This window comes from Heterocephalus glaber, unplaced genomic scaffold, assembly GCF_053883595.1.
Source record: "Heterocephalus glaber isolate CG9 unplaced genomic scaffold, H.glaber_assembly_v1.0 deba00000901, whole genome shotgun sequence".
NCBI lineage: Eukaryota > Metazoa > Chordata > Mammalia > Rodentia > Bathyergidae > Heterocephalus > Heterocephalus glaber.
This window is the reverse complement of record NW_028258171.1, coordinates 13,382,987-13,527,165: the sequence shown is the minus strand read 5'-3', so window position 1 is coordinate 13,527,165 and position 144,179 is coordinate 13,382,987. Positions and strand designations below refer to the sequence as shown.

The window sequence follows — 144,179 nt, the reverse complement described above, 5'->3', positions numbered from 1 at the left end:
AACAGGGACCTGAGACCAAGGTTGCTACCCTGTGGTATTGTGTTGTTAGCAATAATAGAATGAGTGAAGGGGGCCGGGGTAAAATTCAGTCATCATTTGTTCTTAGCATATGTTAGAGGCCCTGAGTTCTACCCCAGCACCACACACACACACACACACACACACACACGCACACACACACACACACACACGGACTAAGGCCATAGGAGGCAATGAGATATTTTGGGCATAGTTTTTAGTACAGCACTTGGGCATAGTAAGGTAAACATATGTTAGTAGTTATCATAATTCATAATCGTGTGTATGCTAATAAAGACATCAGGAAATTGGTGATCCCCAAGAGGGTAGAGCATTCTGGGCATGCCTTGAAAACAAAAGATAATCAAGATGTAATTAATTCAGATTTGCTGGAGTGTGCATCTACTGGTTTTGTCTGGAGAGCATATGTCCTCTCTTCCTCTGATAAACCACTGCCATTGCTTGGGGAAATGGCCCTTCCCTATTCCACCCCCCTGGGATCTGACCTGGTCCCTCTCCATTCCAGGGCACAAGCACCAGTTTCTCTTTTCTTCTATATTTTCAAAGCTCATGGCATAAGGGTCTGGGTGACCATCCTTCTGCCCATGCTATGGAGAGAGGCTGGATAAAGCATGGAGAGCAAGTCAGAGCTCCAAGGGGATTACTTGAACTCCTGGATCCAGATGCGCCTGAAACCTGCCACCTTTCTGAGTGTCCCTGACTTGTGATTTAATAGTTCTGTTTTTTGCTTAACCTGTTTGAATTCAGTTTCCATCTTTGTAATGGAAAGAGTACTCCTGGTATAGTTGCAAATGTTATTGGACTATACTCCTATATTCTGGGTGAATGCCGATTTCATATTTTATTCCTTCCAGAATATTTCTGTCTATTCACTACTCACAAAATCATCATCATTGTCATCTTCATCATCATCATCATCATCATCATCATCATCATCATCATCATCTACCATCAGCACGGAGCAGAAACCTAGTATTAGTGGTATAGATACAGCAGAGAAGGAAAGTGTCATGGAAGGGGAGTGTTGAACTATGTCCTGAAGCATGAGGCAGAGAAGGACATGCACTTGGTGAGATGAGAGCTGGATCCTAGAACACATTAAGGGTACACTGTTTCTGTCCACATGCTGTGCTGGGTACCTAGAGTACAATAAGGAGGCAGGGTTCCTACCCTCAGAGCACTTAGCAGTTTGGGAGAGACAGACCGACAAGGGCTGGCAATGTAGAGAGATCGGTGTAAAACTAGGGATGAGTGTGGGCTGCAGTGGCCTCTCTTCAGCGGTAAGGGACATCTAAAATGGCGTCTGATGGGTGAGCAGAAACTAGCTTGGAAGAAGGGAGCACTGCTTATAGAGGTCTTGGAGGCAGTGGATGAAGGAGAAATTGTCATTGGAGACTAATGGCAATGTTTATCCTGTGTTTTAGTCATGATTTAAACATGATTTAAATCTAGGGGCAAACACAGGAAGTGTTGCTAAAAATACTAGGACAGCCACGGCAACCGGAAAGCCACTTTCCCTCTTCATAGTCAAACATCAACCAGCTGTAGTATTGAGAGTCTACCACTAGGGAGAGGAAGAGGATCAAAGTTTTCTCCTAAGAAGGCACCTTGTCCATCAGAGTTCAGTATTTGGTCTTTGGCTCTGTTCTAGTTCTCCGTGATTTCTTTCAGGCTAATTTCCCTCCAGAGAGAGTATAGCGAAAATTACAGTGAGACCTTTGAGGCAGCAAAGCTGTCCAGGGCTGTGGTCTTCAAAGCGTGTTTCTTTCATTCCTGGTGTGTGTGTGGAGAGGTCATAGAGACCCTTTCGAGGAGGTCAAACTGCTTTCAGACTAATAACAAGACATGATTTGTCTTTTCCCCCCTTGGTTTCTGCACCAGTAATGCAAAAGTGACATGGTTAAAAGTGCTAGCATCATAACACGAGTCAAGATCTCAGCAGAAACCAGCTAGCGGCCATTGTGTTCTGCACCATTGCACATGTGCAGAAAGGGAAGTGAGCCAGCATCACGGAAGTGCGGCCCAGAGCAGTCAGTAGTTGGTTGTATGAAATCTTGACCCTTGAATGTATTAATTTACAAAACAAGAGTACACAGAGAACATTAGCTACATGTCAAAGTAGGCGTTCATTGTGAAGAAAAAACACTTGTGCAACTTGAATGGGAGTCCCTTTTATTTGGGAAGCACCATTTCATCTTTAAAATTATTATGTATTCATTTATTTTTCATTTTTTGAGACACAGACTTGCTGTGTGGTCCGTGCTGGCCTTAAACTCACTATTTAGCCCAGGCTGGCTTTGAGCTCACCATCCTCAAATGACTGGCAAACAAATGAAGGTTTTTTTTCAGACCTTAGTATTTGGTAGATATTTCCTCAAACATAAAGTGAGCTTGTTATCCCTTTAAGGAAAACAACTATCATTTGTGCCAGTGATAAAACTTGAACTTTTCAGAGAAAATTAGAAATCTGCAAAACCTGTATCTACCACATTGAGCTCCACAAGTTATTCCTATTTGGAGACTTTCCCAGTTAATTCAGTAATGATATTAATTTGATATTTTTATTATGTAATGAAATTTGACGGGGTTTTTTTTGGTGCCGGGGATCTAACTCAGGACCTTGCCCTTGTGAGGCAGGTGGTGGCACCGCTGAGCTAAATCAACAGCCCATGAAATTTGTCAGTTTTGTATAACTCAGTAAACCACTATTTTACCATCTGAATGAATTAAAGATCTATTCTAAGGACAATATAAGCAATGGAGTTTAATATAAGAGAACACAAAAAGTTCACTCAGCCCTGCATTATGGTGCACACCTGTAATCCCAGGTGGGAGGATGAGGAAGGAGGATGGCAAATCCAATCCCAGCCTGTGCAATCCTGTGCCCAGTCTTTCTAAGGAAAGACTCTGTCACAAAAGTAAAAGAAAAAGTGCCAGAGATGCATGCACAGACCCTTGAGTTCAATTCTGTGTTCTCAAAAAAAAAGTTCACTGATATGGTCTTAGGTTCCATATTGCTACTAATCTTTAAGAAACTAATATTTTGGTAGTTTGGTGTAGTATAAAGGATAGTTAGCCACTAGAATATCTCAAAAGCTGTTAGAATAGCTCTCCCTTTCCCAACTCCTGGATTTTCCTCATGTGGTTTAACCCAAGTAATATATTACAACAGACTGAATGAAGAAACTGATACCAGGCTCTGCCAACTGCTAACCAACAACTCTGCTGTGTTTTGGATAAACATCCAAGGAGGTGGGCATCTTGATCTGCACCCTTGCTTAATTATGAAAAATGTGCATGGCTTGTGTCTTTGTCTACACACTCTTCTTTGGAAAACAAAGGATCTTGACTAGCACAGTTTTACTAGGCTGCCATGCTTTGCTTATAGCAATGTGACAAACCATCTAATATTTTTTATTTTACCTTTTATTTTATTGGTATATGCTTGTGCTATACAATAACTACATTTGTTTGGGAGAAATTTATATATATATATATATGTATATTATCTTGATTATTTTTATCCCCTCCCCCTCCTTCTCGCCCTCTCCCTTTCTTCTGACCCCCTTTCGTATCTGCAAAAAGTCTACCTCCCTGTTTCCCACCATATCTGCTTTAACTGTTTATTTGTATTTTGGGTTTATCATATAAGAGAAATCATGCAATATTTAACCTACTGAGTCTGACTTATTTCATTTAACAGTATGGTCTCAAGATTCATCCATTTTTCTACAAATCACTGGAATTTATCCTTCTCTATGGCTGAACAGTACTCCATTGTGTATCCACCACATTTTCTTTGCCCATTCATCTGGAGGTGGGCATCGATAGGCTGTCATCATGTTTTGGCTATGGTGAATTACACCGCTATAAACATGGCTCTGCATGCATCGCTATAGTGTAATGCCTTTAACTGTTTTGGGGAGATACCTAAGACAGCTATAGTGAGGTCAAAAGGAATTTCTATTTTTAGTCTTTAGAGGAACCTCCATACTGATTTCCATGTGTGTACTACTTTACATGCCCACAAACAATGTAGAAACTTTCCTTTTCTCCACATCCTTGCCAACATTGGTTGCTTTTTGTGTTCTTGATGACAGCCATTCTGTCTGTAGTAAAATGGAGTCTCGGAGCTGTTTTGTCTCACATGTCACTAATGGCTAAAGATACGGAACATTTTTCAGAAGGCCATTTGTGCTTCTTCTTTTTTTCATTTGCCCAGTTTTTAATTGGGTCATTTGTTTTTGAATTCTAATTTTTTTGAGTTCTTTATTCTAGATATTATTCCTCTACCAGAAGAGTAGCTGGCATTTTTTTCTCATCCCGTAGGTTGTCTCCTCACTCTGTTGGTTGTTTCCCTTTTTGTGCAGAAGTTAATTGACTATAATTTCATTTGCTGATTCTTGGTATTGTTTCTTGTGCTACTGGAGTTCTGCTCAGGAAGTCCTTGACTACGCCTGTCTTCTGATCTTTCCCCTACCTTATCAGGCATAGTTTCAGTGCTTCTGTTTTTATCTAGATCTGTCTTTGTCACTTTCTCATTGCTGAGACGAAATACCCGACACCTACAACTGAAGGAAGAAGAGGTTTATTTTGGCTCACATTTCGGTCCATTGTGGGCCGGCTCCAAGGCAGGACAGAGGTGCATGTTGGGAAAGAGCAGCTTTTGGCATGGAAACCAAGAAGCAGAGAGAGCACACGGGGAAGACCCAGGGAGGGAGATAAACACTTCCAGGCCAGGTGGCGAGGGGCCAGTGACCCACCTCTTTCAAGCAGCCCGACCTCCTAATGGCAAGTAAGCTAAACACCCCATAATCCAGTCACTCTCAAAAGCTCCACCTATACATGCATGAGGCTTTAGGGGGAAACCTAGATATGAAGCATAGCAGAATCTTTGGTGTGTTTTTAGCACCTTTGTCAAAGATCAGATGGCCAAAGATGTGTGGGGTGATTTCTCTGACTTCTATTCCTTTCCATTGGCCCATGTGTCTATTTTTATGCCGATAGCATACTTCTCTTTTTATTACTATAGCTTCATAGTATAATTTGAAATCTGGTACTGTGATGCCTCTGGCTTTGCTCTTGTTGCTCAGTATTGCTTTGGCTATTCTCTTCTGGTTCCATATACATTTTAGGATTGTTTTCTTCCAGTTCTGTGGAGAATGTTGTTGGTATTTGGGTAAGAATTGCTTTAAATTTATGTGTCACTTTTGGTAAACATGGCCCCAAATGCCTCCTAATATGGCGAATGTTTAGTAGCTTACAGATGTTGTCCACGGCCTCCACTCAGGCACCTCGCGGGAAGTGAGGTCGGTGTGGGATTTCCTTACAGTCGCGCTGTAAACGGCAGCAGTGGGTCACACCTTCTGGGCCTGTGTTTCAAGATCGTTTGCTGCTCCCTGACGCCGCTTGATCTGGGAACCAGCTCCTCCAAGATCGTGTGTTAGAAGAGGGGAAAAAGCAATCAGAAAGTCCAGATGATCTGTATTTGGTAAAGGCAAGACTGAAGAGGGTAGGATTCTTGCACATGGTAGTTACAGATCTGAACTACAATCAGCTGATTTTCTTTATTCACAGGACAGGAGTTGGAATAGAAACAAAAGCAGCCCTCCTTCCAGTTGTGCCCGCAAGAGGGCGCTAGAGCTCTTCACGCACCACCGCAGCTCATGAAGCCGTTGGCTTGTCCTGGGTTTCCTTTCACATTGCCGTGTTTTCACGCTGTCCACTTGTTTGATCTTTGTTTCAGCTATAAACAGACAAGCAGGACAAAATCAAGACAGGGGAGCTATGCATACAATCAAAAAGAGTAGTTTGTGCCTGTAGTGTCTCCTCTTTGGGTCTGGTTTTCCCTTTGACAGTCCTCCTCCCTAAAGAGCTGGCAACTAGACAATGTTGCTTTTGATGGCCCCTCGCAGTTTTAAAACCACCTTCCCAGTCTCCAGGTGTGTGTGACCTCAGACAGCACTCACTGCTGGAGGATGCAGAGCAGATATCTGTGTGGCTTGCGCTGCCCTTGAAAGCAGCGTTGTTTAAAGGCCAAGTGCATGCAAGCTCTTGCTGGGCTGCCTGGCCTGGAGGCCAAGCTTGTAGGATAGGGAGAAGCTACTTCACCCGGCTGCCCTGGGACCAGCAAGCAGCACCTTCCACAGGACGAAGAGCAAGCACCAGCCACCATTGCTCCCAGACCAGGGAACCAGAGCTTCTGATTCAGCCCGTTTGGGGTGCACCCTGAGGATATGCATTTCTACCCAGCTTCCAGCAGATGCTGCTGGTCTGGAGACACCAGTGTGTGAACTGCTTCCATTCACCTCACATGTTTGTAGAACTGGTCCCCATCTATGCAGTAGATGGGCAGGGTCCATGTGCCTAAACAAATTTACCTCTCATGAACAGCCTGCTTTACCAGGGAGCAAGGTGAACTGGAATAAGCCCCTTGTCCAAGGCTCTCGGTCTTCTGACTCCTAATCAAGGCTAGTTCCTAAGGCTATTTACTCCTTTATAACTTTCTTTAATAGCCAACAGGGATGACTGACAATTGCTATTTGGAAAAGGCTAAGAGTTAACGGTGGGAGTTGGCCTTTGGGAACTTAAGAGTGACAGTAACCCCATCATTATTTGATAGTTAGGGTCCCAGGTCTTACTCATCTCCTTTCCCCTGAAGCAACCTAGGATTGTTTCCCACATACTAGCTATTGGACAAATGTGTTTAGTTGAACTCTTCATTGAGCATGATCTAAGGAAACAGCCAAGAAAAAAGTATCCCCTCTATTTTCATCCATGCTGTGTTGCAGGAGTAAAAATATCCTTCAATCTACCTTAAATCATCAAGGATAGAAATACATCCAATACCAGATTTCAGCTCTTTAGAATTATATGTCTAAATGCTATTGGGTTTCCAAAGGTAGTGTGGATTTCAACCTTATTTAACATAAATTTTTTTGGACGTTTACTCTGAGCAAATAATTCTGCTGAGGCTATAAATAAGATCTGGTCTCTGGCTTAAAGGAATGTAGAGTCTGGTGGGAAGAAGTGGAGTGTTCATAATTAACCACAATGTGACACCAGGTGGAGAGTGACACTGGCCGAAGTAGAGGTCCATGGTGCGGGAGGCAGGAGGGAGAGTCAGTTGCCCTCAGGAGAAGGAATGGAGGATTTGGGGTATCTGGACTGAGTCTGTAAGAGATAGGAGAATCTTGCCTGTGAACCTGTGAATGTGTTCCAGGCACAGAAAGGTACGTGAGGAAGACACGGTCCGAACAGAGCTTGCTCGGAGCAGCTGCCTTTCCCTGAGGGCTGGGCAGGCCCAGGAGCAGAGTGTAAGATTGGAACCCTGATGGCAACAGGCCAGGCCCAGAGCTGCAGAGCGGTGCTGAGCCGAGAGACAGAGTCAGAGCTGTGCCGCAGGGAAGGTGGCTGTGAGGAGGAGCAGTTGGGAGACACGTGAGAGGGACACGAGGAGAACAGGGAAGGGTTGGAGGCCAGCAAAGGAGACACTTCCGGAGTCAACAGGAGTGAGGGGGCGGCTTGTGTTTGGGTCTTACGTGGCAAAGCCGGTATTGAACCTGGTTTCACTTGCTCCCTCCGCAAGCCTAGGCTGAAAATCTCCCTCTTGACCTTAGCTTTCCCACCTGTGAAAGGAGAGGGTAGATGCCACTAGGGTCCTGCCTATCTCCAAAGTTCTATGATTCTGAGGCCCTTATTTGCTGTCTACTGTAAATCCAACTCTGAATGGCTGAAGTCTCTCACTCTTCAAATTTGCTGAAATCCGTTTGGTTCTCTTTGGTGAAACCAAATGCAACCGAAGGTCCCATTGATCTGGCCATGGTTTGGGGCGAGATGGAGAAGATGGAATACTTGAGCTAGACTAACTCCAACCTGCCTTATTTGGAACTTATGTCAACTATACCAACTTTTCAAGCGTGGCTGAAAAGAGGAAATGTATCTGGATGAATTTACAACCTCAGGGACTGGAAGCATGTTTCTAGCTGTGACTATGTGGTGGGTTACTTTGGTTACTTTTTATAAACTCAAGCGTTTTGTATAAGGGGCAGAGGCCAGATTTCATGACTATAACTGGAAATCTTAGGGAACAGATGAATCATATAACTCATCACTCAAACCGGAAAGCAAATGCATCCTACCCTTGGAGTTTATCTCAACATGCCGAGGGAAATCTTAGAGAGCAGGAGTAACCCTTAGCTCCAGCCCTGTGTGGGATGCGATGGTCCAGCATCGTCTCCAGCCAAAAAGACCACATAGTGCCTTTTGTTCTTTCCTAGGGGTGGGAAGGATGTGAAAAACAATGATCTGGCTATGAAGAAGAATTGGGGGAGTAAAAATGAATCATCACCAGCTGCCCGGAAACACCAGGAGTTTTCTGATGGACCAGAGTCCTGTACCTTGGGTGGGAGAGGGAAACTGGGAGCTAGTTGGGGAGATAGAGGTTGGAGAAAGGGACCTTCAGGTGCTGCTGAGACTCCCAGCCATGGCGAGGGAGCAAACCAAAGGGCATATAACTCGCCGCTGTCCCAGGATCACTTTGGAGTTGGCTTCCTGTGATGTCCCTTGGGGAGGGTTTTTTTCCGGAGCTGTCCTTAGTGATTTCCTTGTCAGCTGCCCCAGGCCCTGTGTCCACCCTGTGAGGCATCATCTGCATAAAAATGTGGAGAATGTGGCCAAGGATTCAGCTCCTGTCCAGAAGAACTCTGTGAAGGAGGAAGCCGCATGTGTAGCTGCTACACAAAAGCCTGCGACCTAACCCTGGGCCCGAAGGGGATGAGTCCCCAGCCCTGCAGCTCCCTTCCTGCCCCAGCTGGGACTCTGGGGTTTCAGGAGCACCCCACTAATTGCTAACCCCTGGAGATCGGGATTTGAGCTGGATTCTCTCTTGTTGTCTTAGGCAACTTTGGGTTAAATAATCACTTTAAAAAACATCTTTATGCTGAACTCTCCATTTATTTAAGTCCTCTTTAGTGTTTTTAAATGAAGTCTTTTTTTAAAAAATCTTATTATTATTGACATTTTTGAACACACAAAAGTTAGAATACTGTGATGCAACCACACACCCAACTTTAATATTTCTCAATATTTTTGTCAAATTTGTTCCATTTATGTCCTGTGCAATAATTTTCTAGGTATATTAAAACAAACCACAAATATATATACTGAATAAGCTTCAAATATATAGCTAGTATGTAAGGTCTTTTTTTTTATTCCAGTATTGGGGTTTGAACCCAGGGGAACTCTGCCATGAGCTGTATCTCCAGCCCTTTTTATTTTTTATTTTGAGACAGGGTTTTGCTAAATTGGCCAGGCTGGCCTGTAACTTGTGATCCTCTGGCCTCAGCTGCCTAAGGTAGCAGGAATGACAGAGGTGCATGTCGTGCCCAGCAGGACTTTTTAACATAACAATATTGCTATTGTAGGTATCAAAAGTAGGAATTTTTTCATATCATGTAATCTCAGTTTTCTACTTTCTTTAGTTGTTTGAAGTATCTGTTAAAGTAGGTTGTTTGAGATCCCAATAAGATCTACACAGAACACAGTTCCAGTCAGTTTTTGTGCTATTCATTTGCGGTAGAAATCAGGTCGAAGGTTCTGTAGTTTCCCATAGTCCAGGTTTGGCTTGTTGCATTCTTGTGGTGTGTTCCCAAAGAGCCTTGGTTCCTTCTAATTAGGAAATGGTATTTAAAGACCACCATTTGTGCACAAGGGTCATTCTTTGCTACTGGGTTGTTATTGTTTTGTGGGTTTCTTTCAGAGTAAACAGTTGAAAAATGTATGTGTATTTGAAAATGCAAAAAGCTGGGTTCTAATTGATATTTTCCACTGAAGATTATGACTACAGGGCTTTTCCTTGTTTGGTTTTATGTTTGTATCTTGTTTTTCCTATGCTGAAAAACTTAAGTTCTTTGACAGTAATATAATTATTTACTAGCTTTAGCTTATGACACATTTGTAGCTTAAGAAATTACAGGTAATCCCAATAGTCTGAGAGGCTAAGGCAGGAGGGTAATAAGCTTGGGTCCAGCAACTGAAGGAGAACGTGTCTCAAAATAAAAATACAAGGGCCGGGGATTTAGCTCAGTGGTTCTGCCACCTGCCTCGAAAGCACAAGGACCCAAGTTCGAACCTTGGTACCAAAAAAAAAAAAAAATAAATAAAATAAAATGAAAATACAGAAAAGGGCCAGGAAGGCTGGAGGTCAATCCCCAGTAAACCCTCCCCACAAAAGAGAAAGACTAGGACCCACATCACCTGCCATAAGGCTACAGAACGTAGGTTACCATTTCTTCCTGGAAATTCCAAAGGCAATATCTTCTCTGATGTGTCTAGAGATATTAATCAAAATTCCTTTTGTGCACTGATGTTTTCTTTCCTGCCTTTATTGTTCTGCTCCTACTTTTCAGGCTTTCTCAAGCATCTGGTGAACCTTAGCTATTGTTTCAAATCTTAAATGATTCCAAAATATCGACATTACTAGTGACAATGAGATTACTGAAATAAGAATATAAAATCCAGGAAGTAAATATTCTTAATCTCATATTTGTATTGAAAACATCAGTGTCAGCCCCATTTTTCTCTCTTAAATAAATAAATAAATAAAATGCATATTTCATCGTTCTGTTCCTTGAAAAGGCATAGACAAAATGACAACGCAGCAGTAACAAGACAATAAGTATAGAGACTGGACTCTAAATGCCATTCCTCACTAAAAGGAACTAAAATTATACAGACACCTCCCTGAGTCCAAGTCATGGCAGGAAATTAAAAGGTGAGCCTGCAGTATTGTTTTGTGTCAAAGAAGAAACCTTTTAACAAATGAGGTCAGATCCAAAGCATTCAGGAGCCACTTCCTGCTGGCCAGAGATGGGATAATTTGAATATTAAAAAAATAAATATCTAAAGTTTTATGAGTTTTCAATGATTTAAAAATGCTCATTAGTCATCTTTAGAGGTTGCTAGGGTACTAACTTATACTGTACTAACTTATACTCAAAAAAATGTAAGGAAAAGAGAAATACTGGGGGCTTATCCTGCTTTTCCACTATGTACCATATTTCAGGGTAATTAACTATTGATAAAAGAAAGTTCAAGAAAAAAGAAACCAGAAATTCCCAAAGACAATTTATTTTTTATGCTAGTTTTTATTTACTGCTAACTGTGCAAAGGACACCAATTCAATACTGTACAGTTACATAAATCCAGTATTAAACAACAGCATATGGGATAAATCTAAAGCAGAGCACCATGTGACTTCAAAACTGATTAATATCACAGAACACAACTCAGGTCATACAATTCTTAAGAAACCTGAAGAGCTCTCTTATTTAATATTAAATTACCCAAAAGCAAAGGCTCTTGATTTTGTTGTTTTACTTTCTAGAAAAATGGAAATTATAATTTTGAACAGTTTGGTATGCTGCATAATTTCTCAGCCTGGGAAATAGCTTGTAAGATTTATTTCAATTGGCACCATTAGTTAATACAAAGTTGACAAGCTGGTTGACAGGAAACAAATGAATATCATCAAATAGGCTCAGTATGGGGCTAGTTGTACATCCATCTTAATCTCCTTATTCACAGCCCAAAGCAGTATTCCTTCAAAGGAATATATTAAATCAAAAGACAAAACAATCTGAAACGCAGATACAATAGTAATGACTCTTGCCATCTAAATCATTTAAACACCAACAAATAAAATTTTAAAAATTGGGCTGGGGATTTAGCTCAGGGGTTGTGTTGCCTGCCTCGCAAGTGCAAGGACCCGAGTTAGATCCCCAGTACCAAAAAAAACCCAAACAAAACTTTAAAAACCAAAACAGCAAGAAAATGGCAGAGTAAGAATACTTCATATTGCTGAATCTTACATATTCTGGAGTACATAATGAGAAGATGAAGGAGGTGAAGCAATATAGTCCTAACTGCCCCAGGATTTATAGCACTGTGAATTTGAGAAGAACCACCATATGATGTGGCAACTGGATGACAGGGCGCCACACAGGGATGATCTGCCACAGCAGGAAGGCAGGAATCAAAACCTGGCCATGGTGGCTGCACATAGGGATCTGACACAACTGGGTAATAGACTGCTCCGTGAAGGATAGATGCAGAGTCAGCATTCGCTAAAGTCCCATTTGCTGATGCTTCTGTCTGTGCACCATCTGTTCTCCCTACCTCACTGTACAAGTGAGGAACAGTCTGGTCTATCAGAGGAGGTGGCTCAGTATAGACTGGGTAATTCTCTACATGAGGCTGCTGCATCTGTGGCACACAGACCATAGAGTGCCAATAGCTGTGGTGATAATACTGCAACCCCAGACTGAAATAGTAGTGTGAAACTTTTGTAACTTGAGGCAGATCACTGCCATTTGGATCACAGGAATAGGGTGGAAGTTGTGGTGGTGAGTTTGAAGCCTCTTCCACCTCAAAAGGAGATGGAGGCGGCAGTGGTGGTGGTGGGAGAGAGGCTGCAGCAGCAGGAATAGCAGCAGAATGGTATTGATGAGATGGTGAAGCAATCACTGGCCTGCCTTGTGCAGGTGGAGGTACAAATAGAGGCTGCAGAGCGTTCTGTGAGGAAATTGATGAAGTACTAGTAGTTTGATTAGCAGTTACACAGTTAGGTAAGACTGGAGCAGGAGCAGTACTGGCACAGGAAGCTGCAATTCCTACAGACTTTCCCATCATCTTCTGGTGGTAGTTGTATGAGGTAACCGTGTCCTGTGGAGACATAGAAGAACATGGTCTTCTGTCCTGCAGAGACAAGTTTGCTGTAGATGCAGTTGTGCTATATACACCTGGAGTTTCATAGTCTGGCTCTGAAGGATAAAGATATTCTTCATATCTCCCATTGTCACTCTGGCCACTGCCCTCTTCTGAATTTGAAGTCTGTTTTTCTGAGCTATGTTCTCGCCTTCCAACACAGTATCCTGAAGTAGCAGGAACCATCATAGAGGGATTACCATGGTTAGGTAAAGCTGGATAAGCAGTCTCATCTCCTTTGTCAACTTCATAAAAAGTAACAGTTTCTTCCGAGCCACTGGGCATCTGTCCATTCTCCAGGACAAAGCCATAATGACACTCCTTATTCATACAATGCATCTGGTGGTGACTATGCCTAAAAGAACAAGAACTACAGGAGAAGTTATCAAAGCTCTGGCAGCACCTTTTGCCTGGCTCAGAGTAAAAAACAACTTTAGGGCTTGGCATGTTGTGCCTATTTATAAAACAAGATGAATCCCTGGGTATCCAATATCCTCGGCCTTGTCTGTGAGTTGAGTGTTGATGATGGAACTGTTCATTGCCCATAACATTGGCAGCTGTTTGTGAGTGGTGCAGTGGGGAGGGTCATGCCCATAATGCATACTGTGTTGAAGTCTGGGCGGAGGGAGGGAATCTCCCCTGCTGAAGCCACTGTCATATAAACCTCTTTTCCTTGAACTTTCTTCAATGTCTCATGCTCCTTAATGTCCATCTCAGGCATAGCCATTTCTGGGACATAGCCTGTAGACATTTTCTGGTAACCCCTTCCCTTCCGACTGGGTGTAGCATTCCAGGTAGGAATAGGAGTCGTTTGGGTAACTGCTTTTCAATTAGCCAGTGGAACAATGTGCTTTTCTGCCAGTTCTTCAATGAAAACTGTCACTGAATTGTTCTCATTTCCAGCTTCTTGAATATGAGCATTATAATATTTTCCATCTGATTCTAAGAGAACCTGACATTTGTCTCCTAAATAATACTGTCTTTGGGCCAGGGATTTAGCTCAGTGGTTTTGCTGCCTGCTGTGCAAGCACAAGGACCTGAGTTCGATCCCTGGTACCAAAAAATAAAATAATAATAATAATAATAATAATAATAATAATACTGTCTTCCAGCATACTCCACGTAATCAGATTTTTGAAGTCCTTTTCTGCTGTCCAACCAAACATCAAATTCTACATAATGATAGATTTCTGGACCCAGAGCTTTGAGCACTTTATAGGGGAAGAGCATCTTTGATGGGCTTTCTGGAGACATCAGTCCTTCCATTCCTTGATTGTAGCCCTCTGGTATATTCTGAATACTGAAGCCAGCATCCCACTCTTCAGTCATATCCTGGGTTGAACTCTTGTAATCAATATGGGCATCCTCACTTCCAGTCACAGCATTATTTCTATTCTTCTTAGAACTACTTCGAAACAACTGAACTGCAGTTTTCAAGGCCTCTTCATCCATGACAAACGCATCTTTATAGAGAATCTCATACAATACAGCCTGACAAATAGCTGCCTTTGACTGAAACTGTTCTGAGTACACAGAATCATAATGACCATTGCTTGAATAACAGAATACAATCTTGACTTTATAGCCATTATCTGTGACATAAATTGGTGGCTTTCCAGGACGGTGATAAAGAATGAAATCCCAATTATAGATTTGAGAAAAAGCTTATATTTGCAGCTGGCTTTCCTTGGGATCTTTCAACCATTCCAGGTATTTCTCAAAAGATCCCTCCACATAAGGCTCAAAAGTTTGTAGCTTTTCCTTCATATTTGTGACACAAGCCTTCCTAACTTGCAAATGATGGGCCTAGTTGCAAAATAACTGCTCCGAAATAGCCTGAAAGAGGCAAGAGACATCCTTGGCAGTCAGCTTTTGAAACAGCCCTAAACTGCCTAAATATTCACCCATTGAAGCCTCATTTAAAGACTTCTGTCCACCGGACTTTTTCCATCCTTTATGCCTTGTGCATGGAGTGGAGTGGGGAGAAAAGGAACAGAAGTGTGGAAAAAAGGAAGAAGCAGGGTGCAGGGAGGAGTAGGGGTCAGGGAGAAGGGCTCACGTTTTCCCAAAGACAATTTAAGTGAGGAAAATAACCTGATGAATTTCTTACCTCCTCCACAGCTGCATTTCACTCTGCAAATGTCACTGCAAATTTTCTAGAACCAAACACTTCCTTTCCATAGGATTCTGGCAACACATAGAGGGATTCCAATTTTCCTGTTTCTTTTTTTCAATGTCCTTTCTGTTTATATGTGTAATTCATCACCATCTAAACCATGCTTTGATGAAATCTCCCCATGACTAATACGATTTAATTTGTTTTAACCAATTTGTTTAACATGTTATGCGTTGAATTTATTTTTCCTGAAGTCAAGAAAGGAGGCACTCAAGTTGTGTCTGATTCACAGTTTGAATTGGGGCACACCTCATTCCTTCCAAGCTGGGTTGATTCTTCGCCACTACTGGATCCTCACTTTGTTACTCCAGCCCCAGCACCAAATTAGGGGCCCATTTTTTGCCAGTCCTATACCCATCATCTACTTGCTGTGGTGATTGTAAAGAAAACTGAAAATTTGAGTTTCTGCAAATGAGCTCATTTCACAGCACAACTAACAACTAGCTGATTCAAGAATGAAAACTCTCCCAATACAGACTTCTTCTCTTTAGAGGCAAGGCCTGGGGGAATAAATGAGCCTTGTGCTCTGCCCTCAAGGTCAACAGATGAATGTGGCCTTGTGTGCATTGTGAATGTACAGCGCATGACATCAGGCGCATTTACTGGGCTTTCCAACCGCCGGAGTCTCTCTAATGACCAAATTTCTCCTTTCAGCAGGCACTCTTCTCTGACTTCTGAGATTGTATCATGATCCTAGAAAATTATATTACCATTCCAGAAAATTTGTAGTGACATTTGTACTTTTAGCTTCTTCTCTGTCTTGGCCCATGATTCTTCTTTTCTCTGACTTGCTACTTCACCCATCAAGTTTAGGTGAATATATTTTAGACCTGTATCAAGCACTTTCATTTGAATTCCAATCTTGCATCTCCAACAACCTACTACCAGATATTTGTATATCCCATTATCACCCCCCCCAAAGTTACAATCTCCCAAAGATTTACCTCCCATTTTCTTTGATGTTGTCAATGACCAGATGGAGCATTATAGTCATTGTACTCATATGTTGTTCTTTCCTTAACCATGGTCTTGAGTTAGGCAATGAATTCTGTCTCTCCAACCTTTAAACAAACATCCTGGCTTTTCTCTCTCTGTTTCTGCCACCACCATGGTGGACTGTGCCCTATTATTCTTAAGTATAAGGATAGACCCCTATATAGGTCTGCCTTCTGTTTATTTTTTCCTTTGAATTCAGGGGATGTATGCTCCACTCTTCCCCAATATGATTGTTTCTCAAACACTATTCGACTCATATCACACCTAAAAAACTTCTGCGAATATCTTACTAAATCTTCTGTCAAAAGGAAAACATTACAACAATTTAACAATCTTGGCTTTATACTACTACTACTACTACTACTACTACTACTATTACTACTACTACTAGATACTAGAATTGGCAACATTTCACACCATAAAATAGAAAGAGGGTTCCCATGGACTGAACAAAAAGTTTGGTTTTATAGACAGAGGTGGGCTGAAAAAAACCGAAACATAGAACAAAAATCTAATTCATTATTTCAGTTACTCTCCTTTTAAGGGAGAACAAGAAAATAGAACAATAGAAAAATAACTGATTAGTGAACATCAGGTTACTTCAGATAATGTGTGTGTGTGTGTGTGTGTGTGTGTGTGTGTGTGTGTTACAGTTAAGGCAGAGGGAACTTCATTACTTCATTTTCATGTCAACTAAAACTGGTCTGTTGGGAAATTTGGCCACGTAATTTGACCACATAATTTTTCCAAAGGCGGGGTACGTTTCAATTTGGTAACATGGAACTTTATCAGTGACTCCATTTTGACTCTAACTCATCTGTGGGGACCCAGTGCAGGACATTGGTCCAAAGCAATGGCTCCTGTGAGGTTTACTTAACAGTTCTCTGTAGACACCCACAACCTCAGACTCGCATTTGAAACTTCGTAATCATTTCCAATCGATCTTTCCAACTCTCTCTCCATTCCAGGTAGCTCCTTCCTGACTCTGCATGTACCGTTTTCATTTCCTGCCCGAACACTTCCTTCTGCTCTCACTCGTGTTTAGCATGCCACTCTGCTTCCTCTCCACCTGCCTATGACTTACCCATCCTCTGTGTCCCTATGTCCTCTCCCTTCAGAGGGGATTCATGAGTGCAATGACCGGATGTCTGCTTTTGCTATAAAAATATCTGGTGGGCAGTGGGAAAGTGTGTGGGAGATAGAAATGGGACAGACTTGGCCATATTTGATATGCTAGCCATGCAGGGGCTCATTGTTCTGTTATCTCTACTTTAGTGTATGTTGGGAATCTTCCATAATAAAAGTTTAAAAATAAAAGCAAAATACAAGAAGCTAGAAGTATGGTTAAAACCCATGAAGTCCTAGACTACTGGCAGCAAACTTAAGGCACACGTATTTGTTTTTCTTTTAAGATGAAAGATCTTAATGCATGAGTTGTTTTTTCTAAACTAGAACCTTAGTATTCAGGTTTAATTACAGCGTTGGCACTTTGTGATAAATAAGTGGGTTTGGGGTGGCGGTTTGAGCACACGTCTCTAAAAGGTTCGGTACCACTGTCTTAGACCAGCAGGGCCCTTCAGCGGTGGCTGAAGATTACAGCAGAGCAGCAAGACAGTCTTAGGCAGAGTTGGCAAGGAAGAGCAGGCTGGTGGGCAGAAAAGTCCCATAAAATTGATTCCACAAGGGTGAAGATTCGTGTCTGATCTGTTTATCGTTCTGTCCAACATGTGGAATATTCCAAAGTGTTTGTTGGATGAATTTATTGAGTGCATCGATAGTCTACAGTCAAGGTAAGTCTGAGAACAGCCTGCAAATCCAACTGTGGGAGAAGAAGGAAATGGCTGTGCTTCTGTTGGGCTCTGATTTGCTCACTTAGTACCTCAGAAGTTCCAACGAGGGTGGCAGAGAGCTCCTGGACCACAAGATGGTCACTGTGGACTCCCATGGTTCATGTGTGGCTACCTGGAGCTTACACCCCAGTGCGTGCAGATAAGCGCACCCGAGGTCCAGAGATCAGTGCAGAGTGAGGGGCTTCATGCTGCTGACTCTGGAGACCCAGGAGGCCTTCCTAGGTTGGTCCCTGAATGAGAAATAGGAGTTGGCTTTATAAAAGGAAAGGGGAAACTGTTCCTAGCTTGGAGAAGAGAGGAGCAAATGAAAAATTCACTTTGTGGGTGTCATAGAACAGGAGGCTGCGGTAGGTTGGTGGTGAAGGTAGGAGCCAGACCCCACCCGATCTTGTGGGCCACTTTGAGGGTGTGAACTCTATTTAAAGAGCAATGAACCCTTTGGAGCAGCCAAAAATCACAAAAATCACAAAAGAGTGATTTTGGCCTTTAGGAAGCTTGTGGCTGCCATCTTTCTAGAGAGAGATGGGGACCTGACCTTTGAATAGAGTGGGATCCTGGAATTGTTGGGTGGCTGATAAGACCTTTATTAACATTGAGAAATGAGGAAATGAAGTTAGTGTCTATTGGTGCAGGCCTTACTCTAATGGGAGTTCTTTTCCCCAAATAGCTTTAGTTGGGAAAATACAGACATTTCTTTAAAATGCATCTACTACATAGGAAGAGCGAAATGTAGGAATGGATCACAGTGTGGAGAAGGGGAAGGAAGCTGAGCTGAGATAGGAAACCAGGCTCACTCCGTAAGCGCTGTTCTGATTTCTCCACTATGTGTTGTTGTGTATTTGTTCTTCCCTTCTTTAGCTCCTTGTCGCCATTGCTAGAAGCTGATTTTCTCAATCGTGCTTCCTGATCAATCAGGAGCTCAGCCTTGTGGTTGGGATTTCCTGTTAGGCTCTCTGCACGCCGCCGTGAGGAAAGAGAGGAGTTGCCCTTGTGGCCTGCATCCTGGCCTGCTTTCAGGAAGAGGAAAGACAGGTTATGTCACCAGGGAGGGGACTTTAATGGTTATCTGTTGGAGATTGCTACTCAGCATTCCTTCCTAAGGTCATGAGCCACCTGTGGCCCTGGCTCTAAGCTAATCTGGTCCAGGCTCTCCATTGTTGCTGCCTGGCAGCTGAAGCCGGGAGCGGCCACCTATACCCTGTTGGTTGGTTGCCTTTGTGCTCCAAGCTCATGTGCTGTCTGGGTGTGGAGCCCTGGGTCTGCTCCTGCCTTTCCCAGCAGTCTCATACCAAAGTTTTCCTTCCCAAGCCAACCTCTTCAGCTTCTACTCTTTACTTGTAAACAAATTCTCAGTGCATCGATAAGCACAATTATAAGTACAATTACTCCTCGGAATCTGGGCAACGCTGTAGCTTATACAGTCAGCTTTTGGTATTTACAAGTTCCACATCCGGGCAGTCAACCAAGTGCATATTGAAAATATTTGGGGGAAGGGGCCAGGATTTAGCTCAGTGGCACCTCACCTGCCTGCCAAGCACAAGGTCCTAAGTTTGATCCCCGGTACCAAAAAAAAAAAAAGAAAGAAAATATTTGGGGGGAAATTGTAATTGTACTAAATGTGTACAGACTTTTATTTTCTTGATGTTATTTCCTAAACAACACAGCATAACAATGATTTACATTGTGTTAGGCCTTATAAATAGTCTAAAGATGATTTAAAGTATGCAGAAAGGATTGTGTAGGTTATAAGCAAATACCTTGCCATTTTAGGAACTTGAGTGTAAGTGGGTTTTGGTACTGGAAGGGGTTCCAGTACCAGTCACCTCTGGACACCGAGGGATGATTCAACTTGGTCCACTGTCCTGACAAGAAAGTATGAGGGCAGGGGATTTAGCTCAGTGGTTCCATCGCCTGCCTCGCAAGCCCAAGTTCCAGAATTCGATCCCCAATAGCAAAAATGAAAGAAAAAGGAAAAACAGAAAGTGTGAGGTCTGGCTAGGTCACACCGGTATCTCAGAAACCAGCCTTCTGATGGCCACAGGGCTTAGTGTTTATTCACCATCTTTGCTGTAAGCAAGATGAGAAGAGGGTATGACAATTTGATCAGGATGAAAGGGCAATTTATTTTCTTAAAGGTAGGCAGATTGCAAGTTCCAGCCCAGCCTGGGCAATTTAGCAAGACCCTGTCTCAAAATGAAGGTTTTAAAAGGCCTGGGGGAATAGCTCAATGGTGGAGCCCTTGCCTAGTATATGTGAGGTCCTGGGTTTGATCCCTGGCACTGAAAAAAAAAAGATTTAAAGAATTGCTATCAAATGGATATTAACAAAATATTTGCAGCCCTCAAACAAAAAATATTATAGAACTGTCAGGTGGTCAATTAAAATATCCATTTCTTTTGAATTTTGTTATAGTTGGGTAATTATCAAGATCTGTATTTATGGTTTATCTTTTCTTTCTAACTACCTTTAAATCTAACTTGTATTTGCAATTTTGCATTTCTTTTATTCTTAAAAGAGTAGAAAGCTCCCCAAAAGACTAGATGCCCCTCAAAACCAGGACACATCCTCTTCTTGAGCAACACTTTCAACTCACTTTCTTCCTGCATTACTTAAAGGAGGTCAGGAACTTGTCTGAGGGATTTCTTCCGGAAAAGCTGCTCATTTTATTGTTTTCCACTTTTTCTTTCTCAGCTTGGTAGCAGTTTCGGGAGAAACTAGTTCCTGAAAGACCTTCATTAAAAGTGGAGTGCCTTGCAGAACTGCTGTGATTCACTGAATATTGTTCAGCAGAAATCACCTCCCTCAACTCCTCTTCCCTTTAAACTGGAGCCTACTGCCCCACACATTGGCGTTGGCCAATTTAATGCACAGGGAGAGGACCACGATGACAGTCCTGAGCCCGGCTTCAGGGCCTTTGACTATATACACTGTTGGAAGATCAGGGCCTAGTAGCTGGTGGTCCTTCACCTCATCGCATATCCTGGAAGAAGATATGCAGGAGAGACCTACATCGTGAATCTGTTTGGAATGAAGAGAACTGCTGACCTGCAGATGATGAGTGAGAAATAAGCACTTGTTTCTGGTGACCCACTGAGACGAAGGGCCATCTAAGAACTGTAGAACTGCAGCTGGCACTGACTGCTCCAGGATGCGCTTCTGACCTGAAGAGTGGAGCTAATGCCATTTGTCTCCCACAGGGCAGGAGCTTGGACCAGAGCTCAAACTCACCAGGTCTCTCACAGCAGTTCACAGAACTCACCTATTCGGTCCGACCTCAGCATCTTCTGCCCTTTCAAGAAATGCATTCGAGGAAATGAAATGGCCCTGTCTGTCTCCTTTCCTGCCCTCCCTGCAGCTATGATTTTAAGTACAAGGCAATTCACCACTTCTGCTGCCTAAATTGCATTTTTGTTGTTTCATTTAAACTCCTCCTGGTGCAGCCACTACACTTCAATTCTCTAGTCTTTAGCTGCAATTTATCCACCCTATGAAAGATCTAAAGAAATCTGGGGACTCTTATCAAGCAGTTCCACCTTCAGAAATGTAGCCTAAAGGGATTCTCACACAAATATATAAAAGTGTATATTAAACATACGAAATATAAGAAATAACCTAAGTGTCCTGATAAAGGGGAATCATTAAGTAAATTAAGGCCTATCAATATGGAATCTCACACTGCAATATTAAAAGCGATACCATAAAAATGTATTTATTGACATGAAAAGGAGAGGGTTACCAAACAATGCACAGTATGAATTCATTTTGCTGCCAACAAGAAGAAGGATTCACACATCTGGAAGGATATATGCCAATAGTTTTGTTTTTTCTTCCCATTTTTATTTTTATTAGTACATGTTTGCATTGCATACTGATCACATTCCTCGTGGGCAGTTGGCACACGTATATAACACATTTCCATTCTTTTTTCACCCCCTTTTCCTCCCCTCCTCCTCCCTTTCCTTCTTCCCTCTCCCTGCATCTCCTGATCCCCTTCTCATTTGAAAAAAGATCCATCTCCCTGCTTCCTATTATCTATCTTCCATTTTGCTCTTTATTTATATTTTGGGTTTCTCATTTAAGAGGAACCATGTGCTATTTAAGCTTGTGTGTCTGATTTATTTTGGTTAACATTATGGTCTCAAGGTGCATCCATTTTCCTACAAATGACTCACGTTCATCCTTCTTTCTGGCAGAGTAGTACTCCATTGTGTGTAAATACCACATTTTCTTTATCCAGGCATCTGTTGATGAGCATATAGGCTACTTCCAAGTTTTAGTTATTATAGATCGTGCTGCTATAAATATGCGCATGCATATATCAGTGTATATGATGTTTTTAACTCTTCCTGCAAGATACCTAGAAGAGGAATAGCAGGGTCAAATGAGATTTCTAGTTTTAGTTTTTTGAGGAATTTCCATGCTGATTTCCATAGTGGTTGTACTAGTTTACAGAGCTACCAACAATGTAAAAGGGCTCTTTTTTTTCCTGAAGCCTCACCAGCATTTGTTGTTGATTTCTTGATAATGGACATTCTTTTTGGAGTAAGATGAAATATCAGTGTTGTTTTAATTTGCATTTCTCTAATGGCCAGTGATGTTGAACATTTTATAAATACATATTTGGCCATTTGTATTTCCTCTTCTGAGAAGTGCCTATTCATTTCATTTTGTCCATCTTTTCACTGGGTCTTTCATTCGGCGGGGGGGGGGGGTGTCTAATTTTTTTGAGTTCTTTATGTATTCTACATACTAGTTCTCTGAGGAATACCTGGCAAAAATTTTTTCCATTTTGTCTCTTCACTCTGTTGGTTGTTTCCTTTGCAGTCCAGAAGTTTTTAATTTGATATGATCCCATTTGTTGACTCTGGGTACTATTTTTTGTGCCACTGGGGTTCTGTTCAGAAAGTCCTTGCCTACACAGATGTCTTCAAGAGTTGTACTATTTTATCTTTCAGCAGATTAAATGTTTCTGTTTTAACTTTAGATCTTTGATCCATTTTGACTTTATTTTAGTGCGTGGTGTGATACTTGGGTCTAGATTGGGTCATCTGCATGTGGGTTGCCAGTTTTCCCAGCACCATTTATTGAAGAGGCTGTCTTTCCTCCAGTCTGTGTTTTTGGCCCCTTTGTCTAAGATCAAAGAGTTTAATGTGCCTGGAGTCATGTTTTACTTCCTTTTTCTGATTTTGTTGATCTACATATCTGTTACTATGCCAGCACCATGCTGTTTCAGTCACTGTAACTTTGTAACATAACTTCAAATCTGGGATCCTGGTGCCTCCTGCTTTGCTCTTGTTGCCCAGGATTGTTTTTGCTGTTCTGGATCTCTTCTGGTTAAATGTGAATTTTGAGATTGTTTTTCTCTAGTTCTATAAGGAATGGTATTGGTATTTCGATTGAGATTACATTAAATCTATATATTAGCTCTGGAAATAGGGCCATTTTGACTATATTGATTCTGCCTATCTGGGAACAGAGGACATCTTTCTATTTTCTGATGTCCTCTTCAAGCTCTTTTTTTCAGAGTGCTGTAGTTTTTCACTGAAGAGGTTTTTCATTTCCTTGGTCAGGTTGAATCCTAAGTATTTAAGTTTTCTTGATGCTATTGTGAATGGTATTGTTTTCTATGCCAGTAGTTTATGTTGGTTATATCTGATTGTTAGAATCATGAATAATTTTTATTTATTCATTTATATATATATATATATATATATATATATATACATTTTTTTTTTTTTTTTTTTTTTAGACAGGGTCTCACTATGTAGCCCAGGCTGGCCTCAGACTCTTGGTGATCCTTCTGCCTCAGCCTCCCAAGTGCTGGGATTATAGGCATGCACCACCACGCCCGGCTCCATTTTTATATTCTTTTAAATAGGTATATCCTAATACACCAAAAGCCCACTAACTTATGTAACAAAAATTAATAAAATGTATTGTTACTTTGATCCTCAAGAGTGTTTTAGATGAATAAAGATGCGTGCTTATTTTGGATCTTTTTTTGTGGGGGAGGGGAGTGATTCCAGATCCAATGTTAAATAATAGTAAAGAAATAAAATCAATAATAAAATATACAAAGAAAGAGCTGTAGCACTAATGGAACATTTGGAGATGAAATGGTTAAACAATCTGATATGCTGAAAGAAAAGACGGCAGAGTGAAACTGCTGTTTGTGTAAATAAAGGAGGTCAAAGCAGAGCCTTTCGGAGCAGGAACTTCTTTCAGGGCTGAGCGGCCCCCTGGGAACCCAAGAGACTGTGGGCAGGGCCACCGTGGGACAAATAGATAAAGTGCGGAGCTTCTGGGTTTAGGATGGGGTTAGTCCCTGACCAAGTGTGGCAAATTGAAAATGTCCTCGCTTAGCAACACAGCGCACTGCAGTGTCTGTCCTTTCCCTCCTGGCCACGTGGCTGACCCAAGCTTCGCTCTCTGCTGCCCAACATCTCGAGAGAGGAGCGACTGCCTGGGAAAAGACCCGAGTTCGAAATTTGAAATAGGTTTTCTTCTGCTGAATGGTATCGTTCTCACACCACCGTGAAGTTGAAAAATCATCACTTCAGATTGAAAGCTTGATGCAGCTGGGATGAGGCAGAATCAACTGTCCTTGGCTATTCAGAGTTCATGGAGGATTGGCTTCAGGATACACAAATACACACATGCACACACACGCACACACACACAAATAGTGGAATCTGCAATGCTCAAGTCCTTTATATAAAGTGGTATCATAGTATTTGCATATCACCTGTACACATCTTCTTGTTTGTTTGTTTGTTTTTAAGACAGAATCTTGCAGTGTAGCTCAGGCTGACCTTGAACTCACTGTGTTGCCCAGGCTGGCCTCAAACTCACAGCGATCCTCCTACCTCAGCCTCCTGAGTGCTGGGATTACAGGCATGTGCCACAACACCTAGTGTTATATATTTTAAATCATCTCTAGATTATTTATAATACCTAATACAATGTAAATGCTATGTAAATAGTTATATTGTTTAGGAAAGAAGGATCAGAAAAAAATCTGTACATATTCAGTACAATCTTTTGCCTGAATATTTTCCATCTATTGATTGGTTGAATGCAGGCATTCAAAAGATACACAGTTCTGATTGTACTTACACCACAAAAATCAGCACTCAGGGCTCTTTTCCTTGGTGAACTGGTTATTAAACATTTTGTAGCCCTAGGATGAACCATGTAACCTTTCAGAGGAAAGTACAGGGACAACTAAGCAATCCTGGCAAAATTCAGAGCTATACAGACCTCGTCACCATCCACTTCACCTTAGTCCCCTCTGAATGGCCAGGTCTGTCCCTCTGGACTGCAGGGGCCCGGGACTCTGGCAAGCTCATCTCGCCAAACACTGGCTTGTTGTGCCAGCTGGAAACTCCCCCTGGGCTCCAAGTCAGGCCTGAAAATGGTACATTTCCAAGAAGAAGCAAAAAAAGAAATGAAAATCTGACTCCCTGCATGCATAGGCCATGCCACCTCTGTGCACAAAGTGAAACTTGAATGGTCCCTTTGAACTTACCAGGAAAATAGAAAGGAAATGAAAAGTGCCCTTGGTGGCACTTAAACTTGTAGAAAGTCAACCTAACTTCCTTTATGCTTTTTCACCCACATCTGTAGTTCTGTCTTGAGTAGAATTGCAGATGATCTTTTGTTACATTTTTTTTTCATGTCTGGAGAAACAACTCAGCTTTCTAAGTGGAATTATTAAAATAATTCCTGGTAGGATATAAATTTTTTTCTCTGATTCCAGGACATCAACTCTGCCTGTATTGTCATAAATTCCATAAGCTTACCTAATTCCCTCCCCTCCCTGAGTGCACACTTGTAATAAAGCAGGCTAGCAGATGTGACTCTTTCTTCTGTCTAGTGTTGGTAGGAAGAGGGCCAGGGACAGGAGTAGAGAGTGAGGAGGCATCTGAGACCATGGAATGACCTCCTATTCCTGGGTCCACTTCACACAGATGCGCTGTGCCACACTGGTGTCTTTAACTGGTTTTTTTTTTTGGTACTGGGGATGGAACTCAGGACCTTGCACTTGTGAGGCAGGAGGAGGCACCACTGAGCCAAATCCCCAGCCCTGGTGTCTTTAACTCTTACATCTCTGTGTGACTCCATTCATGCTGCGAGCCTAACATCTAATGTGAAGAACAATTAAATGTTTAACTGAATGGTTATCAAGTGTAGATGGAAATAAAGTGATGCTTCAGATTCTGAGGACTCTTTGAAAAAGATAGTCTGCATTTTGGTAAGAAATAATGCTTTGCTGTTTCCATTGTAAAAATCCATGGATAAAAAAATCCATGAATATTAAAGAAAATTTATAATATATGGAATCATAAAAATAGGCATTACCAAAATCCCATCGTTCAGTCATGATGGCCGTTTCCATTTTGATCTGATTCTCTCTAGCAAATATGCATGTGCACAAGTCTCTATTCAAGTTATAGAGCAGAAGATGAAGGATCTAGCATCTTCTATTTGGCCCATGCAATGTATTTTTAATTTAAATTTGATCTTAACATACAAACATTAAAAGATGTCACATTAAATCCAGATTTAGGGTTTTTCTTGAAATATTGAACCTGCATGCCTTTCGTGGTTTAGATTTAGAATGTCCTCCAAATGGCTCCTGTGCTTAAAGGTGGGGCTTTTGGGAGGTGATTGGATCAGGAGGTGCTGTATTCACCAGTGGATTAATCCACTGAAGAGTTCTGAGCTGAACCTACTGTTAGAAGATGGGGTCACTGGGGTTGTGACTGGAAGGATGCATCTCCCTCCCTGGCTCCTCCCTTTGCTCTCTGACCCTTTCCCATCATTCCTTTCCTGCCCTGGAGTCAGCCCACAATGGACTGAATCCTCTAAAATCCATGACCCAAAATGACCTCTCCTCCTGGAAGTCATAAGTGTTAGGTATTTTGTTCCAGGGATGACAAAAATGTCTTAGACAATTCACAAACAGGAGGGTTTAGGAGAGGCAACCACCATCAGAAAGGGGACCTGCTGACCAACTGGTCACCTTCCCAATGTAGCTTTTTTTTATGGTACCTAGTTGGCTCAGTAAGTGTTTAAGTGTAATGCCCTTGATGCAGAGTCTCGAGGCTTTTTAAATCATGCACTTACTTTGTGTATGTAGCTTTATGTGCCACTGCTGTCTCTAAGCATATATTACTACCATTCCATACGTTTTTCCTTGTCAATACCAGTGTATATAGAGTAATACATATAAAGGGCATCAAAGTACAAATAAGAAAATAACTTCATTTGGACTATTTTCTTACAATTTATTCTCTATGCAAATATCCTTTCAGTTGGTAGGAATCTTGTATCCAGGTTTTTCACTCTTCATTTTTTATAAATATGCTACTCATCAAATACATACAACATAGCTTTGTCTTTTCCCTGTGGTTGGATACCTAAAGTATTCTTTTCCTATCATAACTACATTATGATGCAAATATTTGTGTTGAAAATTTTTTTTTCTGTATTATGCAATCTTCTCCTGGGCCATATTCCTAGAAAGGGGCTATGCAATAAAAAGTACAAACAATTTTAATGATTTGATATTTGTTGTCAAACTCTCTCCTAACAGGGCTATCTAGTTTTCTGATCTGCCTTCTCACCTCCATTGTGTGCAAATAGGTTTCCAGACACACTTAACAAAATTAACTATAGGAGGATATGTAGTTGTAACCATATATAAAGAATGTATGTGTTAATAACTGATTTGATACAGAAACATGGTACATTTTAGTTTTAATTTGTACTTTTCTCTTCATTAAGAACAAAACTTTGCCCTTTGAAAAGAGCAGGGGACCAAAGAAAGAGAATCACTACTTCAAAAAGACAGTAGGATAGTGGGGGTAGAAGTAGAATATTAGGGTTTAGATCCAAAATGTCTCCCAAAGTCTCATGCTCAGAGATGGGGCCTTGTTGGAAGGGGTGAGTCACGGGGGACATGACTTGGAAGAGTGTATTCTCTTCCTTGTTTCCCCCTTCTCTCCCTGTTTCCTGGCTGCCACTTCATGACTAGCTGTTCTCTTCCATTCTTTCCACCATGCTACTTCTGCCTGGCAGCCAACAAGCTGACCATGGACTGAAAGGACTGAAACCATGAGCCAAAATAAACCTCTCCTCCTTTAAGTTGCAGCTGTTGAGAATTTTTCCCAGTAATGAGAAAATAGTTAAAACACAGTGTCAGAGGTGGAGACCCAGAAACCTCCACATAGGCAGAAGCAGAGGGAGATGCACCTGAAGGCGGGATGCGGCAAAGAAGTAGAGGCCACCAGAGTTAGCCCTGGGAAAACCAGAAAGGTTCAGACAGCAGTCTGTGATCCAGACCTCACAGCTCAAGCCCAAAATAGCTAAATCCCCTGGATCCAGATTGTTTTCACCTACTAGTAAGTAGTGTTTTAGTGTCCAAAGTTCTTTTTTAAACTATTAAGACATTTCGTTTGTTCCAAAGTCTTAATGAGGTCCCTAATCTGGGAGGCCGCTTTCAATTTTTTGCCACAAGTAATTTCTCTATTTCTTTCTGTTTTCTCCCCAATTCATCCTATTAACTTGAAATTGCTCTTGAAAAGAATATGTCTAGCATCCTGTCCTGAATCTGAATCATCTATTCAACTCACAGAAGCAAGTAACTACCTTAGACACTAAGTACCACAGACCTGGACTTTAGGGCCTGAGTTAAAATCACCTACAACAGGAAGGAGCAGTCAGCATGGCCAGTTGGAATCCAGGGCCAAGGACAACATAGAGAGAGGCTGGCACTCACTACCTGGAGCTATTTATTATTAGCAGAGAGTAAAAAATCTTTTGATGTGTTTTTTTCTGTGACTACTTCATGAAGCCAGTTTTTGAGAGAAGAAGGAAAGATGAAAACCTGAAACTTCACATGAATACATGACTGTACATAGTTACAGCAATCTGTAATCAAACTTGAAGGGAGCCATTGTTTCTAGGTTGAATATAAAATCTATTTTTGCTAGTTTCTACCTCTGGACTTTTGCATCTGAAAGTAGTGATTTTATTACCTGAGAAACTGAGGGGAAGGATAAAAGTGATAGTTGTCTCTAGCACACAATATGTTAATACATTCATCTCTGCATTAGCATTAGCAAATCTAGCTCAATCCTAGCCTGGTTTTGTGGACATTTGTAAGCTAAGAATGTTGAGCTAAAAGGCTGGAAAAAATCAAAAGGAAAAGAATATATTATGCCATGAAGTTATATGAAATTCATATTTTAGTGTTCCTAAATCAGGCTGCATTGTCATAGGCATGCTCATTTGCTTATTTATTGTCTATGGCTGCACTTGTGGTATAATAGTTGTGCTGAGGAGTTGCAATAGATACCCTATGTCCTACAACCTAAAAATATTTGCTCTCTGGCCTTTAACAGAAGAAGAGTTTGCTGATTCTTTCTCTGAGTAAAGACTTAGTGTTACATTAATGAAACATCCTTACCAGAGGTTCTATCAAGAGTGGGAGATATCAGAGACACACATTCACATGACTTGAAATCAAGTATTGAATTTATGTGGGTTAAATTTATAGATGCTGCTAAATTAGGCAAAATGAAGAGGGAGTAGTTAATGGGGCATCAGAAAAGGGATTTCAAATGAATATGATAAGTGACTATGTTGAAGTGGACACTTAGAATCTAAAATGAAATGCTACAGGTACAAAATGAGGAAAGCCTGAGTGTATGTATGGCATTGGCATTCTGATGAATGTTGTCCATTTGTAGTGTCAAACACTAACTACTACCTTGAGAGAAGCAGGTACAAGCTGGCTTTTAGCAGCAACAACATTCCTATCAAGTTGAGAACAAGACTTTGCTCAAGATCAAGGGCGGCATAATATTCCATCACGTATATATACCACACTTTCTTTATCCATTCATCTTTTGATGGGCATCTAGATGGTTTCCAGAGCTTAGCTATTGTGAATTATGCTGCTATAAACACAGATGTGTGTGTATCACTATAGTATGATACTTTTAACTCTTTTGGGAATATGAATGAATCTATGTCATTTGCGGGAAAATGGATGAATCTTGACGTTAAGTGAAATAAGTCAGACACGGATAGTTAAATAGCACATGGTTTCTGGGCCGGGGATTTAGCTCAGTGGTTCCACTGCCTGCCTCGCAAGAGCTAGGTCCTTGGTTTGATCTCCAGTAACCCCCCCCCAAAATCACATGGTTTCTATTATATAAGAGACCCAAAATATAAATAAATTAAAGAGGAAAATACAGGCAGAGTTTTTTTGTTTTTGTTTTTTTTTTTGAGTACTGGGGATTGAACTCATGACCTTGCACTTTCGAGGCAGGCGGGGAAACCACTGAGCTAAATCCCTGGCCCCCAGGCAGACTTTAAGAGAAGGAGAAGGGGATGCAAGAAAGAGGGGAGGGAAGAGGGCAGGGGATAAAAATGATCAAGACATATCATATATACTTACCAATTCTGTCCTAAGAGAGCTCAAACATTAGACCATTTGAAGTGATAACAGAATATCGACCCTTAGTTCTGGTTCTCCACTTCCCGAAATGAATGTAAATATGTACAGCAAACATATACCAATCATAGGGGGAAACTAAAAACAGAGCCAGGGTGGCACTTTTTGGTTCCTACTGACCTGTTAGTTGATCCCCATGAGAGTGACTGGATGTTGAAGTCCATGAAACTCTACAGAGACAGAGATGATTGTAAGTGGGGAGAAGTAGGTATATGGAAAATGACCAAATGAGCTGGTGTATTTAAATTGAGAAAAAAGAAGCAGCAGTTTTGATGCTAGGAAGAAGAACTGGAAGTGAAGTAGGTGTGGTTTCTAACTCCAGGCCTTGACCTGCCATATATTCTAACCTAAGTTTTCTTGTCTATGAAACAGAAATAATATCTATTAAAATGATTTTTGAAGGGCTTAAATAAGATAACCTTGAAAGAGCTTTTTCAACTCTAAAGCATCACACAGATGTGAGACACTGTAATTTCTGGAAAACCAGGCTGTGACAAAGATACCTGGATTACTGAAGAATGATCCTATACAGTTGTGGGGTTTGTACACTGCATGAAAGATCCCAGCCAAGAAGGCCATTTTTTTTGGTACTGGGAATCGAATTCAGGTCCTTGCGCTTGCTAGCAGGCAGTGAAATCACTGAGCTAAATCCCCAGCCCCAAGAAGGCCATTTTTTTTAAAGACAAATGGAAAACCTTCTCAGTGTCTACTATCTAAATGCCCACCTGATCCCCCTGTGGTTCTCTGCTTCTACCATTCACCTGGAGATTAGCTTCTGTGCACTTCACCCACCAGAAAATAAGACCATCTCTCTTCCTTAAAATTGTTTCTTTAGCGAAATTGTTTGATAGATTTGTATTTATCAGACATCAAAACATACTGGGTTGCTGATGGGATGGTGATGGTGAATAGGAAGAAAAACGTGGATGAAATATGCAAATTTTGTGGCGACTTTATAACTATCTACATCCTGCGCATATCTTCCTAACACAGACGTTCCATCTGAGTCAGCAGGGGCTGAGGTTGGCCGGGAGCGGGTCAGGCTGTGGGTGCAAGGTCCTAGAGCTGCCTGGCGGGAAGCAAACGGGTGAGCAAATGCAAATTTCCATGATCACAGCAGCATGTTATGTTCCTTTCCCTCCCACTTTTGAAAATGCTTGCTGTGGAAATTGCAGCTGCATATTTCTGAGCTGAACTAATGCTGTCGCTCATGCATCCCACATGCAGAGGACTATGCTTTGCAATGTGTTTTTGCAAAGCACTGAACTAGTTGTACATAACTTTATACCACAGGGAATCATCTGGTTTGTTCAGTGACAGCCATTGGCTCACAACCTAAATACTTAAATACTAAATACTTAAAATGCCTTCAGTGACAGATGGGGAATCGAGGGCTGGAGATCAAGCTCCAGGATTCATGCATGAGAAGCACTCTGCTGCTGAGCTGCACCCTGGTCTCAAAGATTTTTAATATGGAATATAGTACTTGACTCTGTAAATGACATTCTATATTATATAATCTTTTTTGTATGTGTGTGGTACTGGAGATTGAACCCAGTGCCTTTGCACTGAGCTACATCTCTAGTCCTTTTAATTAATTTATTTTTTATTTTGAGACAGGGTCTCCCTAAGTCACTAAGTTTCCCAGGCCAGGCTTGAACTTGTGATCCTCCTGCCTTAGCCTCCCAGAGATTACAGAAGCACTGTGCCTGGTTTATATTACTTTTACTAGCCCATGTACTTATGAGACAAATATGATCCCCATTAAACAGAAGAGAAAATATATTTGGAAAGCAATTAAATCACACACAAGGTGTCAGTGGTTACATTTGTTTTGGCCCAATATTCTCAGTTGGGGAGCTAATGTCTCAGAGTAACAGTTGGAAAAAGGAGGCTTATATCTGGGTATTCTGAAAGATAAACAAGCAGACTCTACCACCAGATCACATAAGATATTCAATTATATGAATTTAGTCAGTCTCCTGCTGCATTTTCTAGTATTACATGGTTAAAATTATTTTATATCAATTAAAATGTTTTAATTTATTTCAGAAGCCTCATGAATACATCATAAGACGGGAAGATTATGACCTGCTTTTAATTTTTCTTCATTTTCTTGGGCTTACAATTTAGGGGCCATTTTCATTCCATCATCAACCAAGTAAAACCCATATACCTACTTAGTGCCTACTCTTCAGAAAATCCCAATAAAGCCAGGGAGGCTGAATGTACCTATTCAGAATGGAATATGTACATGGGGTCCTCTTCATACACATACCCAAGTCTTGGTGGCAATTGACTACTACAAGGCCAGTGTCTTCCAAAGCCTCTCTCCCTGAGCAGATCTTGGAATTTCAAGATATGAACACTTGTGTCCATGTCCAATCTTGGTTATTGGAGCAAGAGGGAATGATAAGCCAGGGCCCTGAGCTCCTGGGTCTGGCAGTCCTAGACAGGTGCCTCGGCTCTGATTGTGAAGCACTGCTTGTCCTGCACGGTCACTGCCAGAGCCACTCAGTGGCCACCACCAAGTGCTGAGATAACTTCTCCCTGTACTCTGTCTGTGATGGAAAGGGACTCCTGTTTCTTTAACAAATTCTTACTAAGCATCAATTGCTTACTGGGCAGTGCTGCACCTGGGAAGACTGAGGGTACAGTCCATGGTCTGCTGTTTCTAAGGCAGAAACACAGCATAAGAAAAGTAGTTCATGGCAATGGCAGCTGGGAAAGCAGAGAGAATCAATGCAGGAGGAAACTAGGAGGGGAGATGTACCCTTCCTGGTCATATCTCTTGTGATCCACCTCTTCCAACCAGGTCCCACCTCCTAACAGCAAGTGTTCTATAAGCCCCAATTATCCAGTCACATGAAAAGGCCCACCTATGAGTACATGAGGCTCTTGGGGGACATGTAGTTATAAACCACAACATTTTTTCTCGAGCTGACAAGAGACTCATGCTCAGCTCTTTATGCAAAACGTAGTTTGTCCATCTCTAAGAGTTGCCAAAATTTTAACAGTTCCAGCATTGCTGAAATGTCCCAAGTCTAAAGTCTCCTCTGAGACTCAAGGCTCTCGTAGCTGTGGGCTCCTGTAAAAATCAAAAAGAAGGTTAATCACTACCAAAATACAGTGGCACGGGGTGAACATTCCCATTCCAGAAGAGAGAAACAGGGAAACAGAAGTGGGACCAAAGCAAGGCCAAGCCCCAAGAGAGCAAATATTAAATTCTACAGTGCCATGTTTTGTACCCAGGGCAACTTGTGGCAAGATGTGAACTCCATGCAGCTTTCCTCACATGTGCCACGTTCCTGTTCCTGGCTTTTCAAACTTCCTGGGGTCTCCCCTACAATTGTGGCTTCACTCTGTCAGCTTCACACACTGCCCTCTCAGAGACACACTGCCTGGCTTCCTTGGCCTTCTTCTGAAATCTGACTGGAAGCCTCCCTGACCCCACAATTCTTGTATTCTGCATGCCTGTAAATCCAGCACCACATGCATGGTGCCAGGGTCTGTCTCCCACTCCAGTAGTAGCCAGATCCTTTTGGATCATGGCTATAGGGGCCTCTGAGTGCTGGGATGGCTGAGCACTGTGAACAAAATTCCAGGAAGCCTATTTCCTCGGTTGTCTTTCTTGAGCGGGGTACCCTGGGGCTCTCTTCCTGAAACAAAGTCTTTCACTTTTCCACCCTTGAGTCTGCCAAGGAGCCTGTCTTTCCAATTTCTCCCATTCCTTCAAGGCTTCCTTCCTATTCTCCTGTGTAAATTACTCAGCTTTATTTTAATATTAATCTTCTCAGCAACCAAGTTCTCTGCTCCAACTTTACAAGTCCCAGTTTTACAGGAACTTCCTTTCTGGTAAAATTCAAAACTTTTCACATCACCCAACAGTGCAGTTTGCTCTTGATTCTCAATATAGAGCTGGCTAAAAGCCCCCAACAATGCCCATGCCACAGTTTGAATGTTGGGCTGCCTTAAAATTTTCTCTGCCAGTTTAATTAATCTGCTGTGCTTAATCTCAATTCCCTGCAAGTCTCAGGACATGAAAAAATTGAAGACATTTTCTGTCAGAGCATAATACACATGGTCCCAAGTCCAAGTGCCACTGGAGTCCTTGTTCCCAACTGAAGTATCCTGAGCCTGGTCTTTACCCTCTTTTTATCACCATCTTAGTCTCCTGAGCTTGGACTAAAATCTCCCATCAAGCTAGGCTCATAGCATTCTAGGGCTGCTTCTTCAGTCAGCACCTCTAAACCTTTCCAGATTCTTCCCACAAATCACTTCCAAAGGATTCTGAATCACATGGTCAGGTAGCATCACAGCAATGATCTCGCTTCTCTCATACCAAATTCTGTCTTAAGTAACTTTCTCATCCCTGAGACACAATACCTGACACCTACAACTTCAAGAGAGAAGGTTATTTGGGCTCATGTTTTGGTCTGTAGTCCACTAGCACCAAGGCAGGGCAGCATGAGAGAGGAAAAGAGGCTCATGGCAGAGGGGCTGGGAAGCAGAGAGAATCAGTGGAGGAGCCAGCCAGGAAAGGAGACATATCCTTCCTGGTCACATACCTTGTGACACACCTCTTCCATCCAGGCCCCAATTCCTAACAGCAAGTCAGATATGACACTCATAATCCATTCGCCTTTCAAAAGCCCCACCTCTGAGCACATCAGACTCTTGGGAGGACATCTAGATATAAACCATATCATAGAACTTACATTTCTAGGGGGGAGAGAATAAACAGGCATAAAAGCTTGTTGAAACAAAATCTGAGAGAAGCACAGTTTACCATGAGGACCTTGATCTCATTTTGTGCTGTGTCATCAGTAAAAAGCGGAGAAGAGTAAACATTCATGAGGATAATTATGAATTTCAGAAGAATATCGGAACCGATTTTACATTCAAGTTTTACTTAGCCTAGACCTAACAGGAGACTAAATCTCAAGGATTGGTTTAATCAATTTTAATTAAGCAGGTGACCTTTTATTGATTATTGATTATTTTTAATATATTTACTCAGATACAATAAAATTCATTAAATATTACCAGGCTCCATCTTGGCTGACCAATATTTAGTCTAGAGCAAGTTTATTATTTAAGACTATTCTAGTCCCTAAATTTATGCTGAAGTTTAAGCTTTTTAATGGTAGGGCCCTTGCCACAGATAAATTGTGCGTTATAATTATAGTTTAGGAATTCTCATGTAAACCAATTAAAGGCACTATAGTGAACCACTCTCAGTAAGTTGCTGTATCAAACTACCAGTGACATGTGAGTAAATGAGAGAAGGGCTTTGAATGCTTGCAAAAACTAGATTAGCATGTGTAAAGAACAAATCACATTATGTATGGTAAAGACAAGAAAGCTGTGTCTTTATTCAAGATAGACTCAAGGGATATCCACTGAGGTACCATTACATGAGAATAGGTACTAATTGCAGTCTGATCTTAATTGCTCTAATTTTTTGGGACAGAATCCCTGGGAGAGTTTGAAAGATCATGGAGAGAGTCCTGTATAGCTTTGTGGGAAAATGATTGGAACATAGTTTGCATAATTATTTGCATATTGCCTTATTTTCTGATGTCCTTGAATTCTTTTGAGATGCTGAGAAATGCCAGCAATAGCAACTAATTGGCGGGTGCTTGTGATCCCATTAAAGCATATAGATGTGTCAATGTTAAAATATACATTTCAGTGATTTTTAAGGCTACAAATAAATTTAATATTTAGAACAATTGGTAGCCACTGCAATTCTTTGAGAATGACTAATTTAGTTCAGAGAATCACATAGAAAAGGAAGCAGTTAAAAAATTAGCAAACAGGGGCTGGGGATTTAGCTCAGTGGTGCCCTTGCCTGCCTTCCAAGCGCAAGGTCCCGAGTTCAATCCCCAGTACCAAAAAAAAAAAAAAAAAAAAGATTAGCAAACAGATTAACACAAAAGAGAAAAAAGAGACAAACAATGAAACCTAGGTTCAATTATGTCTTGTGACCCAATCAAAGATGTTGATCCAAAGGTATTGAAAGGAAACTGCCTACACCTGATCTTTTTCATCTGAAGAACTTTGGGAAGGAAGTCAAGAACTTTAGAAGTTTTTTTAAGGGAAACTTTGGGTGAGAAGCACAGTGGCACAAATTGTGGCGTCCAAATTGAAGGTCCTAAGTATGTTTAGTGGGAAGCATGTGTCTGTGATACATGACTTGCAACTTAAAGACAGTGCTTGTGGTTAAGAGGGCCTGAAATAGCTCTTTTCAGTGACTTTTTTTTTTTGTACCAGGGATCGAACTTGGGTCCTTGAGCTTGCTAGGCAGGTGGCAATACCACTGAGCTAAATCCCCGGCCCAAATGGTAATTCACTTTTTTTTTCGTATGGGGGATCAAACTCGGGTCCTTGCATTTTCGGGTCAGGCGGCAGAACCACTGAGCTAAATCCCCGGCCCTTCAGTGGCATTTTAAGGCTAATTTTCATCAGTTTCTATTTGAATATACTTGGTCTCCTAAATATATGTCATATGGTGGATCCAGACACATACCTTTTCGAATTACAGCTCACATCTGTTGGTCCTAGGACCAAACATGTATCTGATCAGATCTGACAAGACCAGAATGTTCCAAATGGGATTTGTCAGGGGAAGGAGTCTTGCTTTATGTAACAATTTTATGCAGTGAGAATTTATGGGTTTTTTATAGATTCCATTAAAATGGAAAAGTGGGACAGTTTTGATTATAAAATACTATTAGCTCATTTTACAGAGCTTTAGGAATAACATTTCTTTAAATATGTCTTTAAATGTTTCAACGGTAAAGTGAGGTTTTAAACAATTGTCTAGTTTTTCTGAATTATGATTGTTCTAAAAAAGGAAATATTTGGTCGTGTATTAGATCTCTTGGATAAATTTTTTTCCACTCATAATTTTTGACTTTGCCCCTGCCACTTGAGTTATTTTTTGTTCTATATGTACAAAGGCTTAGAGATGTGGCTTGGAAAGACATCAAGTGGTATGAGAAAATTTTGGAATGGTCAATATATTTTCTTTCTAGTGGCATAAATTGTTATATTTGAGTTGGTCTATTTCATTATTAAACCAGATTGAACAACCAATAAGGCCTGCTCATTTTGTATGCTACTTGGCCAGTGTGTTTTCCTTTAGAAGGAGCCTTACTTAGTCTTAATCATGGGAGAATGTATGTTTATCTCCAAAAGTAAACATTAACTTCTTTTGAAAATTACTAGTTTGGATACTGAAAGAAGTTGGAAAATCTCTTTTATTATTATATGTCAAAATTGTAAACGATATGAACTCAGACCCATCTTCACTGTGGATTACTTGTGTCAGTGGTACCAAGGGAGATTAAGCTATTGGTGATGAAATATTTAGACTCTGTTAGGATATCACACAAAATGTAAATTGATTATTCTTAACATGTGAGTAATACCCAATAATATAATCGTAAGGCTTGAACATCAATAACTCAGAACAGGGCGCACTTGGAGTCGTTCTTTGATGTCAGGAAGATTGACTCTCAGAATAGGAAGGGTGGAATGATCTCTACTGGGTTTGGGTCAGAGCAATACCTAACCAAGGTGTAGGAAGCAGGTGTCTCGAGTTTTACTCAGTCAGGTGGCCTAGGGTGTTGGTTCTTTTTTTGTTGTTGTTAAATTCTTTTATTGGTACATTGTATGTATACAACACGATTACATTTCTCATTGGGAATTGTACCTTTACATGAGGCATCTTGGTTCTTGTTTTTTCCCCATTCCTAGCCCTCCCTTCACCCCCTCCACCCTTCCCTATTTACAAAGACTTTATTTCCATTTTGTCCATTTCTCATCATTTTTCCTTTCCCTGCTTTCCTTTCCCCTGCCCCTCCCACTATCCCTACCCCTTTGGACCTTTTCTTCCTATTTCACATTATCGATTATTCATTCTAACCATTGGTACATTTTAGCTGTACAATATAATGACATTCATCATTGGAAATTTGCACCTTTACATAACCTCTCTTGGTTCTTATTTTTCCCCCTTGCCCACCCCTCCCTTCAACCCCTCCATTCCTCCCTAAGGATGTTGGTTCTTGTTGGGCAGCTGAAGTTAGACAAGGGACATAAGCTTCAGGTGAGGGGTCAAGAGGAACAGTAAGGTAGGCAATGGGTTTATGATAGTTCTTATTTTTAATAACTCCTTTTAAAATTAATACTCATACACAAATCATGAAAAGCATTAAGTACAGTTAGAAAAGTTCAAAGTAGGGAGCTAGTCTACTTTTTATCTAAAAAAGGAGAAGTCTCTCTTGGTATCTGGATCCCCCAAAAGGCACTGTCATTCTTATTTGGGTCATTTCTGTGGTTGATAGAGATAATTAAAATATGAAGAACACAAAACATACCTTATTATTTTCATATCACTCCTTTTATAAGGTGAGAAGATAAATCTTTTTGATTCCAAAGAGATATCTAGAAAGGCTCAGTGATAGTTTAGATGTGAAAGAATCTTAGCTTTTAAAATACCCAAACTTGGGCCGGAGATTTAGCTCAGTGGTTTCGCCCCCAGCTGCACAAGCGCAAGGACCCGAGTTCCATTCCCAGTACCAAATAAAAAATGAAATATCCAAACTTGTATTTTGGGCTTAAATTTGGGAAAGACAAAAAAATGTTTATATCCATCAGATGGTGCTTAATGAATAATAATGTGTGATAACCTATCAGTGTTGATAGATTGAAATGGAGAAGTTCTGCAGCCAAGAGGAAAACAGTGTCACCGTCTAGGATAAGACAGGGAGAGCTTGAACAAGAACCTGACAGCGAGAATGGAAGAGAGGGACAGATGTTCAAAACAAAGGATGTGAAGGGGGTGGGGGACTCCGTGACTGCCAGAGGGAGAAGGAAAAGAAAAGCTAATGATGTCTGTCTTCCAGCTTTCAGGCCCAGGGCACTAGGAGAAAGAGGGAAACCCTGGACAGAGATGTGGTATGGTGGAGTTGAAGTAGGAAAATCAAGGGGAGAGAGGCAGGTAGCACCTTATAAAGGAGGAACTAGAAGGAAAGATATAACTACGTTTCTATTCATTCGTTCTTTTAATATACACCTTATTCTGTGACAGATCTGAAACCAGCAGATGGCAGAATTGATAGATAAGAAAAATAAGCACAGGAAATATCAAATCCACATGTGATGCTAGCAATAAGCTTGCACATTCTAGATATTAGACTGTTTTACTAGAGTTGTGCTGTGACTTCAGCTCTGGACTCCTTGACGACCTACACAGATGTAGAAGCACTACCAGGAGAGGATTTCCAGGGCCCATGAAAATGGACCTGTGTTCTCAGGAAGAGGACACAGTGGTGCAATAGATGGTGTTCCCTCCTATCACATTTCTACAGGGATTAGTGATGGAAATTGTTCATATATAAATGTCACCAGCCTTTCCTCCCTTCTACTCCTTAAATATTTTGCTGTTCCTCCATTACTCAATTTCTACTCCTCCTCTACCAGTTGATGACTGCTCTGCATTTGCAGATTTCTTTTGAATCTCTCTGGACTTTGTTGATGACTAACTGGGAAGACAAGCAGAGAGATGGGAAGCCAAGATACGTGTAAATTGAGGTAGGGTGAAGGTGCCGATGGGAGTTTGGGGAAGAGAACTTGGCTTGGAGGAGGCATGAGGCATGAAATGACGACAAAGAGAACAAAGTGAGCTGTAACAAATATTGCTGTTGATTACGCATCTCTTCCCTGGAGAGTGGGGAATACTAGTCAGGGATTGTTCTACTTTGAAATCTTAGGTAGTCATGGTGCTCTTCGTTTTGGATGCAGCCATGACCAAGCCTGGAGGAGGTTACTCATGGTTTGGGCAGAGAAGAGGGGCTGCTGGCTGGGATGGCAGATCTGCAGTGTCACTGTCTAGCTGTGCGCTGAACTGGAGTCATCCCTGGGAATGAGCTGAGGGCACAGCTTCCCTCGAGTGGTTAGGCCAAGAGCATAGTTGGCCTTGAATCTTTGGAACAGGATCCAGTCTGTCTGAAGACAGGATCCACTTGGATTTGTAAGCTGAGAGATAATGCAATGAGTAGAGTTGTTTCGTTAGGAGCAAAAGGAAGTAAAATAAGAACTCTCAAGAAATGACTAATCAAAATTGGTTTCTGCTGTAGCTTGGATGTTGACTGTCTTCCAGGGGTCCACGTGTAAAGGCTTGTCCCTAGGGTGGCACCTAAAGAGTGGATCTTTGTGTGAGACGTCCTTGGGTCACTGAGGGGAGGACCGCAAAGAGGACTGTGGGATCCTGGATTCAAATGTGTTAGCTGGCAACACATTGTGGTCCTCTTGTTGAAGTCATGGGGCCTGATGTGGACCAATGTCTGTATAGACATCTACTGCAGCTCTGCATGGCACAGATCATTTTAGGCTATATTATATTTTAAAGAATATAATATAATGCTGGGCATGGTGCCGCATGCCTATAATCCCAGCACTTGGGAGGGTGAGACAGGAGGATTGCTGCAAATTTGAGGCCAATCTGGGCTACATAGTGAGTTCAAGGCTAGCCTGAACTACATAACAAAAAACCAAATTATATAAAATATAATTTTTTTGTCACAGAAAAGTTTAATCAATATTCCCATAGAACTCCTACTTTAAGCAGTGTACTTTTCTGGTGAGCTCTCCAACATAAATTCATTGTAAATTGTACCCCAAAGTAAATTTCCTAATTTTACCTGCTGTGAAAGGGTGCATTCAAGTGCAAGTAACAGAAACCCTGACTTGACTAGCCCTAACAGGGAAGGATTTATGATCTGGGATAACAGATGCATGGCTCAGGCATCTCTAGAGTTGGTTAGTTTAGTGACTAGAAGACATCATCAAAAGTCCCGAGTTTGATCCTGGTACCAAAAAACAACATCATCAACAGCAACAAAAACCCCTTATGGTCTTTCCAGCTTCTATAAGACCTCATTTGGGTGTCAGCCTAATCTTCAGGCTGGCTCTCCTCTTAGTCACAAAATAGCTGCAGAAACCCCAAGCATCCACTGTCATTCAACAATAGCCAGGAGCCATAAATTTCTCATCCTCGTTTATCTTTTTTTCTTTTTTATTGGTAGTTTTATCTGTGGAGATTCTTTTTTTTAATTACAACATGTTTGCAGTACATAATCATTACATTCATTGTGAGGTGTTGGCAGATGTACATAACACACTTTTATTCTGTTTATGTTTCTCCCCTTCCTTCTTTCCTTCCTTCCTGGCTATATTTTTTCCCCTCCCTCTCTCTCTTTTAAAAATGTTTTTCTTATTATTTATCTTCTATTTTGCTCTTTAAAATTTTGTGTTTCTCAATAAAGAAAAACCGTGTAATCTTTAAGCCTGTGCATCTGATTTATTTAATTTAACACTATTGTCTCAAGTTACATCCATTGTCCTACAGGTGATTCAAGTTTATCCTTCCTTATTGCACAGTAGTACTCCATTGTGTGCAGATACCACATTCTCTGTATCCATTCATCTGTTGATGGACATATAGGCTGCTTCTAAGATTTAGCATTGTGAGTTGTGCTGCTATAAACATGGGTATGCATGTGTCACTATAATATGATGATCCTAACACTTTCGGGAAGATACCTAGAAGGGCGATAACTGGGTCAAATGGAATGTTTTGTTTTGTTTTGTTTTGAGGAATCTCCACACTGATTTCCATAATGGTTGTACTACTTTACATTCCTACCTACAAGGAAAAAGGGTTCCTTTCTCTCACAGAGCCACCATTTGTTGTTATCTGATTTCTTGGTGATAGCTGTTCTTTCTGGTGTAAGAGGGAATCTCAGTGTTGTTTTAATTTGCATTTCTCTAATGACCAGAGATGCTGAACATTTTTTTGTGTATTTATTACCCATTTGTACTTCTTCTTTTGAGAAGTGTCTGTTCATTTCAGTTGCCCATTTTTGGATTGAGCCTTTTATTTTGGATTTTTTACATATTCTAGATATTAGTCCCTCTTAGGACTGTTTTTATTATATTTCTTAAGTTCCAGTATGTTGTATTGATATTATCATTTCATTCTAGAAACCGTTTAATTGCTTCCTTGAATTTTTCCATGACCCTTTGATTATTCAAAAGGGTTTGTTTAATTTCTATGTGTTTACATAATTTCTGTGGTTTCCTTTGCCATTGATATCTAGTTTAATTGCACTATGATCTGATTATATACATAGGATAATTTTGATTCTTTTGCATTTGCTTAAGCATGCTTTATGAGTAGCATGGAGTCTGTTTTGGAGAAACTCTCATGTGCTGATAAGAATGTGTATTCTGTTGTTGTTGGGTGGAACACTCTGTAGATATCTATTATGTCCATTTGTTCACGGGTTTGGTTCAACTCTGCTATTTCTTTGTTGATTTTTTTGGTAAAATTGATCTATTTGTGAGATTGTCCCCCATTATAATTGTTGGTGTTTATTTGATGTCTTATGTATAGTAGCATTTGTTTTATGAAATTAGGCATACAGGTGGTTGGTGGATGTATTTTATACTCATCATCTGCTTCTGATGAATTGTTCCCTTAACCAAAATGTAGTGACTGTCTTTGCCTCTTCTGATCAGTTTTGGCTTGCAATCCACTTTGACCAAGATAAGAATAGCTACTCCTGTTTTTTTTCTGGGTTCACATTGCATGGAATATTGTTTTCTGTCCTTGGATTTTTAATCTGTTTATTTCTTATTGGATGAAATGTGTTTCTTGTATACTACATACTATTTTTTTTTTCTCTCTACATTCTGCCAATCTATGTCTTTTAATTGGGGAATTAAAACCATTCACATTGGGCCGGGGATTTAGCTCAGTAGTTCCGGCGCCTGCCTCACAAGTGCAAGGACCAGAGTTTGATCCCCGGTATCAAAAATAAAAACACCATTCACATTGAGAGTACTGACAGGTATTGATTTATCCTTGTTTACCTTTTTAACATCAGCCATAATCTTTCCCAAAGTCTCGCAGTACTCTCTCTCGCTCTCTCTCTCTCTCCTCACAAACCAGGATGATGTAATATGTCCAGAATGGTGTAGTAATCCCAACAAACTACTAGCAAGATGAATAATAGACTTACACAGGCCCTAGTACTGATCTGCAGAGCTGGCTACTGAAGCAAAATCAGGACTCTGCTAACAAAGAAAAAGGGGGAGCAACTACATCTGCAATGTAGAATTATATAATCCACTGAATATTGAAAACATATGCCAAAGGATGATTATTTTCATTAAGATTTAGTCTTAAAGCATTTTTTCTTATAAAATTTTCCTGGACTCATAATTTATAGAAACCCTCTACACTGGAGTAAATCCATTTCCTTTGCTAAGAGAATATGGGTTGCAACTCTTAATGGATGAGGTGAGTGTTGATGGGAGGAAGAAAGGAAGAATGTTGTTGGATGAGCATTTAGTTCAGCGTAGTAATGGGGCAGTGGTGACATAGCTCCAGCTATGGATGTGCCAGGGGAATTCTACATAGGAATGAAGAGGTAGCTGTCCATGGAGAGCTCTTGGGGTGCCTCTAGCAGAGGTCCCCCTCCTAGAACGTCCTGTCCTCATCCTTCCTTCTCTACCTCCTGGGTGTGGCTTTGGGGAGGGTTCCAGTGCCTTAGACTCCTGCCTCCTCTCGCCTTTCCCTGCCACACTCTGCACGCCTGGCAACAGAGTGAACCTTGGAGGATGGCCCTACCCCAGTTGTCCATTGGATGGCCTCGAGACGCTGGGAGGGGACTTGAGCTTCAGCAGGAAGGTGATGACTGCTCCTGACGGTGAGAGAACCAGAGCAGAAGCTTGGGGGTAGACAAGGAATCCAGGCCTGGGGTTGTCTTGGCTCTTCCTGCCTTCTGGCAATTGGATGCTCAGTTCTACACCCTTCACCTGGGAACTGCAGATGTTATCTTTGAGTATTTTTTTTCTCTGAGCTCTGTGCACATGGTTATCCTGAGTTTTTTGTTTTGTTTTGTTTTGTTTTTTTACATTGCAAGGTTTTTCTACTTTTTTCACAAAAAGAATGAAAGCCTTAAAATACTCTCAGGAGGAAGAGTCTCACTGGCATCATATCAAATTCCTTTCTCTGAGGGAAGATGGCTGTTGAGACAGGGTGGGGTGGGTTCAAAATGCTTGTAACATGTTCTGGCTCTGGGCCCAACATTGTTGAAAAATGCTCACAGGAGACTCAGAGCACTTGGATTTTTGGCTTTAAAACTATCTTTGTTTAGATGTTCAAACTTGTTTCAACATTTTCTCAAACAGAAACAATAAAAGAACTTGAAAAGAATTTTCCCCCCACAAAACAAATTCTTTCCCAACCTAGGCTGACACATTCATATCTATATCTTTATGAAACATTACTCAAAAGAAGTGAAATCTATAGAACCCAGCTGAGATTTCAATCTCCCAGGCTCATAAGAATGACAAAGATAATTACTGACATATTTGCTGTTACTATTAACTGGGTCCCATTCTAAGTGTTTCGAATACCTTACCTCATTTAATCTTTTTAATAGTCCTTTGATCTAAGTATAAGGATACCTGATTTACAAGTGAGAAACTGGAAGTTCAGAGGGCTGAAGGAACTTTTCCAGGACTTACTAGTAAGCATCAGAGCTTAGGTGCAAACCTAATTTGTTTGACTTCGAGTCTGGTCTCTACCAGTAATGTGCTGATCATGGTCCACACCCAGGCCTCTGTAAGGAAGAGCCAGCATGTGTTACCGTGCTTGCTGGTTTCACGTAGTGTTGATCTCAAGCTATTAACTTGACTTCACTGAACAGTGTAGGGAAGAAATGCACGAAATTGACTCTTTCTGATATCAGCCGTCTCCAGCACACAGCAGCTTACTCGTATGCTACACTGTCATCAAATATCTTTCAGAGACTGAAGCAAATTTGTGTCATCCATGGTTTGGTGGCAAGGTCCACAGTCCTGGTATTCTTTAGTCTTCCGTGCACTCATTCCTGCAGTCCTGGAAATGCTGCTACCAAGGACTTATCCCAGCCGACCTTTTAGGCTTTCCAGATGTGGTAATCACTTGGGTTTCCTTGTAGGAATTTCCAGGAGACTGCTGACGCTGTCCTCTTTTCACAAATGAGGAAGCAGGAGGTCCAGCTTCCTCAAGTGATTTGGTGAAGATCATATAGTACACAGGTGACTGAGGTATAAGTAAATTTGAATATAGATGAAGTTTTATTTGTATGATACCAAAGAAAAGCTTCAGATACCTCTGTCTGGGTGAAAACAAACATTAAGATGATTGCTTATGTTTTATATTTTGTTTTTGTTTGTTTGTTTGTTTTGAGAGTGAGTCTTACTATATGGTCCAGGCTGGCCTTGAACTCACTATGTAACGCTGGCTGGTCGGGGGTCCTTCTGCCTCAACCTCTCCAGTGCTGGGATTAAAGGCATGCACCACCATGCCCAACTGATTTCTTTAAAAATCTGGACTATGTGGGCAGAGCAATGTGGTACAGTGGAAAGAAGATGGAGGGTCAAGGGGTCTGAATTTGCATCCTCCCTTAGCTACTGTGTAAGCTATGGGATCTTGGATGCGTCACTTGATCCCTCTCAGCTCTATTCCATCTCCAAAATTCATCTACCGTGTGATTTGGGGTTTGATGATTTAAAAATATAACACCCAATTTTAAAAAAAGCCTTCAAATGTTTTACAAATGTGTCCAAAATGATTGTCTTCCACAGAACTGAGAGGCTGTGAACTTACAGATGACTAGCTAGTCTTCCTCAGGAGAAACTGATCTAGTTGTTTTACTCTCAGACTTTTTGTTTTTGTCAATTTTAAATTTGGAACAAAGAGCCTGAGTGCAGATACTGCCCCAGGTCCCTTCTTAGGGTCTTCACCTAAATTCACTGTCCATAGAAATGGAAGTGGGTCTAGTCACAGGCTTAAGAACATTTTCTCATACACTGATACATGGAAATCACAAGCACTATTAGGTTAAGACTTAGTGTTTAAGGAATTAAATCCCCTAAGTTCTCCTTTGACCAGAAGGAATGCTGAGAAAAGAAAGTATGGCTCTGTTTCTCCATGGTTGTGATAAAGCCTGAGACTTCCAAAAGAGCTTAAGTAGTACAACTTGTGTAAGAAGAATTCTTTGGGTGCAGTTAGTATAAACAAAGGGTCCTTGGCATGGACAGAGAACTGAGCAGCTGCAGGACATTTGCTTAAAAAGCCAAAAGATTAAATATTCTTACAAGAGGGGAGGAAATGCCCAGTAACTTCTCAACCATTTCCTTTCTCTTCCTACTTCCCTATATAGCCTTTTAGGATTAATTATGCCTATCTGCGGCTAAAAACACCAAAAGAATCTTCTTAAGAATGAACATGTGGTTGGTATTTTGCCTTTATCTCTCTAAAATTAAGCAAACATAGGGGGTCTAAGGTTAAGTCACTAGAAATTAATCAAATAAATCAAAACAGAGGACACTGATAGGACTTTACCTCCCACGAGAATATTATGAAAGTTAATAGGAACGATTACTGCAAAAAGGAGTTGTCTTTAAATGAAATAATTGGAAGTACATACCAGAACCAGTTTGTTTATTATGGAAAACCCTAGGGAACAAGAATACAGTGTAATAAAATGGTCAGTAGCCTTGTTATTCCTTTTACAGCTCTCCATAGTCCAAGTTTCTTAAGGCATTAACACAAAATTAGCTGGAACATGTTTCATATTTTCATAAAATTCCACTGGCCCTGCCTTTCTAAAATAGTCTTTGCTATTACAACATAATTTTTGATTCAAAGCCGGGAAATGTGCAACATGTAATTTGATCAGGAAGTTCTCACAACCTCAAAGATTTACTAGAAAATGCTAGGAATACAGTTGCTCTTGTGTTGAAACATAGAATTGTGTTAGTTTTTGACCTAAAAATAATAAATGCATGTTCTATTAGAAAATGTAGCACCATTGAAAATGTAAGACAATTGAAAAAAGCATACAATTTAATATCACAAATTCACCAAAAAAATAGGCTAAGTGTATGTATACTGACATAAAGCTACACCAGATTATTATGAAGTGATAAAAACATGTTCTCAAGTGACATGTACAAAATGCCACACTTTTTGTTTTACACAAAATTCACTTACATAAATAATATATTTTAGCACATAAAGTATGGAGGAATGCACAATAATCTCTTAACAGTAGCTATAACTAGAGACTAAAGTTATAGGAAACATGTATTCTATATAACATATTTCTATGATATAGTAATTTTAATAAGAATGTATCACGCTTGAAATAAGATAAAGACTACTTAAATGTTGGGATATAGAGATAATCATATGAAAAGATGTTCAATTCCAATTAATAATTAATTATTAAAATTAGAGAAATCCAAGTTAAAACCACAATGTGACACTGCTATACATCTGTCATCGTGGCTAAAGTAAAAAATAGGGACAACACCAAATACTGGAGTGGATACAGAGAACCCAGATCATTTGTGCAATGACCATGGGAATAAAAAATGGTACAGCTGTTCAGAAAATATTTTGACAGTTTTTTAAAATATAAGTTAAAAATATTCTTAGTATATGACCTAGCAATTCTACTCTTAGGAAGAGGAAAAGAAAAATGTATTTTCGCACAAAAATCTGTACACGAATATTGGTAGCTGATTTATTCACAGCCAGCAACATCTAGAAATAGCTCAGTGTCCTTCAGGTGGTGAGCAGATAGTGTGGTATGTTCACGCGATGGAGCTCTACTCTCCAATGGGACGGAACAGGCCTGGTACACACAACACCATGGATGTATCTCAGACACATTATGCTAAAGGAAAGAAACCAGGCTTGAAATGCTGTCTGGCATTCTGGAAAGAAACCCCTGCAGGGCTGGAGGCAGATTAAGGGTGGCCAGGGACTAGGGGTGGGGTGAGGAAAGGGGAAGCATTCGGGGATGTTTGAGGGCTATGGAGCTGTTCTGTATCTTGATTGTCACCATGGTTACACGTCTCTAAACCTTTGCCAACGCTCACAGAATTATATGCCAAAAAAGTGTACCATGAGTAAATTTAAATTTAACTTTAAAGTAAAGGAGCGTGCTATTAAAAGAAATACCTAATTAAAATTTAATTTTTAAAACATTCTCTCCACAACTCTTGATTTATCCATACATTTTTCTGGGTAGAGTTAAGAGAAACAGTTTTGAAGTAGACAAAGATGGTTGCCCCGGGTACAGATAACTGTGAGATTCTTGCTTTCTGTGGAAAAAGAATCAGAGCTATGGCCTGGAAGGTCTGTCTGCATGCAAATTGGAGGAAGTGGAAGCCTGTGCTCTGCTCATGAACGTAGCCACACTGTGTGTGTGATGTCCATCCTTGCTCTGACATGAGTCTCTTCTCACACTGAGGATTCCCTAGTCCTGGCCGTCAATGAGTCAGATACTCACCAGATTGTTTGATCATCTGGGTGGCTGAGGCAGAAGGATCACAAGTTCAAGTCCAGCCTGGGCAATTAGTGACTTTGTTAGACATTGTCGCAAAAAATTAGGGAGATTGATGGAGGATGTGGCTCATTGCAGAAGCCTTGGATTCAATTCCCAGTACAGAAAATAAAAATTGATAATGCTTGTTTTAAATTCCTCAACATTTTTCCTCATATCAAAACCATGACTAAAAAGGCACTTGAAGGCCAGAGCAAGGTTTCTCTCTTCAGAGAGCTTCCTGGACCTAACCGTGTGTTTGCTGAGGCTCCGGAGCTCCCCCTGCAACACTCAGGCAGCATGTGAATAACTCTAGCAGTTACCACAGTATTCATGGAAATAAAAGCACTGTTTCCAATTATAGTTCTCTTTTAAGTTTGTGAGTAGTATGGGGGGGCAATAAAAGCAACACAAAACAAAAACAAAAGGAAAAAGAGGAGGGAAAAGAAACAAAGCAAAACAGAATCTGGTAGGCCTGAGGCTGGAAGGCTGAACTTGTCTTTATCAAAAATATTTTCCAGATCAGTCAGATAAAACAGTCTGTCCTATTCATACAGCTTATGAATGATTCAGGCCTGGCAGATTTGGGCTTGTAAGTAGAAGAGGTAGAAACAACCTATTTGGTGTAAATAATCTTTCCTGGTGCTAAGGATTAAGCCCAAGACCATGGCATTCAAGGCATGTGCTCTGCTCTGAGCCACACTGCCATCCCCCGTAAATAGATCTTTGAAGTAGCATTGTAAATAATGGTTCTGGTGCCCTGGATATTCCTAATGAAGTGACCACTTCACCCAGCAGCAGATCCAAGGGTCACAGGCAATGGAAATGCCTGACCATCCTTCTGCTCTTCTCCTTGTAAAAGACTATATTTCTCTCCAGCCAGAAAAGCACAGCAGCAAGCTTTGACTATTTATTAGGGCTGCCAGGTACTTGAAGAGGTGGCTAAAAGAAGTTCTTTTCAATCCCATCCATCGACTTCATGCTCCCACATCTAGGTCACGTGAACAAGGGTCTCTGAAGCCCTTGTCTGCACTTTGTCTTTGAAGAGATAATAGCCAGAAAGCTTGGAGAAGCTCATCACTAGTACTTTGCACTCACGGAAGAGCAACAGCTCTCCCCTCCCCTCCCCTGCCCTCTCCTCTCCTCTCTTCTGTTAATTCCTGACTTAAGGTAGTACAGAAAGGGATGGAGCTTGGGTTCCCTGGTCACTGGCACGGGAACTTGAGAGCCAGCTTCTGCTCCTCATGCTTCCGCATGTTAATCTTAGCAGCGGTGTTACAGTAATGTTACAGTAATGCTGTGATGATGTGGCTGAATGTCTCTGAATACCATGAAGAGGCTAGATTACAGAATTTCACAAGCCCCTTCCAGGTCTAAAACACTATGAGGATATGAAAAAATGGGGAAAAAAGTATGAATTCCAATTAGATCGAACCTATAATGAAGCTAAAGGTTACACAGTACTCGAAATCCCTCCTGAATCACTAACTGATGAATGCACCTGTATCAGTATCAGTATCAGTAGACTGTTCATTCAACATACAGAATACACATTAAAGACGTGGTGAGGGAGACGACATTATTAAAGGATAATTTAGAAAGATAGATGATCCTAAAATTGTAAAGCATATGGCAAATAATGGTCAGCACTCAGGGGTTTGAATCAGTCTATTCAGGTTCAAATCCCAGCCTCCCACTTAGCAGCTGTGTACCCAGACAAGGGTCTTCTTTAACCTCCATTCATGGATAGAGAGGGGACAATACTGTTATTCTCCTTGAAGAGTCACTAGGAACATTTGATGAAATACACATGCTTGCCTGGATCAAGAAGCGTTTGATTAATGTTACGTATTACTGTGACTATTTCTGCTACTATAGAGTGTGCAAGGATGATCACTCCAAAACCACGTATGGCACTGGGTAGTGATGAAGAAAAAGGACAGCATGGGGAGTGACTAAGGTATCACACTTGGCATCAAATCTAGGATTTAGTTCAAGGTAACACAAAGGGACAGAATGTGACCACAAACAAAATTCAACACAAATTACATCAAGTGCTCCCTGCACTAGCTGGGGACTCAGAGCACGTCGCCGAGTCTCTTCAGGAAGACACTGATGCTTATCTCTCAGGAATAGTGGAACAAGTTACAGGAGGGGATGCATGGGAAACCACAAACTCCTCTGTAAGGTAAGAATTGTGATAAGCTAGTAAGATGGGGGACCTAAACTTATAACCAGTCTTTCTAAAAGGAGGCAGCTGTGTCTCTGACATGCTGAAATGCTTTGCCTTTCTTAAAGATGACTTGGGGTTATCTTCATGAACATCTGTTACTGGCAAAATGTCCCCCTCTGCAGTGCTGCACCATTTTAACCTGGTTTCATGTACAAAACTGCCTTTCATTCCCAAGATCTGAAAAGTGCACAGGCCATCTGTCCCCATGCTGACCTGTCCTGCGTTCCCCCTCATAGCTGTCATGATCTGGCCTCTGATCCCACCGCTCCTCTCTCATGCTGTGTAGTTATTATTGGAAGCAGATATAAAAATAATATCAAACACTCATCTTGCATGCTAGGTCAAGGGGCGTCCATGGGCATGGAAGGGACATATCGAGGAATTTCAGACAGCTTAATTAGCAGCACTTGAATGCTGACAGAGTGGAACATGTGGACCAGAGTGGGGACAGATTGGACAGTATGGGTTATGTCGTGTCAGGAGGGTGGTGAGGGCTTGTACCCGCACAATGGCAGTGAGAATGGGAAAGATGTCAGAAACAAGTGTAGGAAGTTCATTCACTCAGTAATACTTACCAAGCATTTACTATGTATCAGGTGTTGGCTAGCAGCTGGGAATAACTCAGGGAGTAAAAGAGATAAAAATCCAGATTTGGGGCTGGGGATTTAGCTCAGTGGTTTTGCCGCCTGCTGCGCAAGCGCAAGGACCCGAGTTCAATCCCCGGTACCAAAAAAAAAAAAAAAAAAAAATCCAGATTTGTGTGGATTGCTGGCCTGTGATACTTGTAAGTGGACAGGGAGAGAGAGCAGGACATCAGATAGCCACTTCCGGCTTGAGTGCCTGGGGACACAGTGATGTAATGGACAGCAGTGGGGGGGAACTGGGCGGATGGGTGCCGAAGTGACAGGTTCAGTTTGGCACAAGGAATTTGAAGAGTTGATATCTAATTAAATACTTTTTTTTGTTTTGGTACCGGGGATCGAACTCGGGACCTTGCGGTTGTGAGGCAGGCGGCGGCACCACTGAGCTAAATCCCCAGCCCTAATTAAATACTTTTCTAAAATAAAATAAGCTCTAGATTAAACTCTTGAGTTCTGTAGTTGGCACCAAATGACCTATGTGGAGTTATACAGTTTCTCAAAGCCTACGTGCTCTAGTTTCTTTGGACCCACTTAGCGCTCATCCTGAATTTTAGGAGACTTTTCTCTTGTAAACCCTATACGAGAAAATGTTTAAAAGAGTAGATAGCGTCACCGAATGTAGCTTTATTAAAAGATGCTGAAATGGGTATCAAGTTGGTTTTTCTCAGGAAGATCTGCCATAAAAATTGAATGCACAAATTGAATCTAATCCTAGGAATTCTTTTGTAAACGGTAAAATAGCACAATCCAAGCACACTGCTTCCTGCTATCTAATTTAATGTGGGGATAGAGTGTTAGAGAAATGACGTGTCCCCTGGACTGCGCCTTAAAGATCAAATGTGTCCAGGAAAATATGGCCAAGGGTTGAATTTTGGTTAATTCCTGACCAAGTTCTCTGCCTGGTGCCCAGGGTAGGAGTAATCAGTGTAATTCGTTAGGGGAAGCTGCATGGCCCATAGATGTATAGAAGGGACTTCATAGATTACTAGGAAAAGTTAGGCTTTCTTCTTCTTCTTTCCCCCTCCCCCTCCTCTTCCTTCTTCTCCTTCTGAAATAGGACAAGACCAGAGCTCATTCTCCTCCACAGAAGTGGATCCAGAGATGTTAAAATCATTTGCCCCCCATAAAAGTAGTCTTCAAATGTTTAAGACTCTCTGTTCAACCTTAAAGAATTTGTTTCAATCTTGCTGCTTTGCATCATTATCTATAAAGGAGACCATTTTCTGCTGAAAAACACTGAAAGAAAGTTTGGTACTTGGATCCAAGAAAAATCTATGTCCCAGGCATTTACAGGACAGTGTTTCTCGACTTTGGCTACAATCTGAATCATCTGGGGAAATGGGCTAGGGCTGAAGCTCTGCACTCCCTTGGTTCAATCCACAGAACTGAAACAAAACAAAATAAACCTACAGATGCCTGAGTCTGAACCTGGGGATTCTGATTTAATCTGTTTGCAGGGTAATCTGAGCTTTGGGAGTTTAAAGAATATCTGGGTGATTCTGATTTGCAGCTATTATGGAGAATGAAGCTTTTTCTGAGGTCTGCTCCAGCTTCTTGGTGACAAAGCCCAGCCCAGGGGAGGGGGCCTTCTTCCACTTTACTTTAGCAGTGAGAAATGCGTGCCCTACAACTCATGGAGTATCTTGTTCAAGTTGCATGTCCATGGCAAAAAGGAAAAGAAGGGCCGGGGATTTAGGTCAGTGGTTTCTCCACCTGCTGCGCAAGCGCAAGGACCCGAGTTCAATCCCCCGGTACCAAAAAAAGGAAAAGGAGGAAAAGAAGAGCCAGGTTGTAGGAAACAGGGAAAGGGGGCGTTACTAGAACCTCTGCAGTAAGTCCCAGTCTCCTGCGAGCCAGGATAGCACAAGGTGAAGTAGTTAATATATAGACAGAAATGAGACTTAGAGAAGAAGCTGAGCTTAGGCCTGATCAGTGCCGCTCTGGGCGGCAAAGACCCCAGACCCTAGCTTGCTACACCTTTATTCAGAACTTCAAACAAAAGTAGCAACTGACTCGGGAGCAGAGCAGCGATAATCCTGGAACAATGAGGAACTATGCAGAGGAGGATCTGGTTCCTCCCAGGGTGTCTCCTGCTGGTGTGGCCTTGCCCTGGAGCATCACAGCATCGCTGGACCGCTGAGATCTCAGGTGTGACTGGAGGTGAAAATGGAGTTATATCTGGACATGCTGCAGCCAGGAAAACTAGGCCCTAATCATGATATAATTGTGAAATGATTTTTCCCCAAAATCATGTAGAATTGCTCCCGATACCGGGTGTGCTGGTACACACACCTGTAATCCCAGCACTGTGCGAGGCTGAAGCAGGAGGATCTCAAGTTCCATCCCAACCTGGGCACTGAGCAACTCAGTAAGACGCTGCCTCAAGATTTTTTTTTTTACATCCAATATTGACACTTTATTTCCATAAGTCACCAATAAGAGAAGGGATTTAAATACATTTATTCTTATGTGACTCTTAATAAAACACTATCAAAACATTCTGTACACTTCAAGCCACTCCGACCGCATGCCACTTCCATAAATGTGACTGGTTGGGATGAGGTGCCGAGACGTCTGTACAAAGATGTACCATATGCACAGTTACTGTAAGCACAAGCTGTACAGAGCAGAGTCTAGGACATTGATTCATGCCAAGGCTTAGAAAACATTTCAACAAATAAGACTGAAAAGAAGCAGTGATGGCTGGGAATGTAGCTCAGTACAAAGGCCCTGGGTTCCAATACTACAACAGGGAAAGAAAAGGAGGAGATCAGCTATGGGACATAGCCCCCTTTCCATCATTTAGAATGGGAGAGCTTGTTCCCGCTTATGGTAATCTTGGCAGCAGTACTTCAGTAGGAAGAAACATGAGTCATGTCTGACACAGACGTGTTTGGGAATCTACCTATATCAATGGAATCAAAGACCTAAGAGTTTGCTCTTTTCTTCACTTACTCGTTATTGTTGTTTATGTTGTAATGTCTGAAATTCGTGCTCTGAAGAGTTCTGATTCAGTTCAGACTTAACAGTCATTCTGGATGGCTATGAACCAGGTTCCTGCCACCAGATTAATGAAGCATAACTCTGTTTATGTGTGATGTGTCTCCCTGGAGCCATTTAGATCTTAGTTCAGCTATGCTAGCTGTTGTAGCCTCAGCAAATCACTCAAATTCTCGGACTTTTGTTTTCCTTTTCTTGTAGGTTATGGTAAGGATTGCAAATACGTTATAGCATCTACTGCATAATACATTAACAATTATAGGAACTATTATCACCAAATCTGGATTGCAAACTTTAAGGGAATAATATTTATAATTTGAGAGTATCATGTTTATAATTATCTAAGACCATGATGGTGAGCCTTTTAGAGCTTTCAATGAGTGCCACAGATTTGCCACCACTGATCTAAGACCTTTAATGAGATGGGATGGTATTAATATAACTTAATATAGCCAATGGTATTTACTATAGCTAATGGTATTTAATATACCTGAGTCACACAAGTTAGTGCTTAATTCTTTTTTTTTTTTGGTACTGGGGATCGAACTTGGGACCTTGTGCTTGCGAGGGAGGTGGCAGAACCACTGAGCTAAATCCCTAGACAAGTTAGTCCTTAATTCTATAACATCAGTATCCATCTTCCTCACAAAGACTCCTCTCCCCACCCAGACTGTAAGTTCCTCAAAGCTTCCAGCCTTTACTTCCTTTAAGACTTCTACAGCTACCTAACACCATGTTGATCAAATAGGAGCTGGTCACTTCCGATGAGCTAGGTGGCTGCCCGGGAGTGACATCAGCACATGGTGTTTCCACTGCATAGAGAACACAGGCATGTTTTCAGCAGGTGTTGTCTTTGGCTCCATTTGTGTTTCTTACCAAATCAAGTAAGATTTCTGTTGCCTTTGACCTGCTGGCCACTGTCACTTTCTCTACAAGTTGATACATGAGCCAGAACAATGCTAATAAATCCAGTAATAGTAGCAGGAAGACTGAATCGAACACTTATAATGTTCTGGGCTCTGTACCTTCATTATTTCAGTCATTCAATGAACATGTGTAAGTTTTCACACAAAAAATCTGGGTGAACGTGGATAAGGTAACTTGATCAAGAACCCGGCCAGCAAAGGTTGAAATCAGAATTTAAACCCAGGCAATCTGACACTAGGATCCAATCTGACTCTATGATCTAAGCTGTTAACCACCTAAGACTGTGGGCTTGATGCTCTGGTAACCATTTACCTTGCTCAGTAACATGGTCATAGACTAATTTTGCCAACTTCATAAAGGATTTATTCTAGTATTCCTACCATTCATAAGGTTGGAGTTAGCTATTAGCTGTATAAAATTAATCAGGCTTAGCTTACTGCTTACTAGGGCTGCTTCTGCATCTCTGAACTTTCCAAACTCCTCCCAAGAACCAGCTCCAAAAGCTTCTTAACCACGTGGTCAGGCAGTGTCGCAGCAAGGACCCGATCCCAGTTTGGCACGCTTATCCATTTGTTCTTATCACTTTCTGAAGCTGTTCTGGAAATCCTCTTGTGTGACAGTCTTTAGTTGCATTATCATGGTTGCCTCAATGTCCTGAATGGATTCAAAATGTTTACCTTTCACAGTCATTTTTACTTTAGAGAAGAGTGCGGAGTTACATGGTTCCAGGTTTGGTGAACAAGGTGGAGGAGGACACACTGATGTTTCTATGAGTCTTTCTGTTGGATGGTACTTGGCAGCAGCATTCACTGTATTTTTTATTACCTCATAAAAACACTCAGAAAGTGGCAAGAGCAATGGGGTAAGTCTGAAGTGGGGAGGGGGCATTTTGAGAGGGTTTAATGGCACTGTGTCTTTGACTGTAATACATTTAAAAAATTTAAACATTTATCATATATTTTGATCACCATACTTGATCATCATATTTGTTCATACATAAGGAAAACTCATAGCATACATAGGTTTTTATTCTACCCACATTTCAGGCATCTGAAGAATGTATCCTGCAGATAAGGGGGGCTACTGTGATCATGACTGGGTTTGGCTAATCTTAGTTCATCCGCTAGGACAGAGGGAGGAGTGCACCACTCCCGGGCTTATTGCATCCTTTACCTGAACAGTATGCGGTTTCTAAAAGCAAGGAATAAAAGGGGACAACTACTGGGAAAGCATTCAATAGTATCTGCCCTACCAACCCTCCTCTCTATGCTTAAAAATGTCCTGGCAACATTGTACCTGCAGTGATTTCTATCAAATGTTTGGGAGGCTCAGAGTCTTTTTATATTGCACATCTTAATTCAAACACTTTCTCACTGCATGGTTATTCTTAGGCCAGACATACTTTCAATTAAGCTTGAATCTGTGAAGGCAGGCTATTTTGCTGTACTCTATGTTTTCCACATGCTAGCATACCCACCCTGGAATTTAATGGATAGTAAAGTTATGCAAGGAATCCCTGTGTACAACAAGATCTGGGACACTGTCTGCTAAGCTCACTTCTTATACAAACATGTACACACAGCAGCCAATCTACAAGTAGAACTTGCTTTTGAATAACTACATCTATTAGCCACACTGTGGAGCAAATATGCTTTCATTCTCTTGATTAAAATAACAGGAAGTATCATCATTCTTGAAGTCTTGGTATTTATAACAAATATAACCACAAAAATATAACTAGGGAGATTCTTCTGCGGTCTATTGGCAAGGCATCTGATACCATCCCTGGCTCGGAATGGAGAGTCCCCATTGAAATGATCTTTCGTCTGAAGCCGTGCTCAGCCTACTGTTAGGACCCAATCCGAGAGGGCTAAAAACATCTACAGGAGTCCTCTATAATCTTGCCTGAAAGGGGCCTCTGCCTCTTCAGCCAGTCTGGTAGGTCATGGAAATTCTACTCTTGCAAAGGGAGCTCTGTGTACAAGAGAAGTATTTCTTCAGGATTTACTTTCACCAGGGAAATAGCTATGACAGATTTTTTTCTTTTCCTCAAGACACAAAGTGACATTTTAAAGGAGAAACCACTCTTTTGGTGCCACAGAGCCATTTAAAAATAATATTAGAATAAAAGCTCCAAGGAATGTCTGCTTAAGCACAGCTGTCCAAAGCCTCAAATTTCAAGGCAAATTCAGTCACTTTCTGCAGGCAGGGAGGCAAGACTGCTGGAATTAGCCTCTTCTATTGACTGGACCTCTCATACTCAGCCTCAGATTCAAAAGTAGTGACATCCAGGGGCCAGGGATTTAGCTCAGTGGTTTCAGCACCTGCTGCACAATCGCAAGGACCTGAGTTTGATCCCCAGTACCAAAAAAAAAAAAAAAAAGTAGTGATATCCTTTTGGTTCACAGCCCCCTTTTGCCTCTTCTGCTGTCAAGTGCATACTATGTTGTAACCTTGCTCCTTTTTTTTTTTCCATGTTTATGTTTTATTTTCCCAATCAGGTCATGAGCCACTCAAGGTCAAGGGCTAGGTCTTGCATTCTTTTACTTCTGGCAGAATTGGGCTTGTTGTGGTCAGCTTGCCGGAAATGGCTGTTGAATGGATGAATAAATGAAAGAATGATGAAAACTGGAGAACAGTGGTAGGTGAGTTGCTAGGCAGCCTGGTAAAGAGGATTACAAGAGTCAGGTCAGATTAGCAGGAGTGGTGTAGGAGAGGAAAGAATGCTGGGTTTTGAGCCAGCAGACATGGGTCCTAGTCCTAGGCTGGCTTTTTTGCCTTCACTTTATTCAACAGACATTTCTTAAACTTCTTCTGAGCTGAGTAGGCATTGTAGTGTAGCAGGCACTGAATATGACAACATTCCTATCCTCTGCTGGCACTGGTGGTGGTGAGGAAGATATGTGGAGGTCAAGGATTACAAGAAATGTGTTATAAGAGATGTGCTTGCATGGCAAGAACCTGCACAGGGAAGCAAGAAGGGGCTTCTGTATCAGACTATGGTTTCTAGGAAAGTTTCCTGAAGGAAGAAGTGTGATTCAAGTTGCAGGATGAATGGATTGTGATTCACTGGTAATCTCCATGTAGGTAAAGGGGCTACTATACACTGATGTTCTACATCATAAAACAGGACGTTGCAAGTGAAAGCTAACATCTCAGCTGAAGGGTGGCTAGGGCAAGAGATTAAGTTAGAGAGGTAGATAGTGCCAGCTAGCAGAGGGGCTTATGGCAATGTAATTTAGTGGTTAAGGGTAGAGGGTTAGAGATTAGACTGAGCTGAGTTCAAATCTCAGCTCTGGTACCCACCAGCCTAGTGACAACAACTGACTTTTAATCTCTCTAAGCCTGAGTGACTTTAAAACAGTCTTTCCCTGTTTCAATTACCTATTGCTGCACAACATAATACCCCTAAATATGATGACTTAAAACAACATACATGTATGAATTCTCAGTCAGCTGGTTTCAGAGTCTCACAAGGCTGCAATCAGTCAGCTAGGGGGAGGTCAAGACCCCTCTGGAGAAGGATCTGCCTCGCTTATACTGCTGTTGACAGAGTTCAGTTCTCTGCTGGCTGCTGGCCAGCAGCTGCCCTCAGTTCTCCGTTGTGTGCACCTTCCTAACACAACAGCTGGCTTCATCAGTCAGTGAGGGCCTGCTAGCAAGACAGAGGCGCCATCTTACATGGCTTGATCACTGGAGTGACTCTGGATCACTAGTGCCACGTTCTTACCCTGGGACGGCAGGAGGTCAGCCCGAACTCCCAGGGCAACGCTGACACAGGGAGTGAAGGCCCTGAGAACTGGTGAGACAGACCATCGTGCAGTCCACCTGCACCCCTAATGTACAGCTTAGTGGCACCAATCAATGTTCGCCATTATGACTATGCTGAACTGAGATTTGGCAAAACTTCAGGGGCCAGTGGTGTATGAGAAAGAGTAACGTAAGGGGACCTTGGGCAAGTCAAATCACCCTGCCGTTGAGCCTTCATTTCCTCCTCGGTAGGATGAAAATATCAGACCAGAGGGAAGAAATGGGAAAATACATGTGCAAGGACAAATACATTTTTGAAAAAGCTAAGTTACAATTCTCTGTAGTCCGAGAAAGCAAACTGCTTTGGGCCAATTTTCCATTTTGTGTTGACTGAGTCTGAAGATGTCTTCAAGGTTCTTAGTGTTTTGTCCCTCTGGGTCCACCAGGGTGTGTATAGCTGGAGTAAACACCTACACAGAGAAATTTGTCTTTCCAGTCTGGAGTCCCTTAAGGCGTTTCCCAGAGTTTGCCTTTCCTTTCAAAATACCTTTGCTTGTAAGGATCCCATGGTGGGGGGCGGGGTGGTGTTCTGAGAGAGAAAACAGACTATCTGGGAAATTTCAAGCTCTTGATAATAAAAATGGTAATAAAATCTCTTCCGGCTCCCGAGGCTTCGCTAGGGGGATATTTATGGTGGATGGGAGTCCTGGGTCCCCGGGCCCGCGCCGCTGCTTTCCAGTCCTGCTGGGCAGCTCGGGTTACCCGCTCAGCGGCCGCCTCCGAGGGCAGCTCCGAGGGCTGCAGGCGGCGGGCGAAGGGCCAGACAAACCCCCCCCCCCCCGCCCCGGTGCCGCGCCTTGTCCGCACGGGAAGCCTCACCCCACCCCAAAAGGAGCGCACCGCACCCCGTCGGGCTCACGGTCCTCCCAGGAGCAGTCTCCCCGCCTCCGAAGGTGTGGATCCCACTGGCGGGCGCTACATTCCAGAGTGGCGGAGTGCCCCAGGCGGACCCTGCGGAGGGGACGGAGCTTAAGTCAGCCCCGCGGGGTGGACAAGGCTGCTTTTTCCTAGGGCCTGGCCTCCAGGGCGAGGGGCGTCCGGGACCCCAGGGCAGGACGCAAACCTCGCGCTGCGACCCCAACACCGACCCCGCGCTCTGCCAGCCCGGCGCTCACGTCTCGCCTCGGGTCCTCGCGGGCCATTCGGTCCCAGAGGCGGGGACCGCGGGACTCCCGACAGGGGACCCCCGGGAGCTCTCAGTGAGCCCCCGACGAGCACAGAGCGCAGCCCAGCCGCTCCCGCGACCGCTGCCTTAGAAGACGTAACGAGAACCAGATGTGGCAGGCGCGGCGCAACTTTCTCAGAGCTCATGATTGGTTCCTGGCGAGGGCCACAGCCAATCGGCGCGCGGGGCGGGCCCGCGGGGACCCAGGTTCGAAGCCGGCAGGCCGTTCCCGGCCGGCAGGGACGCGCGGTGGTGGGCAGCGCTCGGGCGGAGCGAGCATGCCGGGGAGCCGGGCGGCCTGGCCGCCGTCGCCATCGCCGCCACTGCTGCTACTCCTGCTGCTGTCGCCGACCGCGGCGCTGCACCTGGACGAGCTCTTCCCCTACGGGGAGTCGCGGGGAGACCAGCTCCTGCCGGAAGGCGACGACGAGAGCTCGGACCCCCTGCAGCTAGCGCAGCCGCTGCGCTTCTTGGATGCCCAGTTCGGCAGCCTCTACGTAAGTTCAGCTCCCCGGGCGCGCAGCCCGGCGGCTGTGCGCGGATGCTGCCCGGGGATCAGGATAGGGACAGACGCCGAAACCTGCCGTCTGACGGGGAAGGAGCCCCCGAGCCCAGTGTCTTTCCAGGGGACGTGGTTTTGCAGCCGTGCGGCGGCTGGAGCCCCCTGTCGGGGAGGAAGCATCGCGCCGCTCGGGGACGTAAGACCCGTTCCCGGCCACGTCCCCGCCCGAGGCGGGAAGAAAGGCGAGGCTCGGAGATGGGGCCGTGAGAAGGCTGCGCGCGTCTGCAAAGCCGGGCTCGGTGTACCCGGGCTCCAGGGTCGTCCGGGGAGTGAGGAGGGGCGAGTTCCGGGGCACCTAGATCTGTGGGGTCCGGGGGTGCGGGAGGTCGCCACAGCGGCGCTGGTCGCCCTCTCCCGGATTCCCAGCTGGCGAGGAAGGAGCGGGCTCTCGCCTGTAGCTGCTCCCTTCCCTCCCCGCCCGGCCAGAGGAGCGCGCACGGCGGAGCCGCGGGGGCCGCGCCCCGGGACTGAGTGACCACCCGCACCTTTCTGTCCCTCTCGCCTCCCAGGTGGGCACCAACGGCATCATCTCCACCCAAGACTTCCCCAGGGAGACCCAGTACGTGGACGATGATTTCCCCACCGACTTCCCGGCCATCGCTCCCTTCCTGGCCGACGTCGACACGAGTCGGGGCAGAGGCCGGGTGCTGTTCCGCGAGGACACCTCGCCGGAGGTGCTGCGCCGGGCTGCCCGCTACGTGCGAGCCGGCTTCCCGCGCTCAGCCGCTAGCTTCGCCCCCACCCACGCCTTCCTGGCCACCTGGGAGCGTGTCGGCGCCTATGAGGAGGTCAGGCGAGGGGCGCAGCCCTCCGGGGAGGTAAGTGACAGAGGGACCTGACACGTGGGCTTGGGAGTCCCTTCTGAGTCTGCTCTTGTGCTGAACTTTTGCTGGCCCCAGAGCTGAAAGCCTTGGGAAGTGCGGGAGGTCGCTGACCCTGGGCATCTTCCGAGGCTCCGACAGGCCGGGCCCTCGCGCTAGCAAGAAAAACTGCTGGGGGAAATGAAGACCAGCGTGCATTTGCCAAAGGCCTGGGGAACACAGGGCAGTTTATTTTTAGACTCACCTGTATTATACAAGTATTTCTGATTATATGTCATTAAAAGAAGAATCAGAAAATACTTGAAATTTTAAAAAAGAACAACCACTCATTTCTCAACCACTGTTAAACATATTTGTGTGTAGGTTTTCCAGAGTTTTTATGCCTATCTATTGCCGTCTATTAACAATAACGAGTTCACATTGCCAGTACTGTAATATAGCTTGCTTTTTTTGAGTAGTATATCTTGAATATATTGCAATGGCAGTAAATTCATTTCCATGACCTTTATAATGACTGCGTGATATTCCAGCTGATTTACCACACATTACTCAGCCAGTGTTCCCAGTGGCCAGTAAGGTTATGTCCATGTTTTTACTATTATAAATAATGAAGCACTTTTTAAAAAAGTGAAATCTAAGCACATGTTCTTAGCTGACATCCCAGGAAGTGGAGTTGGTTCTGGGCCAGAGAGAATGTGCTTTTTTTTTTTTTGGTGCCGGGGATCAAACTTGGGTCCTTGTGCTTGTGCAGCAGGTGGCGAAACCACTGAGCTAAATCCCTGGCCTGAGAAGGTGCTTTTTGGAAGATCCTTTATAGCTTTTGCCAGATTGCACCCGGGTTCCAGTTTACATGATCTTTCGTTTACAGGAGACTGTCTGAGATGTGTTTTATAGTCTCTCTGCAGAAAGCAAAACGACTCAGGCTCCCAGTCTTTGGTTTTGGGCAGTAATGTTGAAAGTATTCCAAACGGACGTTGGGTGGGACCAAGGTAGTTTGGTAAATGGCAAACTGCCTCATTCTTGGAGTAGGTAAAAACTTCCTTCTATGAAGTTAGCCTGGAATATAAAACCTCATGCATGCTCCAAAGGCTCTGAAACCATATTATTTAACTCATCATAGTGTTTCTTAGCTGTGGAAAGATAGCACATATGAAGCCTGCCCATGGTCATTGACTAGTTCAAGATGGTAGCTACTCTTTTTTTTTGGTACTGGGGATCGAACTCAGGACCTTGTATTTGTGAGGCAGGCGCCCGAACCACTGAACTAAATCCCCGGCCCTAGTCACTCTTGTTCTGTGTTCTTAAAGTAAGAGCGCTGTGTCTAAAACCTGTACTAAGCAAAGAAGATCTAGAAATAAAAATCACTTGAATTTATGTAGCGTCAGTTCAAACAAACATGTTGAGCATCTTTGTGTGGGCACTGAACCAAGTAGGAGATTGGAGAGGATACAAAGACAAATAAGGCAAGACCCTACCATTATGTTTCATTCATTCATTCATTTTTGTTTATAAGTTCAAATAGAATTAAAATTTTAAAAAATTTAAAAAAAATTAAATACCACATGCTGATAGTAGAAAACTTGGAAAACAAAACATAAGAAAGTAAACATTATAATTCTGCTAACTTGGAAGTCAGGAATCCTCATACTTCCTTATATATTCTTGCAATTATTTTTAAAAGCTGATATATGACATATTTTTTTTTTGGTACTGGGGATCAAACTCGGGACCTTGCACTTTCGAGGCAGGCGCCGGAACCACTGAGCTAAATCCCTGGCCCTGGGTTTTGTTTTAAAGAGAGCTCTTTTTGATTATATTGAGGAGGTCAGGGGACAAAGAACAGAATGACTACTTTAGATAATTATTAAATGTTGTTTATTCAAGCTATCTTGTTAAATTCTTGCATCAATATTTTATGCTACTATCATCCCATCACAATCCTACCAGATAAGTACACGAATCACTGTTGCATTTCACAGATAATAGCAAATAGAAGACAAAGTGATTATCCCAAATTCTGCTCTCAGTGAGGAATAGACAAATTCAAAATACAAGTTTCTTGTATTTTGGCAGGCGACAACACCACTGAGCTAAATCCCTGGCCAAGATTCTTTTTTATTCTGACTTATTTGGGGGCAACAAAGATAGGATGGGAAAGATTTTTCTTTCTTTAACTTTTCTAATCAAAATCACTCTTCAATATTGCGCTATGCTGAATTGGCTTGCGAATATTTTCACTTGGAAAGGAGATGAGGATCCTGTTTGGACAGAGGATGTGTTTTCAATTGCCCACGTTGCAAGTTCTTCTAAATACTTTAAGGAGCTGTGGGACTCGAGTTCTTGCTGTAATAGTTTTTTGGAGGACAGATTTTGGCAAACATAACCTATTTTGCTTGAAGGATTGTGTGAGTTTTACATGGCTTTTTAAAATCTTGGCACACTAATCTTATACTTCGAAGTTACTGGAAACTTGAAGCTATCAGAAGGAGGGCGTCTTTACCATTTGAAGGAGTTTCAGTTGGTGCCCCTTCTCTCCAGGGATAGTCACACCGGGTATGACAGGACATCATGCCCAACACCACAGGAATGTGAAGGTGTGATTGCACTGGGAAAAATGTGCACAAATAGTGTTTATCAGCTGAGTTAATCTGAGACTTCTTGAGCTGTCAGAGGCAATTCATGGAGCAAGAGTTGTGGTGTTGACCTCAAAGAACTTATTCACATGAAGACTAGTGTGTACTTTAGCTGTGGGTTTTTGTTGTGTGTGTGTTTTTGTTTACTTTCAGGGGAGGAGTAGTGTGATGGCAATGCCATTCAAGGATTGAGGTTATGGGGAACTGCATTACACAGATTTGTGTAGCGTGTGGAATGTTTTTCACTTTTTTTTTTTTTTGGTACCAGGGATCGAACTTGGGACCTTGCGCTTTCGCGGCAGGCGCCGGAACCACTGAGCTAAATCCCTGGCCCTTGTGTGGAACGTTTTTGTTGACTTGGAATTTGAGTTGAGCTGAAAGGCCTGAAAGAATGGATATTGAGAATGAGGTAGGGGCCGGGGATTTAGCTCAGTGGTTCCAGCGCCTGCCTGGCAAGTGCAAGGTCCTGAGTTCAATCTCCAATACCAAAAGAAAAAAAAAGAAAAAATGAGAATGAGGTAGCACAGATTGTTCTGAGCTAGGGCAGGTCTGGAGGAGACCAGGAGGGGCTGAGGCTGGAGATGAGGGTGAAGGAGTCATGAGGCAGTGATGTCAGAGGTGAACGCAGGGTTGCTCAATGGAGGTCTCAGTGTGGGGGCTAGGGGCTTTTGACCTGTTGTCAAGCATGATAGCCATTGACCAAGAAAGTTGACCTTTGTTGGAGCATTTTGACTTCTGGATATGGGGTCCAGAAGAGGGAAGTCTATCACTTAACTGAAAGAGTTGAACCTGAGTCTGAGATACAGCTGTAAAGACTAGAAACAAATACGCAATTTTGCTTAAGACCAAGAGTCAGGAAGGACCGAATATTAGGGATGTGATAACATTGAGTGTTCTCTTTGAATTTTTGGCAAGTTCTCTAGGACACAGTAGAAAGATGAGTCGGTGTAGTCAGGATGCCTGTGATAGTTTCCTACAGTGGTGGGAGACAAAGGATTACAAGAAGGGACTGAAAATGCAGAAGGCCCAGTCGCTGGCCTTCTGACTCAAGAGAGCATATGGTCCTAGGGGAACAGCAGAAGGAGAACTTAGAGGTCCCTGGAGGAGTTACCACGCTTCTTAATTTCCGTTTTTGTTTTGCTAAACCTCAGGCCAACCCCTTGGGGACAGGGATGACAATATTCTGATTTTTTGTCCAGATGGCTGTAATTATTTAACAAATTGCAAAATTAGAAACTCTTAGAGGGATATGTTTTATATCTGTCAGCCCAGCTCTGTTGAGTGTCACATCAACACTGAGGGGTGATGCCCTGTATCAGCGTGGGGGAGGCAGATTCTTGCTTTCTGCTAGGGGTTCTGGCCTTTCTCTCTGATAACAGATGGCGGAAACCTTGAAGCTCACAACCCCTGGCCCGGCCTGCTCGGTGTGGCTCCTCTCTCCCTGGATGCCCCTTGCTCCTCCTCTCTGGGACCCTGGGGACACTGGGCACCAGTGACCCTTATGTAGGGCTTGGCAGCCCCTCTGAGGGTTTCCCTTCGGAGCCTGAGTGTGTGGGGCTCTAGCTGAGGGTTATATCTAGGAATGCCCGGACCTTTCCGGTTTGGAAGCCAGTCAAGGAGTCAGGAGGAGGAGCCCTCAGGCCTGCATGAAGTGGGCTCTTTAGCAGTGCAGTGTGGAATTTTGTAGAATTGACTGAGAACTTTGGCATGTGGATGGTTTTTAAAGAGCCAAACTCTTTTGGAGTGTCATTTGGGATCATAAATTCTGTTTAAAAGGAAGTTGTTTTCTTCCTCTGATATTGGCCTCTTTCAGTGGAAATAGGGAAATTAAACACTTGCCGCCTGTAATGAGTGCTTGTCTCAAGAGTGGCATTGAAAATAACCATTGAATACATTTTAATTGAAGTGAATTTTGGCTGACTAATGGAAAGAATGAATAAAGTGCTAACTGCAGAGATTCCACAGTGAAAAGCCAGACTCTCCCCTTCACAGGTCTGGTTACTTCTCCCAATATCCTCCACATTCCCTTCAGTTCTTCACAGTCTATACAACCACTTTATCTTAAGTTCTCTAGACTTAGAACCAGGATTTCCCCCTGTCTTTTACTGATTGTGGGTGATTCAGGCCAGGAGCTTTAAAGTTTAGCAGTTTAAAATTAAATTCTTTCTCTTTCCTTGGTGACTTTTCTTTTCTTTTCTTTGTTTTGATACTGTGGATCAAACTCATGACCTTGACTTTTCGAGGCAGGCGTGGTGCCACTGAGCTAAATACCCGGGCCCTGGTGACTTTTCTTTCCTTAGTTGAACGTTCTTTATTCTGGTCCATATAAAACTCTGAAATGATTGAGTCCACCCTCATGGGTGCTAAAGGATATATTATGGTGTAGACGCAGTGGGAGAAACAACCTTTGTTTACATTTGGCAGAAGCTAAGGCTTCCTAGCTGTGAGATTCTAGAAAACACTCCTTGCCTTTGTTTTTGGAAAAGTCAAGTTTTGCTGATGAAACAATCAACAAATTCAGCAATAACAACTACACCAAGACTCCTGTCTATTAGTTTGTAAACTGAGTGAAAGAAAAAAGCAAAGCAAAATGACTTTTTCTGTTAGAGACTTTAGAATAATATTTGCTTTTTTCGTGAAAATGATAATACCTACATTTCTTTGCTGTATCTGCGACCCCAAAACTATACTTTAAAATTAAACATTGGGCTGGGGATTTAGCTCAGTGATTCTGCCACCTGCCTCGCAAGTGCAAGGTCCCGAGTTCGTTGAAAGCAAATAATAATAATAATAATAATAATAATAAGAAGAAGAAGAAGAAGATTAAGAACATTAGGAAAGAGAACAACATGGGGAAGGACCCAAGGCTATTTTATTTAGTTCGATGCGATGTTCATTTCTGTGCCTAATTTTGGCTGCCTAGCCAAAAAAGGAGCTAAGGATACTCATCAGTAAATGTTTCTAAGAGTCATGTTATTTATGAAATAAGTGATATTTTTAAAATGCCCTCCGGTTCAGTGTGATCTTGTGAGAGAGTTAGTGTAGAGTCCTAAATAAGCATCTTTTAAATATAATCAAGTACTGTTAACAGCTCTTTTGGAAGGGTGGGGAGAGTAATAGTAATAGGATGAAGGTAAAGGTTCAAAGTGTCTTATTGAAAATGGGAGAGTAAATTGGACATCAAAAAGCAATTCTGGGGCCGGGGATTTAGCTCAGTAGTTCCACCGCCTGCCTGGAAAGTGCAAGGTCCTGAGTTCGATCCCCGGTACCCCCCCCAAAAAAGCGATTCTGCCCTCACTTGGGTGTTGCGCTTTTGGCTGATTCAGGCCCCCGGCCTCTCTCTGAGTCTCTCTGGTCTGCTTTGGTTCCTGCAGTGTTTATCAACATTCCCAGGTACACTGCAATGCCTGCCCACCCTGCCCTGAGGTCTTGGGCACGCAGCCTCGTCTGTGGCTTTTACCACTGTCCCCAGTGACTCCCGTGAAATTCCAACCACGGCTGACTTCTTCCTCTAATAGAGGAACTGTCCTGGGCACAGTCGCTTTGTCTTTGCTCCTGTGTATTTCAGCACCAAGCACAACGCATAGGGCTCCTCGGGCAGCCGACTGTGCGGTGTCCCAATGGGAAGAGGATGGGATTTGCTATCGTAAAAACACTACCCAGCCAATGGGCCGAAATGACCCGGAAACACGCCCAAGGGTGTGATGGGGGTCAGAGAGCCAGGGATCCCGCGGGGACTCACAAGAAACCTCCAGGGGGCAGCGTTTGAGAAGCATCGGAGCTTGTGGTGCAGATGAGGACGCGGCAGAACTGAGCTGGGAGGGAGCTTGGGGCTGGATGAGCCCCGTGGGTGGGGTACAGGGTCAGGCTGCCCCGGGTGCAGGGCAGGGGGTGCAGAGCAGGGGCTCTGGCCGGCTGCAGTTACACTGGCTGCCCGGCCCTAGGCACACCTGCCAGCCCCCGCGTCTCCTTTCTCTTATTTGTACCGTGAGGAAGGCTCTGGGGCTGGAATGAAAGAGTAGGCTAGGCAGTGAGAGCAGTAAAGAGGCCTTTGGGTCAGCCAGTGCCCAACACAGTGCCTGCCCATGATGGGAACTTGATACAGATGAATGAGTCCCCCAGATCAGAGACCGCCAGCACCCAAACTAGGGCAGTGCCTGTAGTTAATTTTGCTGTGTACCTCCAGAAGGGGTCTAGATGAGAGAAGCGGGTGATCGAAATTGAGAGGCGATGCTTATACTAAATAATATCAATTATAAACTTATATTTGGAATTTGAAGAGGAAGTTCTAAAGGAGAGTATGCTTAAAACCAGCTTGGGAGTTGAGTACTCCTCAGCCATAAAGAAAGATAAATTTGAGTCACTTGTGAGAAAATGGATGGATCTTGAGATGATAATACAAAGTGAAATTAATCAGACATAGAGATTAAATATCACATGGTTTCTGTAATATGAGAAACCCCAAATATAAATAAAGAGCAAAAGAGCAGGGAGACTGCAGAGATGGGAAGGGAATCTGGAGGAGGGAGAGGGGAAAAGAAAGTTACAGTGATCGTGATATATCTGCATTACCAGTTCCACAAGGTTAATACTGTATAATTGCTAGACATACGCTGATACAAAACATATACTGATGCAAACATATACTGATACAAAAATAAAACCCATTTGGGGGAATCCTGAGAAGGGTGAAAATTCTTTGTACTTTGATGCTTTGCTTGTGTTGTTTTCTTGTGTTTGTCTGTTTGTTTAGAGGATGTTTCCAATCACTTTTTCACAGCTGAACACTTTCCAGGCAGTTTTAGCCTATGATGGGTCGGATACCTTCGCCCTTTTTCTCTATCCTGCTGGTGGGCTTCAGTTCTTCGGCACTCGCCCCAAAGAGTCTTATAACGTCCAGCTGCAGCTTCCAGCTCGGGTGGGCTTCTGCCGAGGGGAGGCTGAGGATGACATGAAGAGAGAAGGACCCTATTTCAGCCTGACCAGCACGGAACAGTCTGTGAAAAATCTCTACCAGTAAGTAACGTGGCACTTAAAAACCCTTCGCCAGTTGACTATAACCACCTTTAGTGGGCATGTGAACTCAATGGCCACAGACCATTTTGAACAATTTGGGTTATGACCAGAATTGTAGTTTTAACTTAAGAACAAAGTCTTGAGTTTCAACCTGAATACGAGCCGCTTGTGCTTCCAGATGGTCTCAGATACAGATTTAACCCTTAAAGAGTTCTGGAAGGAACATGACAGCATCCTTTCCTGTGTGGGGTTAACTGAGAGATCCTGGGCCAGTGTCTCTCTAAGGACCCTGAGATCTGCCTGTGTACAGGAGAGAGACTTTGAAGGCTGTGTAGAGGAGCTGAGCCTTCAGCTGACCAACTTGAGTTACAACCAGCCTTCGAGAATGAATTGAGTTCATAAGTCAAGGGTCTACTGTAGCTCATTGACTTCTAAGAAAGGCATCAGATGGAAACCAGGAGCTACATTGAACCCTCGGAGGAACAACTTCTCTGAGATATAAACAGTCCTTTATTTTTCCTGCCCTGTTGGGTTTGGGAAATAGAAATAGCTGTGTGTGTGTGTATGTGGGTGTGGGTGCAGAGCCATTGAGGCTTGATATGAAAAACATTCCTTTTGGAGCCACATAAAAATATCCAGTAACATAGCTGCCTAGCTGGAAGATTTTCGGGTTAATCATTTCACAGAAGGAGACACTTTGATTTTGTCTTTGGGGTAGATACTGTTAAAAATTAAATTAAGAGTAATCTAACAAAAAAATGAATACAACAGATTAGTAGCTGTTTAGAAATCTCAGGATTTCTTTGTGGCTTCGTTATCTGAGGTCATGCTGATGGTTTTCCATGGCGTGGCTGGAACTGGACCCAATCCTGCTGGAGCCATCGTAACCCTTAATGCATCATGTTCCGTTTGAACCAGAATGATATTTATTAACCACAGTGTTTTGGGGTTTTGGTCTTTGCTTTTATTTCTTTCCTGAGTACTGGTCCAGAGTATACTAGTTACTTCCTGGCTTTCCTAGCTGCTCCTCATTCGTGAAATCATTCTAGGTATAGGAACAGCTTACACTGTCTGCACACTGCACTGCCCACCAGACGGCAGAGCAGCCACAGATAGTTACTCAGAGCTGATACTGATCAGGGGCTTATTGTTTGCTAACCATTGTGCCAAACACTTCCAGCTGTCATCTTAATTAAAATTCACAAGAATCAAAGACGTTAAGTACCTCTGTTTTCTCAACTTTACAGACAAGCTCAAGGAAGTTATGTAAGTTGCCTGTGAGCGCAAAGTGGCCAAGCCACAGTCAAAGCACAGGTTCTGAGAGCTGAGCCACTTACGCCGAGTTCTTCTCTTCACAACGGGCGTCTCTAGGTTTTCATCTAGGCTGCCCTTGAATCCAGATTCTGGAGCAAACGAACGTAGCTCCATGCTCTCCCCGTCTCCTCTCTCCTCTCCACCGACCTCTTCCACTCAGGAGCTCACTGATTTTGTACTCCGCAGACATTACGAAGAGCTGACAGCTGGCCAAGCACTTGAAATTCACAGATTTTGAAGGCCTAGACTCTGCATACCAGCAAGTTGTAGTCTGATAGGGTAGACAGACAGTCAGCAAGCACAGAGCACTAGAGGAAGTGCTGACATCTAGCACGGCTGCAGGAAGCAGTGGGGGCCAAAGAGCCTGTGGGAAAAGAATTTTGTTCCTCCACCAGAGGCCTAAAAACTCCTAAGATACAACGGCCACACAAGTGTGCAACACACACATGCACACATACATGGCACTTTCACTGGTGCCCTCCAGCCCACTCTCATTTTTATATTTGATGCCTCTTAAAAATCTCTGAATTGGGCTGGGGATTTAGCTCAGTGGTTCCACTGCCTGCTCCACAAGCCCAAGGACCCGAGTTTGATCCCAGCACCAAAAAAAAAAGAATTAAAAAAAAAAAAAAATCTCTGAATTGCTTAAGGACAGTTGCTCAAGAGTAAGATATCGGGCCAAAAGATTTTTCTTTAAAGTGAAATTCATGTGTAATATGAAACAATGTACAGACAACATAGAATAATGTTAAATAAAAGTAAAATTACCCTTGATTACTATTTCAAGTGTAATCAGTGTTAACAGTCCTTCCAGAATCTCAGATACATGCAAAAACCTTTTAAAACCTGGTGGTTCTTGTGCATTTTCTCATTTATCACTGTTTTACAGGCATCTTTCAGTCAGATATCTGTCTGTATTAGCATTTTAAGGCCACAAGACATTGCATGGAATATGTTGTTGTATTATAAAGACAACTTATTGATGAATATTCAACTTTTTGTTGAATTAATGTGAGCCCTCCCAGTTCACTCCTAAATATTTTGATATGTATCTCTAAAGAGTAAACTTATTTCTGTACTCAATGGAATCTTTCTTTTCCTTAAACGCGTCTCATGTAAACTCAAAGTTCACACATTACATAATTCATAATGTTTGTCATACTTTCTTCTGCACATTTAAATATCAATACACACATTTGCATTGTTTGAAACTATACTTTTCTATCTCTGGGAAGAGAGGACAGCTGTGACTATGTAGGTATTGTGTGCAGGGCCTGTGCTGGGCATTTTATCTGGTTTTCTCAACTTTCCTAATGAACCAGGGAGGAGGGATGTTATCCTATTATATAGCTTAGTTTTCCCTTCTAGGAAATAAATTAAGTTCTTCCTATCACTGGTCTCCAAATGACCTTGGAGATTTTACAGTAATCTCAAATTGGTTACTTTCCCATCGTGCACAATGACAAAAGCCATGCTAGTGATTTATATTTCTTTAGAAGGTTATTTGATTGAACTTTCATTTGATGTTAATTATGTAGTCCCACTCTTTGAAGCTTTTCTAGTTTTCCAAGTTCAAGAAGAAACTTCATGGCTATTATCTAATGTGATAATAAACTCAGTATTCTCAGACCTCTACAGTTTTCTCATGTCTTCTTTAGTTTTTCTTATTTGCCTGTCAAGGAACACCAACTTTAATTCTTGAAGACATACATTCTTGTGTACACACAGTATAATGCACACAGGATAACGGTTGCTTTGTCATCACATTGTTTTCTATTTTATGTTAAGCATGAATTACACTAAAAAAATCCCTGTCCTTCATTTTGGTCTCAAATCTTATCTGCTATGAAAGGAGAAATGCTCCTCTTTCCCCAAATTAACTGCAGAGGCAGCAACAGCACACACACATGCGCACACACACACACACACACACACCCCAGGGTGGGTGTAGGGAAAGACAATTTCAGACTGAACTGAGAAATACTATTGTTCTAGAAGACATCCAGACAAATACCTACCCCAAAGAGCAAAGATCTCTTGTTCTCATAGAATTCAGTGAATTTGTAAATTATCTTATTAGTCATTCTCATTTCTCATTGCTGACTTTTGAGGAAATTCCACAGTGTGGGATAATTTGAGCCTACTGTTTTGTACAAACACCAGAAGAGTCTACAAACTGTTGTGTCCAAGCTAGTTAGGCCCTTCTCAGCTCAATTTTCTCTTATTTTTAAAATCTTATGTATGGTTGTCTTCTTCAGAATGTATGGCTGACTAAAATAACAGATTTTGGTGCTATTTGGCAGACTGAGTGGAGTCCTTGTTCTTCTCTAGTGAAGAAAATGAGTGTTTCCAGGAAGGGCTTCTACCTGTGACTCCTTTCATTTTGACTAAGTTGTGTTCTTCTTCCCCCCTTAACTTTGCTCTACATTTGCTCACATTTTTTAGACATTTATATATTTTAAAAATTTATTGACATCGATCCTCCATTCTCTGTGGATTAGTTAATAGTCAGGCCCTGTGAACAGGGAAATGTCTTTAACATTCTGTAGAATAGTGGCAGTTCAGCTGCCCATTCCAGCATCTTGGCTTTCTGACATAGGACACAGTGATGCAGACGTTTAGAACAGGGGCTTTGGTGCTAGCGCTGAATTGAATCCAGGCTCTGCCAGCGATTAGTTATGTGATTGCAAGGACAGTTAATCTCTCAGTAAAATTAGGCCTGACTGCTGCCCCTACCTTGCAGAGTACAGTGCAGAATGTCACACACTTGGCACAGAGGCTGGCTTGGGACCACAGCCTGTAGCACTCATTCCTGTCTAAGTGTCTGGTGGTGAGTTTTAAGCTAAAGTGTTTTGAGTGTCTTACAAATTTTCAGACAGTGTGGGAGGGGGATAAAATATTCTCACACTCCCTGTTTGTTTTCAAATAGATTTTTAGATAAAACATTTGGCTTTAGACTGTAGAGCAGATTTATAACTTGATGGTGTGGAATTCTCAACATAGCATGAAACAAAAGGTATTTTACATCAAAATTCCAGTATAATCCTTTCAGTTACCATGAAGTCTGCTTTTATGGTGTTTTATACCCGGGAAACCCCTTGATCTGAGCTTAATGGTCTTACTGTTTTAAGCTGAAGTGCTCACTTTGGGGGAAGGAGGGTGAGAGGATATTTTTGTTAGGATGAACTGTTTCCTTTCTGTTTAGGCTGAGCAACCTGGGGATCCCCGGAATGTGGGCCTTTCATATTGGGAGCAGCTCCCCGCTGGACAACTTTCAGCCAGCCACAGTTGGAAGAGATCTTCCCACAGCCCGCCCTTGGGCTCCCCGGGAGCATCCTGTCAGCCATGCTGAAGCCCTGGAAAGGGACTACACCGAGGACACATTGGATTATTATGACGAGAATGAGGAGGAGGTCGAATACCCGCCGAATGAACCAGGGGAGTCGTGGGATGGTCACAGCAGGGTGGACGTGTCCTTCCAGTTGAAAGCTGACTTGGGCCTGCGGGGAGGTGGGGTCCCTCCTCCAGATCCTGCCCTGGCCTCCCCTGTGCCACACCCAGCACCTAGTGACTGGCCGTACTACCCTGAAACAAAATCTGCCAACTTGGACCCTCCGACCCAAGAGGTGGCACCGCTGGGAGACTTTGAGAGCCCGGATGTAGAAGGCCACCTGCAGCCTTTGGGTCAGGCAGGGACCAGAAGCTCAGCCATCTCAGAGGTCGCTAGAGATTCCCTGGCTCCTTCCCAGGAGGGAAGTGTACCCCACCCTGGAGATAGACGCATCCAGCCCTACTCAAATGGAAGGCCCATGCCTTCCGGACCCAATGTTCCTGCAGCCCATGGCCAGGGAGAAGTTCTTCCTGATTACTGGGTGCCAGGCCACATTCCCCCCGTGAGCCAAGAGAGGCCGGTGGTCGGAGTGGAGGACGAGATCAGTTCCAACACTGAGGGTGAGTGTGTTAGAAACACTAGTGCTGACATTTCATTTTTAAAATGTTGGTTTTGGCTGGGTGTGGTGGTGCTCGCCTGTGATCCCAGCACTCTGGGAGGCTGAGACAGGAGGATCACAAGTTTGAGTTCATCCTGGGCAACTTAGCAAGACCCTATCTCAAAATGCAGTAAGGCGCAGGGATATCCGTAGCTCAGCACAAAGGCTCTGGGTTCAGTCCTTAGTACTGCAAAAAAAGAAAAACTTGGTTTTGTGTAGAGTTGTGATTTTTCTCTCAAGCGAATAGGTGAAAACTTGAGCAAGAAGATCGGAACTGATTTCCACTCCCTGTGTTTCAGGAGATAAATTTTCTTTGCCAAATAAATCCTGGCAGGTGGGTTCTGGTTGGAGCCTCTTGACCATTAATAACGTGTTTTAAAAAACTGGCCTCAGGAAGTGAGCAGGGAAGAGCAGACCGCTTGGCCAGCTCCGCTCTCGGGTGTAATGAAGAATTTCAGTTTGGAAGCGCAGCAGCAGAGATGAAGCGAGCTGGGTGCCCCGCGCTGCGGGGCTGGGTGCTTTTGTTATGAGAGGGGTCCTGTGGCACAGAGGAGCAGGCCACTGTCAGACCCCGATGGGGCAGCCCTGAGCTCCCCTCAGTTGGTTGGCGACTCACTGCCATGCATGGGCAGTGAGCCCTTGGGGAAGCAGGCAACGCCCACCTGTGCCTGGTTCAAGGCCATGCAGCTGTGGCATTCCCTTCCTGGAGCCTTGCTCTGCTGTCCTCACTCACTGAGCAGCTGGAATGGGAGGTGAGGGGATGTGCAGGGGAGGCAGGGCCTGGTCAGCCCGGACCCAGGTGCATCTGACCTTCTCTTCTGAGTGCACTCACGTGTCCCTCTCCTGGTCCAGGATGTCCAGATTCCAGTGGGAAGCTGACCACCAGCCCCTTTCATGTCCAGGGATGGCTGGCCTGACCTCTCCCAGGAGGAAGAGGCCTGAGGCTAAAGCTGGCTTCTGAACCACCACTTTATTCACCTTTTCTGTTTTCCATCCCCGTTGTGACAAAACCATGCTGCCCTAGCAAAGAGGGCCTTCTGGGTTTCTCTGCAGCATTGATCTGCAGGATTGTGCTTGGAGAGGTACTTATTTTCAAGGGGAAGAAAATGCTTTGTGACCAGGGTGGGTACTGTGTAATGATTGGAGGGAAAGCATTAGTGTCAGATTTAAATTTTAATCTTGGCTGCCTTGAGGGAACTCATGTAACCCCCAAGCCTCTGATTTCTCATAAATTAATTGGGAGGATTAAATGAGATGATGTATGTGAGGTTCTTAGTGTCTGTACTAGCTGGTTCCTAAAAATTGGTGGCTGCTTTTCCTAACTGTGGAAGATAGAAAACAGCAGGAATGGGCCGCGGATTTAGCTCAGTGGTTTCACCGCCTGCTGCGCAAGCGCAAGGACCTGAGTTCGATCCCCAGTACCAAAAAGAAAAAAGAAAACAGCGGGAATAGGTGGGGAATGGGTAGAGAATGAAGAATGGGCTTATTCAAGAATTTTGTTTTAATTGGCTCTAAGGAGCCACATTTCTGTAAAGCTGAAGATATGAGTTTTATAGAAAGGCTTCAGAACCTTTAGATCCTTCCGACAATCTTCAGAATTTCCACTCTGTGTTCTCTCCCTCTAAAGAGATTATTTATAAATCCAAATATCAAAGATTTCAACATAGGGATTCAGAGCTAAAAACGCATTCCTCAATGACCTTTCTTTCCTTTGTGAGCTGTGATTTCCTGCCCTGGAAAGAGCTTGGGAATATTAAAAAGCAGACCCATGAAGTCATGTGTTAAAGAGTTGGCTGTCTGCACTGCTTTGAACTGTGAGAGGTTGGGGTCTCAGTAGTAAGTGTGCGAGCAACACTGAGAGTAACATAGGCTATCGAGCACCCAAGGCAGCAGCTGTAGTCCTTGTAGCACATGAACTGTGCTACTTATCAACCACTGGATATGAATGTAGTTTACTGGCACCTTGAAAATGGGCAAATGCATGTGAAAAAGAGGAGTAATGCACTGAGACATTTAGGGGAAAAAAGACTAATTAGAAGCTTTTAAGTCTGGGACAAAAAAAAGGATTTTTTAAAAAGGAATTTAGGATGATGTATGAAACATGCAATTGGTATAAATACCTTTGCTTTTGGCAATGAGTTGTGTGTGGGAATTTTTTTCTCCCAGATAAAGCCTTGGAGCCCCAGAGGTGCATCAGGTAAAGGTGGGCTCCCTGGGAAGCAGGTGGGGTGTGTGGTAGAGGTCTACAGAACCTTGCCCACAGAGACCAGCCATGTGGCGTGTGCCAGGCCGATCCTACTGATGGAGCAGAAAGTGCCCAGGTTTGGGACTTGAGCTGGATTCCATCTCTGCTGCTTGGTTTCAGGCAGGACACATGCTCTGTTTGGCCTTTGTGTCCCTCACCTCTGAAATGGAGAAAATGCAGACCTCGTTCAGTTGTTATGAGAATTAATATTGGGCTTAAGTAGTCAGATTGCTAGCCCAAAAAATCAAGATTTAAAGGCCCAGAAAGTACTTCCCTCTTTTTATTTTAATTTTTTTCTCCTTAGGTCTTTCTTGTACAGACTCTTCTTTAAAATTCAGGAATCTAGATTCTTTTGAGGTTATGTCTATACCAGGCAAGAATCTCCCAGTCGCACCCAGGTTCTGGCCCCAAGTATATTACTTGCTTTGTTCTCTGTTCATAGAGCACAGAGCCAGCAATGCAGTGGGTAGAAGCAACCTTTGTCTAAGGTGTCGTGTTTTTCCAGGCAGCTCCAGCAATTTGTTGTTGAGTCAGAAAGTTGCCCAAGTACCGGCCATGTACTTTGCTCAGAATGAAGCACTGATGGAAGTTTTCACAAGCATTTGTTAAGTGGCCGCTGGTTGAGTGGGAACTTTGTATTAGAATGCATTATTCCATTAGTCCTTGGAATTCTCTCTGAGGTAGAGACTGTTACCTTCCTGTCCTGCAGAGGCAGAAACTAAAGGTTGAGAATCCATAGTGACTTACCTTGTAAGAGACAGAGCAAGCCTGCAGCAAAGCCAGGAAAGAAGGAGGTAGGTGCCCCAGGGAGGGCCTGAGGGGCAGTGCTGGCCATGTTGCTGTGGGCCAGAGGGCCTGGTGAGGGAGGAGGGCTTCACTCAGGGCTTGGAATTGGGTCTCCTCTGAGGTAAGAAAGGGGGAAAATGTGAAAACATTCTGAGCAGAGGAGAGACAAGAGGGAAGGAATGGGGCGGGGATGGGGAAGGAAAAGGAGAAGGAAGAGAGAGGTTGAACATGAGGAGTTGCCAGGGAGGGCTGAGCAGAACTCGGAAGGGAGAGGGGCACTTGGCTTTCACTGACCGTGGGTGTTCGCGCCCCATTGGACATCCTCCTCTTTGTACTCGTGTAGCAGTTGTGCTGGGAGAGCCTGCCCTGTGAGCGGGGACTTCCACAGTCCCCAGTCCCCTCCACTTCCAGCCTGGGGAGGGGCTGCAGGAGTGTGCCGTTTCCTGGCTGTCTACCCGGGATGAGTTTCCAGGCTCTGTCCCCAGTGCTGTCTTCCAGGCAGGAAAGCCCTGCCCTGGGGACACCCCTAGAGAGTTGACAACGCAGATGGATGCCCCACTCCCGAGAAGACGCAGCACAGGGAGAGTCCTTGATAGGGTCCTCTTCCTTCCTCAGAGGTGGAGAGAGCCTGTGAGTGTACGACAGCTGATGGAAACTTCCACCCCAGGGTCTGGTCAGTTTGCTACCAGCATCACTAGGTACTGCATATATGAGATGTGATCAAAATATACAGTGAATGTTTTAAGTTTAAAACATTTATTACAGTAAAAGACACATCACCATTAATCCCCCTCCAAATACTCCTCCTCAATTCAAACACACTTCCCCGTCATACTTGCCACTTTCTGAAGCAGTTCTGGAAGTCCTCTTTCGAGTCTTTCTAAGGTGTGATCAAAGGTGTAGTGAATGCTGGGCCAGAGATTTAGCTCAGTAGTTTCACCGCCTGCTGCGCAAGCGCAAGGACCCGAGTTCGATCTCCGGTCCAAAAACAAAAAAGTACAGTGAATGCTGCTGTTGAGTGCCATCCAACAGAAAGGTCAGGCTTGGAAAAACATTACAGTGTGTCCTCATCCACCTTAGTCATCAGATCTGGCACCTTGTGACTTGTGGTTCTTCCCTAAAGTCAAAATGATCGTGAAAGGGAAACATTTTGAATTGATTTCAGGACATGGAGACAGTGCAACTAAAGACCCTCATGAAAGAGGACTTCTGAGTTGCTCAGAAAGCGGTAAGAATGATGGAACAAGTGTGTTCAAAGTAAGAGAAAGTATCTGAGGGGGATCAACGGCAGTGCGTCTTCTACTGTAATTTCAAAAAATATTTACCAGATTTTTTTTTTTTTTTTGGTACCGGGGATTGAACTCGGGTCCTTGCGCTTGCGCAGCAGGCGGAGAAGTCACTGAACTAAATCCCCGGCCCTTTACCGTATTTTTTGATCAGATTTCACACATCAAAAACAAAAGCACCATGGGAGCTAGAAAGAGAAGCATGCTGCTGCTCTGGATTTATGAAGTGGGATGTGGTTTTCTATCTAGTCTATCATTCTGCTTGGTGGGAACACTTAGAAAAAGATCTGTCCTGCCGGTGAAAATGTTAGTTCTGTGTCTCAAAGTAGCCACAAAAGTTGTCAGAAGTAAAAGTCACTCCAGCCGCCATGAGGCAGTCGGATGGGAAGACCTCGGCCCTCCTGTGCTGGGGAACTTTGGCCACAGTGTGGAGCCTGCTCGACTTGTGGCCGGGCCAGAGCCCTCAGTGAGTAGCAGGCAGGCCAAGGACGGAGAACAAGTGATTAAGTGTTTCTGGAAAAATGAAGATTGAAGGATGGGTCAGAACAAGTGAAGAGGAGAGTTTTCTATTTTTGTTAAAAATCCCCAATTAGGACAAGTCTCAGGCACTTTGGCAGCACTTTTGCTTTTCTCTTCTGTATCCCCAACCCATTTTTCTTTCTATTACGGAACACAAGAAAAGTATATTTTTAAAAAAAGCATTACATGGAAAAAAGAAGTGAGATTTACAAAACAATCCTCATGTCAAGATTCCTGTAGCAGCTGCCAGTTGTCAGTAGAGGGTCTGTGACAAATTCAGCTCACACCCAGCGCCTCTGCCCTTCTGCTGTGCGCCTAGGTGCAAGCTGACTGCATCGGGGTCATTTTGAGTCTCCAGGATGGGCGTTCCCTGGGTCATGCCGCCTGCAGAGGAGATCGGGATGAGAACCATGTTTCCCAAGGCATGCCAGATTACCCTCCATCTAGCTGGCAGCCCCTGGTGGGAAACACTGTTCTCCTCTTCCTCCTCCACCTTCTGAACCAGAATTGGTGTGTTCAAGCCAGGTCCTCTGGGGACTGATGTCCCCTGAACCCGTGTACTGCTCGTGTAGTGGAAAGAGCTGGGATTGAGACCCAGAAACCCATTTAATCTCTGTGGGCCTCAGTTTTCTCATCATAAAATGCAGACAGTGTCTCCTTATCACGCTAGGAAGAAGGTGTTTAAAGACATTCAAACAGTGAGGTTAAGAGGCATACAAATGGCAGCTGAGAAGCAAAAACTTTATGTTTGGATTTGCTTATCTCATCCACAGAAATCCAGACCTTGATTCCTCCAGCGTCTTTGTTTTTTTTGGGGGGGGGTACGAGGGATCGAACTCGGGTCCTTGTGCTTGCACAGCAGGCGGTGAAACCACTGAGGTAAATGCCGGCCCTCCAGCGTCTTTGAATCTAAGGAAAATGCCCACAGAAATCTGAGAAGTCACATTGGCTGGAAGCCTGGCTTTTTGTGCTCCGGGTAGATAGGCATGTTCAGGGTTGCATATCATGTTCCAGTTCTCCCCTTTCTTCAGGCAGGTCCTTCCGCATACCTCTGCTAAACAATCTACATGTCACATTCTTGTGGATCGAGGCACAACTGGGCCATCAGCTCTGAGCTCCACTTTTCAGGTCAATGGCCATGAATGAACGCAAGAGCAGCCCCAGACAGCTATGCAGCCCAAGAGCTGTTGATTAGTCAGCTTCAACTCAGTACCTACAAGAACGAACAATTCTTAGCTCCCAAAATGGGAGGCTCGTGAATATCCTGGAATTGGTACCTGTGAGCAGTAGGTCCACTTGGGGAGAGCTAAGGTGCAGATTCTTGGGATCCACCCAGAGAGTTAGATTTAGTACAGACTTTGCAGGTGACCCTGATGCAGTGGTCCTCAGAATCCACAGGGAGAAATGCAGCTCTCCCTGCGAAAGATGGGAAGGTGTCCAAGGTGCCATGGCAGGGGTACAAGTTGTCACCAAGGCTGGGCGTCCCTGCTACCCCCCCCCCCCCAGTCTTGCCCCTCTACAGTAAGCGCAGCTCCGCCCTTCTGGTCATGAATGTCATGCTGGACTGCCCCTTTTCTCATACCCCACATCCGGGCCATCAGCAAAGCCTGTTGCTTCCACCTTCCAGACATCCCACATCTGGTGCCTTTTCAAGTTCTCAACCAACCCTTCTTACTCCCAATGCCAGCTCTGTCCCCATCTACTGTGAGTCAGATTGTGTCACTCTCACCCAGTCTGAAGCCCAAATCCTTCCGAGACCCTAAGTGAGAGGCCCAGCTTCCCCCTGCTCTCCCGTCCTCATGCCCTTCCTGCCCGACACAGAGAGCACCTGCCTGACTCGTCCATGAGGCTTCTTCCCTCACCTCCTCCAGACCTCTGCCTAAAGCTCGCCTTCTCCCACAGCCCATGGCATTTAAAAGGACAAAGAACATCTGCCCGTCCCCTCGCTTCATTGCTCTGCTCAGCCCTTTACACATCCACCGTACTAAATACTGCCCTAGTTTATTGGCTGCTGCCAGGAAAAGGAATCTTCAGAGCAGGAATTTTTGTCTCTTGTGTTCCCAGCTCCATCGCTGATGCTTAGACCAGGGCCAGGCCTTGAAGGAGTACACAATCAATACTGTCTAATTGCTGAATGAATACATAAAACTGCAAGAGGCATGTACCTTTCTCCGACAAGCTGCCTTCTTAAGTGTGCACATCTCTGTATGCACCCGCATGTGAAGGCAGGTGTGGAAGAGGCAGGGAGCTAACCACCTCCTTTCTCCGTTGTGGCTCCTACTGGGCTGGAAGGCTGATTGTGCGTGGCTTAGCAAGTTTCACCGTAAAAAAACAATTTTCCATAAAAAAGCAGTTTGGAAAGATTCTCAGGCTAGTTTTCCAATAACTAGATAACTCATCATGATTAGACTTTGGAGTCTGACAGTAGCTTTTTGTGGGAGCATGACTGTTATTTATTTTTTTGTGGCACTGGGGGTTGAACCCAAGGACGCGGTACCGCTGAGCTGCATCCCCAGCTGTTAGTTTTCATTTTGAAACAGGGTCTTGCCAAGCTGCCTTGGCTTGCCTCTAACTTGTGACCCTCCTGCCCCAGCTTCCCGAGTGGGTGGGATTACAAGTGTGCAGGACACACCCAGTTAACCATTTTATTTTGTAGAAAAATATGGTTTGGTTTCTAATGAACTTGTACCCCTTTGCATAGTTGCATGTACATGCTGCTAGCTGTGTTGCTGTACCTCCTTTTACCTGTATAAAAGCTGTGGATACACTTGTTTTTTAGTTAAATTAACCTAACTGCAGATCTAAGTCTCTCCTCCATCCTCCTTTCCCTGTTTCATAATCCAATCCTAGAGTAGGAAATTGGCCAAATTCAGAAATTCAGGGAATCCAATACAAATCTATTATTTCCTTAATTTGCGGACAGAACAGTGTGTAGAATTTGCTTTTATTTTTACCCAAATGACTACTCCTTAGACCTGCATCAGATTGCCTTTTTCCCTTAGCATTTGGAAGAATGGTAATAAAAAGTGTGATTTTGGCAGTGCTGATGTAGGTGGGTCCTCCTGAGTTAGTGAAGGAGCCCAGCCAGACACTACCTGTCCGGTTTCTGCAGACACACCTGAAGGTGGCTGAGCTTGGGACCTGCTGTAAGCCTTCCTCTCTCCTGTCCACTCACTCGGGAGCCCGATTGGGGATGATGCTCTGTACTTGGTTTTGATAGTCTGAGCTGGAGAAGTTGGATTTTGATGGACCCAGGTTACATTCATTCTCACTACTCAATTTTCCTCTCTTTCAAACCAATGATAGACAGCGATATAGTTTCTCTACAGCGAGCTATGTAATATTTTCATCCTGTCCCATTCTGCCTTTTTCTGCCTCGAGTTTTGTCATTTTCCAGCTTTAAAAAGTTATGCCTGTCACTTTCCTGTTTTAACAAAGTTGAATTTTGTCTAATTTTCTATTTTTAGCAAACTGGAATTCCTCAGCCAAGCCCTCAAGCCCTTATAAGACCAAGTCTTGGGTCACCAACTTCATTGTCACTGTGTCCATCACATTTTCCACTTCAATCAAGGTCATCTGTTTGACCTGCTCAGCTTGCTGGTTTTTGAGGGACACAAGGAGCACTTATGTGTTGTCCCTGGGGCACTGTTCTCCTCAGACCACTACCCCCCCTTGTGCTTTTTCCAGCACGCTGTAGTATTCATCCCCACCATCTCTGCTGTCTCCCACCTTGAAGACTGATCTGTAAAATCTCATTCAAAACGCTCTTGCTCCAGCCAAAGCTGACTTTGTCCAAACTCCCGATTTTATCCTTATCTTGTGGCCATGTTGTGTGTGATTGGGTCCCACTGGGCATTAGGAAAAGCAGCATTAAGATTCTAGATCATGCTCCCTGGGTTCGAATTTGCTCTTGTCACATGCTGTGTGACTTCAGTCAGATGGGTCACCTCTCTTTGCCTCAGTTTCTTTATCTGGAAAGCGGGTTAAAAACAATGCCTGCTATCTAGGGCCCTTGTGCAGATTAAGAGTTAAAGCTTATGGAAGAGTATCTGGTGTGTATCAGACACTATTTAAATGTTTGGCTGTTATATTTTTATTTGCTGATCCAACTCTGTGCTGACCGTACTGTTGTATATGTGGTGCTACCTCTTCTTCCATTAGTTTATTTGCTGTTGTAGCCTGCAATACTCGGTAAGTATTAATATTTCCATTTCTTTCTTCTCCTGTTTTCTCCTTTTTAGGCCTAGACCCAGATTGCAACTGTGACCTAGTTTTTCCTTGCGATCCAGCACCCACCAGCGTCTTGCACTAGAGTTCCTTGCCACCTTTCTTTTTCAGTGCTCTCCTGGAGTCTCCATTCCAGCTCCTCCTCAGGACACAGAGGCAGAGGCGTGTACAGCCAGTCTGCCTCCTGGTGGCCACAGTTGGGATTGGCGCATCCGCCCGTGTCCTGGGAAGACGCACCCTCAGGTCCATCTGTGACCTCCCAGCCACACCCCATCACCTTGGCCATTTCCTTGCTGGACAGTGGCTGGTGCCTCAATTCCTTCCCCTGCTTCTCCGGAGAGCAACAGTCTTCTTTCTTTTTTCTTTTTCTTTAGTGGGCAGAGTAAGCGGAGATGGGAGCAACCGTGCCTGGTGCAGCGAACTTACCTGATCCACCGTGGCTTTCTAGGAAATCTGTGACTGTAGCCCAAGCCCTCTACTATTGCCTGGAAATCTTGCTTGTGCCCTCCCCTCCCCAGAGAACCCTGCAAGAGCTGAGAGCATCTTAACAGCTGGATTCCCTGTTTCTTTCCCCTCCTCTAATGTAGGGGTGTGTACATTCTCCAAGGCTCTCCTTTCTCCAAAACCAAACTTCCAGGCAGGGACACTGTAGGTTATTTTTGAAAGCTCAGGGTTACCTAAAAAAAGAGAGAAACTGTTAGACTCCAATTTTGGCTGCTCTCCTTTGTCTTCCGCTCAGCAGGTGCTCTGTAGAACCATGCATAATTGCTGGTATGTGGCCATTTTAACCCGCAGAAATCGCAGTTTCCTGCAGTTCACCCCAAGGTGTGCTTCTGACTGCACTGCCTTCACTTGCCACACTCTGATTGTGCTGCGGCCTAGTTTTAGTTCCCGGGCGTTGCAACCAGACCGAGATGGGAACAGTGAGCAGTGCCTCTTGCCAGAAGACAAAGCAAGTTAATTCCCCTGGGCTGAATGTTATTCCTGGCTCTTCGACTTCAAAAACCTCTTTGTTTGTTACAATGCAAACCAGTGTCACAGAGCAGATGCTGCATCCACCAAGATGCGAGGCAGCCGCGGTGCCAGAATCGCTCCGTGGTCCTAATGCAAGTTTGTTTTGTTTTCCAGTCTTTACGTATAACTCTGCCAACAAGGAAACCTGTGAGCACAACCATGGCCAGTGCTCCCCGCACGCCTTTTGCACGGACTATGCCACTGGCTTCTGCTGCCACTGCCAGTCCAGGTTTAACGGAAATGGGAAGCAGTGTCTGCCAGAAGGTGATTGACAGGGGCAGCTCTGGGGTTTCCCGCCCGCTCCTGTTTCCAGCTGCCTCTCAGCTCTGCTTTGTGGCCCTTACGTCTCCAGCACTTGAATCAAAGCCCTAGCAACTTGCAGGTGCTGAATGAATGTTGGAGGAATCAGTAGGTTCGTGGTGATTTGCCAACTGGAAGATACCCAGAGATGTTTCCTTCTTAGGGGAGAGAAGGAGGGGGGAGAAAAGAGATGCAGACAGGACTCTGATGGATGGATAATTGGTTGACTAGGGAATCTTTTGAAGGACTTAGCAAAGAGTGAGTGTGGGGAGTTTTAAGTGAAATTATTTTGCACACCCATTTTTTATTGCACTCCCAATTTGTTATTGTGCGTCCATCCCCAGCTTGGCTGATGGCCAAGGCGGACTGGATTTTCTGTCTCCTAGGAACACCTCATCGAGTCAATGGGAAAGTGAGTGGCCAGCTCCACGTGGGACACATACCGGTGTACTTCACCGACGTGGACCTGCATGCTTACATTGTGGGCAACGATGGCAGAGCCTACACGGCCATCAGCCACATCCCACAGCCGGCGGCCCAAGCCCTCCTCCCCCTGACACCCATCGGAGGCCTGTTTGGCTGGCTCTTTGCTTTAGAGAAACCAGGCTTCAAGAACGGCTTCAGCCTCACGGGTGAGCAGGGCCCTGGGGGGCAGATGGATGGCTTGCTGTAGGTGTTGCTCCTTGGGGTGGCGCCTGGGTCCTTCTGGAGGGACGGAGGGCTTCTTATTCTGGAGCCCAGACTCATAGTTTCTGTGCAGAGTCAGTTGGGAGTGATTTGGGTTTGCACAACAGAATTTTTGGAAAGACAGTGATTGCGTCTAAATGTTCTTCCAGCTGTTGAGAAATAGGATGATTCCATTAGTGTTTGTGTCCTTTTACCCCAGTTTGTTGAAGCACATTTGTCAGGCTGCATTTGAGTTACTGGGTACAGATCTGTCACGTAGGGATGCAAAATAAAAGTACGCATCAGGCACTAAGAGTTGATCTTACTGTGTGGAGAGGGATTGCTTTCCTCCACACCCTCCTGTAGTGCTAGAGGCCAGTGCTTTTCAACTCGGACCTGCACTCAGACCTCCTTGCTGGCTTGTGGGGAGGCAGATTCTGACCCAGGAAGCCTGTCATTCTGCTTCTCCAAGAGGCTCCCAGGAGGTGCTGTAGCCCCGGAATCTCCCTTTGATAGCAAGAGTGTGGGGGATGCTTTTTGTCCTCTCACATACCCATCTGGAAAGAGCTTGCTTTCTTTATTGCATGTAAAATAAAGTGCTTTGGAAAAAAGTCCTTTCCCCATCTCCAGTTCTAGAGCTGAATAGCGGTTTATATAATATCTTGCCTTTAATCAAAATATTTGAATAAACCCAGAAGTAGATACAATATAATACAGCAATTTAAGTTTAAACTTCAGATAAACAGTGAACTTTTTAAAGTCTAAGTACGCCACAGATACTGGATGGGACATATATGGAAACATACATTGTGTATTTGAAATTCAAGTGTAATTGGGTATCCTGGTTTAAGTTTGTGTGTGTGTTTGGATTTTGTTTGCTCTTTTGTTTTTGCCAAGTCTAGCAACCTTAAAGAAGCCAAGGATGTTCATGAGGTTTATTTCTCACAGAACACAAGCCCCTGCACAGAGGGGCAGTGTGAGGGGCGGCAGGATGAAGCCACTCTGCAAGAGAAAAGTTGGGCACTTAGGGAATCAACTGGCGGTAAGACTGTTTGGATAGGGAATAATCTCCTTAGCCAGCATGTTTAAGAGCTGTAGGAATTAGGTAATTATTCACTTTTGCAGTGTAGGGGATCAGCCCATGACTTCCTATCCTAAGCAAACTCCACTACTGAGCCTCAGACCCAACAGTAGTGGTGATTATGTAACTAAGGTGTGCTTATTTTTTTCCTCTCCAGGTGCTACCTTTGTCCATAACATGGAAGTGACCTTCTACCCAGGAGAGGAAAGGGTTTGGATCACTCAAACTGCTGAGGGACTCGACCCAGAGAACTACCTGATCGTGAAGACCAACATCCAAGGCCAGGTGCCCTCCATTCCAGCGAATTTCACAGCCCACATTTCTCCCTACAAAGAGCTTTACCATTACTCTGACTCGGGTAGGTACCATAGTTGTGAAAATTAAATGAGCAGCTACATGGAATGTTCTAGAATGCTGGCATCTAAAATGAGCTTAGTATTCTTTTTATTCTTTTGAAATATGTGGTATAAGTGAGCAGAGTGCTAACTACTCTACATTGGAACATCAATATCCTTACCTGCTACTTATAAATAGTTAACAGTATCAATAACAACATCGTTTACGGGAGTGGCTAGAAATAACATAATCACATACAGTGTTTTTTTTGGTACCAGGGATTGAACTCAGGACCTTGCGCTTGCAAGGCAGGCACCAGAACCACTGAGCTAAATCCTCGGCCCCTATCACATACAGTTTTTAACCATGCCACTCGGAAGCATAGAAAAATATTAGAATTTTTCCTGTAATCTTCGTTCAACTGGATTCAGCCTGCTCTAAAAGTCATAGAAGTTGTGCTATGTTGTAAAACTTACCTGAGATTTGGAGTAAGAAGATAGAATTCGCATTCTGGACTCGGTATTTAAGATCTATGGGGGCCGATCATGGAACATTTATCTCATCTTTAGCATGAGAACAAAGGCATCTTTTCTGTCTACATTACCTAGTTAATAACTGTGTAGTTATTATGTGATGTGTTTTGTTTTTGTTTTTTTTAGTTGCATTATTATTTTTTTTTAATTAAATTCTTTTATTGGTACATTGTAGGTATACAACACAATTACATTTCTCATTGGGAATTGTACCTTTACATGCTGCATCTTGGTTCTTATTTTTTCCCCATTCCTAGCCCTCCCTTCACGCCCTCCACCCTTCCCTATTTACAAAGACTTTATTTCCATTTTTTCCATTTCTCATCATTTTTTCCTTTCCCTTCTTTCCTTTCCCCTGCCCCTCCCACTACCCCTACCCCTTTGGACCTTTTCTTCCTATTTTGCATTATTGATTATTCATTTTAATCATTGGTACATTTTAGGTATACAATATAATGACATTCATCATTGGAAATTTGCACCTTTACATAGTCTATCTTGGTTCTTATTTTTCACCCTTGACCAGCCCTCCCCTCAACCCCTCCATTCCTATTTACAGAAGATTTTGTTCCTATTTTTCCATTTTCTCATATTAATCCCATTCCCTTCTATCCTTTCCCCTAGCCCTTCCACTTCCTTCCCCTTTGCCTCTTTTCTTCCTATTTCACATTACCTATTATACATTTTAGTCCTTATTTACACTTTCAGTTTCTCACACCAGAGAAACTATTCGGTATTTATACATGTGCGACCTATTTATTACACTTAAGAGTATCGCCTCAATGTGCATCCACTTATCTATAAATGTCTCTAATTTCTCATTTTTTATGGCTGAGTAGTACTCCATTTTATAAAAAAAACCACATTTTCTTTATCCAGGCTCCAGTTGATGGGCATTTGGGCTGTTTCCAAGTTTTAGCTATTACAAACTGTGCTGCTATGAACATGGGCACACATATATCACTGTGGTATGATTCTTTTAATTCTTTGGGGAAGGTACCCTGCAGGGGAATAGCGGGGTCAAACGAGACTTCCAGTCCTAGTTCTTTGAGGTATCTCCATACTGATTTCCACAGTGCTTGCACCAGTCTACACTCCCACCAGCAGTGGAGCAGGGTTCCTCTTTCCCTACAGCCCTGCCAGCATTTGTTATTGGTTGATTTCATGATAGCAGCCATTCTTTCTGGAGTGAAGTGGAATCTCAGCCTTGTTTTCATTTGCATCTCTCGAATGACCAGTGATGTTGAACATTTTTTCATGTATTTATTTGCTATTTCTACTTCTTTGTCTGAGAAATGTCTGTTCATTTCAGATGCCCATTTTTGGATTGGGTCTTTAAATTTGGGAGGTCTGATCTTTTTAAGTTCTTTATAGATTTGAGATAGTAGACCTTTGTCTGAGGAAGAGCAGGTGAAGATTTTTTCCCACATTGTGGGTTGTCTCTTCACACTGCTGGTGGTTTCTCTTGCTGTGCAGAAGCCTTTTAATAAGAAGAGATCCCACTTGTTGATTGTGCTAGTTCACGGGCAACTGAGGTTTTCTTCATAAAATCTTTTCCTACACCAATGTCTTCAAGGGTTCTACCTAACCTCTGTTCCAACTGGTTCAGAGTTTCTATTTTAATATTTAGATCTTTAATCCATTTTGGTTTTAGTTTAGTGAATGGTGAGAGATACAGGTCTAGGTTTAATCTTTGGCAAGTTGAAGCCCAATTTTTCCAGCACCATTTATTAAAGAGGCTATCTTTCCTCCAGTGAGGGTGTTTGGCTCCTTTATCGAAGATGAGATGGCTGAGTGTGTCTGGCATTGTTTCTGCATCTTCTAATCTGTTCCACTGGTCCTCAGGTCTGTTTTTTTGCCAGTACCATGTTGTTTTTATCACAGTAGCTTTGTAGTAGAGTTGCAGGTTGGGGATTGTGATACCCCCTGCCATGTCTCTGTTACCTAGAATTGCTTTTGCTATTCTGGGTCTCTTCTTGTTCCAAATGAATTTTTGGATTGTTTTCTCAAGGTCCATGAAGTATGCTGCTGGGATCTCAATTGGAATTGCATTAAATCTATATAGCACTTTTGGAAGTATGGCCATTTTCACTATATTAATCCTTCCTACCCAGGAGCAGGGGATGTCTGTCCATTTTCTGATATCATCTTCAATCTCTCTTTTCAGAGTGCCATAGTTTTCAGAGAAGAGGTCTTTGATTTCTTTCATTAGGATGATTCCTAGGTATTTCAGTTTTTTGGATGCTATTGTGAAAGGAATTATTTGCCCTATTTCTCTCTCAGTGAGTCTGTCATTGGTGTAGAGGAAAGCTATTGATTTTTGTGTGTTGACCTTGTAACCAGCTACTTGACTGAATTTGGTTATTAAGTCTAGAAGACTTTTGGTGGAGTTCTTGGGATCTTCTATATAGAGTATCATGTCATCTGCACATAATGACAATTTGACTTCTTCATTTCCTATCTTTATTCCTTTTATTTCTTTCTCTTGTCTAATTGCTGTGGCTAATGTTTCCAGAACTATATTGAACAAGAGTGGTGATAGTGGACATCCTTGTCTTGTTCCTGATTTTAGTGTGAAGGATTTCAGTTTTTGACCATTTAGTATGATATTGGCTGTTGGTTTTTTATAATGGCTTCTATCAGTTTGAGGTAGAGACCAACTATTCTAATTTTTTGTAGGGTTTTTATCATAAATGCATGTTGGATTTTGTCAAATGGTTTTTCTGCATCTATGGAGAGAATCATATGGTTTTGGTCCTTGGCTCTATTGATATAGGGTATTACATTAATTGATTTTTGTATATTGAACCATCCCTGCATCCATGGGATGAATCCCACTTGATCAGGGTGTATGATCTTCTTGATGATCTTCTGCATTCTGTTTGCCAGCATCTTATTAAGGATTTTTGCATCTATGTTCATTAGTGAAATTGGCCTGTAGTTCTTTTCAGTTGGGTCTTTCTCTGCTTTGGGGATCAAGGTGATGCTTGCTTCCAGGAATGAATTTGGGAGTATTGCTTCCCTTTCAATTTCACTGAAGAGTTTAAACAGTAGTGGCAGCAGTTCCTCTCTAAATGTCTTGTAGAATTCAGCAGTGAAGCCATCAGGGCCCGGGCTTTTCTTAGTTGATAAGTTTTTAATTACATTTTCAATTTCATTGGTTGATATTGGGTTGTTCAGAATTTTTAGGTCTTCTTCGTTCAACTTTGGTAATTCATATGTATCTAGGAATCTGTCCATTTCTTCTGTGTTGTCCATCTTATTGGCGTATAGGTTCTGGAAGTAAGTATTGATGATCCTCTAGATTTCTGCTGGGTCTGTTGTAATTTCACCCTTTTCATCCCTAATTACATGGATTTGGGCCTTTTCTTTCCTTTTTCTGACAAGGTTGGCTAAGGGTTGGTCAATTTTGTTGATTCTTTCAAAGAACCAACTCTTGGCTTCATTAAGTTTTTGTATCGTTCTCTCAGTCTCCATTGCATTGATTTCTCCTCTGATCTTTATAATTTCCTCCCTTGTATGAGCTCTGGGGTTGTCCTGTTCTTCTTTTTCTAGAAGCTTGAGGTGCAGCATCAGGTTGTTTAATTGGGCTCATTCTGTTTTCCTAATATGCATATTCACTGCTATGAATTTGCCTCGTAAGACTGCTTTCATTGTGTCCCATAGATTCTGATATGTTGTATTGTCATTGTCATTTAATTGAAGGAACTGTCTGATTTCTTCTTTAATTTCCTCTGTGACCCATTGGTTATTCAGAAGTGTGTTGTTCAATTTCCACGTGTTTATGAAATTTTTCGAGTTTCTTTTGCTATGGATCTCCAATTTCATCGCACTATGGTCTGATAATATACAGGGGATAACTTCAATTCCTTTGCACTTACTTAAACATGTTCTATGTGTGAGTATGTGGTCTATTTTTGAGAATGACCCATGTGCAGCTGAGAAGAATGTGTATTCTGATTTTGTGGGGTGGAAGACTCTGTAAACATCTATTAAGTTCATTTGTTCAAGAGTTCGATTGAGTTCTAGTATTTCATTACTTATTTTTTGTCTAGTTGATCTATGTATTTATGACAGTGGGGTGTTGAGGTCCCTCACTACAATTGTATTAGTGCATATATGACTTTTCATGTCCGTTAATATTTGTTTTATATATTTGGGCACACTAGTGTTTGGTGCATAGATATTTATGATTGTCATCTCTTCCTCCTGGATTCTTCCCTTTACAAGGATGTAGTGTCCTTCTTTGTCTCTCTTCATCAGTGTTGGTTTGAAATCTACTTGATCTGCAAAGAGGATAGCTACTCTTTCTTTTTTTCGGGTTCCTGTCACATGCAGTATTGTTTTCCACCCTTTAACTTGCAGTCTATGAGTTTCCTTTTGAATTAAGTGTGTTTCTTGTATGCAGCATATTGTTGGATTTTGCTTCTTGACCCATTCTGCCAGTCTATTTCTTTTGATTGGTGAATTGAGACCATTAACAGTGATGGTTATAACTGAAACGTATTGACTTGTCATTGCCATGACTTTTTCTTTTTGTTGGGTTCTCCCCCTTTACATTTAATTTCTTCTCATGCCAGATGGGTTCATTTCTGCTTTGCTTCCTGGGGTTGTGATCCTCAATGTCTGTTCCTAGGCTATTGTGTAAAATTCTTTGGAGTGCTGGTTTGGTATTCATGAAGTTCCTAAGGTGCTCTTTGTCATGAAAGTATCTTATTTCTCCATCCATTTTGAAAGATAGTTTTTCAGGGTACATCAATCTGGGTTGGAGGCTGCTTTCTTTTAGGGCTTGGAATATGTCACTCCGAGCTCTTCTTGCCTTGATGGTTTGTGTTGAGAAGTCTGCTGTGATTCTGATGGGCTTTCCTTTGTATGTGATTTGTTTCTTTTCTCTAACTGCTTGTAGAACTTTGTTCTTCTGTTGTGTTTCTGGAATCTTAACAATTATATGCCTATGTGTAGATTTTTTTTGATCAAGGCTATTTGGAGTCCTATATGCCTCACTTATCTGTATGTCAAGCTCTTTCCCCCTGCTTGGGAAGTTTTCTGCCATCATTTCTGTGAAGAGATCTTTTATGTCATCTGCACTCTCTCCTGTTTCTTCATTGAGTCCAATCAGTCTTATGTTATTCTTCTTTGCATCATCTAGCAGCTGCTGGATTGATTTCTCATGTTCCTTTATAATTTTGAAGCAATTTTTCTTTTCCTGGTCACTAATTGCAATCTTATCTTCTATATATGAAATTCTGTCCTCACATTGGCTCATTCTGCTGTGTAGACTTTCAATGGAGTTTTTCATGTCCTGGAAATGTATTTGCATCTGTTTTATGGATTCCATTTGTTTCTTATGTTGGGATTCCATCATGTTCCTCAGCTCCTCTCTAGATTTATTAATCATGTCTTGTACTAGGGGCACAATTTCTCCTGTTATCTGAGAAATTATTTCTGATTTCATTTTATCCAGATCCCCTTTTGTTGCCAGTTGAGTGGGTCCAGGTGGTTGAGTATCAGAGTGTTCCATGTCATTTCCCTTTGGGGTTGCTGTAGGTGATCTGGAAGTCTGGTTTTGGGACTTAGTTATGTGTTTTCTCATTTCGACTTGGTGGGGGGGGGCGGCTGTTGGCGCCTGCACGGATTACCTCCTCTGAGCTGGGAGAGGTGGGACAGGGGCCGGGGGCAGCGGTAGGGATAGTGGCCCAAAAGCCCTTTCCTGTGGGCTGGGAGCGGTGGGAGGGATGGTGGGCAGGAAACCCCTTCCTCTGGACCAGGAGCAGTGGGATGGTGGCTCAGAAGCCCCTACCTCTGGGCTGGGAGCAGTGGGACTCAGTACCGTGGTCTGTTGGTCCGGTGTCCTCTGTGTCTTTGTAGTGTGGAACCAGGTGGTTGTACAGAGGAGCAGGGGGTGAAGGGGGTCCAGTGAATTGTTGCCGGGGCGTGGGCTGATTTGACATCTTCCGTGCAACTCAGGACCAATGTGATGTGTTTTGTAAAGTGCTACCTGAGTGTAAAATATTACATGGTCGTGGTAGCCAGTGCATGGCACAGCTGCAGTTGCGCCTGCCCTCTGGCCCTGGCTTCTTTCCTGATGTGAGAGCTGGAAGGTGGACAGGAGATGTAGGGAAAACTGGACCTCGCCCAGAATGATCCAGAGCCATGTGCCTGGCCTGCACTCCACTTCCAGTGACCTCTTGCAGACTCGCTGAGGTGTGAAACTGTGGAAGGCGTTACTCTGTGCAGTGTATGGGGTGGGAGGTTCAAAACTCTGGGTGCAGAGCCAGAGTGATTTGAGCTCCAGCCCCAGCTTCCCACAGCCTAGCCCTGCAGCTTGGCCTCTGTAAGTCTCTGCTGCAGCGAGGATGGTAGTGGCACTGTGCTAGTGCTGGCTTGCTGGGCTGCTGAAGATCGCGATGGCAGCAGCTGCTGCCTACAGCACTTCCTCCTTCTCAGCCTGTGCCTTTGCATCTGCTTAATGTCTTGGGCTTCCCTTGTAAGTTTCCTATATAAATGCGGGGAGCTCCTGAGAGAATGTGCTCTGGGAACCCGATGAAAGAGTGTGTAGAATAACCCACCCCACGTAAAGGCCTCTACTTTAAAATTTAAAACATGTAACAGTTTGCCTGTAAAACGTGTTGCAGCTGTGACTGTCACAAGCTCCAGAGACTACTCTCTCACCTTGGGAGCCATCAACCAGACTGGCTCCTACCGTGTGCACCAGAACATCACTTTCCAGGCGTGCAGGCACGCGGGACACCAAGCCGTCCCCTCCTCCCAGCAGCTGTGGGTGGACCGCGTCTTCGCCTTGTACAGTGCGGATGAAGGAGTGCTTCGATTTGCTGTGACCAATCAGATTGGCCCTGTGAACGGTAAGTAAGGTTCCTTAGTTTTATCATTGTGCAAAAAGCGATCTCTTTTTTGAAAAGTTCAGAGGTTAGCAAGGCTTGGTGAGTGCTGGGCTCTGTGTTAGGTGCTGAGTGTAGGATGAATAAAGCAGGGTCACTGGAGCTTTATTCAACTGTGAAGAGAAATGTGTGTGCTACATACAACATGGGTGAACTTTGAAAATATCATGCTAAGTGAAAGAAGCCAGATGCGCTCGCACACGCACACAGCATATTGCACGATTCAATTTATATAGAATTTCCAGAATAGGCAAATCCACAGAGACAGCAGGTAAAGGTTGCCCGGGGCTGAGGGATAAGAAAGGGATAAGGAATTAACAGCTAAAATGTACTGGGCTTCTTTTGGGGTGATGAAATGCTCCAGTGATTGAGTGTACTGACGTGGGAGCCATGTGGTTTCCCATAGTTTAGATGCAGAATTATTGTCTTTCTGGTGAGTAGTCAGAGCTTGAAAACCCGCTGTCTTCCCAATCACCAGTCCGTCCTCAACTGTTTGAGCTTCTAGTGGGGTTGGCCGTTGTCTGCAGTGTCCTAGAACAGGACCCTGAAACACGTCCTGTCCTTCCTCTGCAGAGGTCCTTTCAGTGAGCTGAGATTTAAGGCAGAGGGCTGTGCAGTGAGGCTAAACGGCTGTCCCTTTAAGGAAACCATGCTTCCCTTCTTGGTTAAATGAGCAAATTAGTTCCAGATCCTCCGTCAGAGTCAGAGTTCAGCAGTGTGTGTGGATGAGATGCTGTTCTTACTGTGATTAGGAGAAAAGTTAACAGCCTTAAGGAATGAAAAGTGAAACGATTTTAGAAATGTATTCTGAAAATATTTGCAGATCTGAGGGTGTAGCTCAGTAATACAGTGCTTGGCTGGCATCCTAGAGGCTCTGGTTCAAGCCCTAGCACTCCAAAATCTATTTATTTTTAGAAGTAAAGGGCTCTGTGCTTGGTTTAATGCTCTGCTGTCAGTGAAATTCTTAATTTTGTTTAACAGTGGGCTCTGCATTTTCATTTTGCACTGGACTCTGTGAATTATGTAACTGGCCCTATCTGCAAGTATGTTTTAAAACAGTATCATATCATATAATTAGGGGCATTTCCTTCTCAATTTCATGTGTATCCTGTCCCAAGTTGGTACTTCGTCACCTCTGAGCTGCTTTTAAAATTTATTTTTTTCTTAGCGCCTAGCAGGGTGGCAAGCTTTTGACATCCACGGGAACTCACTAATCTTGGTTGGAACGTACTGGGCTGAAATTTTGATGCTGCAAAATACCGAATAAGAAGGCTGAGCCTTCGTATTTATAAACTAAAACATTCTGAAGATCACTTTCCCCATTGGCAAGGTATGCCAGGCATTTTGCTCAGAATCTTCTCCTAAAATGGAGAACTGATGTTGGGGAGAATCAGGTTCCTGTCTTGTTTGCATTGAGTGTTCAGTGAGCACATGACCCGGCTGCTCTCCGTTGGGACACATGCTGGTTCTTACTCCAGCACCTTCAAGTTAACTCAGCAAGCGAAACCCCGGTGCTGTGCTTCCTTCCTGCTGACAAGAGGCCAGAGGAAAAGATTTCCAAGGATGTTTGTGTGATTCGGAGAGGTTGGCATATGCTGGCATAAGCTCAGCAGGTTTAAAAAGTGTCGGAGAAGGGGCCGGGGATTTAGCTCAGTGGTTTCACTGCCTGCTGCGCAAGCGCAAGGACCCAAGTTTGATCCCCGGTATCTGCCCTCCCGCCAAAAGTGTCAGAGTCGCTTGCTGGTCTTTTCTTTTGACAAAGGTTCTATCAGTCCAGTCCGAGTAGACTGAGGGTAGACTGTAGCCCTCCTTATTTTCAGGGAGTAATACAGGAATTGGTAATATGGGGGTACTGTGCTGTAGGAGCGTAGGGTGATGTTTCTTATAAAGTGGGTGATGCTGGGAGTTTACCACAAGGTGAGAGTGGCTCAGCCAAGGGATCTTAGTTGACAGCAGACTAATAGAGAAAATTGGAGGAATGGGGACTTGGGCAGTGGGGAGAGGGGCAGATGTCCCAAGGGCTGGGAGGAAGCCTGTCCGTGAGGCAGGCTGCAACTGCAGGCACTTGGATGTGGACTGAGAGCTACCTTGGGCAGCTCCTCTCCCATATGAGGTCAGGTGGCCCTGTAGGGAGATGGGTGGAATGGGAAGGAGGGAGAATCCAGGAGGGCTTGGTCCTGCCAAAGAGTGTCTACAGGCACTTGGCGCTGGTTTCCAGGGTGGAGAGAACTGGCGTGAGCAGAAGAATGTGGAGTGTACTAAACTGCCTTGAAATTTTCTGAGTCTAAGATTAGAATTAACCGTAGGAACTGAGACAAAGCTAAAACCTCCAGTGAGGATGGCCATGGCCCCACTGAGGGAGGAAGGAGGAAGGCAGCCACTGGATACCTTGAGACCTGCTGGTGTAGGGATCGTCGTCCAAATACATCGTGTTGGGCTTTTTTAAAAAGCAATTCTGGCAGATAAAAACATTTTTTAACTTCTCTTTTATAGCTGAGGAATCCGAAGTAAACAAGTACCCAGAGTTTAGATTGATTTTCTGGGCATGGAGCTCTCTCCAGCACTGCTGTCTGCCGGACTTTGATGTGATAACCTTATAAAGTTCTGGTTGTGGCAAAATGGCACAGAATGGGGCTGTCTGTATTCTTACTGTGGCTCCATCCACCTCGTCTGACTGTGTAACCTTAGGTTACCTGGCCTCTGGGAGATGCATGAAAAGTAAAGATATAATAACAATATTTGATCTACACTGTAGTTAATGAGGATTTAATGGGGCGGCTCGTGCGCTGGGTTTAGAATAGGGCCAGGCACATAAATGTGCAGCGAGCATGAACCGTTATGTTGTCTCTAGAAGCAGAGTTCTTTAGGGAAGATTTCAGACATTTACAGCCATCCCTGCTTAGTGCATGGATGGATCCATGACAAAATTAATCTTGAAAGCAAGATTTTTAAATTGTATTTTACCCATAGAAAGAGTGAATTTTAGTGAGAGACTGTCCCAAATTTAGAGCCAGGAATTTGGATATTGAGTCCTTGTTGAACCACTTCCTGTGTGGCTTGGGGTAATTTTCCCCATGTCTCTAGCTCACTGTCCTTAGCTGTGAGACTCCCCATCATGGGGATAGCAGCCTGGGACACAGTCTTCTTGAGACTCACAGCAGATAGAGCAAAAGCTCTTTTACTTTATTTGTTTATTTATTCATTTATTTATTTGAGACAGGGTCTCACTGTGCAGTTCAGGCTGGCCTTGAACTCAGTATGTGGCCCAGGCTGGCCTTGAACTCAGCAATCCTCCTGCCTCAGCTTCCGGAGTGCTGAGACTACAGGCGTGAGCCACCACATCCGGCCCAAAAGCTTTTTTAAATGAAAGGAAGTATTGGATATTTTTATTCCCTTAGACGTGAACCCACTGAAAGCAAGAAAACTTGTCTATAGGATAGGCAAAAAGGAAGTCATCCTGGAATTTAAACCAGAGGTGCAGATAATCCAGCCCAGCTTTGCATGTTAATAACTTAGTAAAGTCTCCGCATGTGACACAACACACAAATGTGCACACTGTCAATTCCAGGGACTCCTCTCCCCGTCCTTCCTTGCACCTGCTCTCTGTAAATCAGCCAGCGAGTGTTTGTTTCCTCTCCACCCATGCAGTGGACTCCGAGCCCACTCCAGTGAATCCTTGCTATGATGGGAGCCACACGTGTGACGCAGCAGCGCGGTGCCATCCAGGGACAGGCGCGGACTACACCTGCGTCTGTGCACCTGGTTACCAGGGAGACGGACGGAGTTGCATGGGTGAGAGCGCGCTCGGCTTTTGTCGCCGACGCCTTGTTTTTACTTTGCTACCTCCAGCTTTGTATGTGGATGACATATATCTGTGGTCTCTGTGACCTCCATTGATTAATAAGTTTTAGCAACTGTTAATCTGAATGCAATTATGTGAAAACTAAAACTAAAACATCGTCTAGTTAGGTTTGAAAAGATGGTTCAGGGTGGGTGTTTTGGACTGAAGCTGTAGAAAGAAAATATGTTTTGCAATTCTTGGATTTTTTTTTTTTAATTCTTGGATATTTTAAGGTTTATAATTTTAACCTTTATTAAGTATTTGGTAGATTTACTAAAAGGCACGTTTCCAGATTTTCTTTAAATTTCAGACATTTTGTTTCCTCCACCTGCTGTATCCCAAAAAGCAACTAGAAATTTCTTCATATTTCAAAAGATTGCTAGTGTGTTTTTCTTCAGAATATCTATTATTATTATTTTTTTTGGTACTGGGGATCGAACTCAGGTCCTTGCGCTTGTGCATCAGGCGGTGAAACCACTGAGCCAAATCCCCGGCCCAATGTCTATTATTTTTAAACATTTAAAGAATTCTTAAAATAGTCATTCAAAAATGATCTCCCTGTGGCACACACTGGAAGCAATCGAAATGAATTTTTATTTCTGATTATCTGCCACTTTCATTCCTTCCTGATGTATAGAAATCCTGCACCCCTACTCTTGCTGAGACCATCTACCATCAGTCTCATAGAAGCATCAGAGCAGTGGGGAGACTTAAGTTTTCAGACCTTGCCTTGCTGGGAACCCTGATTTCAACAGTACTTTTCTGTTCACGTTTCCTCTTAGATGTAAATGAATGTGCGAACGGCTACCATCGCTGTGGCCCCAACTCTGTGTGTATCAACTTACCCGGCAGCTACAGATGCGAATGCCCCAGTGGCTATGAGTTTGTGGATGACCAGCACACATGCATCTGTGAGTACCAAAATTGCTTTGCTTTTTGGTCACAATGGCACTCAATCTTGCTCTTTAATTTGTTAATGTTTCTGCTATCCAGAAGCTCTGCTCTGTGATTTTCTTGAAAACAGCATGGACATTGCAATAACCCAAGCCTATGGTTCAGTTTAGCCCTGTTTATTGAGACAGTTTTCCCATAAATAGATATTTTTAGGCATGAGTTATGAGGGGACGTTCTCAGTTGGGATCACAGCCAACAAGACTATGTATCTCTCTAGTGAATGCCCCAGCCCTCAACTCAACTTAAGAGGTTCTAGATTTGTAATTCAGAGGTCTTGTCTCACATCTGAATCCAAAGACCCTCATCCATAAGATGCTTTTCCAGGGCTCTAAAACATACTTTGGATCTAAAAATGGACCCAAAAGAACTAGGATTCTAAGTTCATCCCACAGGTAGAGCTAGATGGTAATAGAGAAGATACAATCCAATGTGATGACAAAGTAACAGTGATGGTAGACACTGTGTGTGTGTGTGTGTGTGTGTGTGTGTGTAGCACTTGTGCTGAGGACTTACAAACTTCAGTCAGGGTCTATTTGGATGACTGATTTTCATGCCTAATACTTTAACCTCAAAACCATACATGTTTCTCAAACCTTTATGTGTGTAGCAGCTACCCAGAAACATCACTAATTGAGATTTGGGAGCCCTGTGAGCCCCGGATGTGCCTGTGCCCTGTGCTGTTGGCCTGCGGATGGTGCTGGGAGCAGCAGGGTTCCTCATTCACTGCGCTGAGCCCTTTTGCACATCTCCATCTTCTTTCCTCAGTGGTTGCCCCTCCTCCCAACCCCTGCGAGGACAGCAGGCACAACTGTGCCCCTGCTGGGCAGGCCCGCTGCATTAACCACGGAGATGGCACATTCAGCTGTGCCTGCCTGCCAGGCTACACTGGCAACGGGTACCAGTGTTCTGGTGAGTATCTGCGGGCCGGCCTTGGGGATCCTGGAGGCTGCTGGATGCACAGCTCCACAGAGATGGGGGGCCTCTGCCTTCCCTCCTTTGCCTCAGACAGCCTTGGCATTGCCCAAGGAGAAAAAGATGTCTCTGGAGTCGGGAAGGGAGGCTGGGTGACTTTCCTGTGACAAGACAGTTGTCCTTGGAGGAGACATCCTTGGAGTTCTCCTGAGCTGCTGCCAGCTTTAACCTCCTGTTCCTCGGAGCTAGAGCTCAGCTGGAAGGACTGACACACACAGTTCTTAGTTCTTTTTCTCTCATTTTTTCCTCTTCCCACAAACATCTGGTGAAAAGGAGTGGGGGCCATGCTATTGAGATCTGCTCTGAAGGTCGCAGGAGTCACAGGGTCCTTAGCACATCAGGTATCTGGCAGCAGAAGCAGACAACAAGTTAAGGAAAGGACAAGAGCTTGGATCTTGGGGTTCAGTTCCCCAACAGGCCCTTCCCCTTGCATTCCAAGCACCTCTCCCACCATTCTGTCATCCCCAGCATCTCATTTTACCATAACTATACGGGGCACTGACATGAAACTGAGTTTCCGTCTGATCACATATGACCAGGTAGATTTAGAAAACCATTTTTTTGAGACAGGGTTTCACTATGTAGTTCAGGCTGGCCTTGAACGCGCTATGTAGCCCAGGCTGGCCTGAAATGCACAGTGATCCTCCTACCTCAGCCTCCCTAGTGCTGGGATCACAGGTGTGCGCTCCTAATAGTTTATGCAGCCTTATTGTATAACAGTACTACTACTAACAGTACTATTGTATAATCAGTACTACTACTGATCTAGTTTTATGAACATTTACACTGAAAGAATATAACAGCCTCCTATCGGGACAATCAAAGGATATCAGAGTGTAAATTTTTAAAAAGTTTATCACAGTAAAAGACACTTTGCTAAGAATGATGGAATAAGTGTGTTTGAAGCAAGGGAGAGTGTTTTACATATTCTGAGGGGGGTTGACAGCAGTGCATCTTTTACTGTAATAAAGTTTTAAAATTAAACATGCACTGTATTTTTATCACTCTTGTATGCTGAAAAATTTAAATTTGAATGAGTAACCCTGTGTTCTAGTTTAATGACCTTATAAAATACTGAAATGATGTCTTAAAGAAAGAATTCAGGGAGTAAAGTGTGTGTCACAATAATATCCTTTTATATTTGTAGAGCTCTTTCTTCCTCTTATTTTCCTTATCAGCTCTCTTTCTCTTCCTTTGTTGCTTGCTTTCTCATTCTCATTGTGCTTTCTTCTCTCTCTCCTTCCCTTCTTCCCCTCTTCTACCTGTGATGGGTATGAACTTCACAGATGGAGGGGAGCCTTTGTTGGCTGTGGGGCCAGGCTGGTGTGCACAACCCTGACCATGCAAATAATGCTTTTTCCACCCCTGTGGAATTCATTCAGTTTTACCGAACCTACCTGTAGCTGTGAGAAATGAGAAGGCATAGAGAACAAAAATCTTGCCTGCAGAATTTCATACAGGCTGCTGAAGTAGCTGAGATGGTGCTTTTGGGGTATTTAATTCCTTAGCTCTAAGCAAAATAGTTGAAATTGCAACCTAGGTATGATGACTATTAATCAGTGTTAATTTAGGTTCTGTGCTTCTTGCTTTACTCCTTTTTAGAATCATTTTCTTTCCTTTCTCTCATGTCTGCTTGTCCTACAAGATGTTGGTTACTCTCGGGGACCATATTACACCCCTAAAGTTGGCTGCTTTTCCACCCTGAGAGTTTCAGAGTATTGGCATTCTTGGTTGCTACTGCAACTCTCTGGAGGCTGCAGGCCAGATGTCAGGCAGGCAGGGCGCACCCTGGGAAAGGAGCTATTCCTGGTGATGAGCAGGCGTCAGGACTGTTGGGCTGAGATCTTAGCTCCTTGCTGGCTGCTGCCAGTCTTCTCTTTCTTGCGACGTGGGCCTCTCCGACACAACAGCTTGGTTTATTAAAGCCGGTGAGACAAAGCCTGCTAGCAAGATGGGAGTCGCCATTGCAAAATGATCTCCCCGTCCATGTTACTTTATTGTATTGGTAACAAGCAAGTTGCTCAAAGGAAAAGGGCGACATAAGACCCTACCACTGAGTAGGATCACTCGGGGCCACTGTGGAGCTTCCCCCAGAGCCAGTCCCGTGTAGTAGGCTTCTGAGCGGTCAGATTGTGTGGCAGTCAAGAATAAATTGTCATTTTCCTTACAACCCTGCATAAATTAGGCAAGAATAATCAGGACAGTAACTTGCAGAACAAGCTTACACTGTGTTCCTGTGTAAGAGTGGGCTATTATTTAAAGGTGTTCCACAGCGTCTGGATGACCAGCGATCTTGGATGGCAGCTCTGTTTTGTGGGTCGTGTGATTCTCAAGGTGCACACCCTTTTACTCCATCACACTAACCATTGGAGGGTGTGTGGGTTTTCCTCCAGCCATGCTTGTTCAAAACCAGGCTCCGTGGAAAGGCTGCACTTGGATTTGGGTTCTCAGTCTGGATGGAGTCTGGCAGGAGGCTTTTCTCCAAATAGAGTTAAATCCCCTCCAGCTTTGCTCCATCTGGAGTGATTTCGATGCTGTGTCGGTGTGAGCTGGATGTGTCTCACGCGCGTTTGTCCTTATGGATCTTGGTGATTTTGCTGCTGCGAGAGCAGATTGTCTGGAGTTGGCGCCTTCCCAGGGCGGAGCAAGCGTGAGTGGAAGAAGCTGGGCTGCAGATGGGCCGTTACCAGAGCTGTCGGCACGCAGGACCAGTGTGAATGGAGGTGCAGACCTCATTCTCAGATTTTCCGTGCTCGGAATGTAGATGTAGGATGAGGCCTGGCACAGTCGCTGTGGCCACAGGGAGAAGTGAGAATGGGAACTGAAAGGACATCTGTTATCCTTGCGGGTCCCGGAGGGGTCACCTGCCCAAGGCACAATCTGCAGGATGTTTGGATGGATAACAGAGAGCAAGAGAGTGACGACTTGGGCCAAAGCAGTGATTTTACTGGGGCCCTGGCTGGGGTCAAGATTAACTGGCACCAGGAAATGGCAGTGGGCTCAAAAGTGAAAGGGAGGTGGAGACTGGAGTTCGGTGCTTGGGATGCTACCAAGGAGTCCAGCTGGTTTTCCTCAGAGCTAGGGCCAAGAAGGAAGTTGAAGCATAAGAGCAGAATGGAGGGATTTAAAGCACATTTTCCAAACCAGTTTTTGGGGAGCTTAAGAGATGATAAAGTTGTGCTAGAAGTGACCGCCTTCCGATGGCAGCATGGTACAAGGGTGTGACTGTTCCCTGGCCTTGCTTGTCTTGACCTTAGTCTCTTACAGTCCCTGAAGATTCCTCTACTGATGGTACCCAAGGAGAGCACTTGCCTTGCTGAGGGCTGAAAGTCCTTGAGATGCGAAAGAGCCCCCTGCCTCCCTTCCAACCCGATAGCTGGCTCTGAGCACGGGCCCTGGGGCAGCTGATTGCAGTTGTCTTCGATCGTGAAGTGAGGTTGTCCTAGGCGGAGTTGGGGGCTGCGATTCAGGGAGCCTTCACCTGCCCCGGCTTTTTGGGAGTCAGGGATCTCTACGTGTGAGGCCTGCAGTCTCTTCAGGGACTTTCTCTTCCTTGCTGGATAATAGCAGCTGGGAGAGGAAGCCTGGTCTTCCGGGTCTGCCCAGAATCCTTCGCTGTGGGCTTTAGTGACATCAGTAGCTTGGTCACTTTGGGGAATTCCCTCTCCCTTAGTTCAAAAATAACTGTAAGAAACTGCTCCCTGGGCTCTAGAAATAGGCCCTGTGTCTCAGGAAGTCCTGCTTCCGGTCATTGCTTGGGGTTCCTGTTATTATTAGAAGTACTTCTAGCTTACGTACTGTCAGTGGCTTTATTTCCTGCACTTGGCTGGATGTTCATCTTTGCCACTTTGGTTTTGCAGCCAGATTTGCAGCCTCCTCCAGGCCCCAGGAGCTAGATGGTCACCAGCTTTGTCCACAGAGCATTGGAGCTGTCCTTTTGAAAAGACAGAGGGGGCCCCAAAGGACCATGAAATATGACAATACTGATTTGTTTGTGGGTAACTGAGGAGCTAATTAAAATACCTTGCTTATTCTAGCCTTGCAGGTGAATTGGTAACTACTTCCTGGCTTAGTCCGTGAGAGGAGGGTGAGCAGGAAGGCCAGGCGCTCTCCTGGGAGAGCCTCTCTGGATGGAGTTAGACTTGATGGCGTTGGGCATTGAGGATTCTTTTAGATGCAAAAGCATTGATATATATGGACTAAATTCCCCTGAGGTAGAAGATAAGCAGAATGCCCATTTGCTAATTACAGTATGAGTTTCTTGTCTGCAGTGTCACACATGTCCACATGTCCACATGTCCCCACATGGGAAGGTGGTCAGAGCAAGATGGCAGGGATAGCAGTGGAAGCGATCATACCTGAGTCAGGGGAGGCTGGCTGAGGAGCGCCCCTGTTCCCACACCATTCACATCAGCTCCTGTCCTGCCCTGAGCTGTACTAAGGAGAAGCCGTTCACTCATTCACGCCAGTCATCCCATCACAGTCTTTTTCGATTCACACCTTCTTAAAAAAAGATTCTAGGGCCAGGGATTTAGCTCTGTGGTTTCACTGCCTGCTGCGCAAATGCAAGGACCCGAGTTCGATCCCCGGTACCAAAAGAAAGATTCTACGTTAGGTGCGGTGGTGCACACCGTGACCCCAGCACTCTGGCAGCCTGAGGTAGGAGGAACTCAAGTTCGAGCCCAACCCAGGCAACTTAGGACCCTAGTGAAAGTCTGTCTCAAAATAAAATATAAAAAGGGCTGAGGGTGTAACTCAGCAAAAAGTCCCTGGGTTCAATCTTTACTACGAAAAAAAAAGTGAATGTGACTAATGCTTTGTTTTATTTTCAGTCAAGCCTAGATCAGATCTGGACCCTTTGTTTATCCTCCTTTTACTCTAGAAGACTTGCTGCCCTTAGAAGAGTTCATCTCATCCACTGGGCATTAGTGTAAATGGCGAAAGATTTATGTGACCGGAGTATTGGGATTAGTGTTAACAAATCCACTCTCAATTTCTTGTTTGGGGGAGGGGATGTGTTTGAGATGAGTGAGGGACCTGCTGTTGTCAGGCTGTGCTGATTTTGGTAAATAAAATCCAAAGGGGTGTGAATTGGCTTCAGTTTGAAGTGTCAGGATTTTGTACTTGAGAAATAGGATTATGAAAATTCTCAAAATATCATGTGGAGCTTCCAGGGCCCTGAATTGTTTATATTGATATATGCCTGACAAATTTAGGCTTTCTTTATTCATGTGTTAACTCAGGTGTACTGGTACCACTTTTTTCTTTTTCTCTTTTTCCTCTTTTAAAAGTGGAAGACAGGGCCAGAGGTTTAGCTCAGTGGTTCCACCACCTGCCTTGCAAGGGCAAAGACCCAAGTCCTATACCCGGTACCAAAAAAAAAAAGTGGAAGACAAAAAATTTCTGGCGAAGGGAGGTCCCTCTTAGGCAAGGCTACACATGCTTCTAACTTAGTTGAAAATGTGTTTGGTGCCTCATCAGACTCCTTCCATCTCTGCGTGAATGTTATAGGAAGATGGTGTCAGCCATGGAAAGGAAAAAAACTATTGTTACCTATATTTATCTTTATTGTAGTGTTACCAAAAGGAAAGTAGTGATTTATAGTCTAAAGGTTTGTTTAAAGGTAATAACTTCCGGGAATTCACTGCAGATGAAAGATGCTCTAGAAATATACTGCAGGATATTTTTATCTGTGATTGGCCACATGTTTGATTTCCACACCGAACATTCTTGTTTTTGTTTTTTTTTGAGACAGGGTTTCGCTGTGTCACCCAGGCTGGCCTCGAACTCACAGTGATCCTCCTGCCTCAGCCTTCTGAGTGCTGGGATTACAGGCGTGAGCCACCATGCCTAGTTTACACTAAATGTTCTTAGTCTCATGTGTTAACTCATGTGTACCTGGGCCTTTTGTTCTCTTTTAAGTGTTGACATTTTTCTGCTCGTGCCCAAGATCTGTTGAAATTGGCCCCTTGTTGATCCCGGGGCACTGAGCTGGGTGGTCACACAGGTGGTGGACAGTGAAGTCATCTATTCCTTCCTTCCCTCTCTCCCTGTCCCCGTTCCTGCCCCCTGCAGATGTTGATGAATGTACGGAAAACAGATGTCACCCAGCAGCTGCTTGCTACAATACACCTGGCTCCTTCTCCTGCCGTTGCCAACCTGGACATCATGGAGATGGGTTTCATTGCACACCTGGTAAGGTTTGCGGGGCTGCATCAGCCACTTACATCTCTGGCTCTTTTGAGGGTATCATTCTCTGATCCTCAGCCCACACTTGATTTAGCCTGCTCTGGGGCCTTTGTGGATAGTTTTCAGGCCCCCAGTTACAGTGGACCCTCAAGTTACGACTGGCCTGACATACCAACAACTTGAGTTGTGACCAGAATTTTAGTTTTAACTTACGCCAGATTCTTGAGTTACAACCCAAATGCTGGCCACTCCTGCTTCCAGATGGTCTCAGATACAGATTTAACTCTTGAGTCCTGGAAGGAACATTACAGCATCCTTTCCTGTGTGGGTTAACTGAGAAATCCTGGGCCAGTGTCTCTCTAAGGATACTGAAATCTGCCTGTGTACAGGAGAGAGACTTTGAAGGCTGTGTAGAAGAGCCTGAGCCTCAGTTGACCAACTTGAGTTACAATCAGCTTCTAGAACGAATTGAGTTCGTAAGTCAAGGGTCCACTGTACCTCCCGCTGCTTGCTTCACCTGTAACTCACTGGTTATTAGCACCCACACAGGCTTGGGGTGTGAGCGGCCCTCATCCTACTCAGTGGCAGCTCTGGCTAACTACCCTAGTGATCTGTTTTGCCACGATGAGTGTGATTTGGATGCAATATCTCCGGGGAGCTTATTGAATTGCAGTCATGTGGGCTAGTATAAGTAAGGAGTAAGCACCTTTCGGGGCAGCTTTTGGGGAGCGAGGCCCACACTAACCTGGGTCTTCTCAGACTTAAGCTCTGTGTCCTCCCCACAGTCTCTGGGCCTGTTTGGGTGGATGCCACGGGTTTCTTCTCATTTTACCTGGATGGTGTTAGGCCCCCGAGGACAGGGCTGCATTATATATGAACTATGTTATCTAAAAATACAGTGAATGTTTTAAAAATTTTTTAAAAATGATCATAGTGAAAGACACATTGGTGCTGACCCCTCCTCATACTACTGCTGCTTGCTTTGAGTGCACTCATCCCATCGTTCTCGCCACTTTCTAATGCCGTTCTGGAGTCCTCTTTTGTGTCTTCAGTTGCACTGTCTTGGCTGCCTCAGTGTCCTGAATTGATTTGAAGTATTTACCTTTCATGGTCATTTTGACTTTGGGGAAGAGCCAGGAGCTGCCTGGTACCAGATCCAGTGACTCAGGTGGCTAAGAACACAGCGTAATGTTTTTATGAGCCTGCCTTTCCGTTGGATAGCAGGCACCACATTTTTTCTTTTGGTACCGGGGATCGAACTTGGGACCTTGTGCTTCCGAGGCAGGCAATGGAACCACTGAGCTAAATCCCCAGCCCTACTTTTTCTTTTTAATCACACCTTGTAAAGACACTCACAAAAGAGGACTTCCAGATCTGCTTCAGAAAGTGGCAAAAATGATGAGACGTGCTTGAAGTGAGGAGTGTTTTGAGGAGTATTAATGGAAGTATGTCTTTTACTGTGATACAATTTTTAAATCTAAACATTCGCTATGTATTTTGAGACCCCTTGTAGGCATGAGGTACTTACGGGGTACCTAGAGAATTGGGGACAAACTAGACAGTGGCAGAGCTAAAATAAGAATCTAGGGCTCCCAAATCCCAGTGCTTTGCTGTTATTCCCGTGTCATGCTGCTTTCCAACTGTAGGGAAAAAACTTCTCAGTACAAAAAGACTTTGATGTTGGCTTGTCACAGTGTAGGTCACAGTTCCTTTTATTTCTCTTCGTGTCTCCCTCTGCCCTGGCTCTGGAAGATGCCACCACAGGAATGGAGGCCTGTGAATACCAGCGGCACCTCGCCCAGGCCCAGCACGTCTACCCAGGGTCCCGTGTCCACATCCCCCAGTGTGATGAGCAGGGCAACTTCCAGCCTCTGCAGTGTCACAGCAGCACTGGCTTCTGCTGGTGTGTGGACTCCAGTGGTAACGAAGTCCCTGGCACCCACACACCATCAGGCTCCACCCCTCCCCACTGCGGACCACCACCAGGTGAGCGCACCCCAAAACAAACTTCGTACCCCAGATCAGGAGGCCTGAAGAGGCAGAATGGCACTGAGGTGGGGTAGATTGTAACCCATTCCAGACCATGTGGACACAGGGCTGGCTGTCACCATCCTCTGACAATCACTGTTCTCTGAGGAGCGCTTGGATGAGCTGTGCACACCTCTGCGTGTGTTTGTGTTCTGGGACACACAGGCATGCATATGGCAGAGCCTCTGTCACACACTGAGTGCCAGCCACTGAGACCCTCGTGGAGTTCCAGACCAGGAGTCAAGATTGAGTATCTTGTCAGACTGAGGCACAGTGAGATATCTTAGAGAGCCGGAGGGCCTGGCCAGACCAGCATCTTGTCTAGAAGGAAAGCTGCCTCGCACCTCTCCTTGCCTCTCCCAGTTACAGGACACAGTCTGAAGGCTGTGTTCATATCGATGGGAAAATCACTGAAACTTCGGTGATGGATCCGCTTGTCTCCTCCAACTCCATGCCCAGCCCTCTCTCGCCTCCCCAACACGGCAACGGGGAATCCCTCTTGCCTCCGATGCCCTTGTAAGAGAAGGGAACCTGCATTTTGTTTCTACAATCTGAGATGGTGAGGATGAACATTTGTCATCACCCGAGCTGCCTGTCGGGTGGCACGTGGTTAGCAAGCGCTCAGAGTTGATGCCAGCAGCAGGCTGCCGAGGCAGCGCTCTGCTCCTTGTTGAACTGTTCAGAGATGCGTAAAGTGTTTTAATTATTATTATTATGGAAGAACTCTGATGAAGGACATAGGATTGGTTTGATGCTGTTTTAGCCAAAATGATTCTTTTATCTGTAAGCTTGTATTCCAAGATCCGTTTTTACTACTGAGAAGAGTTCCAAAAATATCATACTATTCTTGGCTTTTAATGGATTATAAGAGTGACCAGAGCTCGAGAATTACCAATAATTTTTTTAATGATCTTATTGTTACGCCCAGGACTTGAGTGGTTCTCAGATCTATATAGGTGAAAACTGGTCACGGCCTTGATCCACAGTGACACTCCTAGTCCCTGTCTGTCCTGAGTTTTAGGAAAAATAATTCTGCAGGTAAAAAAAAAAAGTACATAGAAATCCCATTCTCTCATGGCTTCTCTTTAAAAGGTCTAGGTTCTATTCTAGCTGGGATTTAGAAAAATCAGACGGTTTGAAGATACCTTAGGAGCATGGCTCAGAATTTTGTGCACTTTGTTAAGAGAAGCATGGATTAAAGACAGTGGCTTGGACTGGGGTGTTAATCACTGAAATAGGGACACATTTTTCGGTGCAGACTTTCTCATGGCCGGACTTCTCTCCCTTGGCACTGGTTTGATTTTCGCTGCCGGTTTTGATTAGTCTCATGTGCATAATGGGGTCGACTTGAGGGGGTGAAGACACTTTGTGCCCAAGATTTCAGAATATTTAAGCCCCTGCCAACCAGAAGCAGAAGAGAAATAAAGTCATGGCTGGATTGAAAAGTAGCTCCCAACAGCAAGGAATGAGAGAGATGCCCACGTCCGAGTGACCTGAGACCTATTTCCCAGAGGCTGACTGCTGTGTGCCCGAGTTCCAGACCGAGAGATGGGCCTGGCTGAGTGGGCCCTGGGACCGAGAATGGGTCTTCAGAGTTGAGTGTGGATGGGGCAGTGTTGGCACTTCCCTGGGGTATCCCACCTTGAAGCAGACAGCTAGTGTTGGAAGAAGTAGCAGTCCTGTCTCCTCACTCCTTGAGCCACATGTGGGTAAGGAATTCAGAGTCCTACCATCTCCATGAGGTCACAGAGAGACCTTTGCCTCCTGTGGTCAGGGAGCTACAGCTGCAAACTGAAGGGCTTCTGCTTGCCCCAGACCGGCAGAGTCTGGCGGTGGGCCTGGCTGGATTTGCGCTTGGAGGATTTGATTCTCCATTCTCCCACCTTCCCATGGAGCTGTCCATGCTGCAGCCCCCTTGTAGTATTTCTTTGTTCTTTGACGTCATAGGAGGGTTTTGAGCCAGAGACTAGTGTGAGGTGCCTTTGGGTTTGAAATGGACCACTCTGGCTGCTGGGTGAGTTTCCAGGGATTTAGGGGAAAGGAGAGAGGGCCCAGTAGTGTGGAGAGAGGACAGCCAGGAGCAAGGCCCAGCATAATGGGCTGAAGGCCCTTCAGCCAGGAGGTAGGAAGCACTAAAGCTATCCTCAATGTGTTTTGAAGGTAGAAATGACAGGATTTTATGACATATCACATGTGGAGAGGAAGAGAAAGGAGTCAAGGATGATTGTGTGTGAGCAATGGGGAAAACAGAGGTGCTATTTACTGATAATGAAAAGACGAGAAGAGCAGGTTGATGGGCATTGTGGCTTTGTTAGTGTTACTCTGAGATTCCCGTCACATGCAAACAAAGGTAGTGCAAGTAGACTCTTGGCTGTGTGATTCTGCAGACCATAGGCTTTCAGTTTCAGGAAGTAAAAAGCAGATGCTCTTCCTTTTATTTAAGTAACCCTATTTGGGTAACCCTATCATAAATGAACAAGTTGTTTCAACATCCGGCAACAGAGTCTTTTCAGACAGAAGCACCTGTGCTTGGGACAGAGGCTCCATGGCCCTGTGGCAGCTGTCTGGGAGGGAACAGCTCTGCACAGAAGCCAGCAGGACATCAGCCATGGTCTGGAGAGGAAACCGGAAGGGAAGACACTGCAGAAAAGAAGAGATGAGCTGCAGAAAAGAGTGGCTTTGAGACAGTCCCTGGGTAGGGTGACTAAAGACCTTCTGGAAACTGAGCTGTCTGAGACTCAATTTCAAGCTGTTTCCTGGCTCTCAGCAATGCTAAGATGCATTCGGACCAGGCTCAAGATAGCTTTCCCAGTGGCAGATCTCGGAGACTGAAGTGAGTGGGAAAGAACTGTTGGCTGGTAAGCATCACACAGGCCTCGGAGTCCCCCAAAGAGTCTGCACAGTGCTCTGTCAGCACAGGTGCCCGGGGTGCAGGCAGGATATCCCCATGGGCCTCTGCCGGCCTCAGCAAGATCAGCCCCTTCCCTGGGCTGCAGCTCTTGCCCCGCCTCCCCTTCTTTCTTGATGTGGCCCAGCTTTGATGGCAGCTCCTCCTAGCATGAGGAGACGAGCCCTGATCCCACAGAGACCTGCTTGGAACACAGTTGCTTCCCTGGCCCAGCATCCAGGGGCTGGGCTGAGGCCTCAGTCCTGGACAGGAGGCAGAGGGAGGCGTGGAGGTCAGGTGTGGAGACCTCGAGCTCCATTCTGTCCTTGGCCGGCAATCAAAGGCTTTGTTTCCCCATCTGCTCAGAGCCCACCCAGAGGCCCCGGACCCTCTGCGAGCGCTGGAAGGAAAGCCTGCTGGAGCACTACGGCGGCACGCCCAGGGATGACCAGTTTGTGCCCCAGTGTGATGAGCTGGGCCACTTCAGGCCCCTGCAGTGCCACGGGAAGAGCGACTTCTGCTGGTGCGTGGACAAGGACGGCAGAGAGGTGCAGGGCACGCGCTCGCAGCCAGGCATCACCCCTTCATGTAAGTGTCCCACGAGTCTCTGTAGGGGCTGCCCTCGGGAGGACAGGAGGGTTACCGTGCCTGATGGAAGAAGTCACTTCACCCATGTGCTGGGCCCATTTATAACCTGGCTCGCCCCACAGTCCCAGTTTGGAGATAGTGTCGGTTTTGTCACATGCAGTTGCTGTAATTAGAACAGCTGGAATTCATTTCAACACTCATTTACTCCCCCTCTCCAACCCGGGGCCAGAGGGGACAGTGTCACCCTGGGGCCCCAAGGAGGTTTTATCCCTTCTAAAACAACCAAAAAACCCTTCTTTTCTTTGTTGTGAGGGAAGCGTTTTGTTGCCTTTCCTCCCTAGTAATTGGCAATGATTTACATAATTGATTCTTGAAAAAAGAACCCTAGAAATTAGAATTCCTTTTGAAGAACATCTGGAGCACATCTGGTTAGGGCGAAGAACCTTTGATATATTTGGAGGCTGTGGTATGTGAGAAAGTAATCTGTTGTCCCCCTGTCCACCGCGTTGTTTCTCCTCCCCTCCCTCCCTACACCCTCCTCTGTCCCTTGGGCAGGTATTCCCACCGTGGCTCCACCCACCGTCCGACCCACGCCAAGGCCCGATGTGAACCCTCCGTCTGTGGGCACCTTTCTGCTCTATGCCCAGGGCCAGCAGATCGGCTACTTGCCCCTCAACGGCACCAGGCTTCAGAAGGACGCGGCCAGGACCCTGCTCTCTCTGCATGTAAAGTGGGGTCTGGGTTGGGGTTCGCGGGGCTTCCAGAAGGCCCACTGAGGACCAGGCCACAGGGCAAAGGACTTCCTCCCTGGGCCTGGCTTTCTTGCAGGGAGTGACATCTGATGGACCATGCCCATTCTTTTGGGGGTTCATGGGATTTCAGGGTGGTCATGATTTGCAAGGCGATGTGATGTGATGATCCTGGGGAAATTGGCAGAATCTTAACCCAGGTTCTCAGGGTTCTTACGATGCCAGACATCTCCACAGATCCTGGAAGCCAAAAGGACAGGAGGTGGCAGCTACAGAGTGCAGTTTCGGGAGTCAGTTGAGAGCCCCAAGTGGAAAGCAGACTTCCACAGCCTCCCTGGCCCTCCCGCCCATTTTGGCTGTGTAGCTTTGGCTGGCTTCTTTGACTCCTTTGCAGGGAAGGTTCAGGGAGTGTAATGCTGGGGAAGGAGCAGCTGGAGCCTTCCCTAGGGGATGCTTGCTGCTTGCTGAGCCAGCAGCCTCTCAGTTGCCAAGGTATTGCAATTCAGAGAGGGATTTCTTCTCTAAAATGGGGTAAAGAGAAAGGGTTCCCCAGAAGGACTTTTACAAATACAATTGGGATTTGCCTATTTCTAAACTTCACACACAGGGTACTTGCTCATCCAGTAGAAAAATGGTACGGTGCTCATGTTGATATTTACTTGTTAATGAATTACTTATTTGGTTCCTAACAATCTTAAAAGCAGCCAGTGTTCAGAAAAGGATGTATTTTTCTCCTGTCTTAGGATTAGAGGGATTTTGCCTCTCAGCAGACTCAAGCATGTTGTTTTTTAGTAGAAGTTTCTCAGAAAGAGGTAGAAAGAAACTTTGATGTTGCCGCCACCTCACTCTGGCCCATCTTTCATTCTAGCCACATGGGATGGCTGGAAGACAGCTCTGAACTGTCCCTAATGGGGCAGAGTTGGGGTGGCTGTGGTGGAGGAACAAGAAGAAACAAGGCATAGGTTATAAGCTCATCTTAGGGAAATTTACTTACACTGGGAAATTCTTTGCATGAAACTTTGAAGTCATTATACATGGGTTTAGGAATATCATGGCTCCCTAGGTTAGCGCAAGCCCATATGAATATATATGTGCTCTTGCCTGGAACAAATGACTTGCTAATTTTCAAGTAAAAGGATCACTGGTCTGAGGTTCCCCACCCCGTACAAACTGCCTGTCTTGAGCAGCCTTTGTAGTCCCCTGTGCCGACTGCTCTCTCCGTGCCGAGTCAGGCCAAGCTCCAGGAGGCTCGGCTGGCCAAGGCTGCAACTGATGGACCCTCAGGGACTGCCAGATGGCCTCTGGATGTCCTCTCTGCACATCTGCTGGGGCTCAGAGCAAGAGTCTGGGTTTGCAACCAAATGGAGCAAGTCTTCTGTGGTGTTGAAGGAAAGAATATCCAGTCTCAGCATTATGATAAAAAATGATCATTATTTAGCAAAAAGGAAGGAGGGCAGAGCCTGTTGGCCAGGGTTGGCTGGCCACAGTTTCCCACTTCTTTACCTCATCAAATTACAGACTTTCTTTCATACAGAGTACAATGGAAGACTTGTTTTGTTTATAGTAGGTGGGAGTATCAGTGATTGTACCTCAAGGAGGGCAGAGATCTCAACCGGTGCATAGGGGAATAGAGAAATCTTGACAAATTTTAGAAAGGCTCTTTCAAAAAGTACCAATAACATTTGAAAGGATTTAGCTTTTGTCCAGGTATTAAGGACTTACTTTGCTGAAACTATGTCCTCTAATCATCAAATTATTGCTTTTACTGCCGGTAACAGCACCTATTTATTATAGCACCTATGTCTGTATCCTAACTACTGATTATGATACTTTATATGCATTTATAGTATTAATTTTTGTAGCCTCATTTTGCAAACTGAGGGGACAAAGGCACGAAGAGTTTTAAGTACCAGTGCCACACAGTAAGTAGCCCCAGGGAGGTCCCTACTGCCCACTTCCCTTAACACTCTGTCCACTTTCTACAAAACTAAGTGCAGGGTTGCTTGCTGTAGCTATGCATGAAAGTGAACTTGAGGGAGATTCCAAACAATCCCAGTTCTTCTGATTGTATGATTTGGTCCACGAAGGGCTCCATAGTCGTGGGAATTGACTATGACTGCCGGGAAAGGATGGTATACTGGACAGATGTTGCTGGACGGACAATCAGCCGTGCTAGCCTGGAGCCAGGAGCAGAGCCTGAGACTGTCATTAACTCAGGTGAGTGACTTCACTCAGCAGCGTGAGCTTTGCATTTCACTTATTTTACTAAGTCACTTGACTGCTTTATGCCGAAGTCTTCTCTCTTTTCATCGAACAGGGGAGGTTAAGTCCTGTGCAAGTCACTTTTTTGAGCTGTACAAGACTGACCTCTCTGAAAACAAACATGTTCACATAAAGAATGAAAAAGTGGGGCCGGGGATTTAGCTCAGTGGTTCTGCCACCTGCCTCGCAAGCTCAAAGACCCGAGTTTGATCCCCAGTACCAAAAACAAAACAAAACAAAAGAATGAAAAGGTGATTCTGATGATGATGAACTCTTCTAAAAAAAACAACTAACGGTAGGAGTTCAGGTAGTGATAGTTTATGCTCCCGGCCCATCACTACGGATGCTCGGTGTCACCAGTGTAGTGTGTCTGTTAGCTAGAGGTGGTAGAACAAGTAACAAAAGCATCGCTTTCTCTGTTAAGCTGGTTCCAGGAACTTAGAGACACTCAGGCTCTTTTTTTTCTTTTTTTAAGATGTTCATACATGGCAGATCTCCGCTTGAGTTCTTCACCCTCACACCCTGCGAGTGTTCCAGCCCCACCTTTGTTCCCATTTCAGGTCTGATAAGCCCAGAAGGACTTGCCATTGACCACTTCCGGAGGACCATGTACTGGACGGACAGCGGCCTGGATAAGATAGAGAGGGCCAGGCTGGACGGCTCCGAGCGCAGGGTCCTCTTCCACACCGACCTAGTGAACCCCCGCGCCATCGCTGTGGATCCGATCCGAGGGTCAGCTGGCTTCCTCTGCATCTTTTCTCTTCCCTGTAGATCCCCTTTTCCAGCTTGTGAATATTAAATACAGTGTGGGGATGGAGAAGGGAGCGTGATAGAGTATTGAGGACGTGTTGGGTGTCAGGCACTCTGTAGGCAGTCAGGGTGTGTTCTTTCATGGAGCTTCGTTCTGTTAGGAGAAAAGGAGTCAGTGAACAAATGAGAATCGTATTAGGCGCTGAAGTGACATGGGGAGAGTTCAGGGTGATGAGGGGGCAGGGGCTGCCTGGGCCAGGGAGTGGGTCCCTGCCCACTTTTAGAAACCGTTAACACCACAGCTGTGTTTCCCCCGTGTACTCACTGGTGAGGCTCAGCGAAGCTCAAATATTGGGCATGTTACTCTTCTGGGCTGGCTTTACTGTAGTGAAGAGTCGAGATAAATGTTCCCTATCTGGGACAAACGCTGAGGCCATCAACTGGGACAAACAAGACTTAGTGGAACCTGGAATATTTTCGTATTTGAGAAAATCTCACCGTATTTGAGTAGAACTTCTACCCAACAGAATTCCAGGGAAGCCCTTCAAATCAGTAAAAACCTTCAGCAAGTGGTTTTTGACTTGCACATAGCAAGTATGGGGCCTCAGAGTGGTTCTAAACTTCAGGTTCTACACATGGGGAAGGTAGATCTTTCTTTATTGCACTTGATTTAGCCATAAGAACCTCCCAAAAGCTTTGAGTAAGCTTGCCTTTCTTCATTCACAGCGCCTATTAGTTCTGGTGCCTGGCCTAAAACCAGGGGGAGCTGCCAGCTGGTAAGCAGGGTGCCTTGGCCGTGTGCTCCATGGTTGATAGGAAGAGGCATCCTTTAAAGCTGAAATCCACATCACAGCCAAGAGTTTAGAATGAAAGCAGAGCGTCTGCCAAGCCTTGGGTTCAAATCCCAGCACACACACACACAAAGATGAAAGTAGAACATCCTTGTTCCTTATCAAGATAGCAAATAGTAGGACTTTAAAAATAATTTAATGTAACACATGTAACTAAATCTTCCACAGCTGCTTAAGGGCTCACTCATTAAGTCTTCCTGTGTATTTCTCTTCCTATAGATCTTACCCTTACAATTTTCTTCCTCAGACAATCCACGAGTAATTTGTACCATATGATTTGTGTCTATGTGAGCTCGTTCAGGACTGTTTGCAGTGTCTTAAATCATTTTGGGAAGGGGACAGATCAAATGATGGAGTGATAGCACATTCCACCCCATGGCTGCTTCTACCTTAGCACAGAGCAGAGGGGGCTTTCTCGCTTCCAGCTCCACCTTCCCCAGTGCTTTATGGGTTGGGCAGAACTATAGGGCAACCTCATGAGCTCTTCCCCTTTGGTTTTCTCTGTGTTCAACTGACACATTCTAAGTGTCCATTGCTTTTTATTTTTGGTACCGGGGATCAAACTCAGGACCTTCCACTTTTGAGGCAGGTGGCGGAACCACTGAGCTAGACCCCTGGCCCATTTTGCACTTCTTAACAGGGCATTTAAAACTCTTAAGTGCCTCACTCAGTGTTTCCACCCCAGGACCAGGGAGATTCTCCTTTAGCAGATGCCATATCGTGTATTTCCTGAGGATTTCTCTTCAAATCTCTGGTCTAAGTTCCATGGTTTCTAGAGCCAGACCCTCCCTAACAACTTCATTTCTTTAAATGTTAAGCCCAAGATCCAGTTCAAGATTTCAACAAATTTAAGGGTGTCTGGGCAGTTGAGTCAGAGGTGTTCCAGAGGCAAAGATTTTGATAGGGCCTTAAAATGATGACTTCTTCCACACAGTTGTAAGTACCAGAAAACCTTGTGCTGTAGGTAAAAGTAGGATATGGCTATACTTGAGTTATCAGTTGCTGTGTAACACAGTGCTCAATATCTTGGTGGCGTAAGAGGACAAACATTATCTCACTTTGTGTGGGTCAGCAGTTGGTGTGGCTTACTGAAGGCCTCTGACCTCTCTCACAAGGATACAACCACGGTGTACTGTACTGGCCAAGCCGAGTGACCTCAGAGCTCAGCAGGGGGAAGGCCCAGTGGGCTTCCTGTCCTGGGCAAATGAGTACCTTTTGTCTCTGTAGGGTCACCTGCAGCATGGCATCTGGCTTCTCTCAGTGGGCACGAGAGACAGTACCCAGGGTGGAAGCCAGGTCTTTGAAACCTAAGTTGGAAGTGATGTCCTATCACTTGTGCCACATTTCACTCACTAGAAGCAAGATACTAAATCTACCCCAAGCTCAAGGGCATTACTTAAGGCTGAGCATACCTGGAGATGGAAACCAATGATGCCTGTCATGGATGCATGGCTTTTTATGGGGGTTGGGGTTGCTGGGGATTGAACCCGGGCTTCCCATGTGTTAGGTAAGTGCTCTCCCAGTGAGCTACATCCCCCAACTCCTGCACAGCTATTCTTTTACAATCTTGCTTTTAAAAATTTACCTACAGCAACTTGTATTGGACCGACTGGAATAGAGAAGCTCCTAAAATTGAAACATCTTCTTTAGATGGAGAAGACAGAAGAATTTTGGTTAATAAAGACATTGGATTACCCAATGGCTTAACTTTTGACGCCTCCTCTAAACTGCTGTGCTGGGCAGATGCAGGTAATACTGATGAAATACATTACAGTAGATTTGAAGACAAATTTTACTATAAACCTAAATTCTATCATTTAGATCTTGATTTAAGTTTATACCTGTACAGCAAATCTATTTGATCTGTAAAGTTTGAAACAATTTTGTAATGATTCTAACTTTTGGAATTTGGGTAACAGGGGGCTGAATTAGGCATTAAGTTTGTGCTGTTCACCTTGCCCAACATGAGCACTTGGCAGACTTGCATTTGAAAGTATAGTAGTCACTGTTGAATTCACAAAGTTAAATAGAGGTTATTTTGTCTTTTGGGCCATTATTTACAGTCAGTACGTTATGTTGCTGCGGACATTCTTTGAAAGCAATGTCAGAATACCTTCTAATACATTTAGCACCTAGCTTTATTTCTGTTGTGTGGTAGAATACAGCAGTATCTCAGCTCACGAACACTTTTGTTTGCAACAATTTGGTTTGGCAAAATTTTGTTTTTGTTTGCAAACTCTGCATCAGGTGATAAACACGACCACAGCCATCTTTTCCAGAATCCTGGAGCAAATTAAGTTCATGAACTGAGGCACCACTGTAACTGAAAAGATGCTGTGTCTGATTCTACTAAAGAATATGAAAGTGTTCTTGAATTTATAATTAACAAGGATTATAATGTGTGGCACTTTTATGATACAGCCATCCAACTGTATTTAAAAGTACTTGAAATAAATTTATCTATAAATATCAAAACTTAAGAAACACCTGTTTAGCTATTGCAAACTTTTCAAGATTGCTTCCTTTACACTGAAAAATAGTCATGTTACCATTTTAGCTGCTTTATTTTTACCGAGAGAATATTTTTTTTTAAATTAAAGATTTTGGTTAAGTTTGCTTTAGCCATTATATATTGCTTTGCAAAGGGCAAGTATTTACCTAGATGTTTATGACAATTTGAAGGCTGTTTGAAATTATATAAACTCTAAAAATACTTCGTCAACTTTGGAAGAAACCTAGCCAGACTTCAGCAGATTAATACCTCTTCTTAAAAAGAATTGTTTGAGGGCCGGGGATTTAGTTCTGTGGTTTCACCGCCTGCTGCGCAAGCGCAAGGACCCGAGTTCGATCCCTGGTACCAAAAAAAAAAAAAAAAAAGAATTGTTTGAATTTGTATTAAAAACAAGAATGCTACCGACCTAGGGACTAGTACTAGAACAGGACATTATAGTTGCTAATTTGTGTGGCTGTGATGGGAATGAAATGTTGTCTTGGTTTTTTTTTTTCTGCCTTTTTTCCCCTTGAGAATCTCCCACTAATTTTGGCACAGTAGGTTTTGTTTTCTCCGTGGCATGAAAGGGTCTCACTTCTCCCTTCTGATGTTTTAAAAGGAACCAAAAAACTGGAGTGTACACTACCCGATGGGACTGAACGGCGTGTCATCCAACATAACCTCAACTACCCCTTCAGCATTGTGAGCTATGCAAATCACTTCTACCACACGGACTGGCGGAGGTGAGTCAGGCAAAGTGGGCCGGAGAGCACATTAGTCATTCAGCAAGTTCAACTTGGTTATAAGCCCTCTGCTGAGGTTTCTGGTTCATTATCTCATCATTGGGCACATTAAGGGATTACTACTTTTGAAATCATGTACTGTATTTTACCCAGAAATTTAATAGTGTTGCTCACAGGTAGCTGAAAAGCAGCAAAGCTACTTGATAAATCAAAAAAAGGAAGCACATTTTAAAAAATCTGTTCTTCAAAGATAAAGATTACCCTCAACTGGGGACTGGTACCTACGTCAGGTACATCATCTGGGTATGGGATTTGAGCTCTTCTTCTTAACCCTGCAGAGGTCTTGGGTGTTACCCTTACAATAAGCATTTGTATCTCTATCAGCCACAACCTCCGAAGGTAAATAACAATATGGACTTACTGTGTACCTGGGAGACTAAAAATGCTATGTAGACTAGGTCTCTAATGAGGATCTGGGGAACATTTTGAAAACAAAACAAAAATGATATGTAAGTCCTTCTACCCATTCCCTACAATTTTAATTGGTTTGGCATGAGGCTCAGGCATCAATCCCTTAATAGATGCTCATGTGCTTCTACAAGCAGCCAGAATGAGGACAACCTATGGAGACTAGTGCTTCTGGCACCAGGATCTCCCCAAAGGCTTACTGAAGCATATTGCTGGGTTCCACCTGTTTCTAGTGGGTAGTTTAAGGGGGCCCTGAACTTGCACATCCTGTAAGTTCCCAGGTAATTTTGGTCATGGGACACCTTGAGAACCACTGGTAGTGCACACATTTTCCATGAGTAAAAACTCTTGGTTAAATTGATTTTAAAAATGTATTCTAGAAGGCTGGCAGAGATTTTTCTCTACTGAAACTTTATCTTCTATTTTCCTAGTGATGAACTTTCCATGAATTCACTCTTCCTTTCTGTCACCAGGGATGGTGTTATATCAGTAAATAAAGACAGCGGCCAGTTTATTGATGAGTATCTCCCAGAGCAGCGATCTCACCTCTACGGGATAACTGCAGTCTATCCCTACTGCCCACCAGGTACACAAACGTGCTTTGGGAATCGCCTTTGAATTACTTAGCAGGGTACAGAGGGGATCAAGGCTAACTCATTACCTCTGCTGCCACTGACACTGCTACCACTGTTGTCTTTACTTCTGAGCTTAATATACACAAAATAAAAGACTTGTTGTTCCAACTCAGTTACAGAATATTCACCACTGCCCTCTTCCCTCACAGGAAGAAAATGAATTCCACAATGTAAAGAAGGACCTGATGTTTACAACCAGAATTCTGACCCTAAAGAACACTTACTGCAAAGGAAGAAAGTGAGAAAGAAATTAGTCATTAGAGGTTCCTGGACATACAAGACGAACATTTTTAGTGCAAAAAGACTAAGTATATTTTGTGAAAAGTTTATACCTCAATCTTTACTACTGTATTTTTAAAAACAAAAATTGTTACTGCAAGTTCTTAAAAAAGGTCATTTTAATAGTTGCTTGTTAAAAGCAACATTTTGTAAACATATTTAAAAGGCCAAATTCATTCAAGTAAGAACCAATTAAGAACTTAAGAACCTGAATCTAATTTTTGCTATGGATTCTTTCTGGCCAAGAAATGAAAGCATGTGTGTTCAGTGTGAAAATACAACCCTGAATACCACCAGTGTTGATGTAGCTGGAGAAGGTTATGCAGAACTGACGGCAAAGAACCAACTTACAGTTTCCCACCAGAAGTTCTAAGTTCTCTTACCTCTGCATCGGTGCATTTCTATTTATATTACAAGGTGCTAGAATGATTCAATTTATATTTTCTGATCCCATAAGTGCCTCTACAGAAGTAGCCACCGGTATTACATTTATAAATACCAAAGAGTAGCCATTCTCAAATTTTCTACATAACTCCAATAAAGTATTTTAAATTTTTCTATGACTTAGAGATTTAAATTGTCTCTGTGACTAAGCTGGGGACTGGTATACACCTTAACCACGGAGGAAGCACTATTCATACAAACATGTAACAATACATTGTTTAAAGGAAACTTTATTAAAGAAAAAGGTAATCGTGGTGGTAAATCTCTAGAACATAGTCAATTTTCTGGGATTCCTCCCTCCAAAATGAGATTTGGTTTCCAAATACATGCCAGAAGTATATAGTTCCCAACTGTACTAAGTAGGTAAGAAGCAGAAATCTAAAGTGTTCATCTTCCAACTTTCCCCAGTCTGTGGTCTGTCTTTGGATCAGCAATAATTGCCTGAACAGCTACTATGGCTTCATTAATTTTTGTCTGGAGCTCTCTGAGTTCTTCTATATGCAGCAATCGCAAAATTTGAGCAGCTTCATTAAGAACTGCATCTGTTTTATAAAAAACATTGCATTAATATGTGATTTTTGTATTTTATTTCATTTACCAAGTCTTTTAAGATAGTATGAATTAAAACAAAATCACTTACCTCCTGTGTCAAAACCAAGAATATGTTTGTCTAAAGCAACAGGCAAACCCTTAAAAAAAAAAGACAAGATGAGACTATAGTTAAGAATACCATTCTTTTTTCATCTGAAACTGTGAAAAGCAACTAGCTAGTTTAATTCTTAGGAAGAATGGGCAGGGATCTAAGAATCTGTTGTTTCAACCTGACTTGTGGTATGCAAGTTTTCCCCTGTTAAAACCAGTTAGGGAAGAATGGCCTTTAAACGTACTGGAAATTCCATGGCCTGTCCAGTCCTTTAGACCAGGCATGCAAAATAAATCCTTACTGCAGCAGTGTTTTGTCACTTCCTGCTATGGAAGGAGGGTTGAGGGGTGTTATTGTCCCATTTTAACTACAATAAGCAAAAGTGTATGGCAAATGACACAGGACTACTTATAATATTATTTTCCTCAAGTAAATTTATCTCTGGACACACTAAGTTGTTTTTAAAAATTACACAAACCTACTATTTGCATATTTTTTTCCAGCTAACATGTGTACCAGATTATATATAATTTAACTTTCAATAGTTCATTTGGAGGTTACTCTGAACAAGTCTAAGAAAAGAAGAAAAACAAAGCCATTTATTTACCTCACCAGTCAGCACCTACATTTTGATTACTGTCTGTGAACACTCCACAATAACTGTCCAAAGTTGAGGAAAGGCAGTCTGGACTTTCTGATCATACTGTATAAAATCATTACCAGTTACACAGACACACATCCTATACTTCCAATGTTATAAGCTGTCTCTATGCAGATACTTTAGTTATTGCAAACTTCTTGCCCAATCTACAAATGCAAATCTACTTAGGTGCCATCTGCTTCAATGTAGCTAAGAATTATGTTCTATCAATGAAGAAACCACGGGGATAAATGCAGAGTGAGGAAAATAAAGAGCAGACTTGTACTGGGTGGTGCTGTATATGTCAGTCTGGTACTAGAGGCTCCAGTTTTCCCTTCGTCTCCCCATCAACCACGAAGGACAGGTACCAGTGAAAATTACCATGCATCAAATATTGCTTACCAATGGTCACAAACACTGGTTAATAAACTCTGAGAACTTCACTACATTAGTACAGCCTGGAATTTTTTGAGATGACACTAAAATTAAGATTTGGAACACGGAAAATAGAACTAAACTTTTCTTTGCAAATAAGAAGACTTGACTATGTCTTTATTTCTACTGCCTTTGAAATTGAAGACATAGTTTTGCTGAAGGAATCAATGATTTTATTATACCAGAACAATTTACCATCTGTTCTATAGTGTGGGTGAAATAAGCTGATCTTTAATCCAATTTCCACTGGCCTAACTCATACAGTATTAATAAGTCAGTAAAAACCTTCAGAAGAAAATAGTGTCTTTCACTGCAGTGTTGCCCTGGCATTAGCAACCTTTCAACACTGCGGGGCCTTGCTAATGGAGTCAGAGGACAAGACACTGGAGGACTTGGGGGAGGGAACAAAAAAAGACGAGAGTCCAGAATGGGGGTTGAGCCCAAGGGATTCAGCCCACATCTGTGCTGCAGGAGGGGTCTTAACAGACACCTACAGTGTTACTGCTAATCCTTGAGGTCATCATCTGCGGTCAGTGAGGCTTTAAAAAGACCCGGTATTCTGATATAATCTTAAAATAACCCAGAGGTATGTTTTTTATTGAAAAGGAAGTTTTGTAAAATGGTTTTCGTAAGCCCGCAAAGTACGACTGCAAGATGGTATTTCAGTCATGTGCACCCTGGACTGTATACTCCTGGAAGGCCCAAGCCTGTCATCCAGGCAGATCTGCAGCTCATGGGCCCTCGTCCCCACCCACTGACAGCACAGGCTCCAAGTAAGACGATCTGAGCTCAACCCCTCATCAACCAGATGATCTTCCCACAAGTGACTTCCTCATGTTTTATGCCAGGAAGCTGAACAAAATGAGATGACTTACTCTGCAGGCTCAAAAGAGCAAGGCCAGATTTAGGTCAAAAAAGGAAATTAGTAACAAGGAGAAGATGTGTGCTCTGCTCTCTACCACTAGTCAAAATAATCCAGTAAATGTCACAAAGGTAAATCCTTTCAAATAAGTTTCAACTGGGCATGTGCAATATTTTCTAGACTGCAGATGACCTTTAGGTGGCGGCTTTTAAGGGATGAAGTGAGATAAAGCTGACTTTTCAAGCAAATGATCCTCAGGAACTAGATACATTCAATTAGGTCTGAATCAAAATCAATCACACTGAAGGAAGCCAACCTTTCTCTGGGCTATTCTAACTCAGAATGTAACTCTTGCACACACATTTATGAAGTTTAAACTAATGGCAATACCAGAAAATATTTTCATTAATAACTGATTCAGAATTTAAAAAACATACATACCTCTTTTGTTTGATTTGCTTTAGCAACTGCATCCTGTGTTAGTCGCTCCTGAACCAAAATGCGAATTGCCTAAGAACCCAAAAATACCATGTTTACTTTTTTTTTTTGTACTGGGGATTGAACTTGGGACCTTGCGCTTGTAAGGCAGGCACCGGAACCACTGAGCTAAATCCCCGGCCCTCCATGTTTACTTTTTATAGGCTGTTTATAACTCACCCTTTCTTCTCTGAATCTATAGATACTCCCAATAATTGGAAACTGTTTTTAAATAGGTAACAGATGTGGATGGTTAAAAAACAAATTAAGAATACAGAAGTTATATGGTAAAAGGTAGGTGTCCTTCCTCCCCTGAACCTAGCCATCCTCTAGAAGACATTTACTGTTAGCAGATTTTTTGTTCCATTACAATTAGTATTAAATTACAAGTATGCTTCTGCATGGACAATACAGCCTTTGAAGCAAAGAACAGCACATCATATGTACTGTCTTAAGTCTTGTTTTTCCCAGTTCACTCTAATGAAGTTTCAGGCATTTCAAAGGGTGCATACTTGCTTTTAATCACTATGGCATTTCACTGTTGCAAGTGTATTTGCCTGTACTTAAACACACATTTTTAATGGAATTCAGGGAAATAATTACAATTCAAAAATAAGTGTGAACACTTGAAAAATTAGTCTTAATAAAAATCAAATGCTATATTTGAAAAAGGCAATTATAACATTTAATAATGAGTGATGCCAAATAGTTAATGTACTGATTCTCACAGCTAGCAATCTAAGATCCTCTCCATATTATCATGCACCACTTGCATGTTTGTTGTTTTTTTTTGGTACCAGGGATCGAACTCAGGTCTTTTAGTATGCTTTTTAAAGTAACCCAAAGGGAATAAACATGTAGCTAGGACTAGAATTTTATAAAGCTTTTTTTATAGCCGATGTACAATTTTTCCTATTAGGTTTTCAAACCCTTTAACAAACCCATCCCAAATATGCTTTGCACTGTCTGTTTCTCCTCTCATTTAGTTTACAATTAAAGCTGACAGGACCACTGTAGAACTATTCTTAGGAAATTTACATAACTGAGTAAGGAACAAGCCCTTGAAGCAGCTAAATTTCACTACAAACAACTTTTCATTTTTTCCAATCTGGGCTTAGAAAATCCAAGTTAACATTCAGATTCAGTGTAGAGAATTATAATAAGATAGGAATAAAATAGTACTTCCTTTGTTAAAACTGCCATTTAATGCATAAGCTTTCTAAAAAGTAAGCTAAGCTACATTATGGTTTAACCCCTTCTGGGTACAGTGAAGTTTATTCAATTTAGTATTACAAAGTAAAATAATTTACATATTCAACATCTATTTAATATCTTGTTAAAATCAACAATTTCTAAAATAATTTCCAAGTCGGATATCTTAGATACCACACCCCTGTCCTACCTGCCTTGTACTTCCACAATTATATTAGGAATAAATCTTCTGGAGTATATTGTCTTCTCTCAGAAATAAGAGAGCTCTTTAGATCACTACACTTCCTGATGTGAAGATATGAACTGAGTGGCCCATCTAGGATGCGTGACTCAGAGGTGGAATAATTCATTTCCCAGAGCTTCTATGTATATATTTTTGACCAAATTCCCCACTGCTAATTTGGTGCATTGCACTGTTTATAAATATAAACCACAAGTCCTTAAAAGGACTGAGCAAACAGAGGCAGAGTAATGAAGGCAAAAAAGTGAGCCGTAGGGTCAGAGTGCTTGGATTCAATTCTGGGCTCTGTCACTGTCTGTGTCATCTTGGATGTCATCTATCCTACTCTTAGTTTCTTCATATACACACTTTTTTGAAAAAGGCTATTAGCATATATCTCTGTAATTATTAGAAGTAAATGGAAATTATCCTGGTAAATATTAAGGACTGCCTGTTTTAGTCACGTGGTTACCACTCTGTGATGTTACGTATCAGACATCAGACATTTTTTATATAAAATAGATAAAAATATGAAATCTGCTTTACGGCCACATTCCTCTACTGTATTTTAGTCACTCAACCATAAATTTTAAGTATCAATACCTAGAGAAGTTTAGTTTTTCAGTCATGGCCTTTCTGCCAAGAATAAACACAATACTCACCTTGAGCATTACCAGGTAATCATCATGGCGCTGAATCTGAAGGAGGTTAGCCAAAGCCATGACACCCGCCTTAAAATCGGGATTATTTACTATAAAACATTAAAAATGAACAATAACAAAGCCTTTGGAGCTCAGCAAACACATAATTGTCTTATTTGTGAATATATAAACTTGGAGAAACATTTTTAACTTTCCAATAACAACAAATCTTTTTGCATGACGCAAAAAAACTAACGTGGTACAGGATATCAGCAATTAGGTAAATGGATAATTTTCCTATTAATATATTTCACCAGCCAAAGTGAATAGCCTGATAAATGATTAATGTACTCATAAGATTTGTCCTGTAACTGCCCGAGAGGCCCATCTGTGGCACTTTTAATTAACACTTCTTTCTAAAGCTACTAATTTAATACACAGATCCCTTCAATGGACCACTTCCCCAAACCTTTTCTCTAAGCAGTGGCTCTAGAGTGCCCAAGACACTTATTCATTCATAATGGTAACTCACACATTATAGGTCACAGTGAAACAGTGAAAACGTCTATTTGACATATCATAATCCATGTAATTAGATTTTTCATAGTTTTAGAAAGGGGAAAAGAATTGCTAAAAGACACATGGGACTTAATGATACATTCTAGCACTTGTCTCACTGTCACTGGACTAAAAAAATGTATATGACAAGGAAGGCAAACAATGACCCACATGATTAAATATAAATCAGAACCTCAAATAACTTGGTGCCAATCAAAGAGCAGCATTTTAACATTCAAATATTCATTTGCAAGGAGAGGGAAAAAGCAGACTATAACTGAAAATACAAAACAATACACAGAAGAAAATGTCAGTATCAATGTTATCCAGGTAAAGCATTCTTAACTAAAACTAAGTTAAATCTGGACTTCATACTAGGAAGTAAAGAAAATTTAAGAAAGCAAAAAATGTTCATCAATTTTATGTGTTTCTATACTCACCATCCAAATTGATCAATGGCTCTGCATTTTTAGTTGCATTGTCAGTATTTTTTGCATTACCAGATGTTAAGTCCTTGTATTTTTCAGCTATAAAAAAGGCAAAAATATAATTTGTAGAACTGCAAGTTAAGGTAAAATAAATAGTGTTTTATTTACTGAACTTAACTGAGCCAAACTGATTATAAACATATGACACACAATGAAAATGATTTTTTGCTATACAATATCTGATAGAAGATGCTGTAACCTTTTACTAAGCTATAATGCTTACTGGAATACTTGACACAAATATTTCATTAACATTTCTAAAGGCAATTATTTCAAACATCTAAATTTTAGCAGTGAAAGTCTGCTTCTACGGCATGCTCTAAAACATAGGACAGAAGAATGAGAAGACGTTACATAAGATTAACTATAAGCTTACTAAAGATTTTTTCCAAAATCATTTGAATGCTATAAACAGAATCTAAAAACCTTACTTTCTAAAAAAATTATCACTTCAAATACATCACAAACAAATCTAAAACCTATCATGGAAATGTGAAATTCAGAATTCCAAAGATATACTTTATTACTTTCATTTGAAAAATACAAAGAATTCATGAATAATCTTGAAGATATTATATGGCTTAGGATATAATACCTATATGATTTGCTAATGAAACAAGAAAAGAAAAATTTTAAAATATGGCCAAAACCTAGAATATGGCCAAATCTAAAATAGTATAAACCTCAAGATACATGATGAAAAGATAATGACCCTTAAGTAAAAACAATCTGCGCATATACACTGATTTAAATAAACTGGAGAGCAGAGAAAGCTTCTCAAAGTAGAAAGCTAGCAAATACAGAAGGAATGACGAAACTGCAAACAAAGCTTTTAGCAACCATGACGTAAGTGATTTAGGCAAGAATTAAATGGATGCTTAAACTAACTAGAGGGAAGATGTCTGAGTAGCAAAAGCATATTCAAATAGTCTCACAATATCTCCCCAAAGATAGGTTACGCTATTTACTACAAAGGGGAAAACAGTAACATAAGAGTGGACACACTTTGTAAGTGATCAAAGTTAACAGGACAAATAATGGGAACTACCACTATCACATACTTCCTGGTGTGATGCACTTGAAAGAAAACATAACTTCTGTGTTACTTCTAACAAAAGTATGAATTCAGAACCTAATCACAAGGAGATATACAAACTCAAACCGAGGAACATTCTACAAAACAAATGTCAGTACAGTTTCATTAAGCATACATAAAGACTGAGGAGTTTTTCCAAATTCTAGGAGATCAAAGAGTTATAAAACGGAATGCAGTATACAATCCAGGATTGCTTTAGGGTTTTTTTTTGTGGAGAGAGGGAATTCTATAAAGAACATCACTGACACTGTTGGTGAAATGTAACATTCACAGATGATGATACTGTATAGTTATTTTCCTGATTTTGATCACTACATGTGCTTAAGACAGTCATTTTTCAGAAAATGCATATTTTAAAGGTAAAAGAGAATTATCTGCTAGTAAAGAATTATCAGGCTAGAAAGTGTGTGCGTGTGTGTGTGTGCTTATACACAGATGAAGCAAATTAAGTAAAAAGTTTGCAGAATCTGGGTACATGAAAATTCTTTGTACTAGTCTAGTTTTTCTGTATATATTGAAATCATATCAAAAGTGAAAGAAAACTTTTAAGTCAGATTTTAATCACTTTAATTGACAAGCTAGTGAAAGACTAATGTTATGGCAATAAACAATAAAAATCTGCAATGGTTTCAGATTTAAAATAAGTAACTTTTTAAGAGTAGCAACCTATCAATACAAAACCTCAAAAGTACATCAGCACCTCCTGCTGCTAAGATACAGCACTGCTACTTTAAACAATCTTGTTCTTGCATTCTAAATTTTAAGATTAAACAAAACTTGCCTCTACTTTAGATATTAATATACTTGATACCATTTACCTTTCAACTGTATGTTTGTTTTCAATATCAAAAAACATCTCATGCATGAACTTCTTTTATCATTAAAAAAAGACTATGCTATTCCTGAGAAATAAATGTACATACAACAGTAGGGATACTGATCGCATGGCACCTATCACTGGAGGGTGAGGGATTACAAAAATGGAACAATTCAGAAAAATGTGAATACACAAGGGTAAAGCAGAAGAAACTGGTATATGACTATAAATTTATTTGGGAACAGCCAATAAACATTTGATATGGTGGAGAACACTTTGTTGCAAATTAGCTCACAAATAATTCCTATCAGCCCAGAGCAGGACTGCGCAAAAAACATTACAGAGGTCCTAAAGAAAATTAATGCTAACAAGGCCACAGTGCTTATGATTACATTATTTTCTAAACAGAACACTAGCACAATTATTTTCTTTGTACAAAAAACTAAAATTTGTTAACTATTTTCTTTGTAAATGAAAGTAAAAAAGAAGTGTCACAGTAGAGCTTTCCTTAACATTTGTTACATGACTTCTGAAATGTAAGTCTGAGGCAACAGCAAAAACCAACTGGCTGATGTCCAAATCAGTACGTTAACATGCACAGACACAGCGCCTGGCACTGAAGTTGGTAAGGACCTGATGTGTGCAAGAAACTTTGTCAGGAACTGGGCCGACAGAATAATGATCCCCCACAACCATGTCCATGGCCCCATACCTAGAAGTTGTTTATGTTACATGACAAAGGGACTTTGCATACATGTTTGAATTAAGGACCCCCAAATGGGAAGATTATCCTGGATTATCCGGGTGGGCCCACTATAATCAGCGCCCATACAGGAAGGAGGGAGAGGGTCAGTCAAGAGAAAAAGATGTGACAATGGAGGGAGAGGGTAGAGAAACTGGAAAACGCCACATGACTAGACTGAAGACAGAAGAGGAGGCCATTGTCAAGTCTGCAGAAGGTAGAAAAGAAAATGATGCTGGTTTCTGATTCCAAAATAAGATAAGTTGTGTTCTAAATCACTGAGATTCTGCTAACATGTTAACAGTTACCGGGATAAATAAGACATAAGCAAAATAAAAAGTGGTAAATGACTTAGAAAGTAAAGAGTCAAAAGCTATGAAAGTTCAGAGGGAAAATACTACTTCTGCTAAGAATAATAAGGTGGTAGAATTTAGATGTGTAGAGAGAGACTAAAATACCAGGTTAAGAAGCTTATAGTTTATTTTGGAGAAAACTGGAAACCAATGATTTTTTGAATGTAACTGGAGCTCTTATTGGAAACAGGTGGCATTGTAAAACAGATTCATGTTTCAGAAAGTTAGCCTGGTAGACCATACTGTTGAGAATGGAGGGTGACACCAACCGGAGACTAGAAGGTATTACAATAATCTTAGCAGAAAGTGACAAGAGGCTGAAATACAGGATTAATACTGGGGAACACACTGTACAACAGATATGGAAAAAGGTCAACAGGGGCAGGATGAGAGGGAAAGGCAGAAGCCAAAGATATCAAAGAGTCTCCAAAAGAAAAGGATTAGGAAACTGGAAATGACAATCCCATAAAAGTGAAAACATAAAATCAAGGATGGAGCAGATAAGTTAATCAAATCTTGCATTTAGATGTTGGTAGGCCCTTCAAATGAAATGGTCTAATGAAAGGAAACATAAATTTAATGAAAACTGGAGTTTACTATAGGTACTATATTAGTATTCAGAAGCTTCTAATAATAGAAGTACGTGTAATAAGACAACATAAAATACACTACATGTATTTTGGCCTACAGTGTATACTGACATTAAATACATGTTTCAGATTCTTGTGAAATGACAACTGCAACCAACATCCTCAAATCCCATCAATTCTGGAAATACTAACAATTTAACGTAAAAGGTTAAGGTGCAGACTATGAAAGATGGCAAGTTTACCAAAATAATGTTACTTTGTTGGGAAGACATTCACTTAGTGTCTCTAGAAAACATTACTTCCAACAGTGATGAAAGACAACGAAAGTTGCTTTTAACTTCTTAAGATAAAAGAATATAAGACTAAGTACCCACACTTTCACTCTTCCTTTCTCATCATCTCTCTTTTTAAAAATCACACATCCCCACAAAACATACCGTTATCTCCATATTCAAGTCTAACAGCTAAACCAAGAAGCCAGTCAATTGCTTCTTGTCGGTCCTGAATCTTGAAAGGACAGTTAACATCTCTGAGATACTGTGAAGAAGAAAAAAATCCTGTTTCACTATATTATTGGAAAGTCACAGAACTAGAAGAATAGTAGAGTTGTTAGAGACCTTAAGTTCAATTCTTTTCCCCCCATGTACCAGTGACCGGGCTATGGCAGCTGCTGAGGAAACACAGCTCCCATGCAAAAATCACAGGACTGCTCTGGCCCACCATACCCACTGGAGTGCCACACTGTTCAACAGCCTCCAGCAACCACAGGGCGCCTTAAATTGAATTTTAATAAGTTACAGTGCTAAATTATATAACCCAAAGAAACATTAAAGTGTATCATCTTAAAAGAAATGTAAAATATTTTCATCATGCTTTTTGGAAATTTTTACCTTTGCAGATCTCAGATGGGACACCTGAGATCTAGACTAACTTCCTCATTCTATAGGGGAGAAAACTAAGGCCACAAACTACGGCCACTCGTGACTGTCATTTGCCAGTGGTTACATGACTTACATCTGAGACTTAGATCTGAGACTTTCTGATTCCACATCTCAATACATAGGGTAATTAAATAAAAAGGGCAATTTGAAAAAGGATAAACATATAAATCAGCTATTTCCTAAACTTTAACTTTTATATTATGGAAATGCAACTGAATAGAGTGAGCCATGTTAATATGCATGTAGGCTATTAACTGAGTATTAAGCTGTGTATCGAAATGAGCATTATCTTTCAAATGAGTCCCTTAGGAGATGAAAATCTACTTCCACCAGGCAGGGTGGTGCATGCCTGTAATGCCTGCAACTCCAGGAGACTGAGGTAGGAGGATCACTAGTTCCAGCTCACTCTGGGCAACTTAGCAAGATCCTGTGCTCAAAATAAAAAAAATTTAAAAGGGCTGCTCGGTGTGAAGGCCTTGGGTTTAATCTCTAGTACTGAAAAAAAGGAAGAAAAGAAGGAAGAATGAGAGAGGGAAAGGAAGAAAGAAAATTAAATTACAGCAATAATGCTATTACATTTTAGTTGCAACTCATTTTCTAATCCCAAATTTTATTCCCTTACTTAGAAAAAAAACCTCATTCACAAGATTTGATCACTTCACAATACTAAAAAAAAAAGAAAAAATTAAAAGCTATGACTCATGATCTAAAAGCGATTATAAAAGAGATACTTTAAACATGCTTAAGCAATATTACCATTCCAAAGAGACCAAAGTGATATCTGTTTGGCATGTTCCAATATATTTATCTTTAAGCTATCCTACTTTGTCACCGAGAGACAGAAAATTTTTTATATTCTTTAAATTTTGATCTTCTTCAAAACCCTTCTGGCATGTGGAACTCTGTACTATCTTATATAAATGAAGGGGACATAAGAGGTAAAATAAACAAATATAAAATCCTAATAATATATTTCGAAGTCTTAAGAAGCCCATTAAAAATTTCAAAATTTTTCAAAGCAAAGAAAAGTAATCCAGTAGAAGTAGAGGTAGTGGCAATAAAAAATACATAGCATTGGGCCAGGGATTTGGCTCAGTGGTTTCGCCGCCTGCTGCGCAAGCGCAAGGACCCGAGTTCGATCCCCGGTACCAAAAAAAAAAAAAAAAAAAAATACATAGCACCTGCTATGGGCCAGGCACTTCTGTGAACAGGTATACAGGTATATCCCCACTAACAACAAAGCTGCTCCTATGAGAGAGGTATCACTGTTAACACCACTTACTGATGAAAACACTGGGACAGAAGGTCAGCCTACCTGCCCAAAGTTATAGCATTAGTGTATATAATGCACTGAATCCTAATTCATAAAATCACTATTTCTAAAGAGAAAATACCCAATCATTTTGCTCTTATTCATGAAAGTAATACAGCTTTTAAAAATGTTTAATATAAATAAGAAAATTATTCTTAGGGCTGGGGATTTAGCTCAGTGGCACCGTGCCTGCCTCACAAGCACAAGGTCCTAAGTTCAATCCCCAGTACCAAAAAAAGGAAAATTATTCTAGAAACATGATCTTTTTAGGACTATTTCCTTCATACAAAAGGATACCTGTGTACATTAAATATAAGTATAAAAATAACACAGTCTTGGGCCGGGGATTTAGCTCAGTGGTTCTGCCGCTTGGCTCGTAAGCACAAGGACCTGAGTTCGATCCCTGGTACAAAAAAACCAAAACAAAACAAAAAACCAAAAAACCCACAGTCTTAGTTTTAAGCATGTCAATAATATGTCTTTTTTAATATAAAAGATGGTGCTAAAAGTGTGTTACTGCTGCACTCAGTCTAATATAAAAATTCTGTTTTCAGGGCACTAAATGAAAGTAAAGTATCATTTATATAATATCTAATACATTTTAAGAAATTTCACAGGGCCTGGGGATTTAGCTCAGTGGTTTTGCCACCTGCCTTGCAGGCGCAAGGACCCGAGTTAGATCCCTGGTACCAAAATAAAGAAAAAAGAAATTTCACAATGCTTCTGAAGAAAACTATTTCTTATATTCAAAGTTTTATAGGAAAAGGTAATTGTCTCCAAAATCAAAAGAAACATGGTTAAGGAAAAAGTTAAATCCGTGAAATCAGTTTTTCTAATAGGGATCATATTTTAAAAGAAAAAAATAATTTTAAGCATCATAGAGTTTTTAGAAAACCTCTATGCACTTTCACTTTATTTACGAATGCATTACCTTTTCAAAGAACTTGGGCCAATCACTGCTGGGGATGTTTCTTAAATTACCTCTGTCTTCAATCTTGTAGTGTCTGATTTTCTGGTCTTCAAGCCAAACTATAAAGTTTCTAAATTCTGTTTCATCTGCAATAAAATAACACATAAATTCACTAGAAGTGCTAGATAAAATACTTTCTTCTCCACAAATGCTCGTGTGTAATTTTCTTTTCTTTCTTTTGGTACCAGGGATCGAACTCAGGTCCTTGTGCTTTGCGCAGCAGGCAGGGAAACCACTGAGCTAAGTCCCCAGCCCTCATGTGGAATTTTCTTAACCCCTCCATGTTAGTTAACTGAAACAAGAGAAAAGCTGGAATTCAAAGTGTAGACTGATTAATGGCCAATTCAACTTCTGAAGTGAATTCAAATTCTAGCTCCAGATATTTAATGACTGTGTGAACATGGGCCAATCACCTACACTGTGCCTCAGGGTTCTTTAGCTACAAATGGAATAATACAGACTTACTTCGTGGGGTTGTTTTGAAGATTAAACGAAACAAAAGTGGATAAAAACAGTGCATAGTACATGGTTTTGCTATTTAAGTGTTAGTTATTAATATTCCAATTCCTATGGGAGCCAGCTGAAGACTGGGCAATTGTAAGCGTATAACAAAGTAATAATAAGGTAAGGCAAACAATAAAACACAAAATATTAAACGACAAAAAGAGACAATGTCACCAGTACTGTCATGTAACAATACCTGAAATATTAAACGCAGTTGTACCTTTGTTTCATTCAATCCTTAAAACCCTTTGAAGGATAATAACCTCATTTTACAGTCAGAAAATAGAGATTCAAAGATTCAAGTCCATAGTTAGGCTCTATTCACACAGATCTTTTTTGTTGTTGTTGTTGAAAGGCAATGTAAAAAAATACTGTAATTTGATGTTTCTACAGGAAATAAAAACTGTTATCCTGTCTAGAAATTAGTATTTCTGAAATTTGTGAGACTGATTCAACAGTGAGTGCTCTATTACACTGAACTTCACGGTCCCTTTCAAAATTCCTAGTCTACCACAGGCCAAGAACTACAAAAGGAAAGGTGAGTTATGGCAAACAGCAATGTCATTACTGTTTTATATTTTAATGTAGCAAAATCCCGAATAAATGCATTTACAATTCAACATCCCTGCTCATCTGCTATTAACTTTTTCGGGGCCAGATTTCATTATGAGCGGTCTTGATCGCAAAGTGCTTCCTAGTTCTGACCGTCTGCCACCCCGATCCCTTCGCTCCCGACAGGCAGTGAAAGGACTCAAGTTTCTCAGAAGCTGGCGCTGTCGGCCCACAGCAGGTGCTCAAAGTACGGCCGGGGGCGCCCCGAGGTGCAAGGACGCGAGAGGAACGCTGCCCCTTTTGTGTGAGGAGGGCACTGGGTGTGTGCGGGGCGGGTTGGCGGTATCTGGAGTTAGGCAAGTGCAGAAAGTGGCCGGCCACGCCGAGGCAGGACGCCCGAGCGCCGCCGGGGACGGCGGCGGGGGCCGAGGGGCGCGGTGGCCCCAAGGAGACGGGCCCGGAGACCTGGGGGAGCCCAGGCCGGCGAGGGTCCGGCGGGGAGGCGCGGGAGGAGCTGTCTTACCTTTGCAGTTGAAGCCGGCAGGGTTGTGGTAGTCGAGAGCCGTCAGCTTACGCCGAAACATGGCCCCAGCTTCCAGCTCGGGTCTCCCGGGCCTCCGCCGGGAGAGGAGAAGCGAGGTTGAGCAGACTGCTCAGGCACCGGCGACGCGGCGAGAGGGCGGGACGACGCCAGGGACGCTCCGGAGTGACGGCGGCCTTTGCCAATCGCAGCTTAAGAACACCGCCCCTCCCGTCCCCCGGCTAATCTTCACCAATCGCAGCTCGGCCTGGAGAGGCGGGGCTACGTCGGAGCACGTCGACGCTCAAATAAACTTTATTGTCAGCTTCCTAGTTGTACAAAAGGCTGCGAGTAAGCGGCAGACGGGTTTCCTCCTGCCGTTATTCTTGGACCATAGTGCGGACAATAGTTATCTGTAGGCTTTCTGCTGCTAGGCTGTATCTCTCATTTCACTATAGAATTAATGTTTAGTGTTTTGAGTGTATTCATTCATTCTTTGCTCCTCCTATATAATTAGGCAACTCTTCTAATACTGCTAATAAAAGTCTGAAAAGCAAAGTCCTTGACGTGCGATACTTTTATATGGATTGGGAGCGATCCACAGATAAAACACAACTGTATTGTATTGTACCATGTGATAGTTTCAGATATCACCAGCCACGGAGCAAAGTCAGAAAGTGAAGCTCACTTTTTTTTTTTTTGATACTGGGGATCAAACTCAGGACCTTGTGCTTACAAAGCAGGCGGCAGAACCACTAAGCCAAATCCCCAGGCCCTGAGGTTCGCTCTTTTCTCCCCCAAATCCTCAACCACAGCATCTAGTAGGTCATCAACTCCTGCCATTCTGTCTCTCCTAACTGCTTCTCAAATCCCTTACCGTTCTGACCCCAGTAATACCTCAAATCCGGCCCTCATCACTTCTGCTTATTTTAATTATTTCTCAGGGCCAATCTTGCCTTCTTCAGCCCATTCCCCTACATTGCAATGGGGTTGATTTTCTAAAACAAATGTCTGTTTGTAACTAATTTTCCATTGTCTCCTGGAGATAATCAAGACTTCTTACTGTATTTAAGACCCTTTCTGCTCCAGTCCCTACCTGCTTTTCAGGAAATGCAGCAATGAGCTAGATAGATCAGGTGCTTATTCTCATAGAGTTTGAAATGAGGGAAAGGAGTGGAGAAAGATAAACACGTATGTACTATGGCTTGAAGATGTTGAGGAGTTCCCTGTGGAATCAAAGCAGTCATTTATTTTGAGCGATGAATATGTACAAAAGGAAGAAATGAGCAACAACATGGCCCAGAGAGGCAAGAACTTCTGGGGATTGGAGGATGGGAGAGAATGACAGCTGGTGAGACTATAGACAAAGGCAGGGGCCTGATTAAGAAATGCCTTTCATGACAGACTGAGGGAAGCTATTTTTTTTTCCCATTAAGTTTATTGGTACATTTTAGGTATAAAATACAGTTACATTCATCATTGGGATCTTGTACCATTACATGAGTATCTTGGGTCTTATTTTTTTCCCCTTCCCCTGCCCTCCCTTCAACCCTGCCACCCTTTGAGGGAAGCTATTGAAGCTCTTGGGGGTAAGCCAACTATATATATATTTCATTTTGTTTCAACAAGTGATAAACACTGTATTAGCTTCTGCGGGACATATAAATGCATAGGCTGTCACCTAGTTCCAAGAGGTTTAAGTATGACATAGATATGTAAATACCTACAATCTATAGTGATAAAGTGATGAGGGAATTGTGAGAGGTACAAAGTGTACTGTAGCATCAGAATACACTTTCAAAGGAGACACTATGAGATAATCTATTTTCTGATTCAACTGCAGAAGAGTGAATCAAGAAAACCTGTTCAAGAGTATTTTGTTGCCAACAGAGTTTACCAAAGATGCAGCTATGTTTATATTGTGGTGCATATTGTGGTGCACCCCAGTTGCATAAGTAATTAAATATTAACCAAAAAATGAACTACTCAAGAAAAGGAAAAATAATTAGGAATGTTGGCATACAATCGCAGATAATGCATTTCTTAAGGGGGAGGCAGTTCTTTACCATTTGTGTTCTGAAATTGACTCGTTAGTGCAAAAAAACTAAGTTGTTTGATCCTGGATTAGTCTATTTCAAAGTTTCAAGTTGTCAGCTACTTGAGTCTTTTCCTGGTCATCAGCCCTGGCCACCCCCAAGGCCAGGGAGTTTGGAGAAAGGTCCCGACATAGACTGCTGAAGGAACCTACCAGACTGAGCCAAAGATAGAGCAAATTCTGGAAAAGAAATAGAGTAGACTATAATTATTCCATTTTTAAATTAAAAAGCTATTTTATGTTTCCCCTTCTGCATTTGAAGGAGTAATTTGGCCTAACCTGAATAAAGTATCCAACAAGAAGTGAATCTTAGAAAAACCCATTTCTGAAGACTAGGCAATCTACACACTTCAAACTTTTATTATCAAATGACCTGAGCTCCAGTCTAATGATTGATCAGGTGTTTGATAAGCCCTTATCTTTCTGTTGAATTACTCAACAAAGTTTTTAAAAAATGTCGACTGTGTACCAGGCACTTGGAGGCATCTGTGAATTTAGCTACAACAATCTCTGCCCTCAGAGAGTTTGCCATCTGGCAAGGGAAGACAATGTAATAATATGCATGTTATTTACTATTTGAGATGGTATTATGTACCACAGGGAAGCCAGGCATGGTGGCTCACATCTGTAGTCCCAGCTACTTGGGAGGCTGAGGTGGGAGGGAGGATCACTTGAGTGGGGACAGTGAGGTGGTGGGATATGATATGAGTTGCAGTTTTAGGATAAACAGGTTAGGCCTTACTGAGAAGGTGAAATGTAAAGGCTTGAAGGAGAAAAAGGAGTTAGTCACATGACTAGCTGGAAACAGAGTTCTAGAAAGAGCATCTGGTGCAAACACAAGAGAAAAATGGTTTTTGTAGTTTAATGGTTAAAAGTCAGAAGAGGGCCCGGGATTTAGCTCAGTGGTTCCGGCGCCTGCCTCAAAAGCACAAGGACCCGAGTTCAATCTCCAGTACCAAAAAAAGTCAGAAGAATATTTCGTGATGCATGAAATCTATACATAATCCAGATTTCAGTGTTCATAATAAATTTGTATGATAACAGCCACACCCGTTTCTTTACCAGCTGCGTTGGTGCTTCTGCTTCTGGGGCAGCGATGAATAGCTACCACAAGACCATATGGCTCACAAAACCTGAAATATTTGGAAAGGTGTAGGATTTTAGACATGAGGTGTCAATTTCAATATTATTAGCAGGACAACACATATCAAGTAAGACAACTCACTGGAGGACAAATTGCTCTTCAAAAGTTACTTTGACAACTTTTAACATTTTTTAAAGTCACAAGTTTCACTAGACTCCTTTGTTTAAATTGTTCTTCCAAAGACGGTAAACAGAACAAATTGGTAACACTTTGAACAAATGGTAACACTTAGAAATAGTCACTAAAGTCTTCTGTATTCTGGTCAATGTTATCAATTGAACACCTCATGAAATCAAATTTTTTGACAAACTTTATTGCAACAAGGTCACACTTCCTGGGGGGCCCTCCTAGATAGGAAACATCTCTTCCCACCTCTGCCAAAGACCTTTGTTCAGTATGAAAACTTGCTTTTGTTTCCTCCCATAAGGTCAGGCATTGGAATGTCGTGATTTAGCATAAAAAGCAAAAAGGCAGGCAGTAAAACTCAATTTTTTGGGTACAAATGGAATAGGATTCAGCCCAGCTGGATTGGGGTTTTGTTACTTATAACTGAAATCACCCTAATGTGAGAACATAGAGACTTAAAAGAAATAATCCAGGGGCCGGGGATTTAGCTCAGTGGTTCTGCTGCCTGCCCCGCAAGTGAAAGGACCAGAGTTCGATCCCCGGTACCAAAAAAAAAAAAAAGAAAGAAAGAAAAAGAAATAATCCAAAGAATTGGTGGGACTCAACAGAGAATGAACAGGACATGGTTAGTATACAAGTGACCTCTGATAGGTCGTGCATCACAGATAGGACCAGGAGCGGTGTGGTATAGAACCAGGTGCCAGTTGATGGGAACCAGTCTGGGGAAGGTGAAGAATCGAGTTTTAGACCTGTCCAGTTCGACTTGATGGTAGCTGTAGCCCATAATTACTCCTAAGACATCAGGAATGAATGTGAATGAGTGATCCAGACTAGAGATGTCTGCTGCATAATGCTGCAGTCGTGAGCGTCACACTGTACTTGAAATCATTAGGATGAGCTCCCCAAGGAACCACAGAAAGGAAGTGGCTGGGGACTGCATCTTAAGAAAAACTAGCAGTCATATTCCAGTGGGAGGGTTTGGAGAGGCAGGGCTGCGGCCAAAGCAATGGAGATTATTCTCTCTGTAATGGATTTCCATGAAGGCTTCTGTATATTATAGTAAAGTGTTATGGTTTATATCTAGATGTCTTCCAAAGCCTCATGTGCTCACAGGTGGGGCTTTTGCAAGGTGACTGGATATGGGGGCTGACAGCTGACTTGCTCTTAGGAGGTGATGTCTAGTTAGAAGAAGGGGTCTCCTGGGGTGTGGCCTCCCTCCCCTACTCCTGCTTCTCTGCTTCTGCTCAGCCATGCCATGAGCAGCTCTCCTCTGCTATGCCCCCCACCATGTTGTCCTGCCTGAAAGCCAGCTGACTGTGGACTGTAAACGTGAGCCACAATGAACCTTTCCCCCTTTAAGGTGGGGTGTCACGTATTGTGTTTCAGTGACAAGAAAGTGACTAAGAGAATACTTGACACTTGAAAGCAGGTAGCGATGGAGGCACAGATTATGATATCATATAATATTGACCAACACACAGTGAGTCTCTGATCACCTGCTTTGCAGATCTCCTGCGCACACACCTGTTCTCTCTTCCCTTTTGCTAGCTCCCCAGTAACCCCTCAGGCGTATGTGCTAACTTCAAGATGCCCACAGAAGCTTGGCCATTTCCCTTTGTCCAAATTCCCAAGAGCTGCTCTTTCTCCATGATGCCAGGAGTTAGGCAAAGGCTGCTACTGCAAGTCCTAGGGAGTCTGGTTCCTCAAAGCGCCTTTGAGCATCTTGTGAAAGGCATTGTCCTGACAGCTGGGCTCTGAACACAGGCTTCACTTTGGGGCAGGACTTTCCAGGGTTTCTGCCTGTGAAACTACATTGCTGAGCTCAGCCAGCAAGGTAGGAGAAAGCAGAGGATGATAAACTCCTCCATAGTTGCCCTGATCCTCCTGGCTCTCAGACCTATGAACATCTTAAGTAAAATTGTATTTTGATGGAGAACACAAGATGCTCCACTTTCTGTTTCAAAGTATCACACAACTATTGTATGTTCATGACATATAAAGTCTCGGGTAGCTCACAATGGGTCAGTGAAAGAAAATGTCAGACTTGGGTAAAGAGTAAGAGTGGAGAACAGCCATCCATTCATCAATTCAGCAGGTATTTACTGAGCAACTGTTATGTGCCAAGCTTGACACTTGAGGTACAATGATGAAGACAGACATGAGCTTCTCCTTTACAGACTTTAGGCCAAGAAGACGATCTGAAACAACAAGGCAAAGGAGACACAGCTTCAGTTAGATAGCACGGTCAGAGGAGGCGTCGTGGAGGAGCTGACATTTGAGTCATAAAATATGAACTGTTTCTGAGTTTCTGAATGAGCAAAATGCAGAGAAAACAGGATGAGCAAAAATGCCATTTGCCAGCAAGGGTTTGATCCTGTGGAATACTAGGAAGACCAGGCTGATGGGCGGGGCAGTGAGCAGGGTGGTGGATGAGTGGGTGTGATGTGCAGAGGAAGGAAGCATGGAAGCTGAGGGTCTCTTATTTGGAATGCTTGCAACCAAGGGTTTCAAATTTGAGATATTTTTGAATTTTGGAGTTATTGCATTTACAGAAGGTATCTCGTGATGGGCTCTAATTCTAAGCATGAAATTCATTCATGTACACATTGCCTGATGATAGTGTTATGCAGTATATCAGCATGCCTGGGTTTTGATTGCAAACTGCCATATGAGGCCAGGTGTGAAATTCTGCGGTTGAGCCATCATGTCAGTGCTCATGTCTGATTCTTGAACATTTCACATTTCTTTTCTTTAGGTGAGGGCTGCTCAACCCATGGTGGAAGGGCAGATCAGCAGGGCCTTGGAGGCCATGGGCTTTATCCTATGTGCAACAGAGACTCATTGAAGGTTTCAGAGAGAGGTAACAAACTGGGTTATAAGATCCTCTGGCTGCTGTGTGGAAAACAGGATGTAGCAGGTGGAAAGCAAGGAGCTGGATGGGCAGTGGAAGAGGCCTTTGAGTTTGTCCGGTGAGTGGCAGGGGAGGCAGTAGGAGCTGTGTGCATTGTCTGGAATAGCATGATAACCCTTTCGTCTTTTTCCTGCCCTCACTGGGGGTGATGGAGAACCATCCACATGAACTATTCACCTTTGTACCTCTCATTTACTACTCACTGCTGCTAGAAGAGTTGGACAGCCATTTGGATAATTTTTCAATTATAGATAAATTCTAAGGCTGAAGGAGCAAGAGAGAAATATAACTGCTAGCAAGCAAGACATAGATTTTCCAGCTCCACCATTGTGACTCTTTTAATTCAGAAATTTTCCTATTTTCCAGTGAGATGTTGGCCCTAATTCCAGTCCTCAGCTCAGAAAAGGAATGGTGGTTCCCTTATGCATCTTTTCTTCTAAAAAGCTCCCTGGAAAATATAAATATGCTATGTTATTGGACTTCAGTAATGAAGAAGAAAAATTTTGCTCTTTCTACTCATAGCCACCTAAACACGTTGTTTCTCTTTATTTTTCATGTTTGCTGGGTCATTCCTACTTCAGCTTCAGCAAATAAGAGCAGCAGCCTCCTGGGAACTTAGTGCTCAGTAACTAATACTGGATGCTGGGCAAGGGTGTTAGCAAATGTGAAGGAAAAGTGATCTTTCTCATCCTTTCCTTTCCAGCTGCAATCATTCACGTTTCCTCAATGCCATTGGTAAAACCTGACACCTGACCTCATTGGTTCCACTACTGACTGTAGGAATAAATAATTTTGATTGCTAATGAAGGTTTTTGAGTTATTTTCCCAGGGAGCCCAAGTCTCTGGAAGCTTTAGACTTTAGCACTCAAAGGAGTGTGTTTTTCGCACTCTTTCCATACAGCCAAGGACTATTTGGAATTTGGTTTTCAGAAGAGTACACATCTTCTGGGAAAGGGCTGCCTTTGATAGTGGCCCTGGGAGAGAAGGCAGGTCTCAAGCTGCTCGTGCCAAGCGTTGTTGCAGAGTGTGGTGGGAAGCAGTCTGCAGATGTGAACCTGGTTTCTGCTTTGCACCCGTTTTCCATGCGTGGCTGAAGGTAGAAGCTAAGTCAGCATCACTGTCATGAGTCAATCAGGAGCTCTTTCTCCAGAGGTTGTGCCCGATGCATGTGCCAGGGTGCAGCTCGCAAGTGGCAGGTTAGTTCAGTGTTGTCGCCAACCCCCACTGGCATCACCTGGGACATTCTCCCTGCTGTGAGGTCCTTGGTGGTTGGGGCATAGGTCACCGCTGTGCCCACCTCACACTGCGCTCAGTCTCACAGGAGCTGCTGCTCCCACACCATCTGCAAGACGTCCTGTGGCCTCTGAGGCCCTAGGGACATTG

At 43.0% G+C, this 144,179-nt stretch overlaps 3 protein-coding genes and 1 non-coding gene across 4 annotated transcripts; 1 reads left to right on the top strand and 3 right to left on the bottom strand.

Moving 5' to 3' along the window:
- Positions 1–11,905: 11,905 nt before the first annotated feature.
- Positions 11,906–25,175, bottom strand: LOC101711340 (UDP-N-acetylglucosamine transferase subunit ALG13-like). The gene is given in 8 exon segments (XM_087208002.1): positions 11,906–11,959; positions 11,962–13,383; positions 13,386–13,450; positions 13,453–13,784; positions 13,907–14,858; positions 18,621–18,833; positions 20,661–20,806; positions 25,087–25,175. Coding segments are annotated over 8 exon segments (3,273 nt in total).
- A 35,168-nt stretch (positions 25,176–60,343) lies between these two features.
- On the top strand, positions 60,344–122,066 carry Nid2 (nidogen 2). The gene is made up of 21 exons (XM_004835536.4): positions 60,344–61,086; positions 61,661–61,969; positions 69,386–69,621; positions 74,141–74,886; positions 85,116–85,265; positions 85,688–85,933; positions 87,206–87,406; positions 94,553–94,780; positions 98,465–98,608; positions 99,440–99,568; positions 100,377–100,520; positions 106,659–106,778; positions 108,525–108,758; positions 112,054–112,275; positions 112,831–113,000; positions 115,112–115,241; positions 115,847–116,018; positions 118,479–118,636; positions 119,998–120,121; positions 121,063–121,175; positions 121,374–122,066. The coding sequence occupies exons 1-21, from the start codon at positions 60,700–60,702 to the stop codon at positions 121,382–121,384; spliced, it is 4,374 nt and encodes a 1,457-aa protein (XP_004835593.2). The 5' UTR covers positions 60,344–60,699; the 3' UTR covers positions 121,385–122,066.
- A 95-nt stretch (positions 122,067–122,161) lies between these two features.
- Rtraf (RNA transcription, translation and transport factor) lies at positions 122,162–136,718 on the bottom strand. Its single transcript, XM_004835538.3, has 8 exons — positions 136,524–136,718; positions 134,906–135,030; positions 132,159–132,258; positions 128,076–128,162; positions 127,099–127,187; positions 124,969–125,037; positions 122,588–122,636; positions 122,162–122,489 (listed from the first exon to the last, which is right to left on the bottom strand). The coding sequence occupies exons 1-8, from the start codon at positions 136,582–136,584 to the stop codon at positions 122,335–122,337; spliced, it is 735 nt and encodes a 244-aa protein (XP_004835595.1). The 5' UTR covers positions 136,585–136,718; the 3' UTR covers positions 122,162–122,334.
- Positions 132,361–132,492, bottom strand: LOC147828837 (small nucleolar RNA SNORA84). Its single transcript, XR_015450104.1, has one exon. It is a non-coding gene; the product is annotated as a small nucleolar RNA SNORA84 (small nucleolar RNA).
- Positions 136,719–144,179: the final 7,461 nt, after the last annotated feature.

Bases quoted from the DNA above. Each gene is read 5' to 3' on its own strand.
- Nid2 (XM_004835536.4), top strand. From the start codon at position 60,700: ATGTGGCAGGCGCGGCGCAACTTTCTCAGAGCTCATGATTGGTTCCTG. The intron at 85,266-85,687 runs GTGATTGACAGG...TCTGTCTCCTAG, and splicing joins GAAGCAGTGTCTGCCAGAAG to GAACACCTCATCGAGTCAAT. The intron at 113,001-115,111 runs GTAAAGTGGGGT...TGGTCCACGAAG, and splicing joins GGACCCTGCTCTCTCTGCAT to GGCTCCATAGTCGTGGGAAT.
- Rtraf (XM_004835538.3), bottom strand. From the start codon at position 136,584: ATGTTTCGGCGTAAGCTGACGGCTCTCGACTACCACAACCCTGCCGGC. The intron at 132,259-134,905 runs GTAATGCATTCG...TCTTCTTCACAG, and splicing joins GGCCCAAGTTCTTTGAAAAG to TATCTCAGAGATGTTAACTG. The intron at 128,163-132,158 runs GTATGTTTTGTG...CCTTTTTTATAG, and splicing joins ACTTGAATATGGAGATAACG to CTGAAAAATACAAGGACTTA.